General features: G+C 48.4%; 2 protein-coding genes and 1 long non-coding RNA gene across 5 annotated transcripts; all 3 read left to right on the plus strand.

Moving 5' to 3' along the window:
* Positions 1 to 5153: 5153 nt before the first annotated feature.
* On the plus strand, positions 5154 to 23763 carry LDLRAP1 (low density lipoprotein receptor adaptor protein 1). 2 transcript variants are annotated; one of them, XM_075774304.1, is made up of 9 exons: positions 5154 to 5314; positions 8295 to 8437; positions 10052 to 10164; positions 12905 to 13019; positions 15802 to 15874; positions 16322 to 16405; positions 17743 to 17873; positions 19574 to 19608; positions 21649 to 23763. In XM_075774304.1, exons 1-9 carry the CDS (start codon positions 5230 to 5232, stop codon positions 21791 to 21793), a joined length of 924 nt encoding a protein of 307 aa, XP_075630419.1. In that variant the 5' UTR covers positions 5154 to 5229; the 3' UTR covers positions 21794 to 23763. The 2 variants fall into 2 exon arrangements, with proteins under 2 accessions (XP_075630419.1, XP_075630420.1); XM_075774305.1 differs by having other exon boundaries at positions 17746 to 17873.
* Positions 23764 to 26884: 3121 nt separating this feature from the next.
* LOC142604865 (uncharacterized) lies at positions 26885 to 39169 on the plus strand. Of its 2 annotated transcripts, none has more exons than XR_012838704.1 (4): positions 26885 to 27042; positions 35497 to 35602; positions 36526 to 36823; positions 36908 to 39169. It is a non-coding gene; the product is annotated as an uncharacterized LOC142604865 (long non-coding RNA). The 2 variants fall into 2 exon arrangements; XR_012838705.1 differs by lacking the exon at positions 26885 to 27042 and adding an exon at positions 33039 to 34760.
* A 4304-nt stretch (positions 39170 to 43473) lies between these two features.
* MAN1C1 (mannosidase alpha class 1C member 1) lies at positions 43474 to 110455 on the plus strand. Its single transcript, XM_075773991.1, has 13 exons — positions 43474 to 43758; positions 44535 to 45546; positions 65974 to 66070; positions 88088 to 88203; positions 90375 to 90455; positions 92630 to 92724; positions 97102 to 97225; positions 99714 to 99807; positions 103374 to 103489; positions 103634 to 103853; positions 105849 to 106021; positions 106853 to 106968; positions 107643 to 110455. Exons 2-13 carry the CDS (start codon positions 44974 to 44976, stop codon positions 107758 to 107760), a joined length of 1923 nt encoding a protein of 640 aa, XP_075630106.1. The 5' UTR covers positions 43474 to 43758; positions 44535 to 44973; the 3' UTR covers positions 107761 to 110455.
* The last annotated feature ends 806 nt before the right edge of the window (positions 110456 to 111261 follow it).

Below are 111261 nucleotides of genomic sequence, written 5' to 3' on the forward strand. Positions count from 1 at the left end.
CCTGGAGATGCGGGAAGGAAGGGACCGCTCCTGAGACCACGCGCAGCCACCGATGAGATGGAGCTGGAAAGTGTCCCCAGGATATCTGCTCCCCTGGCCGCTGCCCGCCGGGTCAGGATTGCTTCCCAGGGTCCGAGGGCACACTCAGCTCCCACACCTCAGGTGGGCAGTCGGGGCTGCGCCGTGCCACCCGAAGGGAGCAGGGGACGATGCGCCGGGTGTGCGACGTGTGCAGAGGGAAGAAAAGTGAGTCTGCAGGGGACCAAACCACAAACGCACACTGGGAACGAGCGCAGCTTCCAATTTCCTTGGACGACAGCGATGCTGATGTGGATTTTCCATTCCTCATCCCTCCCACCGTGCTCAGCTCCCCGGCTCGGCTTCCTCCCCGGTCACGGGAGCCTTTCTTCCCTCCAGAGAAGGGGGATGTGTCTCAGTGCCGGGGCGTACAAGGCACCTACTGCCTCCGCCAGCAGCAGAGCAGGGAGGGAGGCTGCTTTGCTCGGGAGCTCCTGCCTCATTTACAATTTGCTGTCAGGGCAAAGCACGAGAGCTCCTGCCGCGTCAGAGTTTTGAAGACCAGCACTGGCCGTAGGGAGCAGCTAGGTTGTGGGATTTCCTCTGCAGGACATTGTTCAGACCAAAAAAGCGTACAGAGTTCTGAAAAAAGAGTGAGATTTACTTCTCGGTACCCCAGAGTCTGCAGAGCTGGGCTAATTAACATCTGAAATTTGGTAAGAGACATTAAGTCTTACACCTTCAGGTTTAAGCCAGCTTCTAATTACTCAGGATTAGGAGATTTCCTGAACCATCCTCTGTAGCGTCTGGCACTGAGCATCCCTGGAAGCACGATGCTGCACCGGTGGTGCGTGTGCTGGAGCAGCGCCGGCCGTCGCGTCTCCACAACCTTCTCAACCCCTGCTGCATGCCCAGCTCCCGGCCCCGGCCCATCCGCTGACGAGGCTGACAGGCCTCGATTGCAATTAAATTGCTGTTACTCATCGCCCCGGGCCTGTTTTCCACCAGCACGGGCAGTTCGGCGTGCGCAGCCGTCAGCCTGATTTTATCGGTGATGCAGGCGAAAGCAGGCGGGATACGGAGATGTGAGAACAGCTCGAGAGCGTGATGCAAAAGAGGTCGTTAAAACCCAGAAAATTCAGGTTATGGTGTTCGGGGGGGGGGGAGCCATGCGAGGATGGTGCTAGGAGCGGGCGTGGGAATTAGCGTGTTAATTTGGCATGACCAAGGGTGAGCCCACCTGCTGCCCCTCGGCGGTGGGGGGGCTGTAAGGGAGGTGGGAGCAGCTGGGGCTTTGCTCCCCGGGTCTGTGCACGGTTGGACGGAGCAGGGTGAGGAGCAGCACCGGCCAGAGCGGGGATCGGGGAGGGGGAGATCAAATATCCCTCGCTCTGGGAGAGGGGGGGCTCTCCGTTCTGGCCTGGATGCAGCCCCGCGCTTCTTAAGGATGCTTAAAACCCTTCCTTTTGGGTGGGAAAAACTTCAGGACAGAGAAGCAGCCCTGTGCTGTGTTTAAAACAGGTGTTTCACCTCGGACTTTATTTCCCATCTCCAACCTGGTGCTGCTTTCCAACCGGCACGGATCCTGCGCGGCGATGCTGGAGCTGGACCCATCTGCCGCCTCCGCAGAGCCCTTCGCACGGGTGACGCCCCGACTGCTGCGACCGATCCCCCGTGACCCAGGGGAGTACGTACGCTCGCCGCGACCAGCAACGGCTCCTGGCCGAATACCGATACGGTCAGCTACTTATTTCTGCAATATTTGATACTGTGCGTATTTATAACGCCTTTTCTCCGTAGATCCCAAAGCACGTTAACTGACTCATTAACAAAGCATTAATGACTGTGGTAATTCGTCCTAGGAATGCCTACGAATTAGAAATTTTACTGATGGACTAAAGTGACGGTCTGAGGTCTGGGTTGAGTTACGGCTCAAGCTCCCGGCAGTGGGGTGAGTTAAGGTGATTTTATTTTGTTTTCCCCGAGCTGGGGAGCGGCTCGGCCTTTTCCGCAAAGCCCCGGGATGCTGCACGGCCGTGGGAGGACTAAGGGGGGTTTTGGCATCCTGGACACAGGGTACGTCCCCCTCACCAGCTACTCGCTTCATCAGGGCAACTCGCAACGTTACGGCCAAGAAGCGTCAAGGAGAGCACGTTTGTAGTTGCTGGTGTTATCTCCTCGTTAATGAAATGTCAAAGGAAGTGAAAACAGCAGCAAATGTCAGCAATTGGTCTTTTTATCACACAGACGGTTAGACACGGGCCTTCCCAGCAAAGATGCCAATTTATTAGGAGGCAAACCTCGGATGGATTTGACAGAGTGGAAGGAGCTGAGATTTCCATTAGTGATCACCTTTTAACCAGCCCCAGAAACGCTGATTTGCTATAAACACCCTTTCCCAGAAATACGAAGACAGCAGAGCGAAGGAGTACGGCCTCGGGAGCGTGCGCCCTCCCTGGCTGGGGGACGGCACGGCTTTGCTGACTCGATTAATGAAAGCAGAGAGCAAACGAACATCCGCCCTCGCAATAAAGCGTAACGACTGTCACCGAACTTCTGTCTGGGGCTGCGTGCGCGTTGCAAAGATTGCTCCGAAGAAATCGGGGACGGCTCGTTTGGCTGTGGCCCCACCGGCTGGGAAAACACAGCAGGGCCGTAAAAAAAATGCGGAGGTTTTGCCAAAAAGCTGCATTTATTTCACTGTGATTCGTGGATGCGAACGCCGTGGCGAGGATGAACAGCGGCGAGGATTTCTTTATGTTTCCTGGACAGAAGAGACGACGCTGGATGTGAGGAACAGGGGAGAGGAGCGGCCCCGCTGCCGCAGTACTGGGAACACAAACCCGTGCGTTTCGGTGACGCTGCTGAGCTGAAAATAACCTTGAGAGAGCGCACGATAGCTCGTCAGGAGAGACGACAATTAACGGGGAGATGGATGGGCGGTGACCGGCCGGGCTGGGGAGCTCAGCCGCGCGGTGCTCGCAGCTAGCGAGGAGGCAAGAAGTTTTCCAAAAAATCGCCGCTGTGCCACGCTCAGCAGTCGGACATAAATAAATAGATCCGACTTTTCTCTGGCCCGCGGGACCCGCCGGCCCGTGGGCTCCTCCGGTGGGGAGGAATGCCTGGGTAGATGGGTGCGGAGCGCAGCACACGATGCCTGGTGCCTGACGCTCTGCCTTCCCGGCGGGGGGACATGACACCAGTAGGTTTTTACCGTTACAGGGATATTTTAAACTCAAATTGTGACTTTCAGGGTGGCTGGCTTGGATGGCACAGCCACTTGGGAGACCTTGGTTTGACGATTCCTCTCTCCCAGGCTGCCGTCGTGGTCCTTCACTCTCCGACTTGGGTGGTGACGCTTGAAGAAATACGTTCTGCTGCTCCCGCGATGCAACGCCCACCCAAGAGAGCGCAGTCAGCAAAGCGAGGGGCAACCATCGACACCGGCGCTGAGGATTCAGCGGGAAAACTCAGCCGGGTCTCGCAAGAACCAGAGGACCGGGAATACACCCCCCGCGCCTTGAAAGGAGCTAGAAAGGGCAGCGTGGGAGCGGCTGTAGCGGGGGAGGATCGCGGCAGCAGGAACGCTGCGGATCTTTTCCCATCAGGATCGTGGCCAGTAACCGCCCCGTGAAATTGCCGCGGAGGAAACGATGGGAAGGAAGCAGGAGAGCAGCACGCAAGCGGCAGAAGCCGCTGCCCGAGCGAACCGGAGCGTGGTGTGATATATTTTGCCAGTGGTGGTGCAAAACACAGAAATAGGAAAATAAATCACGGATGTGTCCGATACCTGCCGAGTGGCTTTCTCGGGCTACTTTATCAATGAATTAATTGCAAAGGTGTCTGCCTTAACTCATCAGATATTGGCAAGCGGGAAGCCCTCCGGTGAAATGCAGGCTGCTGGGCGGGAGCTGAGCTTCATCAACCGGCCAGTGAAACGTTTGAGCGTGCGCCTAAAACCCCGGGTGCCAGTTAGGCCTGAGCACACGCTTAAAGTAAGCGCAGACGCTTGAGTGAGTTTCCGCGCAGAGATGGACCTATGTATACGCTTAAATTGGTTCCCGACACAGCAATTTTTCAGGTTTTTTGGTATTTGCCTGCTGCCGCCCTTAGAGAGCCGCTCCAACGTGGTTAGCCATCGGGGGGAAAGTTTCTTCTTTCAAGTTTCGGTCATCGTCCCCGGCTTTCCACCTGCGTGCTCCGATTCAAACCAGGCACTAAATGGAGCCGTACTAGCGGCACCGTCCTATTTTAGGGCTTTTTGGAAGAGAGATTCTGCCTAACCCTTCCACCACCCGCTCGTGTCCTGCGGAAGGGAACCGGCCGCCGCCGCCGTCTCCTGCCCGTCGGTTCGGCTTGGTGACTCCTGCGCGTTGGTTCCCAGCTACAAACGTGAGAGGGGAAGGTTAAAATTTAACTCAAAAGGGATTTTTTTTTTTTTTTAATTACACAAATGTTTCTGTGAATAATAGGCTTTGCAAGGCATTATTCTACAAATGCCAAATATGGGGTTTAAACTCCTTGTTATTATCCCTCGAATTTCGGAAAGCCTTTGAGGGGCTTTAGTCTTCCGTACAATTACGTTCGGGCTGAGTTAAAAGCACGCCGGTGGCCACGGTGGCACGGAGGGGCGGCGCGTGCTCACGCGAACCCTTATCAAACGCGGTATTTTAATATCTTATCACACTTTCTCATCCCAGGGTGGGGACAACCAAACACCTCTGGGGGCAACCACCACTTTTTTTGGTGTCGCCCGAGTACGCGGTAGCGGGGCCGTTGGGGGTCCTGCTCTCACGGGAAAGGTTTCCTGCCCCGAATCTGTGGGGGACCCCCATGGGAAAGGTGGGGCACCCCCCTCCCCCCCCCCACCCCAGGGTGTTTGTAGGGTGGCTCTGGGGGTCCCCAGTGGGGGAAACTCCGTGGGGAGCGGCAGACCCCCCCGTGTCTCGGGGCACCCGGCCCCCCCCCGGGGTCTCTGCTCTGGGGGGGCTCCAGCGGGTCCGGCCGCTCTCGGGGTCCCCGCACCCTGACCGGACCCACCCCCCCCCCCGCCCCCCGCAACTCGGGGCCGGGGGGGCGTGGCTAAAGGGGGGTGTGGTCGCGTGACGTCATGCGCTGGGCGGGGCACCCGGGCCCCGCCCCCGGACGCGGTCAGCGCTGGCGCCGCAGGAAAGTTTGCGGCGGGGCCGGGAGCGGGCGGGGGGCGGCGGGATGGACGCGCTCAAGTCGGCGGGTCGCGCCCTGCTGCGGAGCCCCAGCGTCCACAAACCCTCCTGGGCCGGCGGCCGACACAAGAGTGAGACCCGCCGCCCCGCTTCCCCTCTTCCCCCCGCCCCCGGCAGCGCCTCTCCCCGCCCGCCCTGCACCCCCCCCTGCACCCCCCCCTGCACCCCCCTTACCCCCCGGCACCCCCCCTGCACCCACCTGCACCCCGCTTACCCCCCTGTACCCCCCCTGCATCACCCTTACCGCCCTGCACCCCCCTGTACCCCCCCGCACGCCCCTTTCCGCCCTGCACCCCCCTGACACCCCTCTGTGCCCCCCTTACCGCCCTGCACCCCCCTGCACCTCCCTTACTGCCCTGCACCCCCCTGCACCCCCTTTCCCCCTCTTGTCCTGCGCCCCCACTTCTTCCTTCCCAGTCCGTCCCGCTTCTCCCCCCTCTTGCACCCACTTTTCTCCCTCCCAGAGCTTCCCCTTCCTCCCTCCTCACCCCCTTCTCACCCTGCTCTATCCCCTCTGCTCTCCCCTCCTTTTTTCCGTGCCCCCCACACCCCCTTTCTGCTTTACCCCTCTCCCTTGCCCCCCTTTTCACATCCCTCCTTTTCGTCCCCTTTTTGCCCCTCGCTTTTCTCCCCCCCCCCATTGCACCCACCTTCCCCCTGCACCCCTTCCCCCGTGCAGCAGTGGGGTGGGGGGGTCGTCCCCGTCCCCCAGCCTGGGGCGAGGGCTGGAGCCCAGCGGGTGGTTTCTGGCCTCGTCCCACCAACGGCTCCATCAGGCGATCGATGGCCCCTGGGCTAGTGGCCACTCGGCCCCTGCCCGGCATCTTCCCGCTGCGGCCAGGGAAGAGGGGGGGGACCAGCCTGGCTGACCCCTGCCATGGAGCCCCGAGCGGGGCAGCGGGAGGGTGCCCTGCCCTGCCTGCCCTGCCTGTACCCCTTGCCGCCGCAGGCAAGATCAAACTTCTTGATTTTACTAATCTGACGGGATTGACCCGGCATCGTTACGGCTTTTCGCGAGGATTAAGGATCAATAGCTGTGGGACGCGAAGGGGGCAGCCGGCTGGGTTTTGGGCTTGGGGGGGGGCTGTGTGGCAGACGCGGGGTGCTGCCCCAACGTGTCCTTGCGGGACGTGCCTGGCAGAGGGGTCCCTGGAGACGCAGCAGCCCTCGGACTTACCATTGACCTTGCAAACCGTCCCCGTGCCCTTGGCTGTGTGGGGGGCATCGCCCTCGCCCCACGGCCAGACGCACCCCGGGCCTGAGCGCGATCGTTTGCATGAGCGGGGCGGTGGGTGCGGTGGTGGTGAGTGGTGCAGAACAGGATGTGTGGAGGAGCGCCTGTGCCTCCGGTGCTCCTTCCTTTCTGAAAACACTTCAGTGGCTGCACCTAAACCACCGCTGTTTCCATCCCAGGCCAGCACGAGCTGCTGGTCCTGGGCAGCGTGGGGTGCTCGGAGGGTCCCCGTCCTCGGTGAGGCCCCGAGGTGCCCTGCAGAGGGTACGGGACCAGCGCCTGGCTGGCAAGGCAGGGAGCGTGGGGCAGGCAGCTGCCCGTCCGTCGCACGCAAACCACCCTCCTCTACCCGCGACGTGCTGACCCGGCTTCAGCCGCCAAGGGCGGGAGGGCAGCGGCAGCACCCTCGGCTTTTGAGAATTCCAGGTTTTTCACTGGTACCCTCTGTTTCTAGCTAGGCCGCGAGGTAAATGCAGCATCCTGCCCGTCCTTGGTTTTTTCCCTTCCCTCTCCAGGTTTGGGACCCGTGTGTCGGGCGCAGAGCTCCTGCAAACCCTTGTCTCCCTGTGGGAACGCTCCCACCCGGTTTCCGTCACTTTGACCTTAGCCAGCGTTCGGGCCGCCGGGGTGGCTCGCCGCTCGGCACCCACACCCGGCGCTGGGAGCGGTGCCAGGGTTTATGGCTTATCTCCCGTCTCGCCTTCGCCGGGAGCCTGAGTCACCGGGGGGTACCCCTGGGGTGCGTCCGTTCCCCCCCCGCCCCGCAGCCCTGCCCCACGCAGGTTTGCAGGAAGTTGCAGAGTTTGGTCCCGCTGCTTGGAGGCGGCCGGAGGAGGCTGAATACAAAACAGCAAAGCCTTCAGGGACGTGTTTTGTCTGCAGCAGGTGGAGGCTCCTCTCCAGAAGCCCCGTCGCTCCCTGGGGCCATCGTGGGGGACCTCGGGAGGGCTGTGGTTTGTTGTGTCCTGCTCAAAGCAAGACCTTCCTTAAAGAGGAGAGCGGCAGATCCTGGGTTATTGGCTCCATGCCTGGAGGTTAGATCCTGCGGTGTAATTTCAGGCTTAGAAATACCCACCTGGCTTCCAGTTTGGTCCCAAACTTAGCTCTGTATTTCGGACCCTCCTTCCCACCCCCCCAGCACGTAAGGGCAGAGGCTGGTGGCCTCCTTGGCGGTCTCGGGGGAGAGCGGAGACCTCTCCCCGGTGAAGCTTCACCCGCACGATGGGCTCCTAAGGGCTGTCGGTGACCGATTTTAGCGAGTCACAGCACATCACCTTGGATCCCCGCAGCTGTGCGTGGGCTTAGCTAGCGACAAATCCCGTCTTAACCTCTGCGGGTTGGTGACGGTTAGCGCAGGGCAAGGTTATTGCCGTGCGTGGGGCGGCACCGAGCCCTCCCCGGTGCCCGGCTGATGCTCAGGACCCCCTTGGTTACGGTGTGGGCTTGGGCACTCCCGAACTGAGGAGCTGATCTGTCTTAAAGGGTCGCTACCGTTTGTCGTGGCTCGTGGAAAAAAATTTGGGGGCTTTTTCTTGCTGCCTTGGGGGCAGCTACAGAGGCTGATGGTGATGCCCCCCACGTGAACGCTCTGCGGTTGCTGTGCGGCTGAAGCCTCCGGTCGCCTCCTCTGTCCTGTCGCCTTCCCCCCACCCCTCACAGGAGCCGCGGCAGCACCGCGAGCTCCCAGTCGCTGGGGCACGGGGGTCCAGGCAGTAGCTAAAGCATCACCCTGCTCGTACCTAAACCCTCCCGTTGGGGCTCGACGGGTATCCATCTGTATTTGGGAATCTAAGAGCTTTTTTTTCTTGCCTCTGTAGAGCTCCCGGAGAACTGGACGGATACCCGGGAGACGCTGCTGGAGGGGATGCTCTTCAGCCTCAAGTACATGGGCATGACGCTGGTGGAACAGCCCAAGGGAGAGGAGCTCTCTGCGGCCGCCGTCAAAAGGATCGTCGCTACCGTGAGTGTCCGAGCTGGAGCAGAGCCCTGTCTCCTGCTGCTCCAACAAATCTCTCACCGGGCAGTTTCAAAAGCCGCGGGGCCGGAGGCAGCGCCGTCCGTCTGCAGGCTGGGGGGGGGGGGGGGCGGTGTCAGGGTTGCGGGTCCAGCCCTTCCAGGGGCGAGCGGGGGGCTGGTGGTGTGGGCAGAAGTGCAGACAGCAGCACGGGGAAGGCCGTGGGGCCAGCCCTGACCCACGGATGGGGCAGGCTGCGGAGGGCTGGTGTTAACGTGCCTGAGCTCTGACTCCTCCTGATAAGCCTTGGGTGACCCTGGGTGTGGAAGAAGCCTCTGCCCTGGTGCAATCAGCCTTCCCAGGGCCGTCTCTCCTCTTGCAAGGCAGGGACAGCGGTTTCGAGCGTGGCCAGCGCGTCACCGAGAGCTGGCGTGCAGTTCTGGGGTTTCCTGCCCGGGATTTGGAGGTTTAAGAGGAGAAGGGAGCAGGACAGCTTGCTCCGATTCCCAGCCAGTACAGCCGCTGTCCCGCTGTAACCTCTGATGCAAGAGGGACCGATGTTCAGCCATCCTCCAGCTCCCCGGATCCCCCGCTCACCGGGCTCCGAGTAAAATTAACGCTTCTTTAAGCCCTTATAAAACTGAACGAGGCAAAGACCCAATTGTACAGTTAACCGTCATAAAACTCAATGGGGTGGCGAGCTGCGCTGCGTAATGACGGATCCTTTCCTGGCATGTGCTGAGCTGGACGGGAGGGGAGCGCTCGCGTGAAATGGGAGCTGCTGGCAGAGTCCTCCACGTCCACGCTGATCGACCGAGAACGGAGCCTTTAAATAAAAGCCCCGGGGCTGAGGCCAACCTCGGAGGGGCAGGACCGCCGGCCGGTCTGGATGAGGCTCAAGTGAGGTCCCCAGGGAGCAGGGCTGAGGATCCAGGTCCACAGTCTGCAAGTAGCTTGCTGTGTATTTTTCTTTCTTTTTTTTTTTTTTCTTTTTTCTTGGAGAGAAGCTGGGCAGTGAGTTGAATGCAACCTGAAGGCTGACATCACGAGACTAGTAAATAAGAGAAAGTGGCCCTTAAATGTCTAGTTACTTTTTAAGCCGGTGTCCTGACCTTGGTGTGGGGGATGCTTTGCCACTCGAGCGGGGATTGACAGCCCAGCTCGAAGCCGGCTGCTTGGGCGCCCACGTCCCGCAGGACCGTCCTTCTCCCTTGTTCGTGCTGGTGTCCCTCCCCCTCTGCTCCGGAGCTGGCCCCAAAGACGAAACTCCCCGGGGTTTCACCGAGCGCTCGCACGGCTCGGCCGGAGCAGCCGCTGCTTTGTGCTGATGGCAGCGGGGAAAATCCTCGCGGAGGGGCCGGGCTGGAAGTGCCTCCCGGTGGGGTGGGCTGGAGGGTGCCTGTCCTCGTCTCATTAATGCCAGCAAAAACCACTGCTTGCGGGAAGGCAAAGTTTTAACAAGTGCCTTTTCACACCTGGTAGTAAACTCAGTCTCTAGTACTAATGAGTGCTGTTAATACGCCTATTAAGTAGCGCGTAGCTGGAGTCTCTGCTCAAGTCCCTTTGGATGTATCGCTGTTAAAAGCCCGGAACTTCCTTCTCCCCCTTTTCCTTCCAAAGGCGAAAGCAAGTGGGAAGAAACTGCAGAAAGTGACTCTGAAAGTCTCGCCCCGAGGGATCGTGTTAAACGACAGCGGGACGAACGAGCTGATCGAGAACGTCTCCATATACAGGTGGGTTGCGGGGCGCGCGTCAGCGCGTGCGTGCTCTGAGGCTCCGCGTCCGCTCCGGTCTCCGTCTGGGTCGAGCTGACGTCTCGCTGGCCGTTACGTCTTGATGGAAAGCAACGGTGGGGGAGGGAGGGTGGTTGCTGAATTTAAGGTAAATTTATGGCCGGTGCAATAAGTGTCTGGCGGGGAGTAAGGAAAGACGTGGCGAGCCTGGAGGTGTTGTGTGTGTGGACTACAGATCCACATCCAAGCGCTCCGTGGCCACGCGTGGCTTTACTGCCAGTTCTCGGCACTAGAAACGCCAGAGCAGCCGGGGTGACGGCAAGAGCCGAACGGGGAGGGTGGTCAGAGCATCTCCGAGCGGGCGAGAACGTGAGTGCCGGAGCCGGGGCTGCCCTCCCCTCGCTGGCTCCTCTGCACCTCTGATAGGTTTCAGTAGCTCCGACGAAGAGCAGGGCTGGGACGGCCGTTGAGACCCAACGCCAGCATGGGGAGGGCGAGGGTGGATTATCCCATATCCGCTCCTCTGGCTTTGGCAAGTGTTTCTTCCAAAGAGGCTGGAGGCAGGCGCAGGGCTGGCAGAGCTCAGCTCGGATCTGGCCCTTTCCATCTCCTCCATCCCTTCTCCCCCTTCATCCCCCACGTTCTGCTTCTGCCCTTCGCTGCTCTGTCTCCCTTTGCTAAAGGTGGGATGGGGAGCACGGGCTCGAGGCGCTCTCTCTAACCAGACTCCTAACCCGCTTGCTTTGCTCCAGTTCAAACTAAGCAGTCGTGTACAGCCACCGGTGCTGAGCCCCAGCCCTCCCCAGGAGATAAACCCTCTGCTAAAGAGCAGAGCTGGGCGAAGCGGCTGCGCCAAAATCAGGATTTTGCGCTGGTGTAAAAGCAGGCAGAGCTGTGGGGCTGGGGTTTTTAGATGCTGCCTTAAATTCTCCTAACAGCTGTCGATTAAAGCCGTTCCTCCCGGTCCCCTCGGTTCAGGTGACTGACGTCAGCGCGTCCTAAGCAGGCTGTTGGCGTGGGGACTGATGCTGCTCCCCGGAGATGCTGGCGCTGTGGGAGCTGGGGGGGGGGGGGGTCACAGCGAAAGCTGGGGGGGGGGTCTGTGTGCGTGGGGGGAGTCGTCTCCGCGAGCGTGCCGCACCGGTGGCGGTCCCTGGGCTTTCCTCTAACACCTCTGCTGTCTTCTCTTCGGCTTTTCTGTTCACCGGGATGACGTTGGCTCTGAGCTCTTGCCCCGGATGATGCGCTGGGGCAGGACGGGGTGGCCGTGGCTAAAACGCGGCCACCGTCACCGGACGCGCCGTTGGCAGAGGCCTCGGTCGTAAAACCGGCTCGCTTCAGAGGCGGGCGTGAGTTATCCTCTCGCTGGAAAGCAGTGGCCATCAAATACCGAGCTGGGCACTGGGGGTTGCTGGAAGGGCCACGCGCCTGCGCGAACGACCTTCCGTGGCTTTTGATTATTAAGAGTGGCCGCGCTATTCTGGGAAAAAAGGGAGAAAGGAATAAACTTCTAAGTGCCTCTTTAATCCAGAGCACGGCTCAGGTCTGGAAAACAAAATGAAGCTGCCATTGAGCAGAGGCAGCCTCACACACAACAAGAAACTAATGCAGGGTCAATAAATTTTGAATGTGTCTTTTTTTAAGTCCCGGTATCTGCTGGGAACTGGGACCTTCCCGTCCCCTCTCTGCAAACTCTCAGGGGCAGCGAGAGCTGAAGGGACAACGTGGGGCCCGTGGGAAAACTTTCACCAAAGCGTCCCACTTTCTCCTCGGGTTTTCTCTTTCCTTAACGCCTGTTTGATCTGTTGCGTGCCCGGGGAAGAGGCTTTGCTCACTGCTAGCGCCCGTCGCCTTGCGCTAAACCTCCGGGGCTGCTTCGGCCGGTGCTCGCTGGCTTCAGACGAGACGCTCGGTCCTGCAGCTCCTGGCGTGGACGGACCCGTGGGAGATGGCAGTGGCTTGATGCTGAGGGACCCGCTGCCCTGCAGAAGGGAGCTGAGCCCACGGTCACAGCCTGGTTTCCCCAAACAGGTCAGCCTGTTGCTCTTTCAGAGCCTTGTTCGGCATTTCGGAGTCAGCCCTGCCCTGCCCGGGGGCTGGGAGAGACGCGCCCGTCCTGGGGATGCTCCCCCGGCGAGGCTGAGCCTCCTTCCCCGCGTGCTCAGGGCTCTCAGAGCATCCCGTGCGTCTGCTACTGCGGATCTCGGAGCCTGAATTTCAGCCTTTCCAGCAGCTTTTCCTGGGCACCCCTGCATCAATTTCTTTCCCTGGTTTGAGCCTCGAGATTGATTCTTAGGCTGAGAACAAGTCCTTCTCTCTCCTTGCGAGCTTCTCCTCCAAGGAAAATCTTCCGAGTCTCTCTTCTGAAGGCAGAGCGCTCGTCAGGTGTAGTCCCAGGCCGGCACGCTGCAGAGTCTTTACCTTCTCTACCCTGTCCTTTCCCACAAGGTGAACCATTTTCTCTTCTCTCCTGCCTCTGCGGGTGGTGCACGTGGCCCACGCTGTGGCTGCGGGGGTTGTTCCGGGTTTCTCTTATGCTCAAGCCGGCGGCATCGACTCCTCTGCTTTGGGAAGGAGTTGTGTTGGAGCCCGGTAACGCTCCTGTGCTCCCTCTGCCTTCCCTGCTCGGCCCCAGAGCTGGAAGCCCCGGGGTAGGTGACGCCGGCAGGTCAGAGGAGGGGTTGGTTTGATGTCCCTTGCGTGCAGTGCCCCGGACAAGACGTTTCGTTCTGTCTTTCAGGATATCCTACTGCACGGCAGACAAGATCCACGATAAAGTGTTTGCCTACATTGCCCAGAACCAGCTCAATGAGAACCTGGAGTGCCATGCCTTCCTCTGTACCAAACGGAAAATGGTCAGTCCAGAGGAAGAAAGGGGGATGTGGCTGTAGGAGGAGGAAGCAGAGAGGGGCTGCGCCGGTGAGATAACAGCTCTGCCCCTAGTTAGAGCGAGGGGGGGGCCCTGCCCCAGCAAACGGCCGTGGGAGAGCACCCACCCTCCTGCTGCCATCGCCGCCTGCCCGCCGGCCGGTAATCCTGGCCGTCGCTGCCGAGCGGGCGTACCTGCGGGCTGGATTCAGCCCGTCGTCTTGGTAGGTAAAAGCCTTTCTGCCCCAAGGTCTGGGGCCGGGGTGAGAACCCGACCCTGCTCCGGCACCTGAAGCCCGTTGCCGTGCTGTGGTCCCAGCTGCTGGGACTCTTCCCTGCTCAGCATCCGCTTCCCCGGGCTGCCGGAGCCGGTGTGAGCCCGGCGCGTGGAGAGGCTTTGGCAGGCGGGGAGGTCTCCGGGGAGGCTGGCAGCGAGGTGCCCGGCAGCAGCCTGCTTGATGGGAGGCGTTTAGCCAGCGGTTCTGGGCTCGCCACCCTGGCTTCCTTCCATTTCTTGCCGTAGAAGCTCCTTGTCCAATTTTTAGCGGCATCTTTGCAGACGGGGCCGTGTCCTCCCCGTGGGAGCAGTGCGGGAGAGCTGAGGATGGGGCTGGGAGCAGAGACCTGTGCGTAGAAAACGATCTCTGGCTCTTCCTTTGAACCCGCTCGTGGGATTTTTTTTTTTTTTTCCTGCTGATTCAGCACATCAGGATGGGCAGGGACCGCAGGCAGGGGGAGGGAGAGAAGTGGGTCACTGGGCACCGGCTGCAAGTGGGGCAAGGAGAGCCCTGGGGTCTCTCCAGCGGAGCCAGAGCTGGGGCTGAGCCCCCTCCCCGCGGCAGGACGGGGCTTTAGGGGAGAGGAAGGGCAGGTCAGATCCCTCTGCCTCCAAAAATCCTTCCCCTGTGCCTGTTGCAGGGCCAGAGCGGAGAATGGGATCTCCCAAATCCTCAGGGAAACAAACCTGAGAGCCGTTCCCACCCGGCGCATCCCGGCATGGTGATTCCCGGGTCCTTACGAGCATCCCTGTGCCTGGAGTGCGGCCACCGCAGCTCTGTTAATATTCTGCATTTCTCCCAACTCGTATTATTTTTTTTTCCGGGGAGAGAATAATGGAAGCTACAAGTTGTCTCTCGTGCGCTCCCATCCTTGCACGGCAAAGATAAGCCTCGCTCTGCAAATTAAAATTTAAATCTCTCCAGTGCTAAAAGAATTATCTCAGTGGTACATCAGCTCAGCGCGTCTCCCTCCAAATAAAGTTCTCCAAGGCCTTTTTATGGCAAAAACTAGAAATTTTTTTTTTTTTTTTCCCCTTGTCTATAAAACACACGAATGTCACGGTGGTACGGTGACGCCCTGCTCCCAGGGCAGGGTCCCTGAATGTACGCGCAGCAACCAGTTACGGGCATATAATTAGTCCGTATTTTTAGTTCATGGGTAATTCTCAACGGTAGCTGGGTCTATTAAACTTGATTCAGATGTGACAGCTTAAATTGTAAACAGCTGTGAGGAGTTTCATACTTAATTACCATATTTAAGTTTTTGCCATAAAGCGTTTGCACTTCCATCAAAGATGTAAATAGCTCCGACATTCAAACGAGCTCTCCTGCTTTCGGAGCCTTAATTGGCACCGAGAGGTTTGCCGAGTGCTCCCGCCCAGGAGCGCCTGGCTTTTGGGGGATGCCTCCGCTCCGTTCGCGCTCTCCCCCGCAGCTCCGTCCTCCCGGCTACCAGGGGCTGCGGGTTACGGACCCGGATCCGGGTTTGTTTAGTTTGCAACTTCGTAAAAAAAAAAAAACAAAACAAAAAAAAAAACCCACCAAAAAATCCTCGAGGCTCCCGCAGGGTGCCAGCCTTGCAGAGCCTTACTCCTTATCTCCTTGCACTTGAACTGCTCGTGAGCTCTGCCTTCTCCTAATGAAACTGGCATTTATGTCGCTACTTACACATCTCCAGCAACTCGGGCTGTTGACGGTGGTGGGGTTTGGGGTTTGTTTTTTTTTTTTAATGCTGCTCAAGCTCTCGGCTTGGGGAGAAGCGGAGGGACTGAAGGGGAAGGGGTCCCTGCTCCCGCTCCAGCCCTGGCTGTTGGTCCAAGCCAGCCAGACCCCGGCTTAGCTGGGGGGAGCCAGGGGAAGACCCTGGGGTCTCTCTTATCCTGCCTCTAAGATTGCTCCCCCCCTTGGAGAGAGCTGCAAATTCGTGGCGGTTTACGCTGCCGTTCTCAGAGCATCCCTGCGCGCGCGGTTGTGCGCGGTGCCGGGGAGGGATGGACCGCGGCTCTGGGGTGGTCCAGGGCTCGGCCGGGGCGCCGAGTCCCTTTGAGATGTTGGTCGTTCCGGCGGGTGATGCTCTGCGGTGGGTGATGCTCTGCGGCGGGTGATGCTCTGCGAGGATGAGCCCGGGGCCGTGCAGCACGGGCGTTTGTTCAGCTCACGCTTAGGTGCGGGGTGCAGGAAGAGCTGCGCGTGCCCCGCGGTCAGGAGCAGCTCTCCTCTCCCCATCCATCAGCGCGACGGCTGTGACAGCCACGTCCCTGCCTCCTCCGTCTTCCCGTTGCACCTAAAGACGTGTCTACAACGAGCTGCGTGTCCTACGCGGAGCAAGTCTCTGCTTCCATCAATATTTGATTACCCCGGCCAGGCGGGGAGCATGCGGAGGACTGGTCGGATCCAGGTTAACGTGAATCTGCAAAGCAAAACCCCCAAATGATTTAAATCTACGCGAGGACCTGTCGATTAACGTCCTGCCTCACCGTTGTCTCTCCAGGCGCAAGCAGTCACCCTCACCGTAGCCCAGGCCTTCAAAATCGCGTTCGAGTTCTGGCAAGCTGCTAAGGAAGGTGAGGTTTCTTTTTCCCTTTTCCCGCTCTTCACGTGAAAGTTCAAGGCATGACTTCGGGTTTTTTCCCAGCTTTCAAGTGCTTTTTTTTTTCCTTTGCCCTCCAAAATCTCCAGGCTGCTGCGAAGGCTGGTCCAACCTCTGGCATGATTTAAAGCATCTTCCAGGTTTCTCTCGACAGCTTTGTGAATCCAGCCAAATTTTGGCTGCTCTCCTTTCTTGCGGGCTGCGTGTGAAGGACCTGGCGCTCGTCTGTGGTACCTCGGAGCCCTGCCGCTCTCGGCATTTTTGCTTTCACCTTCCACAAGATTATAAAACGCACCCAGAGCCTGGGCTCGGCGGGCAGAGGAGACCTGGTGGCCCGTCCTAGCCGTCCCCCTTTGTCCCTCCTCCCTAAAAGCTTGCGGGGAAGCGCTCTGCGGGCAGTGACGGGGGTCTCCTTTTGCAGAGAAGGAGAAGCGGGAAAGGTCCATCTTGGAAGGAGAAGGGATGAGCAGCCCCAGCTCGGAAGCCCCTGCCCACCCCGACGCACGTAAGTCACCGAGAGCAGAGCTTCGCTTTGGGGATGGGGATCGGCCCGAGGTCCGCGGGGTTTTCCCTGAACAGGGCAGGTTCCTGGGAGGGCTGTGAAGACCAGCGAGGAGATGTTGCCCTCGGCAGAGCGCTTGGGACGCAGCGGCCACCTGCTGAGTCCCTCCCTCTCCCCCTTAAATATCTCGTGCAGCCCCTCGTACGCAGCTGCTGCCACCCCAAACCTGTTTACTTCTGACCCAGGCAAATTGGCCGTAATGTCCTTAATGAGCTTAGAACGGACCCCCAGGTCCCAAGTTTGATTTCAGGTTTGTCTCGGACCCGAAACACTTGCCATTCCATCGGCTGACAGAGATGGACATCCAGGTGCCGCTCTGCCTCCGGCTCCCCTAGGGAAGGAGAGGTGCCCGAAAATAAAACAATTAAATAGTAAACCCCCTCGTAATTCAGCGCCTGGCCGTGGGTCCTCTGCTGCCTCTGAAACGCAAGACGCGTAGCCAGGGAGAAGCGGGACAAAAGGCTAATCTCTTCCCTGCTGGCCACGGAGATAAGAGGATTTGGCACGGAGGAAAATAGCATCAAACTGGGCTTCCTTCCAGCCTGGCACATCTCGTTTCTTCACGTGGAGGTCCAGGACTGGAGGAATCCGTCACAAACCGTGGCACGTCGGGGCCCGGGGCTGCCACGGGTGTAGGAATGGGCTCCGGCATCTGCCTGGGGGATGCTCCGCAGCTGGGGTGCTCCTGCATGGCGAGCCCCCCAAGCTGCAAACTGCTCTTCACCCAGCGCAGGATTTGCCCTCGGTCCTATAAAATAACGATGCGTCTCTGTAAGATGCTGAATTGATGCTGTGGGTTGAGCTGAGGATATCGCCCCGGGGTCTGTTCCCACCCTGGGGTTGGGATGATGTCCCAGGGGTTGGGATGATGTCCCGGGGTTGGGATGATGTCCCAGGGGTTGGGATGATGTCCCGGGGTTGGGATGTCTCAGGTTCTGCCTGGGGCTGATCCTGACTCATCCTGAGCACAAGTGGGTACTGGGAGCATCCGCTGATGGCGGCTGGAGGGACGAGCCGGCGGATCCTCCCCTGCATCCCTGGCGAGGGGATCTCGGGTGCCTCATCTGAGCATCGCGAATTACTCGGGCCGAAACCACATCCCCAGCTGGGGTGAATGCGGCTCCCTCCTCCGTGCTAAAATTTGGGGCCAATCCTGAAGGAATTCGGTGCAACCCTTGGATCCCCCTCCTGAGGGGAAGCAATTACTGCAAAAAGGCTTGGTTTCACTCTGTCTCTGTTTCCCCCTCCCCTGCCTCATTCCCTCTCCGCTCTGTTCACAGCAGCAGCCACAGGGAACTTGCTGGATTTAGAAGATCCTGCCAAATCGCCCCAGACCAGCAGCGCCGACTCCCCGCACTTAGATAACAGCGTGTTCGGACCCAGCTCCTCCGTAAATAACAACGTGGTGTGGGTAAGCCTGTGCCCGGGGCGCCGCCGCGTCTGCCGAGCCGGGGCAGGGAGCAATGTCACCTCCGTTTCATGTGCTCCAGGTCCCATCGCGGGGCTTTTTCTTGGCTAAACTCACCCCCCCGTCCCTGTCCCCAGGAGCTCTGGGGTGGCTGAGCCGTTCCCACAGGGTTTCGGAGATGCCCAAGCGAGCCGGGTTGCGGTGTCCTGCTCAAAATGATCGATTAGCATTCGAGTGCCTCCTGCCCTTTTTTTTTTGGCTCTGTAAATGAACGAAGGAGATTGTGAGCCGCTCTGAGAAACGCTGCTGTCAGATAATTGAATATTACTTATTCTCGAGCAGCATTTCTCAGTGGTTTGTCACTTAATTGAGAGACCACCTAACTGTTCAGGGAAAAAAATCATTATGTTGATGGCTTTTGTTTACTGCTCACTAAACCCAGGTTATATTTATGTTCATTATTACTCTTATTTTTCCTTCCTTCTTCTTTGCGGCTGTATCGGGCTTGTGTGGGCACGGATGGCTTCTCTAAAATGTCCTCAGTCATCTGGCGTAATTGTTTCGTGGACACTAATAGAAAAATAACGACCCAGCCGCTGTGTCGGGGCGTGCAGCCATCAGGGAGCCTCCTCCATGCCCCGCCGCTCCATCGCCGACCGGGCTGGGGCTGATCTTTGAAGCCCCTCGTGACCTGGGACCTCGTCCCCGCCACGTGCCCTCTCTGGAAACACTCCGTCCGTGGAATTTTGGAGGATTGAATGATAAAGGCTTTTGCCTGGAGCCTGTTTCTTGAGTCTGCCAGGTCTGAGCCTGATGCTTTTCAGGTTAAACCTGAAGATCAACTCGAAGTCATGTCAAAGCCTGGAGGCTTATCAGCGGTCTCCAATCCCTCCCTTCTTTACCTATGACATATAATACACGTAATACTTTATATATTACATTAAGTCTGTAAGTGCATCACAAGATTTTGGGGACTAGTCAAGTCTGTCCAGAGCAAAGCCCTCCCACAGAGCCCGTCTTCCCGCACGGGAAACCTTTTTCCCCCCAAGCAACTCGAACACTTTCTCTGGGAAACCTTAAGAGCAGATCAGAGATAAAGGATCCCAGAGTCGCTTCCCAGCGGCGCAGGTTCCCCCTGTGTGCTGATGCAGAGTTGTTTTCCGGGTTCCTGATCCAGAAGAGCCCCAGGAGTTGCCCGGAGCATCTTGCCGAGTTCTATCCGCATCCCTCCTCTTAGCAGGAACCCGCAGCGTGTGCCGGTCTCGTGGCAGGAGCTGGAAGAGCCGAGGGCTGCGGTTATGCTCGGAGGAGGATGTGGTCCAGCTCCTGGGCGAAATCCAGCCCATGCAGGCAGTAGGGCAGAATTATTCTGGTTTGGAGATGGTGGGAAAGGGCCAAGCCCTGTCCCTGGGCTGCGAGGGGAGCACGGCATCCCCGACCCCAGCCCTGGCATCGCTCCGAGGGAGCCTCGACCACCTGGAGTTACGCCTTTTACCCCTGGGCTTGTGCAGAGAGTGAGCTAAAACCTGCCCAAGGAGGAGGATTGCCTAGAGGGGTGTTGCTTTAGGCACTCAGGAGGCGAGAGAGATATATATATATATAGTCTTTGTCTGCCGTGCTCAAGTGCAGAGCCGGATCTCTAAATACACTTTTGTGCATTCTCTTAGCAACTACTTCTCTCTCTTTTTATCTCTTTAACAAAGGAAATGGATGACGGTCTCGACGAGGCATTTTCAAGGTAATTCTAATAACTCCCTTTACAAGTTCACGCCACCGCGGACCAGCCCCGGAGACTTGCCTAGTGACTGGCTTTTAATAATGCTTCTAATCTAATCAGCCACCGTGATCTGACCTAGGCAGCTGCCCCATCAGTGCCTCAGCTGTTAATTGAAAGATAGGCTTTGAGGCTGGCTGATAAGCCAAATATTTTGACAACCTTTTAAGGATGGAGAGAGGCTGTATGTGATAGGGAATTTAATTCCCCGAGCACTTGGCGTGTCCGCTTCTGCTTGCCGGGGTGGTTTGAGGCTGCCTGTTTCTACTCCCCGTGCTGGCTGCAGTGATGCTGGTCCCAGTTTCTGACACGGGGGACTTTACCCTTCCTCGCCCTTCCGTGAGGTTTGGACCAACCCCGGGACCTTGTTCCCATCTGTCCCCGAACCAACCGCGATGGCTGAGGGCAGCGTCCCTGCGCCACGGGTCCCTGATGCAGCGCGGTTGCGTCGGGGCGACCCTGATGCACCGATTTTGAATTCGTGCACCCGAGCACGTTCAGGCTTCGCGGCCATGGCGTCATTCGGCTTAGTCCGCTTTCCAGTCCAAATTAACAGCTTCCCTGCAGGTGCACGCCGAGCAATCCAGCAATGTTAAACAAATCCATCTTCTTTGAGGTGGGTTTTCCTGCCTGTCCTCACGCAGCAGACCCCTGCGGGGCGACGAGGACGCTTTAGTGTACGCGGGTCCCGTCCTCCAGGTCAATGCACGAAGCCAGCCGGGAAGCGTGAGCTGCGGAGGCCCCGGTTTGGGCAAAGAGCTGCCCTGGGTGCAGGTGCCACAGGCAGCAGAGAGCTGCCGGGCCGCCTCCTCCGGCTGGGAGGTGTCGAAAGAGGGAGCGGGGCTGAGTCCAGTGCCGTCACCTCCCCGAGAGCCGCTCGCCTCCCCTGGGGTTTGCAGCGGTGCAAAAAAAACGGCGTGCTCAGCCCTAAGGAAACAACCCTTCACGTCTTGCTTGAATGATTTGATCTTTGAGGTCCCTTCCAACCCTAACCATTCTATGATTCTATGATTTACGGCTTCCCCGTCCCAAGTCGCGTTCGATAAAGGGGCTGCTTGAATTTATGTCTTCACGTCATCTATTCTCCTCACCTCCGTTCCTTGCCCTGCTTAATTAAGCAGATGTTGTTGGTTGCGGTGTTTTGTTCAGCGCTGCTGGATGCCGAGCCGTCGCATCACCCTTGGCCTTCTGGTGACTCAGTGTTTGGACTGTTCATCCACCGAGGCGGATGCTTCGGAAAGCGTTCCTGACGCAATGTCACCGCTGGCCGTTTTTCTTCTTTATTAAAAAACATGCGTGCGGCTAGTTTAATCAGAGGCTTATTCGGCGCCGTGCCGGTGCTGGATGAAAGACCAAATATTTGAGTTAACCTTTGGCCCTGGGAGAAGTGATGCTGCGGCGTTACATTTTCACAGAGGTCTTTACTTACGCCACAACGAACTGGGGCTTGTTAGGTTTTGCGAAACATCTGGGATGTACCGAGATGAAGAGCTCTTAAAGCTGATCCTGTGGGCTATTAAGCGTCATCTGAGTCTTGTCGTGTCTTAACCCAAAGAGTGAAACGCTTGGGCCGGGGAGCGCGGCGGGCAGGGAGCTACGTACAGCACGCGCTGCGTGTCCAGACACACCGCCGTGAAAACTGAGTCATTGCAGTGAGGCCGCTCCCCCGGTCAGCGGAGCCTTTACGCTGAGATAAGATCCCAGCTAACGAGCAACAGCTCGGGGGAGGAAAAGGGCAAGGTTCTGCCAGGCCATTAATATACAGGATGTCCAGCCTGCAAATTCCCTGGATGCCTGGAGGGGAAACGTTAGGATAAACCAGCAGCAACGCTGCAACGAACTTGAGAGCGCTGCAAATGTTACATGCCAGCTCTCCCCTTACTGAATTATTTCATTCCATCGGAGGGTTTTGAAATGTGGAACTGCAGCTACGGCTACATCAAGCGTCCAGGCTCTAAACTGCCCGGATTTGTGTTCTTACTTTCTGTTTTTCTCCCTTCTTAGACTGGCTCAGTCGAGAACAAACCCGCACGTCCTCGACACAGGACTGACGGCTCAAGACATCCAGAGTGCGGAAACGCTCTCACCTGTAGACTGGAACAAAATAGATTCCAACACAGGCGAGAAAGATGATCTGTTCATGTTTTGAGGTCAAATGCATCTAACAGCTGACGAGAGAATAACCACTAAAAGTCTATGGACTGAATCATGCTGTTCCGGGTGCTGTACGCAAGGGACTCTTCTGAGGGCTCTTCACCAAGTCAGATGATATTACAGCACAGTTTAGACCAAAGCTTTAGAGATCTAATGCAGATTTTTGTACCTTGCTTTTATCTAAACCACGAGATGCTCTTGAACATATTTATTCATAGCCGTTACAGTTTACATATATTATTGGAAGGCGTGTAGAGCATCTAGAGTGTTAGGTGGCAATATACCATGGAAGAACCTTCAGCAGTGCCTGTTCCTCTCTGAAAAAAGACTATGCAACACCAAAGTCTCTCTGTAAATACTTTTCTAGACAAAGGTCTGCAGATGCAAATGCAATTGCAAGCACAACTGTTACTAATCCACTGTTTCTCGAACAACACGTCACCTGCCTAGGCGGAGGGGAGGAGATTTGCAGCAGCTGCTAACAGTGTTAAAATCCAAAAGGTAGCAGAGATCTTGCTTTTGTTGTGAATGTCTGTGATATTCTCACAGTTGTCGATCACCCCTACGTGTTCTGGCTGCTGCTTTGCCAGCTTCGTATGGGAATTGACACTTTTTTTTTTTTAACCCAAAGACTCTATGAAGTTTTGCACTTTAAAAACTTGAACTGAAAGCAATGGTCCGAATTCTCAAGGTAAGCAGTGCCTGTAACTTCTCTTCAGAAGCTATTTACCCAAAAAAAAATTTAAAAACCCCAAAAAACCCCAACCCCAACCTGGCAATGCTGCAGGTCTGTTTCAAGCGTGCACCGTTTCTGATGGTGACTCGAAATACCGAGGCTCCGTTGCACCGTTGGCTTTAACAGCAAAACCACTGGGGAGTAACGCTTTGTTTTGCAAAAGCGTGTTGAAAGTTGCAGGTTGGGTGAACCCGGTAGCGCGATAGATCTGTGTTCTTAGCTCTGCTAAGTGGATTTGGCCGTGCATGCCTTTTAACCGTCTCAAAACCGTTTGGTTGTTGCTCACTCAATAGACTCAAATGGAATTGGATTAAGCAAGACCAATACCTGGATGTTCAATTAGCGAGAGGTGCCCCTTCCAGCGGTATTCCCATCCTCTTCCCCCCCCTCATGCCGACAGCCGCATCTCCCGTGAGGCTTGGGAACCTGCCTTCGTCTGCTCCTGGAATTGGAAATAAGTAATGGAGGTATAAAGCTTATGCTAATTAAAAGATTAAGTTTAATGATCCTAAATAGTCACACTGACAGTTTGCAGTGTTTGTGGCCTTATGCGAAGTATACTAATCTGTTTTATAGATTTGTAACTTGGTTTTGAAACACTAATTCATTCCCCAGATAGCTCTTTATAACTCTCTTAAAACTGCTTGCAGGAGAAAAAAAAAAAAAGAAAAAGAAAAACCTCTTTGTCAGCTGTAAGAATTTATTAGGAAACAGCTGAGTGACTCTAACTTAGATTTGATTTTTTTTTTCCTCTAAGTGTTATTGTGATAAGGTATCGAGAACTTGTGAAGCTGACTCATCATGTCTCTTAATAAAATGTATGCTCGGTTCATCCTGCAAAATTGTGTTTAAAGCAATTTTACATCTTGAAACTAGTGTGCCCGTGACTGACTTGATCTTACGTGTAGCATCAGTCGCTCGCGATTGAAGGAATTATTCAAAGTTTGTCTGTGCTACGGAGGCACACGGTAGAGACGTGAACCTATTGCGTAAGCGATGCTAAAACCACGCAGAAGTGGTTGTGGCAAGCGCCTTGTCCTGACCCCGGGGAGTCGTGATCTTCCTAGGGCTGCAGATTTCTCTGTACATCCATCTTTCTCCTTTTCTAGAGACTCTAGGAGCATATACTGAAATGCACAATACTATATATGTATATAGTTTTTTAAGAAAACCTTATGCTGTAAAGAATATCTGTACTGAGGAAAATAAAAGTTCTACCATTTTTTGGAGCATCTGTGCTGGGTGACTTTATTTTTACCATGGTCCTTTTAATGTACAGAAGCCTTTGTATTTCTAACCAGTTGAATTCTCCGTCTCTCTCAATGCATAGCAGCAAATGATCAGAAACATCCACGGGAGGTTTCTGTCCGTTCAGGGCCGAAAAATGGCTGCGGTTGGACACTAATCCACGGTGCCGCCTCCAGGAAATGCTTATGGGGCAGGATGCGGCCCCGCGGGATGCACAGAGGGATGCGGAGCGGCCGCTTTCCCTCCTCTGCCGGGCTGGGAGGTGACCGGCTCAGCGAACCGGTCCCTGCCCGATCCCCTGCATCGCTGGATCAGCCTCCAGGTGACAGCGGGTGACAAGAGGGACGTCGGTGCTTCGGGCTCTTCTGCGCGTAAACGTGGTGCTGGTAACATCAAACCCCCAAATCCCTTCATTGATAGAGTTTCTGAATCACTGTGCAAAGCGCATCTCCCTTGGGGGGAGTTTAATTTGTAGAGCTGCTTTTTCAATGAAAACAGCCCCGAGAGCCCGGCAGCGCCCTGTGTGCTCGGCCTCCCGCTGCAATTCCTGCCTTTGCTGGCCCCGAGGTCGGAGCGACTAATCGCGCCGCTAACGCTCGTCTGGGAAGCAGGCAGAGAAATTCGTTTGGGGATGCTGAGAAACAGATTTAACCTGCGAGTAACACCGCGCTCTCTTTGGGGTATCGGAGCTCGGCTGCGTGCAGAGCAAAGGGACTTTGCAGAGATGCATCTCTTCCTGCAGTGATAGACTAACAAAAAAAAAAAATTTCAATAAAAGTTTATTTTTCTGTTTAAACTGCCTGTTCCAGGGTGAGGAGATAACCCAGATTAGGAGTACTGAGTACCGGCAGTCTGCGTCTTCGTGCGTAAGTGATGGCGATGCCAAGGAACAAATTGATCTTTCAGGTTTGATGTGACCTTTTTTTAAGTGCCAGTTAAGAAACTTCCAGCGTCCGTTTCCTTCGCCTGCGATGGCTGCGTGCTTGGGAGGGAGGAAGGGGCTCACCGCGGTGAGACGGAGCTACGCCACGAAAAGGCAGCCGGGATGGGCTGCAGCATCTACGGCCAGCTGGGGGGAGCCGGTGGCTCTGCCGACCCCGGAGCCGCGTTTCTCCCGGGGGGGACGTGGAGCGACTTCGCCGCCTGTTTTCCTCCCTTCGAGCAGCCGCAGCAGAAGGAGGTGGCTGTGAAATGCTGGTCTGTCAGCCCGTGTTGGCATGGGGTGTATATAGGATGTAACGACTCCATCCATCCTATGGATGGGAGCCAGCGTGGGCGAGGGACCTCGCTCGAAATCACCCGCTAAAGAAACCAAACCTGCAGCTGGTGCAAGCCATGCGGTTCGGAGCTAATTTCTTTAACTGCTGGTGCTGTAACTCATTTAATGCACCCCCCCAAAACTGCAACACCGAACTCAGCCCGTTGCCGCCGAGTTACAGGCTGGGTTTACGCGCAGACGTTAAGTTTATCAATCGTTGCCGGTTCTTCCGTTCGACGAGCCGCTCTCGAGCGACGGTCGGTTGCGTTACGGCAGTCGAGGCCAAATCCAGCTCTGAGGTTACAAACCGGCCGGCTCGGGCGAAGCGCTGAGCCGTTAAGGACGACGGCGTGCAGTGCGGCATGTCCCGAGCTCCGAACTTCTCTCCTCTCCTTGGAGCACCGAGAGAGTTTGTAAATTCGTGTCAAGCTTGAGCAAGAGCTGTAGGGCTGTCGTTACCCAGATCATTCTTTTTTAAAGTACAAATAAAGAGAGCAACATTTCATCTGAACACCTGAATGCTGTATTACGGTTTTTATAGCTGGCCCCAGGGTGCTGGGAAGCTGCGGGCTGCTCTGCGAGGCTTTCTGTGCTCTGAAGCAAGGAGAAATAACCGTCCTCGTGGAGAAACACAAATGCATTTTGGCTCGGGATGGAGCAGGGGGCGGTTGAGCGCCGCTCTCCTCCGCTCTGTCATGTCAGCGTTGCGTGACGGCCGTCTGCGACGGCAACAGCAAACTGCCAGACCCCGATGAGATTCGTCCCTGGCGAAGCCAAGGGGAGCTGAACCGGACAAAACGCCGGGCAAAGGCGATGTTTGCTGAAAGCCTCGCCGGGACCCGAGGCAGGGGCTTGCTCAAGAGGAGCTCGCCACGGGTCAGCAAACGGCGCTGAAAGGGTATTTTGCAAGCGTGTCTCTGCCTCTGCTTTTGAACTTCTTCCAGGGTTTGCAGCGCTTAATGGCGGGAGACGATATTACAGCGGGATGCGATGCTGCGGCGGGAGAGCAGCGCAGCGATGCAGCGTTAGCAAGTGGGTTTTGTCAAAGTTTCCATCGCAGGGAGCTGCGGAGCCGCGTGCCAACGTGGCCGCCCTTGGTCTGCACGAACGACGAGGGATGCGGGGTTATTCTGCCAAATCCCATCGGTGTGTGAAAATATCTCCTCCTGAAAAAGCCGTAATTCCAGTGCCAAAGATCCATAAACTTGTCCAAAAGTTAACTTTTTACGCCCCTCTTTGGAGGAAATCCTGCTGACCGTCTGGTCCAGCTTTCCTTGGAACCTGGGACCCCGATTCATCGAGTCGGTGGTAACTTGGGGCTGCCGGTGCCCGTGTTGTGCCCCTGCTCTCTCGCAAAATAAAATCTCCCGGAGCAGCTCCTTCTGCCGAGGCAGCACAAACCCTGACGGACGCCCGGAGCCGAGCAAGATGCAACGTGGGCTTGGGAGGACCCAGCAGCTTTCCCCATCCCCAGCACGGAGGGGACCTGGAGCCCACACCGTCCCGTCACCTTCGTGGCAACAGCAGAGCCAGAAGCTGATGAAATTACTCAGCGCAAACGAGGAGCGAGCGGGGGGCTTCTGCTTCCAGCCCTCGGCTTGAAAGTCCTTTTCGCAGCAATTCAGCATCTGACTGCAAGCAATTTATCAGGAGAGAGTGGATACTGCTTACGACAGAGGGAGTCTTAATATTGCATTACTTCATTTATTTAGCACCTCTCCCTTAATGCCCAGGGGAAGGATAATGGGAAACAGTGTTGTGGGTTGCTGGGGGTTGGTTGTTGGTTTTCTTCCCAGCTAAAAGCAAACATCTCCAGCTGGTTCTTGGCTCGGAGAAGAAATATGGGCTTTACAAAAAAAAAGAAGGGATGTCAAGTTATTAAAAGCTGCAGGAAGAGGAAGTCTTCTGAGATGGGAGTGGAAATGGGGCCAGAGAGCTGGAGCCAGAAAGCAGACGTAGGAAGCGCAGGAAGGTCGGAGGCAGTTGTGCAGTGAATGTGCAGGTAGACGGTAATTAGTCACCAAGTGCTGGTTAATTTACGGTCACCAGCCTCTCACACCTGACTCACGCTTATAGTCCCTTCTCCGCTGTGCTCTCATCTTCAGCAGCAGCGATTCCATCTCGCTCCCAGGTCTGCAGCAGCTCCCAGCCAGGCGGCTCTGGGGGCCGGCAGAGCCAAAGGGACCCTCTGCTCTGCCCGGAAAGCCGATTAGCACCCTGCTACCGGGGCCACGCGCCGCCGCCAGCCGGGGCTGCGCTGCAGCCAGGTGCCGGGGAGCAAGGAGCCGGAGCCGGGGGCTCAGCATCCCTCCCAGCACCCGGCTGGCACCGCTCACCTTTGGCAGCGCTGAGCCTCTCCCGGGGCATTAACCTGCCAGAAAGCTGTTGGCGTCGGCCGTGAGCGCCGACATGTGTCTTTGCAATTGAGTGCTGGTTCCTTATCCCCCCCCCCCACCCCGTGGTGCGATTTGGGGAGGCTTTTTTGGAGTCGCGGGAGCCGGGTCGTGCCAGCAAACCCAGCGTGGGAGCGCTGGGAAAAGCGGTGCCGGCTGTGCTCGCAGGGACCGTGCCACCTTCCAGCCCTCCTCTTCCCTTTTCCTTCCAGGAGCCAGGCGTGATTATCACCAACATCACGGTTCCCATGTCAGGGCCGCAGGGTCGCTCCTCTCCCTGCAGAAAAACATATCGGGTGAGGCAGGTTGTGAAACATCAACCCCGTCAAGTTTTGGCTCTAAAAATCCCCACTGACTCCTGTGATTTATCACTCACCCAGCTGCTACTTGCAGCTTGGAAAAGATAAGCGAGGGGGGGAAAAAATATATAGATTTTTATAAGCTTGGCTTTAAAGCCCACAGACTCAGGCCAAGACTCCTGTCCTGGCCAAGGAACAATGTTATCAGTCACGGCTAAAACAAAACAGCCATCCACTTCATGCTGCGGTACCAGAGGGTAATTCTGCTGCCGCCTTTTCCCTGGCACGCGTCTTTTGAACCACGCTGCGAGAAAACCGGTATTTAGATACCAAACCCCCTGCCGCCTTCCTTGTCTTTCAATTTATTCCCCAGGCACCTTATTTGCCCCAAACTTTTGCCACGGCAGTTTCTGTTTCGGGCAAGACACGTACCCGGGGCATCTCTGAGCCGTTGTCTCTCTGGGCAGACAGGGTGATGCCCGGGGGATTCTCCTTCCCTCCTTTCAAACCAGCTGCTCTGCAAACTTGGGTCCAGATCATTCACTTTGTGCCTCCGAGGGTTTTTGTTGTTTTTTTTTTTAAATGTTTCCAGCCATTGCCATCAGCGATTTCTTCCCCAGCAAAACCTCCAGCCTCCGTGCAGGAGGAAAAACAGTCCCAGGGCTGAGTTTTCCCGACGCTCTCGCTGCAAACCGCAGCAGCGCTTTCTGTCTCGGCTGTTAATAATCCCATGGACGGTAACACCACTCCAGGCAAAGTTTTTGCTTAAAAGCCTTGATGATGATACTTTGCAGGGAGTTACTTGGCTTGTACCTTTGCGTTTCCATCTCCTTACCCAAACCTTGCCGTAACAGCCCCCAAACTTGCCGCTTGTCAGGTCTTGTTTTAGCTACAACCTCCTCCCTTCCCCTGCTCAGCGGCGTGAATTTTAATGCGACATCCCAGCGCCAGGCCTGTCGCTTGGCTATTGCCTGTATCACGGGTTCGTACTGATGAGCCCCAGGTCTAATTAATGTAATAAAACGTGTAAAAGTACTAAATCTCCTCAGACGTGGCAATTTTATCACTTCTATATACTGTCACAGCACAAGTAAAACTGACAGTAAAGAATAAAATGGTTATGTCTTTGGCATTTTTTATTACTTTTAATATGCTACCTTTTTTTGTTACTGGAAATTTAAATTATAATGGTATGCTTCACTTAAAAAAAAAAAAAGTATCCATAGCAACAGGAACATCTAAATCATTACAGGCTGATCACTTCTCTCCTAGAGTCACATCACATGCCTTTCAAAGACAGTCCCAGAGGTGCAGGATTTTAATAGAATTTTTTTTTTTTTTACCTTTTTTGCAAATAAACAACTGTATACACAGCACTTTCTCCATCAATATGCTGCCTACAGAAAGATCTAAACCTAATAACTGCCAGCATGCTTCATTACCCGGAGAGGGAGGGTTTCAGGCTCGCTCTTGCAATCCTTACTTCATACACGCTGTCTCGTCTGAGTCAGTGCCTCCTGGTTATCCCGTGTGAAACGGGAGAGTTTCCGTCGAGTTGATGTAAACTCTGTCTGGAAGCAGGGAAAGTAGAAGGGGAAGAGGAAGAGGAAGGGGAAGACCAAAACTGCTGAGTCTGCAGCATCAGGAACCGGCTTGTTAGATGAACAAGCTGGTGTCAGTCTTATTTCTGATTTATTCTTTCAAAACTCCTAGTCATCATCCCCAGAAAACAACCTCAGCAGCTGCTCGACAATTAAAAGGTGATCGGTGGGAAAATACCCAGATATTTTTCAGCCACCGTCCCGACATCTGAACCAACTCGGTGACTTTTGGTCCAAAGCAGTTACAGCTTTCCACTCTTGAAAATTCCTTCACCTTAACCATTAAAAAAAGCCCTTTTTTTAACGTGCACAGAGCTGTTAAATATGAGAAACAAACATGCTGGAAGACATAAAAAGACTTTTCTTTTTTTTTTTTTCCCCCTCCGATCTCAATTATAGGAATCCTATGCATCATCTGGATCAATAGTAGGTCAAAATTGCTCAGCCAGAAAGATTTTATATCTAAAAAAGCAGCAGCTGATAGCCTTCCTCTAAGCTCATGTATTATTATGTTATAACTGAAATTATGGTAGTAAAGCATGTTTACAGGCTCTCTTGGAAAGCTCAGGTTAAGAACAAAGGCTTAATAAATGTACTTGTACATAGTAACAAGATCTTAAACCAAGCCTGCGTGTATCTGAGATCTTATCGCGTTCAGTAATAGCGGAGATTTGCTTTTTGCGTCCTTTGTTTCCCACTGCCGTGTGGCGCGTTCCTGGGTCACCGTTCCCTGCGTTTTCCCCCAGAGGTGGCTGCAATTCCAGGAGGATTTATTTGCAGAGCAGCACATGCAAATTACAGTGGAACGAGGCAGCCTTTAAAAATATGAAATATTACTTATCACTTAACCTTTGCAGAATAAGAGCTGACACGCAGACAAGCGGTTGTGGTTCACCGAAGCCGGGCCAAAGCACGAATGTTAAAAACAGAGAAAATGTGTTGGGGTTCTTTGGCTGGTTTGATTTGTTTGTATGGAAGGGTCGGGGAAGATCCGTATCCGTGGAAAAAGAGGAGGCTCCGAGGAGAGAGCTTGCAGGTTTTGAATATGGTCGTCATTGGGGTGATGCCGGTGAACGCTGTTAGAGGAACCGGGTCTATCGTCTGTCAGTGACTTTCAGATCCACCTGGTTTCATACGCGAGTTAAAAAAAAGTCAGAGTGAAAGAAGGTGGGTGGTTAAAGAGAACTGAGAATGATGCAAAAAATCTGTCAGACCTGCAGATCCGGCTCACATTTGAAAATCACCCTTACAGCTCCTGTGAAATCACCTTTTAATAAAGACTCTATAACAGGAACCTATAATTTTGTGGCTGATGCACGAGCCAGAAGGCAACCCAGTTCACTCTCACGTAGCTTTATTAAAGCCACGGGTCCAGCTGGAGTCAGAAATATTTACTTTGTGCTGAGCATGCAAGATCGTACAGAAATAGTGGGCACTGACCTTTGATACCAGGCAGCAAGTTAAAGCCCTGTCTCACCTCCCTCCCAGCTGTACGGCATCAGGTCTAGCAGGAAGGTTTCCCTAATCCATAGGTGAAGCTCTTTGACTCACAGCTTCTCCCCTCCCGGAGCAATTAAATAAATCCCAGAAGCCACAGCCCTGGGTTCTTGGGAGTATTTGTTCATGCAGTGGTATGTCTGTGGGCAGGGAGCTGGGGCTGTGCTGCTCTACCTGGGGTTTGCTGCTTAAATTGGGCCAGATTTGATCCTCGACATTTGTGTTTAAGGCTTTGATGCACCTGTAAGTGTTTTGCCAAGGATGCAGTGGGTCAGAGCTAATTAGCAAAAAGTCATTGTCTGTATCTAAAAGTGGTTGGTGCTGGAAGGACAACACCTTTGCTTTTAAGGGTGACAAGAGGACGGACCTTGTTTTTTCACGTCGGTTAAAGCATTTTGATCCATTTTGGCTGGTGTTGTATGAGTCAAGACTAAATTCTGGGGGAAGACTGTCAGAATCTGGGTTACTTGCTCCTTTGTGGATCTCCCGTTTATATATTGAGCTGACCTGACTCAAGTCTGCGGAATGTGATGGGAGAACAGGAAAAGCTTCTGGTGAAGTTATTTAGGGACTTCTGACAGTTATGAGCATACAAGTCATTTTACAGCTATGACAGGAGAAACTTGGCTAGCGTGCTGGTTGTATTTCATAGGTGCTTCCCCCTGCCCTTGATGTTATGTGCCTTCCCAGTTCTGCTTTTTATGTCCTCAAAATGACAGCGTGGTCTCTTGAGGCCGGGGTAAGGCAGAGCCGGCACAGGCTGGAGCAGCTTTTTTTCAGTTACAAGTGTTCCTTCATCTCGTTAACGAGATTGCATAAGGAGGTGCAATACTGCTGAGCTCAAAATTACATCTCTTTATTTCCTACCTGACACAGCAGCAGCAGATGACAGAGACAGCTGCAAACAAGTTTAAAAGTATTGCTTCCTCAGAGCAAAATTCAGGAGATAAGACGTTTGGGTTTCGTCTAGCTAACCGAAAACCCGTGGGGAGCGCCGGATGCTGCTGCCTGATGCCTGCGACTGCCATGGTCGTGTGATATCGGCTCCAGGCTGGCCCAGAGCACTGCAGAGCTTTCGAGGGCGCCCACCCGTGTGTTTTGCAACAAGCTGTGATTTATGGGATGCCTGCGGAGCAGCTGGTCTCTTTGTGATAACGAAGGAGAGCCTGTGACGTGACTCCTCCGCGAGCAGGGAATGGACTCTTCAATCCCGGAGGTCCTTTGTGTGTCCCCGCACCAGCTCCGCATCCCAGCTGACAATATGATCCCAGTTGTCATCCCCTCTCTGGTCCAGCAGCAGCAAATCAGTTCGGATGGCTGCAAGCTGATCTGCTCATTTTACTTGGAGGGAGCGCAGGTGTGGTCCTGCCCTTGTATTGTCAACACTTCTCCCCTTGCGCTGCTCCTGCCAGCTTTAGTTAAATGCCATTGAATCGGTCTCTTCCAAGTGATTAACTCTCTCTCAAACCCTCAGTATGATCCACACGCTGAGCCAGGAGCGATGGAGCTGGGAGATGAGATTTGTAGCCAGAATCTGGGAAACGTTCGGTCTGGAGCAAGGCGAGTCTAATCCTGACCTGCCTCGTTGTCTCTCGCTACGACTGCAAAGTTCAAAGCAGGGAGCGATAAAGCCTCTCTTAAATGCTGGGTCTCCTGATGAGCTCAGGTTTTATCTGGTTTGGGACCTACTAAGGTCATTTCAGGAAGGTGCTGAAGTGATAACATAACGCAATATCTGGAAAGGCAGTTTCTGGCTGTGTGGTGAGAATAAGTGCAATAGATTGTAAAGCCAGAGGGAACCATTACCAGCATCTAGTCTGATTTTATACAGAAACACATGGTTCAGAGATGTACTTGGTAACATTTGTGCTGAACTCCAAACTTCCACCTGAGTTACCAGATCTCTTTAAAACCACACACGGGCTTCAAAACTTGTAGAAACAAGGCAAGAATTTCCTATATCTTAAAGACCTTTCCAGTCCTGATACAAGACTGTATTCCCTCTCCTCAAAAGTTTGATCCACCAGGTGCAAAAGAGCAAGAAGGTGGACAACTAGCTCAAGAGGAATGTCCCTTCCATGTAAAGCAGCTTTCTGGAATCATTTTGATCGTCTGCCCCTGGATTTTTTTCCTCTTGCCTGCAGGAGGGCTCTCAGCAATGGCTATTTGAGGGCTGAAGTTCCTCCTCTTTTATCTGCCGGAGCTTCTGACGCCAGTGCCGGGAGGATTTTCTAGGCTGAAATGGAAAGAGCCCTGAGCAAGTTGGGCGAAAGGCTTTGGAAGTGGGCCATTAGCAAAGCATTAAAGCCTGAACTGAATTTGCCTTCGGCAAGTACACGCAGGCTTCCCTGGGTTTTGCAGGCTTCTTCCCAGCCCTGATTTGAGATGCTACTGGATGATGCTGCTCCTCCAATCCCGCAGCTATGGGCTGTGAGTCCCAGCGCACGGGTACGTCTGTCCTCCTCCATCGCAGACTCGGTGGCTTGTGTCAGAGCGATGGCTGGAAAATCCACCTGACAAATTGAAGCAGACACAAAGCAACAACCTTCCAAGATCAGCATAGGTGACATTGCTTTTCCCCTACCAAGCAGCTAGAAAATGCGCAATTACCACCTCCGTACAGTGCTACTTAACTCCCACAAAGATACTTGAAAGTACCTGGCCTCAGCGCTGGCTGTGCTGATTAACTCCATGTCCCGTACAGCGTTTACAGTCCGTGGGCTTGCGCTCCAAGGAAGTTCAGCCCGTCCTGAGTGTCTCTGGCTTCAAAGAGCCGCAAAACCTGGGAGAATATCAGCAACGTGAAGACCGTTGCTATTGCAGCTCCCCATCGGAAACCCATCAGGCAGGCTAGAGGATGCCGTGTGCCCACAGACCATGCGTTTCACGTCTTGACCATGAAATCTTTGGCATTTGTTTTCTTTCTGAGGCTGGGACAGGAGGACAGTGCCCCGAAACGTTCTTTTCCTTGCCTCTCCCTTCCCCCATAACTACTTGATTTCCCCCCTTCCCTTGCACTTCTGAAACCTGGCAGGTATATTTATAACCCCGTATTTGCTATTTTCCCCAGTTCTCATTTTCTATTTTACAGCCTGGCCACCTGGTCAGAGCCTTTTTCATCTGTATGCAGCGTGCGTGGCTGATACAGCCCGTAAGAGACCTGTTTTTAAAAATGCCTGCTAATATACAACAGCTTGAGGCACAGAAATACAAATACTTTCTCCCCCCTCTTTTGGGCACCACTGCCGGCTGCAGTGTGAGCACACTTGCTCACACGGACATATCTAGCTGGAGAAGGAAAAAGCACCGACCTATACAAGGTTTGTTAGGGTCCTTGGAGAGGATCTGGTTAGCCTGGAGGAGGATCTAAGGAAGATTTTGCTTGTTCTTTTGTGCGGATTAGGCATTGCCCTATGTGCAAGCTTAAGGTAGGAAAAGGAAAGACAAATGTCTCTTGAAATGTAATTGGATCTATGGGTCCAAGTAGGAGATTTGTCATTCCATGGGATCTCTTGGATAACAGATGGAGAGTGATGGGACAGTGAGTCTGGGCTGGTACCACCTGGAGACACCAGGTACAGAAAAGCATTTTCTTGTTTCATAGGGCTGCAGCACCATAAAATTGTTTCATTTTGTATTGACGCAGAAAAAATTGAACGGCAACTGAGGAGGACGTTCCTGAAATCAGGAGCAGCCACGAGGACCAAACCCCGCTCTGTCCCACCAGCACACCGCAGGGTCCTTCCTACGGCACAGCCTTTGCTGGCACTTCCACCAGTAAAGCCCCACAGTCAAGAAACGGCTCATACTGGAAAAGGGAGCTCCTCTGTCGGTGCAGGGCAATTGCCTCCCCGATGCCGGGATGATGAGGCACCTACAAGCTGTGTCGGTGTCAGAGGATGTGTTTTGCTTGCATATGCCATGAGTTAGGTGGGACATCTCTATTCCAGACTTACACTGGCAAAATGTCAATAGTTTGGTGCAGAATTCCCCAGGCTCCCGTATAAATATAGTGCAGACAGTGATTCATCTGAGTGATGTTAGGAGTGACCTGTTCCTCAGGTTGGGACAGATGAGCTTCGCCCTGAAGGTGACTTAAAAGTTATTCTGGGCTACGCTGAGCCCTCTCCATATTTCAGTGTTTATGAGGACGCATGGTGCAGTGCGCAGCAGAAAGAAGGCAACCATCCGAAGTGGATTTAGCCTAAGAGGGGAATAAGTTGGGGTTTTTTAATTTTTTTTTTTTTTAAAAAACAGAGTGACAATCCTGCCTTTGGGGGAGGAACAAAACCAAACAAACCTGCGAAATAGGACTGTGACACCAGCATGTCTGCAAAGTGCAGATTCTTCTTTTATGGCTTTAGTTTATGACTTCCCATGATCATTTAAAATCTTAACTCATATTTCTTGTCTGGATGCTAACGATCTGACACAGGAACTCCCACTCTGGAAACGTGAACTCACAGTGTCTCTATTTTCCTGTATTGGTTAATGTCTGGATAGGGAAAAGGGTAATTCTATAATTTGGCAAAGCAATGCATAGCAAAGCGCTTCAACAACTTTTACTCCTCTCTACAGGGAATAGAAATATATTTAGCTGCTGGAACATCTGCCCCATTAGCCTTATCTTTTCTTTTTTCCTATGCACTCTTGACCTCTTTGAAAGAGGTTTAAATTCTGCTTACCTTGAAAGTCTCTGGGGATGGAAAACAAGCAAGACATTTATCCCAATCAAGAACCTGGCAGCTTCAGATCACTAGAGAGAGAGGCAGGTATCATCTGAGAAGTGCCCATAAAATACTCTGGAACCTGTGTATTAATCTTAACGTAATTGCCCAAAGGGCATCTACTGACCTACTTTACCCTCCAGTGTAAGTTACTGTACAGTTGACAAATGATTTCAACAGAGCCTTAGTGGTCACCTGAGGATGGCCAATATATAGCACTGTAAGCTGGAATTTTCATTGCAGCACATAATTTAAATGACTTTTAACTCTTTGGAAGTGTTTCTTTTTCCTTATAATGGAAATATTTACGTTATCCCATTCAAATGCTCTAAGGTGTCTTTATTTGTCTTGGCCTGGCTCATAACGGTCTAGTTCAAAAGTATTAAAGTTTAAGGGAAATGAGCTTGGTGCCGAGGGAAGTAGGAAAATATTTTTTCCTCTGTAAGACGGATCTGTTTGCATTAGGAAGGGGCTTGTTCTGTAATGGCGCAGGCTTCTCATTTACCATGTGCAGGGGAGCGTCTGCGGTGGATTCGGCGTCTTGCTACATCGCTTTAGTAGCACAGGAAAACAATCGAGAGGGGTTGAAGGTTTGATCCAATGAGTTTATCAAGGATTTCCTAAATGGTGCCAGAGAGAATCCAATCTAAAGACAGCAACATTGGACGGCAACTTATCTGTAGACAAATGGCCGAGGGACCTCCATGGCTCATGGAGTTATTGCTTGCCATTAAGTCTAATAACTCTAGTTAATAATCTGACCCAAAGGTTTCTTGTACTGTCGTCTCTTGCTGAAAAAAACAAGACTCCTTGTCCTGTGACAGCTATTTTGATAAGTTTCTTTGCAACCTCCATAAACTGGTGGCTTTTAGTCTTTGACTTGTGGTTTCCTAAAAACAAATGTCCTCTGTGTAGATTTCCATATGGTTTATCTGAACTTGGTGGGGTTTTTTCAATATTTTTTATAGATTGCTACAGAGCAGTGTATTAACCCCAAGGGTCTGCTAGCCACAAGTGGGAGATCACTGTCTTAAATTATTGGAGCACTTATCTATTAGCCAGAAGAATTCACATACTAATCCTCACCTAAAACTATCCCCTTCGGGCATGATCCTCTTCAGACTCAGCACCAGATTTGAAAACTGCCGAAGCCCTGCTGAAATCATTAACCCCATGGCATAATTATTAACAGGAGCAACAGTTCAAGCAGCAGGTCCGAAGCAGACCGTTGCTCGTGGGGCTGACATAAACCATAAGAGTTCTGAGGTAGGTAATTAAAATGTATGACTGCGTTTCATCTTTGGCCAAAACACAGAGCAGAAACAAAAAAAACCCTTTTTTTTTTCCTAGTTTGTGGACAATGAATAGGACGAACAGAAAGGCTTTTCCTCCCATGCTCCCACATGATGATTAATCTTCCCAGCATTTGAAGATGTTGGTCATTATTTCCTGGCTTGCCTTGAAATCCCCTCTTAAAAAGCAGCAGCAGCAGGATATATTTGTATGATGAAAGAAGATTTTTGTGAAATATGCATTTGTTTCAATGTTCTCAGAGCAAAGCTAGCCCAACCCTTCGAGGAGAGCAGAGATTATCACATCTGGGGGAAAGCAGAGACCGCTGCAGGCATATGAGGACGTCTCTGGATTCGGGACTGACAATGGACTACACAGATGGTTGTCAAACAAATGGAAATTCACCCTTTGGGAGATTATTTTCCTTTAACGACTAAACCAGTCTTTAGTGACTACCCAGAAGCCTGGCAGTTTCTGAAGGCATCATTCTGGCTGGCTCCTTCTGTGGCTGGAAAATTCCTCTGTTTTGTCAAATAGGGTCCCTCGGCACGTTTTTGAGCTGCGCTGGGTCCCCACCAACGTAAGATGAGACTGTCACCTCCTGGTTTCTTTCCAAATACTTGAGATGACTGCAGACTTGTTAGGAAACTTTGAATAGCCAGATTTTACCTGGAAAGGAGGGCAGATCTTCCTGCTCCAAACAACCTGAGTTAAAAAAAAACCCCAACAAAACCAACCAACCAACCGATTTAGCTATAGACAGAGGGTGATTAATGCCCCAGGATGCTGTTGGAACCACCGCATCTTATACAAACTGCTTTTTGGATTGATTCCAGATACTTTTTTTTTTTTTTTTGAACCAAACCAAATATGTGAGTTTGGTTTGAGATTGTTGCTGTTTCTTAATCCTTCTGTTTGTCAAAATACTGTTTTTATTTCACTTTTCTTAGACACATCTACTCATCAAGTTCATCACTGACTTGTCTGCAGTTCTGGTTAGCCTGAATGGCATTTTCTGACAAGTCAACTCTTTTTTTTCTGAAAATTATTCTTAGACATTTTCCACTTGGGATCTTATTTCTGAAGCCATCTAAAATAGGATGTTGCCCCACATTCACAACAGAAAAATCATTGCATTCTTGTGGCTCTTATCTTGCTTAAGTAGGGGAAAATGGAATACAGTCATTCTGATGATGCTGATTTTAATGAGGAAAAAAAAAAACCAACCCACCCTTGTGCAGCCTGCTACATTAGTCACCTGGTGTTACAGGAAAGTAATAAAGTAGAACTGTTTCTGCTCTTTCCTCCGTGCACCTTATGCAATGTTTCTGCTTTTGCACTATTTTTCATTGTTTTATATTTTTCCCTGGCATAGCAGAGGTAAGATTGTTGAGACATAGACCTTTACCATAATTAAGCAAGATTTCTCCTCTTGTGAAAGCTCGTTCCTACTCAATTCTGGTTTGAGACACATAGAACAGATTGTTATCTCAGATGTGAATGGCTTTTTCCCTTTTTCTTAGAAAACTGATCAGTCTGGCTGAGGTGGTGGTGGGTTTTATATTGTGCAAATGTCTCCTGCTAGCAGAGAACTGCCATTTGAATTCTCAGCGAGACTTCCATGCATCCCTGAGTGTGAGTCTTAATTCAGATAATTAATATATTGTGTGTATGAATATGAAGGTAAAAGAAAAAGTCAAACCTGCAGATCAGGGCATGATGGTGCATCTCAATTCAGAGGTTTGGGGGGTAGATATGCTATTGTCTGTGGTTTGAATTTGGCTGTAGCTCCTACTAGCATTTCAATAGCTTCGTAGGCAGGGTGAGCTGCCTTCTCTGCGTCAGCCGTTCACTCTTGACTGGTAAGGAGACGAAGGGGCTCAGTAGCCCCCTGTCTTGCAGGTTTAGCACATGAAAATTGTATGCCTGCACAGCACAAACTAAATGAAATCAGGGCAAAATGCCGTACTAGTTGACCTGTTCTTGTTACTTGCAGCTTGCAAGCCTCCTCCTTGGCAGCACAAGATGGTTAATAGATGCTGCTGGGATCACTTGGAGGAGGAGGAAGGCTGCTCCAAAGAGCCAAGCCTTAAAAATGTCTTTCTACCCCTTTATCACCTACTTTACACATCAGTTTTCTCACACCATATGTAGGTTGGTACTCCAGGCTGTGGCCAACTTAGTCTGTCGGCTGAAGTCATCTAGGCTATATACCCACCCTGTCTAGGTGACATCGCCATGGTTACATCATTATTATAATTTAGCCTTTCAGGTGTCTCATTAGAATACCTCCTACCAAAATGATCCCAGTAATCCATCAGCACACGTGCTTTTTGTGCTTTGTTCCATAAGTAACACAAGGCAACAGCACACTCTCCTAGGTTAAAAGCAAGCTACTACATTGTGGAACCGCAATCCACTCTCACATAGCAGATAACGAAGTTCCTAATTATCTAGGCTTCTCAGGAGCCTTGTGTCCTCTGCTTGTATTTCTAAAACCTTAAAATAATCAATATCAGACAGATTTTTTCTGTCCTGAGTCATTACAGGCCATCGGGGATTGTTTCGCTCCTCACTGCGTGTAGATGAGCCCTGCTTCGAGAAAGTTTAGGGCTGTTGTTTGCATAAAGTATCAGCCAGTTTAAATGTATGGATTTCCCCTTATCTGATCACAACCAGATAAAATGACAGTAGCTGCAGCGAGCCTGACAGCCTACACACATCTAAGCCTTTAAATAGACATTAGACCTCGCTGCTCGCAGGTGAGGAAAAGCAGTCTTGGGGCTGCACGGAGAGGGGAGATGCCTCAGAAGCTCTGTGCTTCCCAAAATGTTCCCCGCTGGATCACGCGTGAGCGAGAGCCCAGGGTGGGAAGAGCCAGCAGCCATCCCACGCAGCGCGAGCCCTCCATTCCCAGCGGGAGACTCGGCAGCTCGTAGGATCAGGCTTCACAAAGCTGAGCAACAAATTAGGCTCCACGCCACGGTACAGTGTCAGAAATCTTTTAACTACGCGCCAAAAGATGGCACCTTGTTCTGTCAACCTCCGTGCTTGTTCTTTTAGAGGTAAAGGATTCCTTCATTTTTTAAAGCTGGCAACTTCACCAGGTTTTGTTGTCACTATCTATACTTTGTAGTAGCTATCAACAAAGTTTAGGTGTCTGGTTTACATGCTGAGGCTGCCCTGTTTTAAGGATGCATTTAAATGTACTATCCCTTTCTACTTCAATAAGACAAAGCTGGGTTGTTGGGTTGGGTTTTGCTTTTTTTTTTTTTTTTTTGGCAAAACTAAGTATGTTAACTCTGAAACTGTCTGCCAGATCTACAGAGCCTTTCTTCCATCTGTCTCCTCTAGCCTTTCATTGCTGTGATGTCTAAAAAAAAAAAAATCACAGGTTTGAGTGGCTCTGAGAGTTGGAGAGGGCTTTCTGGCTAAGAACTGGAGTGCTATTCCAGCACGAGAGACATCCCAGCCACTCCTGCAGCCAGAATGGGAGCGTGTTCTACAGCGAGAGGGGGGGGGGAAACCTCAAGCCTGCTTTTAAAAGATAGGCTGGAGGCTTGAGCGTAATTATCTTGCCAAACTCTTTTGCCTCGAGTATTATCTATCACTCTGTAGTTTTCTTCCTCACAGAAAGGTAGATATTAAATTCTATTTTTCTTATGGCCATAAAAAAAGTAATTTTCTCAAAATTATTTCTTCCAATCCTGCTAAAAACAAGAACTATAATGTAGCAGGACCCCCATCTTTCCAGTAATTACACTCTGCCTCCTGACTCCTTCAACACCAATTTCTCAATTTATTTGGCTTATGTCTGGAACTGCAGTCATAGGCAGAGACTGGGCTCTCTGTCTTCTTATTACACAGGCTAAATTGTTTTAAAAATGTAATTAAACATTTACCTTGAAGACAATGCTTTGTCTTCTTTAAGAAGAATGATATCTTAATTTAACCTAATTTAGAAAACCTTTAATTTCTAAGCATTTACCTTCAAGACAATGTTATGCTAAACACAAAGCAAAATAAAAAAGATTTCTTAATTTAACTTAATTAAAAGATAAGCCTTCAACTTTTCTATCACTGCTGTATAAAATGAAGAGCTAGGCATAGCCTTTTGGTTTGTTCAGAACTGTCTATTTTTTTTATTATTTTTTTATCCCTTTGATTTGTTCTCAGCCGTCGATTTTATTATCCTCCTTGATGCCCCTAAATCCTCTTAGAAAGCAGAGCTATCTAACCTTTTTGGTCCTGGGGCCATCTATAAGAAGATCAAGGGACCATCACTGCAACACAACAGTGGAGGTTTTTGGTTTGGTGGGGGGGTTGTTTGGGCCTTTTTTTTTAATTATTAATTTTTAAAGGCTGAGACAAAATGCAGCTGCTTGAGATCTCCCCAGGGCAGAGGAGATCTGAGGGGGTGAAGGACCTTTTTTTTTTTTTTCTCCCCCCTTTAGTGCAAGGCTGAGACAGGGTGTTAGGTGTTGGGAGAAGGGATGATGGAAGCCTGTGGCACGATGGTCCTTGGGGGACCACTGATAAATGCATGAGGCAGGGCAGCAGTAAAAGTCTTCCCACCTGCACCAATGCTCAAAGTAACAGAGCTGGCAGCTGGCTTTCAGGTGTCCCCCCCTTCTCCTGAGCAGCTGCCCTGCGAAGGCGTGCAAAGAAGCAAAACCAAATCCTTTGCAAGGAGCTCCCCGGGCTCCAAGGAGCCTGTGGAGCATCTGCCGCATTCAGCGAGGCTCCGGCGCGACCTGCCAAAACGGCACGGCCAAATCTACTCCCCTCTCCCTCGTGGTGCAGCTACGGGGCAGGGAAGGGAGAGCAGCTGTGCAGAGCGCTCGGTGCTCCTCGAGCAGCTGCTCCGGAGGAAACCGGACACAGTGGCTGGGAGATGGTGCCCGCATTTTCCTCTTGCTCAGGCTGAACCGCTCCTGCCTGCAGATCACAGGGAATGGTTCAAAGGACACGTTTCAAAACCAATTAATCAAGATGCAAATGTGCCTCTGAGGGTGGTTGCGGTCAAGGTCCACTGGGCAGCTACCAGACAGCTAAAAGCACAAAGCTTACTTTTTAGTTTTATTTTGACTAGATAAAAACCTGCAGCAGCTGTGGAGGTGTAAGGAAGGGTGAGGCAGGATGTTCACCGGCCTTGGGCATAGCCGGGCCGATAGCAGCTCCCGAGTCCTGCTCCTGGAGCTGCTCTGCTGCCTGCTTTAGATCGCTTAGAGCACTCTTCAGAGCAAAACGACAACATAACTGATTCTCAGCTGAACCGTTCCAAATGTGGGGCTTCAACGTGCTCCCGCTAGACCCAGCAATCAGATCAGGTATTTCTTTCCCGTGGCGTTAGTTATTTATGAAGAAGGAGCACGCTGAGCGCAGGAAGACGCAAACAGCAGATGATTTCTTTCCTCGCAGCTCCAGCTCCTTTCCAGCCTACAAAATGTTCCCTTTTAGCTCTTCCAAGTTTAGTCACATCAATACTCGGGCGGCTGCAGTTTTACCCTTTCCTGTCAGCCTCCTCATGCTGCAGCTCCTCCTCATGCTCGCAGCACCCAAAAACCACCTCTGGGACCTCCGCCCAGCCAGCTCTGTTTCTGACAGGTTTCGGGTGCCTTCGGTTTTGGGTGGTGGCCTTTTTCCTCTTTTGTTGCTAGTTCTGTGGAAGATTGTTGTGGGTTTTTTTTCCTTTAACATTTATGAGGAGAAACACTTTCAGTTCATCGTCTTCACCACTGACACAGCATTGCCTCGCAGCGTCTGCCAGATGCTGTTAGTGCTTGTACAGTACATCAAAGGTTAAGGTGGGATGAAAATTTAAGTGGGATTTAGATGTGCTTTGTGGTAGTTGACTTTGGGGTCACAAAACCCAGAAAGAAGCGTTTTGTGTGAGAAAGGTGGTTCCCAAACCATTCCCGGCCCCTCTCTGAGGCTCCGGGTCAGGGACCAGCTGCCACCGCAGGCCCTGGGGACAAGACCTGGGGGCTCCGACCCCCTTAGCACGCAGCAGACCTCGGGCGGCTGCTATGGGGGCTGATGCGGGTAAATCCGCCCCTCCAGAGCCCCCACAACGGGCGACAGGAAGGCGGCAACCCCAGACCCATCCCGCACCAGCCAAACCCTCACAGCTTCCTGAGCCGCCCCGCGCCCTCAGCCTCTATTTAAAGTAGCCAGGCCCCCCTCCGCCAATCACAGCGGGGATGGGGCATTCCTCGCAGCCAATAGGAGGTTGGCTGGAGGAAAGGGGTGGGGCGAGACGCTCCACCAGCTCGAGCCGAGCAACTGTGGTAAACAAGAGGGCGGGTCTCTCGGCTTTCCTGGCGTTTGGAAGAACCAAGGGGAGAGGCCAGCCTCCGTCAGACAGCCAATAGCAAGCGAGGGCGGAACGCGGCCCTGGGGGCAAGCGTCACGGCGGGCAGGACCTGGTCTGCTGATTGGTTCGCGACGCCCCCGCCTCCTCCCCGAGTGACCGTTGGCAGCAGGAGGGGCGGGGAGAGGGGCGGGGCGAGGGGCGGGGCTGCCGGCGCTGTCGCAGTGAGCGGCGGTGGAGGCGGGCGGTGGAGGCGGGCGGTGCGGGCGCGCTGCGTGTGCGGGCACCGGGCAGCGCAGCCCGGCGGGTCTCGTTCGGCGGGGAGGATAGGCGGGGCGGGGAGGAGGTGAAAAGCAGAGGCTTCTAAGTAGCTTGATGCAGTTAGGTACTTCCCTCCTGGATGCTCGGATGGGCAGGAGAGAGGAGCTGCCCCCCCTGGCGAGCCCGGCAGGCAGCCAGCCTCTTCTCCTCTTAATTTAACGGGCACTTGCGAGCGCTGACAGCACCGAGGGGTTCTCGCTTTTGAGATGCGCAGGCAGGACTGAGAAGATTTTGCTCACTGTAGGACCCAGAGTGGCTTGGATTTGTCAGAGGGGTGAGTAAACAGGGCTGGGGGTAGGAGAGCGTCCGCCCAGCGGGATCGGCGGCGCGTTCCCGCCCGTAGCAATAGGGGTGACTTGGGGTTTGTAGGTAGGTCTTCGAAACGCGTCCTGCTTTTTGAAAGTGTTTCTGCTTGCTTTCGTGGTCTGAAAGTTGAGCTCCGTCTCTTCCAGCGCACATAAGGAGGGGTCTGGTGTGGGGGGCCGAGTAACTCTACAGCGAGGCAGAGATTTGGGAGAAAGGGGAAAATTGCTAGGATCTATTTAGCAAAAACAAAATCCGTAGATTTTTTTTTTTTTTTCCCCTCAAGAAACTTAGCCCGAGCCGAGCTTTCCGCATGGCTTGTTTGCAGCCCCATCGTCTCCAGCCCTCTGCGGGCAAAGGCAGCTCCTGGCAGCCTGGGGAGGAGCGGAGCAGCCCCGTCCCCGTCTGCCTGCTCTGTCCCTGGGCACCCTGCTCCTCCCGGGGGGGGGGGGGGGGGGGGGGTTCGCCCCTCGTCAGGGCGCGGATCCTCCTCACGGCCCCAGGGCTGCCCTGCCAGAAGAGCCCGGCAGCCCGGAGCTGTAGGGGATGGTGCAGAGCCGGGAGCTGCTCGCAGACCAGACTGATGGACTTGATGGCAAGTCCGGAGAGAGGGAAAACGAACTAGTGTGGCTGGAGGAGGAGGGGAACGGCTGGGGAGGCGGCAGACCCTCCGGGACAAAGGCTGTAACGCCGGCTGCATCCTTCTTGGTGTTGAATGAACGCGCTCTTATCTCCCCTCCCTCGCAGAAATGCTGCAGCATGAACCCACCGCCTAGAGAGAAGGGATCGCACCTCCTCGGCGCCGTTCCCTGAGCCAGCCCGACAGCAGCCGTCCGGCGGGGAGCCTGCACGGGGGACTGACGCCGGGAGCAGCCCAGCCCAGCCCAGCCCTGCCGCCCGGCTCCGGCGGGATGCTTTCGCCGCCGCCTTCATGCCGAAAGGGACGACTCTGAATCACCGCTCCGCGCCCTGCGAGCCTCTCGGGCAAGGACCCCGGGTAGCGGCGGGGCCCCGCGGCTCAGCCCGGTCCGGAGCCCTCCACGTGTCACCCACCGGCGTTCCCCGGTGAAGGCGCCCGCTCCAGCCGGCGGGGCGGGGGGGCACTCCTGAGCCTTTCGCCGCAGAAACCAGCGGCTCCCCCCGGGGTGGCGGCGGATCTCGCCCGGCGGCTGCGACCCGGTGCCCCATGGTGCTGCTGCGGAAGCTGCCGGGCATGCCGGGCTGGCCGGCGGCGCTGGGGCTGCGGCTGCCGCAGAAGTTCCTGTTCCTGCTCTTCCTCTCGGGCCTGCTCACCCTGTGCTTCGGGGCCCTCTTCCTTCTGCCCGATTCCTCCCGCTTCAAGCGCCTCTTCCTTCCCCGCCGGGCCACCGCCTCCGCCTCCTCCTCCTCTTCTTCCTCCGCCTCCTCCTCCTCCGCCTCCTCCTCCTCCACCCGCGACACCGACCTGCCCCGCAGCCCCCCCGCCGCCGCCGAGCCCCGCCACGCCAGTCCCGCCGCCCCCCGCCGCCTCCGGGAGAAGCTCCGTACCGCCGCCCGCATGGCCGGCCCGCCGGCCCACACCGCGCCTGGCTCCCGGCAGCAGGTGCAGGGCGGCGAACGGCGAGCCGAGCCCGCCACCGGGGCTCCCTCCGCCCGGGAAACGCGAGCTCCGTACCGCTTCGACTATGAACGGTTCCGACGGAGCCTCCGCCACCCGGTGCGGGGCAGGCGGCCCGGCGAGGACCCGGAGACTCGCGCCCGTAGGATGAAGGTTAAAGAGGTGAGGAGACCCCGCGGTACCTTCGGCCTCCCCTCACGGCCGTGTGTCGTCTCCCGCGCCTTCGGCCTCCCCTCGCGGGCATGTCGTCCCCTCACAGCCGTGCCCCCTCCCCTCCGCCTCGGCCATTCCTCACCTCCCCTCACAGCCTCGTCCTCCCTTCCTTGCACCCGCTCTCCTCTCACCCCCCTCACTTCCCCAGCCCTCATTTCCCACACAGGCCACTCATGCCCCTTTTTTCCCCCTCCTTTTCCCCAAAAAAGGTGACAGGAATTTTGGGAGGGGTGTCTTTTTCCGTGGGGGTGTCCAGGTGTCAGCGGGCGCACATGCCTGTCAGCATCTGCGCACACCTCCTCTCACCGGAGAGGAGATGTTGGGGTAGACTGATAGGGTGTGACTAGAAATTAAAGAGCTGAAATTAGGCAAAGGGAAATTTCAGCTTGGTTATTAGGAAAAAACCCAAAAAACTTGCTTGTCGGGAGGTATCAGTGGTTGTGCAAGAGGCTCCCTCCTGGGATATCGGTTTAAACCTGGCCACTTTACATAAAAGCTGGTAAATGATGAAATTTGCACTGCTCCGTGGGGATGGAGGGACGGGATGTGCCCTCACAGAAGTCGGGGAGGAGGCATGAGGCTGTCCCTGTACATCGTTTTGTCTCTTACTCCGGGTGGAGCTGGCTCCAGACTTGTCATCCTCAAACACCGACCTGAAGACAACCCTCACTTTGAGCCCGCCGAGCCTGGGTAACCTCATCGGTGGGGTTACCGGGGTGTAGCAGAGGGGGGAATTTGGCTTGGTGCCTACACTTTGTGCAAAAAAAAAGCCTTGGCAGCCTTGCCAACGTTGCAGAGCAATCTGTGACCTAGTTAACCAAGAGCTATAGATTCTGTCTAGTATTTGGTTGTGTTTGTGGTATCTTCTGCTATGATGGATAACCAATGTGGAGTGAATTTTGGTCTAGTAAGAGGTGCCAATTAGTAAAATGCACGGGTTTTAATTAAGCAGAGTGTAAATTTTCTGGGTTTGTTCTCTCACAGAGGTGTAGGCATTCAGCAAAGATGCTGCCCCAGGTTGAACAGAGAAGGAAGTCAAAGAATAACACACTGAGGGCTTTCATCCGCTGTCACCTGCGTTTTAAAAACAGTTTTTGAAAGCTCCCCTCCTGATACCTCCGTCAGTCATTAAAACAAAGGCTGCACCGCTGGTAAAATTCAACTTCTCTGCCAGGCAACCAGACACAACACACCCAGGGGTGCTGGGTTTCTCTACGATCCCAGGTGTGAGTGAGTTGTCCTTTCATTCCACATCTCGGCTGTGGGGTATTTGGAATATTCCAGTACCTGGCCCTCTTGTGCACTTGGAGTTGCCAAGCGTGCGCTTGGATACGCTGCGGACTCCAGGTATGCTAGGATAGCACGACGTACCCAGGAATAACCCAGCTTCCACTCTGTACAAACAAATCAAATTGGAAATCAAATTTATGAAAGCTAGTGGAATTCAGTCCTTTATTTGTAGTTAATTATTTTTTAAATATAGGATTATTGCAAGTTGTATGGATTCAGTCCCATCTGTTTATAACAGCCATAATCAGCGCCGGGTAGCAGAGTTAGATTTTTCAAGGATGAGAATCCATAAATACCGGTTTTATGCTGACAGCTAATTACTCTTCAAACAGAGTCCTTATTCCTTAAAAGTGCCTGCACTTTTATTTATTCAGAAAGAGAGAGAGAAACAAATATGGTGCTGAGATATGAGACTGACTGTGCAAAACAAGGGGGGGTGGTGCAGCTTGTGGAAGAGATAAGGTATGTCCTTTTTTTGCAAATCAAAAAGACATGAAGAAAACAAACCAAGAGAGGCTAGAAGACAAATGCTGTATAAAAAGAAACAGATGGGTAAAAAAAAAAAAAAATTGCAAGGAAGAAATAAGTCAAGTCATGATATAGTGTTTGGGTTAGCAAATATTCCTCACGTGATGTGAGAGACGCCAGCGGGGGCAGGTATTAGGTTTGCTGGCCTTTTTAAGGTGTTGTGTGCAGTAGCAGCAAGTAGCTTTTCTCTCCTTCTTCTGAGCTTTAAGCCCTGTAATTTGGTAAAATGTGTTCCGAGCTGCCCTGATACTTAAGGTCCCTTCCCCCCACTCCCCCTTTGGCCATTCTTACAGGTCAGCACCTATATAACAGGGAGGATGGATATGGATGGGATTTGGTGAGATTTTTTTCCCCCCATCTGTCTGCCAGAGCCTAGATGAACACCAGGAGAAAGAACTGGTGCATGATCAAAGACTAGGGCTCATGCCCAACCTAGAGACTTGGAACTTTCTGTTTTCTCCTAGGACCCTTCAATCTGAGCAGGCGTCTGCTCTTTCCCACCCAGCCTCTGAGCTGCTTGATGCTTCAGCCAAAGAAGAGGGTGTGCCATTAGTTTCTTGGCTGTTAGTGTGGAAAGTGTCGACTGATGTAGTCCTGTTAGACTTTTTCTGCTTAAAAGATAGTGTTGTCTGGAGTGTGAAACCCACCGCTGTGGCGTCTCCCACTTTACTACAGTTTGGGGAAAGCTCTGAGCAGCACCAGGGGCACTGGAGCTGTTTGCAGATTAAGGAGTCTGGCTGGAGGTATATCTGCCTCGCTGACTTGTGTGCTTTGAATGCTGGTTCCTAGTAGTGCAGGAAGGAAAAGAGTTGGATTAGCAAGTTGAAATGGCACATAGAAGTCTGTTAAAAGAAGTAAGCGCTACTGAAAGCCGAGCTGACGTGTGTGTGCAGGTATTCTGCTTTGCACTGGTGGTAATTTAGCAGAGTGGCAGACTTCTTAGGTTCGACTTACATTTTAAAGAACACATCCAGAGTCAATAAGCAATTGTTTTCATGAGAAGGAGAAAAAGAGAGCACCTGTACTGCACAGGCTGCTTACTGCAAAAGGTCATTGGTCACCTGGAGAATTGCCTAGGATATACTGCTGTGTGTTACTGTGGGCAACTGAGTACTGTGGGCACTCTGACCTTTTGAAGAAAACTGCAATAAAACCAAATAACAGTCTCCCCGTGCTACAGGTTGGGAAATTTAAAAGGGCCCGGGATTATTCATCTCTTAAACTGACCTCTGAAAAACGTATTAGTTCTGTAATTGATCAGTCATGCATGGCTTCAAGGAATAGCTAATTTTTTACATGTGCCAAATACTAATCACTGATATCCATAAAAAAAAAAAGAAGTGGTTGTAGTCAGAAAGTGATTGCAGAAATGCCACAGTGGGATTCCATATTTATTTGCTCTCAACAATTTCCAGATCAAATTGGCTCAGTGAAAAGTCAAAATGATTTCCCCTCCAACTGCTGCTACTGCAAACTCAGCCTCAGATCTGGGAAAATCAGACCGTGTGGTTTCTGCCTTTTGCATCATAACCAGTAATAAAGATTTTGCTGTTGGAGCTGAGCTGACAGTTTCGTTGATGATGGATGAAGCAAAACAGACTGCTGCTTGCTGTACTATTGCTGTGTTGGCTTCATGGGTCTCATAGGTAGGGAAGCGGTGGGGAGAGAGAACAGCGTTCCTCTATAAAGTATTTTTATACCAACCCTACTAATGCCATCCAGTGCTTAAGCACAGCCACTGTAACCACCTAGACCAGAAAGTGTCCATCAATGAAATTAAACTAGCTAGCTTACTTCCAGTCATGAGATACGAGAAAAATGTGAACCGTGAAAGAGATTTGCTGGTTTTTGTTTTCCTCTTGGGGTACAAAAGGCAAGTTTCCTTGCCCAATGTCTGAGAATACCTAATACCTTAACATGACAGTGTCCTTTGTCCCTTTCAGATAAGGGAATATGTCAAATTCAGGCAGGCTTTTAGTCCTCTGCTGGGATTGTACCCTTGAGTTTGACACATGCATTCATTTCCTCCGTATTAGTAATACTGAAGCCTATTTGTTTTACAGTGCAGTTCTCTTCATCCTGGCTTTTCTTCCTGTCTCCACCTTCATTTGCCTCACCTTGCTGACTGCTGTCCTCTTTTTAACGCATTTCTAAGGATGTATTTGCTTTTGAAAATCAACCCCCAGGGGGAAGAAGGCCATCAGAGTCCGTGCACACAGTTATCCTGTATCACTCTGCAGAGTAGCAGGCACCTATTAAGGTAGATCAGTCTTTTTAAACCCAAATACCTTGACAGTTTGTCACTAAAAGATAATTGGCAAGAAACAGGAGTGTTCTCAGGAGCTCAACTTCTGTGGAAAGTTTCTTGGTGTTGGTTGCTGAGTTCCTTTTTTGTGGTTTTGACAGTCCTGACCAGTGATCCCTTCCGCAGTGCAAAAGAGCACGTTGTTGGGGCAGAACTGGGAAAGTGCTGCTTGTTCTCCTTCTGAATTTGTGCCGCAGCCCTGACCCCTGGTGGGAGAAGTGTCTGGACAGATGCTTGTTCCGTCTCGCACACCTCTGCGGAGGGGAGCCGTGGGTATTCTCAGGGGATTCTGCCTGGGCGCATAAGCACCGGGAACTGATTGTGATCACCAGTTTATTGAAAGCAGGGCTCCGAATAGTTCTCGGCTTGAGCTACAATTGGCCCGTTGGTACAGTGCTGTGAATCCCATTATTGGTTGTTCCTCAGCCATCTCTTTTCTGAAGCCAGCAGTAAAACGTTTTCAGACGTCTCCCTTTCCCTACACCATGCATCTTCTTCTGTTTGGAGAAAAATGCCTTTTCTTTCTGTAATCTGGGGATGAACGGTACTACGAGCAAATAATGTAATCTGTCAGTGGCTTCAGTACGTGAGTTGTACCACGCACGGCTCTGGATGGAAGAGCACCTCCCCACACACATCTTTCTCACTGAGACCTGTGGAAAACATCTAATTCTTTGTGCCGGCCAAATGCAAATCCAGTGACTTCCAACAGACTTACTTTGGTCACTGGGGGTAAAGAAAACTGTTCTCAGTAAAATACTTATTATAATGGTCTAGAATGATGATCTCAAACCAGTCAGGTATACTGTGATCAGATCATAATTCTTTCTCTGGGGTAGAAATACCTTTGCAGTGAGAGAATTTCTCTGTAGTTTGAAGCATTGGCTGGCTCCAGGCTTGCTGGAAATTTCCTTTGCTCCATGTTCCTTCTCATGCATTTATTTACTGAACCTGTGAAAAAGGCTACTATACTGTAAATCCCAGAAATGGTGCATACAGTGTATTTTTGGCTTCACTAGCCTCCGGTGGATTCATGCAAACAAAATTTAGACCTAACCTGTCTCAGCCTTTTTTTGGCTGTAGGGTATACAGTTAATTGACTAAAAATACATTTGTTCTGTTGGAATAATGCATGAGTATAGAAAATACTTCACGTGCTGTGATCCGTGCTACAGTGCTGCTTGCCTTAGAGATGCCGATGATATCTTAGTGCACGCTTATTACTGATGTTACTCGAGCTGAGGGCATTTTGGAATTTGGAAGTACTGTGCAATTTGAAGACATTTGTTCTTATCTACAAAATCTAACACTGAAAGCACTTGTTCCACAACAACTAAATTTGGTGCGAGACTAGTTTATAAACTGCCACTTAAAGACAATGCACTATTCGCACAACAGCAAAATTGTTGGAGTGTGGACCTCTCCAGGCAGATTACAGATAATGACTGAATGCAAGCGCTGGGCATGGTGAAATGAGTTTCCAGGACACACACGAGCGTGTTGTGCAAAGGACCTACACCTTGCTGAATTACCTCAGTAAATACACATAAGCTTTTTGAAAGGTCTCAAATATAAAGACAAGGGGGTTAGAGCAGCAGGGTTGGAGCTTGGCTGCTGTACCCGCATCTGCGTACCCTCAGGGAGCGGGACCGAATGTGGCCGTGGTCTAAGCGGGGGGGTCACGTAGCTGGGGGGTGGCTGCGCTGGGTGAGGTGGGGGTCCTGTCACCCCCCCCGCCCCGCTCTGCCATCAGTCTGGGGACTGTGTACATGCAGTTGTGCAAATATATGTTAAAAAGCAGTCACCTTGGTTAAGATTCCATCTTTCCAGCCAAAATATTTATAGACTCCTGATTAACTTTTTAGTCAATGATTAAATCTGCCCCTTAATGGGAGAAAGATTTTTGTGTCTAGTGTTCTCTCCTTTGGATCTGTATGCAAGGCTTTGCCAGATGATGTTAATCAATCGTGTTTGTTTTACTCTATTAGTCTATTATTGCTTAGATCGTTTATCATTTTATTTTGATGCTTTTGAATCTGTTTTTCAGTATTTAAAACAATTCAGGTTTTAGGTGGGAGACTGGAGGGGAAAGGAGAAAGTATCTTAGATCAGTCTGTCATTTAGTTCTGAGTATAAAACTGATGTGAAACTGTCAAAAGGAGAAAGCAGGAAAGAGTGTTCACTTCATTGGTGGGAAGAGGAAATCTTGTGCTTGGAGCCTTCTAATTTTTATACTTGGGAAAGAGAATAAATTTACATTCCCAAAAAAAGTACTTTTCACTGAATGCCGTGAATGGATTTGGCATGAGGAGCAAACGCACTCCCATGATTGCTGTCTTTGCTGCATATCCCCTTGGCGCTTCAGTTCATCATATGACACAATATTTTGGAAGGGCTCCAGAGAAGCTGTCATGGGCAGTGGTGTCAGTGATCCATGCATAATGTGAGTGTTTTGTGCATGATGGACCCAGACCATTGTAGGAAAGAGAGCACAGTGGGAACGCTGAAGGACTGGATAATAAACATTCTCTATTTATGGGGCAGGGATGTTGCTCATTTGTACTCTTAGTAAAGGGGGCAGAGCATCTACTGTTAATTAGAACAGGACACTTGGTCCTGATGGCAGATTCATCATGTCACTGTATGGATCCAGCATGCATCTCTGTAAAATGGGCATAATTTTATTTTATCCCTAATCCAGCAAGCTGATAATGAGGCAAAACTGTTTCCTCTCGGGCACTTCAGCATTCCCTGGGAGGACACTGGAGTGTAAGTAATGGCTAGAGGTTGCACTAAACTGAAGTGACTTTAGTGCTTCCCTTTTGCATCTACTTATCTTGACAGCGGAGATGCAGAGCCCCGTGTGTGTGTATCATCTGCTGCGTACTAGAATCAAAGGGGAGAGCTCGATGGCGTTTGAAAAGGGACAGCGTGCTCCTAAGACTTACTTCTTCCCTTAGCAGAAAGGTAATGGAGTCTGGCTTTCAAGGAACGCATCCTGTGTGCTGAAACCTCCATACGTCCTCAGATGCAGTTTGTGACCTTCCCCATCCTTGTGTTAGTAGTTCCATCTGTGTCACCTACCCCTGCCCAGTGGTGCCTGTTGTTTTTCCCAGTGTATCTCCTCAGCTGCGTGGGCCAGAGGCAATGATCCAGCTACGGGTGCTTGGTACCTATAGCTGCCCGCTGCTCAGCGGGCTCTGGCCGAACAGGAGTTTGTGCTGCCCTCCTCCCGTTATCGGGGCACTCTGGGGGGGTCTCTCCTCCAGTCTGCTGGCAATTCGCACTGAACTTTAGGGGTTTTGTGACCTTTACCCTCTGTCAAACCCGATTGAAGTTTTCCAGCTCAGAAGTTACTGCGGAGGACGGGCAGACGACAGCTGAGCAGAAAACAGTTCTCGGGCTTATTTGAGCTAATTGTTCTGATGGTTGTGATTGAGCGGGAGCCAGGAGCTCATTAGTTCTAATCTGGTCTCCAACACTTCTATTGCATGGCTGTAGAGCTGTTGTTACATTTCTTTCTCTCTCTCTTAGTTTCTTAGTGGATAGAACGATATCCTAAGCGTAAGGCTGCAAAGAATAATAAATGCAAGAGATTTAGAAATTCTACAACATCTCATCGTGCCAACAGCACTTGCACAGGATGATGATATACAGTGAAGCTATATGTTCAGTACGTCCTAGAGAACGTCTCTTCCCTAAGAACTGGTACTTGCTGCAGAGGAAGTCAGTGACAGAGCTCCCGCTGATTTATGGAGTAGGATGGCTCTGAAGACTGTCTGTACTGAGAATTGGAACCATGTTAGTAACGTCCGAGCAAACCATGTTTAAAACAGGGTTCTTGCTCTAATTGTGTTAACATGATTTCCCTGGGCAGTAAAGAAAGTGCATAACTGTGTACTTTGCAAAGTAACAAAAGATAATTATAATGTAATCACATTTCATCCATCCTGAAACCCTCCTGCTGTCTGGGTTAGCCAGCCCAGCTCACAAATAAAATGTTTCTAGTGGAAATGGGATGTTTCTGGCTCTTCTTCCATCTGAGCCTCCATTTTTCTCTGGAGTTATCTAGGAATGGACGTATTTAGGTTGGTAGTTCAGCATTGTGCTAGATGAACCCAAACAAATCCTTGGCTGATTTCTGGTGCTATTCTGGCTTTCTTGAATGTCTTCCTCTAATACTGATACCATGTTAGGATTCCTCGGTCCTGAAACATCATCGCTGTATTTGATTCTTATCCATCAGACGTTTGTTCTGTGTGTTGCCCTCCAACAACCAGACCATTGTCACTGCTGGGTGTGGATCTGCCCACTCTCATCAGTGTCTGCACAGCAGAATAATTCAAAAGGTTGATTTTTGAAAGGCAGCTCCTTGGCCGGTGCAGGATAAAGCAGTAAACAGCTGTCTTCTCTTCTGGTTCTTTCATTTCTGGATTTCAAAGACTTAAATAAAATTTTCAGTTGAATATTAGGGTGAAATTTGGTAACCAGAACAGAGCGGCAGCTTGTTGCTTAGATCTTGAAAGGAAGCATGGCCAGAGCAATACTGTGGGAGCCACTTCTACATTGGCAGGGACATGGGAGTCTGTGACCTAGGAGGTGCCTTCTGTCTCTAATTTTGATGAATCTTTATGGTTCTTTTCTTTAGTTTATTACCCAGATCCCCTAACTTGCCATTTCTTGCTTTATTCTTTCAGTAGTTCATTAATCATTGTCGTATGATGACTGTCTAGTGCAGCGCTGGAATGAAGCCAGGGCCAAGCCCTGGTCCCTCTCGTGATGGGAGGTCAGGCTAAATGAAAGCGAGTCCCCTTCATCCTGCCAGCTGAATTCTAACGTTCTAACATCCACTCCACCAACTTCATTTTTATTAAAGATCCAGTATTTGCAACCTGATTTGTATGATTTATTGTTGACTGAGGGACTCTTGGAAGAGTTTATCTGCCTCTGGCTAATAAATTTGCTGCTGTGGTCCAAGAATTTCTTTTGTAAGGTGACAACTCTGACATGAGGCTCTAGGAAGGCTGTGAGCGAGTTTCTTGTGTCTGTTATTAGCTATTACCTTTGATAAATTATTGGACTAATCTCTGCTGACTACTTAATGCTTGAGAATTGCTCCGTTCCTCTCTTCAGAAGTTCAAATCACAAGTAACTCATGAAAGGGGAGAGGACAGCAACGCTCCAATCTGTCCCTCCGAGCAAGGACTACAAAGACAGATGGGCAGCAGGTGAACCAGCAAGAAATCATTAAACTAAACTCATCCTCCCAGATCTCTCCTGTTAAGCCATCCAAGTGTGAGATAAAGCACGAGGTGTGCTGGCAGTTCTCAGCTTCCCTCTTTTCTCCTGCTCTGGCATTTGGACTGAGATAAAGACAGTTTCCAAACAGATGTTTCTCCTGCTCCCTAAGTCCGTTTTCACAGCACAAAACAGAAGCAATGCAGAGTAACTCTTGGCCTGTATTTACTTTTTTTTCCTTTCTTTCCTTCCTTCAGTTATCCCATCTGCTTCTGACTGCTTTTTGGGCCCTCAAGCCATCCATGTGTCAAAAGCAATTCACGCTTTGCCGGTGCTGGGAGGAACAGGGCAGATCGGATGCGTGGTCCTGAAATGGAAAGAGCGAGACGTGTATATTGAGCTGCTGACTGAACCTGTGACCGTGCTAAGATTTTTTCCTAATGTGAAAGGACTCTTCGTATCTCACAGTGCAGGTCCTATTCAAAGCTGTGATTCTCTTTTCCAGATTTAAGGGCCTGATGGAGGCTTGTTCAGTCTGTTTAGGTTGTCATTAGCCCAGATTGTACTTCGAGCCGCGGTGTGAATCGCGTCAGTTTATCTACCTGGCTCCCTGCGCTGACTTAGCAGCTCTCTCTGAGTCCCTTGTATTCCAAAGCATCTTGCTGGGGCCCAGGCTGAGAAATCCCTTCTTCTCAAAAGAGGGTGTGGCTGATTGTGAGGGTGGTCTTCACTTTTTTATATCTGAAAATGTTTTGGAAATGTTTCTTTGGCTGAACGGCAGTTCTTCAGCTGTTCAGCTTGGGCTGCTGGCTTCAGAGCCTTACAGAGAACCTTGGCCTTCAGGTGCATCATAATTTCCATAACTGTGTTTCATGGTGGCTGTCAGGATATTTCTGCTCTGGGCCAGGAAGGCTTTATTTGCTTGCCTCAGAATGCTCCGTGGCAGATTTATGTACAGAGACTCTGGTCACTGTTTAGTCTTTCACTTCCACACCCACGGAGTATTCCTGCCATGGTCCCACATCCAAAGCTCAGGAGTACAAAGCCTCGTATCTTCTCTTTTGTTTCTTTTCATAATTGTTCTGTTTGACAGCGGTCCCATAGGCTGTCAAACAGGTAGGCCTAATAGGTTCTAGAGACATTTTTTTTCTTTTCTTTTGATTATTTTCCTTGAAAAAGAAAAGAAAAATGTCCCCACACTTTTTTTTTTTTATTTTTTTCCTTGCAGTCTGCCCATTTTTGGTTAGTTATTGCTACAGCTTCTTTTAGAGCATCCCCTTGGGCTCTGGCTCTCCAGAAATGAGAATTCCTGTGCAGATGGTATCTTTAGGGAAAGAGAAAATGACTTACCTTGTCATAATGCAGGTCTGGAAAAACAATCTTGCTTAGTGTTTGTGTTTCCATCCACCTTCACTGTTAACGCGGGGATACTATGGTGAGGAGCTGATGGATTCTGGCCTGGGTGTTTCACTGATCATTGTACATCATTCACCTGGAATGTTGGTCACTTTTAACAAGAATTTGTCGTCTGTGTGTAATTAGGGATTTACGAAGACCGTGCGCTGTACATGCTTGAAGGCACAGTTGAAATGTAAGAGCCCTCAAGGCAGCCTGTAGGTATGTCACCAGGTGCCCAAAATCTTAAGAGCTAGGGGAATTTCCTGCATGATTTATGCTGCAGGCACAAAACTCAGGAGGGGGACTCTGAGGTGACATTTGAAGAAGCACAATTACTACGTAATTTTTTTCCACTTTCTTTCCTCAAAGCATGCTAGAATGAAATAGTAGTTCACTAAGAAAGGCCATTACCACACTGTCCAACCTAGAGTTAAAAGGACTTGAAAAATCCAAATAATAGTGTCACACAAAGTTTATTGCTTGCTTCCTGGGTCTGCCTGCCATCCTTTGTGCATCCAACCTCTGGCAGTAGCTGTAGAAAGAGTTGTTGTGTGTTTGACAGACATCTCCTAATATGCAACTTTGTTAGCAAAAGTAATCTTGTGAAGTGAACCATTACACTAGAATGTAAAGGTAATGATTTGTGACATTGCAGTAGTGTTGGGGAAAATATTTGCTTGATATGGTTCTTTGTGCATGAAAGTCTGTATGTATATATTTGGATATATGGCACCTTTTCACTTCCAAAGTGCAATAATTCCTGCAACTAGCATCATGGTAAAATATAGCACAATGTGATGTAGTTCATAGGTATATTTTAGTACTTTTAAGTATCTAGTATTCCAATATTAGAAAATTATTATCTACTATTCTGTAATTTTACAAAAATAGATTGATTTCCCATCTTCCGTTACTTGAACACATTCTGATATCTTCTACTTTGAAAGCACTTTTAAGTGCTGCAGATACATATTCACAACTTAAATTTCCGTTTAAGAAATCTGTTTTGGGTGGGAAATCTGCATGGAAGCAGTAAACCAGAGCTAAGTTCAAATTCTGCACAGTATTAGCAAAACTCCCAGTGTTTTATAATGACCTTAAATTTCTTTTTTCATTTCCTCATACTTAGAGATGTTGCTCAAAAAGCTACTTCTGCCTTCATTCTATAGTAATAACAAAGGAGATCATAAGTATTCCTATGGTTTTACTTACCTTTCTTGAAGCGTCCTTTCTTCAATTTTTAATCTGTCCTATATCTCACTATTTGCTTTCTGTGTGTTTGCTGGCACAACTTCTTCACTTTTATCTGCATCACATAAGCTATAGTTAGATTTGCTCTTCGACACTGACCCCGATTTTTTTGCAGCATGCCAAATTACCTTTTGAATATCGTCTACGGAAGAAATCATCCCTCAAATTTAATAGGGTCAGTTCCTCTGGCTAAGACTGCCGGGTGCAAACTGGACATCATGGATTGCCTTTTTGTGCAAGTTCTCTACACCTCATGACAGCAAATGCTCGGATAGCAGTTAGAGGTAACAAGCTTAGGACTAGAAGAATCTTCATTGTTTTTTATTGCTAGCCTTGTTGTACAGCATCAGCTTTGGTTCTGCTCTGGAACATCATGAGTTTGATCAGTTACAGAGGCTCGGAGGAAATACGAAGCTGGCAGCATCGGGATGGCCGAGAACACAAATACCTTTTATTTCTATTAGAATTTTCCATGAGCTTTGATTCTGGGAAGTGAAGGAGATGAGACTACGGCTTTTCTTGTCTCTCTACTAAATCACCCTGTGCTTTGGTCTAGACTTGCAAATTTGTTCTCAAAACCATTGTCGTCCTCTTACAGTCTAGCATCTCATTAAGAAACTAACTGCAAATCAACTGCTCTTGCTGACATGTTTCCTGATTTAAATGCAGCTGGATCCAGCTGAGTCTTAATGCCTGAGATAGTCCTATGGAAGGACTATTTTTTTTTCCCCTCTTGACACAGTTAAATCTAGTTGCATTAGGAATTTAATTAGGAGTTAGTTTAATTGTGTTTTGAGCTGTTCTTTCTCCCATTCAGCTTTCCTAGCAGAGGCTCTTCCTAGTCAGGAAGACTCTTGAGTTCTATTTCTGTCCTTGTCACTAACACTAACGACCTTGGACTACTCTGGGCTGGGTTTTTTTCTGTTCCTCCGGTGCAAATCAGGCTTCTAGTCCTGCTTTTTTTCCTGACTGTGGTGGGGAGAGAGAGCTTACCTCTGCAGATCTGACCTGAAAGCTCTCCTTTACTCAGCTGGACTGTTTGTCTGGGAACAGCAAGCAGAAGTTGAAACTGTTTTGGTTTGGTTTGGTTTTTTATTGCAACTTGCTGGAAGGTGCCTTGTGTCTGTGTGATGGAAGATGATTTCTTCTAACTTCATAAAGAATTCCTCCATTGCTTCCAGTGATGGAGATCCAATTTTCTCAGCAATGGTCTGTTGTGTCTTTGGCTATCATGCAAGAGAGAGTGAGCTGTGATAGTAACTGATGTCATAAAAAAACATCCATGCAAGTTTGCAAACAAGCTGCCAAGATTTTGCCAGAAAAATCTGAAGCAAAGCCCTGCTCACCCGTTGCTTGAATTACTCTGTTATGTTTACTTCCAGATAAAGTGACATGTAGCAAGTAATTCATAGTATCTATCTGCCATCTAACACTAAATAATCAGCTGATGTATTTACAATCAATAGGCTGACAAGGTTTGAAATTTTGTTTTAGAAACCATTAGAAAGAGCTGGAACACATGGGAGGAGTTGTGTACTCGGGCTGGTGCTTTGGGTATGGAAACACAAGCCTTTATCTTGTGTTTAAGGAAAAATTGAGTAGAACAGTTGCAAAGGCAGCTGTGAAAGAGCTAAGGCTTTCCCGAGCTTTGGGAGTCGTTCCAAAGGGTGTGTTTGCGGAAGTGTGCTTTTGAGGAAGTGGGTTTGCAACAGGAATCAGTCTTGTGTTATCTGGGAGGCTTATCAACCTCCTGCCCCGTTAGGGTTGTGCGTATGATCCCAGCGGTCGCTCCCAGAGGTCAGCTCTTTGACTAAGAGGTATGTTACCGTGTTGATGCAGCTGCAGCGGAATAATTTATACTCTCCTGAGTTGGGGACGTTGCCCAGATACATGCACTTCTCGCTGCCATATTGAGTCATCGCCGATGCCAGTTGCATGTAGACAGGCATCAAGTTTTGACCCTGTATCTGCCATCTCGTGCAAAATGATTCTGGGTCTGCAAGATCATTGGGTGAAAGAATCTTGAGCACAAATTCACCGAGTGATCTCAGTCCCACACTGTTTAATACACTTTGGTTATTTCTCTTTATTATGCTTAGTGCTCTTAGAAGAGGATGAGGTCTGTGTTGCAGATGGATAAACTGAGGCACACAGTTGTGGAAGTTGCCCAGCGGGTGTATGAGAAGGGTCAGGAATGGAAAGCCGTTGAAGAGATTGCGGTTGCTTGATTTTGCCAGGGCTTTCGTTTGGTAGTAACGGATCCAGGTTTTACTGGCAATCAGCCCTTTACCATCAGTTAAAAGAGGAATGATGCTTTATTTAAAGTTAGAGACATGAGGTGATGTTGGATTAACACTTACCCAGGTGAGTCTCTGTAATGGTTATCAGTTGTTTGAAGGCCTATTAAACGAAAATCTCTGCAATTCACTTAATGTTTTATTCAAAGACGGAAGCTAACATGGATGCTGTAAAACAGGCAGGTTAGCTAGCATGTCTCTAAATTGCTCAAGTTCCTGTTGGGATCTATTGGATTTACTGTAATCTTTAATTATAAAATGTAATTACTTTAGAATGGATTATCAATGTTGGTGTCTGTTTCTGTAGGTTGCTTGGTAACGTCTTTCATGTGCTGAAGCACTATCTGTTCTGCGAGTTACAGGCTTTTAAACCCATGAAGTAAAAGCCTGTGGATATTAGTGTCTGCCTAAATGGAACCTTTCAATCAACTGGAGTTAACACGTAGCTTTTTTGTTATTATTTTGCTCTTACGTAAAAACATTTCTAAGGACAATGCCCCAAAGAAGTAGCCTGAGAAGTTGCTCAGCTTTATATTAAAGATTTTCCAATGAATTCCAGCCTTTTTATAACATTCTACCATGGTGTTTGTATGGATATTTATATCTCTGTGTGATAATATTAAAAACAGCAACAGATAATAAATACGGTACTGTTTCATTACCTTCCCTGCAGTCAATCCTGAATTATACAAGTGTATGCAAGTCTGATTAGAAAAAAATACCATCCATTATTCCAAATATAAATGGTTTATCCTGATGTGTTCAGGCAGACTTTTTCTTCTGACTGCAAGACTGACAGTTGGTTCCTTTTTTTCCCCTCTGCATCTTGTCATGTGGCAAATTATTTTTTACACAGCTGGGGAAAATATATGGCATTATATTGTAGGTTAAAAATCTGAACTAGAACAGGGCTATTTTGGGGTAGCAAGAAGGTTAGAGATGGGAAAGAACAGGTCCTGATTTTGAAACTGATATGACAACTAATTTTCCAACTGCACAGAAAGGAAGAGAAACCTGTCTGGTGATTTGAGGTGGGAAAAAGCAAGTAAGCAATACAGTAGGGAAAGAAATACTTAAAATTACACCCACCCTACCCCTTTTTTGTTTTGTTTTTGGGAGGGTTTTGTTTGGTGGTGGTTGTTTTGGGTTTTTTTAAACCCAAACTGGGAATTTCTTAGCTTAATAGTTAAATATTTGAAGGGGAGTTGAAGAAGGGAGGCTAAAGAGCCACAAAAGTGGTTATCTTGTGAAGATAACGGCTTTGTGTAATGTTCCTTGGAAGTTCTCGAAAGGGGCTGATTGGTTGGTATATTTAGATTTCATCTTTTAAGCATTTACTAATTATCCCAGCCTAGATGGATAAAACTAATCAAATAGCTGTTTGGGAATGCTCTGCATTTTGAAATCTTCCCTGGTAACAAAAGGAGGGCAAGTGATAGTGTGGGGGATTTTTTTTGGTTTTTTCTCTCATCTCTCTGCTTTCTGCAAGGACATAAACCCAGGGATTTTCAGTGGTTTAGTTGTTACATATATTAAAGAATATCAGATTTGCACTTCTCTTCAGAGGGAAAACTCTTCCTTGGTCAAGTTTTTATCCTAAGTCCTGTTTGTTCATTATCTGGATCACAGAACTTGCTAAAAAATGCCTTTTTCTTCTGAATTCTTCCCGACTGCCTTTCCACTGGAGCTTGATTTTTCCATAACCTCAGGTTCCTTGAAAATCAGTAAAGTGGTGGCACTCTGCAAATCCAGACTGTAGTACACACGGGCAGAAATTGTAAATCCCAGTTGTTCAGTATCTCCCGTGTTACAGCCTGGGTGGCATCGTAAAAGCACTGCCAGACCGAGGAGCAGTGGTGACCTCCTGTAGTATGTCACATAGTGTGTGCGGAGAGGGCGTTATCAACTTTATTGATGCTTTTAGTTACTGAATCCTGAGTGGTGTGATTTTTATTGTGCTATTTGGCATATTTGATTTCAGAAAATGTAAGAATTCTTGATGAGTTAAGACACATCAAGAGCAAACAGAAATGAGGAAGGCCGTGGTAGCGGTGTAGGTGCTGCTGTGTGCGTGTTAGGCTTAGCAGATGGAGAAGTTCAGGGTACCACTGAAAACGTTAAATACTTTCATGATTTCCTGCTGCCGTATTTGAAGGGACGCAAGCGTTTGGCCCAGTATTTTGAACGAGCGTTTATAAAGCTGACTCCTAAATAAAAATAATTCCACACATTACATTAAAAAAAAAAATATGCTGAAAGCAATTTTAACCCAGCCTTCTTCTGCGCTGTTTTTGTGCAACCTAAATACTGCAGTGCTGTGAACCTGCACGGCTGTAGACAAAGACCTTGAACCAGCAAACAGCTCGGTGCAGAACCGTACACTCAGCGCCTGGCTCTGTGCAAGGCTGCAGGCTGCTGCCCATAGGAATTACACGTGGGCTTGAGAGAAAGATCTTTTTTTGAGTTTGGCTGGAGCAAAAGCACAAGAAAAGGTAATGGCTTAAATGACAAAAGTGATAGTGCGGGTTTTCAGAATTCAGTTTAGTTACTTGTAATTGATTTGAATAGATAATCATCTAGCTGGGTAGGTGAAACTCTCGAAAGTGAAAAGGGACTTACAGGTTATAGAAAAGAAAGAGCAATCTGACAAACTTGATTAGAAATATGGAAGTCTCTGCTATAAATCAGCTGAAAGCCAGGGTGATTAGAATTTCAGGGCCAAATAGATAATTGTCTACTAGATGGCAGATGGCACACTGGTAAGGACAAAATCTAAAATTATGGCTCTGTTTCCGTAATTTTTGTGGTTCTGGTGCCATTTTTCAAATCTAAAATGGCATAATGTTCATGCTGACGTATTGTGTTCTGTCATGACCAGAATGGCATAAAATATTCACTTCTAACCTTGCCATCTCATCAGAAAACGGACTTAAACACCTCACTATGCAAATTTCCGTTTTGCATCTTTTGGCTCCATCCCTTTCTGTCTCAGCCCGGAGTTTGGAACCTCTGTCCGAGAAAGCTTCTGGAAGCTCCATCTCAGTCCTCCGTACGGTATATAAATGTGGAGTCCCCACTTTTAGAAACTTGATGAATCTTTTCAGTGGTTTGGAAGTTGTACTGCTAAATTTGGATTGGAAAGACAGCTGCAGAAAGCCAGAATGGGCAGAATGGCGCAGCTGCTTTTGGCTTTTAAACTTTTCCAGTTGCTGCTTTTGGACTCATCATTAGAGAGAGGAAGGCTCGATCTTGGAAAATGAAAGGGTACTACATTATGCATCTTGCCTCCCAAATATACAGGGTTTAAAAGCAGTGAGCAAAGTTTTGTTCACGTGAAGGAAAACTGACAACCCTTTAGTACGACGAGGCAGCATGTCCAATCTCATCCGTCCTCTGTCTGCCTGATCATCAGCTCAGGACAGAACAGAGAAGGAGAATTTAAGACACCGCAGCCAGCACAGCCTGAGAAATCATTTTGTAGTGGAACTTTTTGCAACACCATGACCAATGCGGCTTAAATGGCTGAATAGGCAAATTAAGAATAAACGTATTTATTCAAATAGCACTTGGGAGTCCTGTATGAAGTGAGTCACTTTGGGGTGTCTGTCAGCAGGCCTCAGGTGGTCCCTCCTTGTGTGAGAAGACAGGAGGAGAGCAGGAGATTGCCCTTGTGGGATATAAGTGGCTGTTGGTGGGGAAGCCGGGGTAGTTTTCCTGCCGGCGATGGAGGTGTTAGCGAACTCCGGGTCCCGAGGAGCCATCTGCACCACTGTGGCAGTGTGGTCGAGGTTTCTCGCATGGTTTGCAGAAGAAACTTCTCACCTTCTGAAATAGAGAGGTTAAAAAAGTTGAGGGAAGGAAATAACTTTAAATTTCATACTCAGCTTAAAATAAGGCTGATTCTGAATTACAACGTTAGGAGTTTTATGCAACAAAATAAAGTCATTTCCACATCCTCTCCGTGTCCAGGCTCTCTGTGTGCCAGAAGGGTGGGTCCTCCTTCCTCCGCTCTGATTTAGAAGAGCAAAGAACCAAATGGATTGCCTGGCTGTTTCCTTTCTGGTGCACGAGCCTTATCGCTCGCTGCGGGAAAACTGTCTTTATGGAAACACCATCTTTCCGTCAGGATCAAGCTCTGAGACATAAAAGCACTCGCTTGGTATCGTCAGAGAGAATCCAGAGTTCCTCAAAGATTTACTCTGTTACGTTAATGAAGAATGAGAACTTCCCATTTAGAATAATGCTGCCACTGGAAAAAAAACCTTCAAGGTCTAGCAAAAAGAAAATGAATACCCCGAGTCATATGATTGAGGCATGTTTGAGTAAATTTTGTGGAGGGTTTCTTTTTTCTGTTGTTGTTATTCCCCTGGTCATTATTTAGTTTCCTCGGAGCAGAGCACTCCAGTGACTAATTCATCCCACACTGAGTTTTTAAAACCCAAGTTGACTTTATTTGTTTGTCCAACATTCCTTCTCCTGGTGGTGCTGGAGTCTGAGTGTTATCAATCAGTTCAGCAAATGTTTATCCTCATCCGTATGACCAGCTCTGTGAAACTTTACTTTGGAAGCTCAATGTTTAAAAAGGGGAGAGGGGGGTAAATCTGGTGATATGGCTTTTTGTTTATGTGCGCTAATTAAGGAGGATACTGCCAGAGGCTTGCAATGTTGGGTTTGTGAAACACATAGCTGGAGGGAAGGACAAAAGTAAGAACTGAAATGACAGTAGGAATTTCAGACTAAAGTAACCTGCATATTCTGATCCTGAAATAGAGTAGTAAATACTGTTGCAGACACTAGTCGGGGCGCTCTGTGGAGGAATGATTTGTTTTAAACTGTCATTTTCTCTCAGATGTCTAGTTTGAGTGAAGCATTTTAGAAGAGTCATATTTTCGTTGAGCGGCGGCGAAGAGTATTGTCAATTCTCTGAAGCTGCCTTCTTCCTCTTTGTTATCTGACTTTTTTCCAGGGATTGAATCAAAGAATGTACAGGTCACTGTGACGCTGGGGCTGAAACTGCTCAGAGCCAGGCTGTGTGGATTATAAAAGGGAGCTTTATTTAAGGCATTCCTTACAAGCTGACGAGTCCTAGTCTCTCCCAGCTGAAGAGAGGATACTTGTAGGTTTAATTTTTCCTGCCAGCTGGAGCCAAAGGGGCAGGAGGACAGAAGAAGCTGTGCTGGGGTGCGTGTGTGTTGGAACTCGTGCAAACCCGCTGCCTTGCAGTCCTCAAGGAAAGGTTAATGTGCTGAGCCCGGGCAGGACAGTTCAAATGTCCCAAAAGGAATTGTTTGAGTTGGAAGAAGTTTCTCAGAAATCACCCAGCCCATCTGCAGGACTCTCTTAAGAAAACACTTTTGAGTTTTGATAGGAAGATATCAAAATGTCACGGATCTCCCCTTTCTCCTTCATGAAGGTATTCTGTTAATAAATAGAAAGAAAACTTCTGTGCAGTCCTTAAACAAAGACCAATTTCTTCCCTTGCTCACCACAGTATTAAGTGCATTGTGTACCTCAGTGGTGCGGCTTTGCCAAAGTTGTGCGTGTGAGTCTGCAAGATGGGCAGATGGTGGGTGGTTTTGCAGTTTGATCAAGTTTCATTATCGCTATCATCAAGAAATGTGAAAACTCAGAGGTAGCATATATCCCCAAGTATACTTGGGGATATATCAGCGTTGGCCTTACGATTTTAGCCCCTTTTAATTACCATTCTGAAATACTGATACCCTGTGTAAAAGGTCAGAAATTCAGAGATAAAGAGGTCTTTCTGAAATTCCCACTTGGTTTGCACAGCCTAGGGGAAAAGCGGACTCTCGGTGTGTTGGATACTGTGGTACTTCTGAAATGTGCCAGTCCCGGGTTCTGCACCAGGAGAGATTGGCTTGAGACTTTAGCTAACTGCTGAATGCAGCCCCGTTCATCAGTGTTCAGTGCGATTTAAGATTTTATAATTAATGGGCCATTGGTTGCCAGGTTTACCAGTGAATGGGAAATTCCCATTTGTTCCCAGAGCTGAAGTTCAAAAAACTTTCAGTTCTGTTAAGCACTTCCATTCAATTTTTCTTTTTACAGATGATGAAATTCGCTTGGGATAACTACAAACAATATGCACTTGGAAAAAATGAACTGCGACCACTGACTAAGAACGGGCACATTGGTAACATGTTTGGTGAGTTCTGAATCAATTTTACTGCAATTTCGCTGAATTTCTTAAAGGTCCATGCCAGTTCCTTTCTCTTCAATGCAGTGAGGTATCTGTAACAGCTTTGATCTCTTTCCTCTTTCCATTTTTATGAAGCGAGACTTTGAACACAGCTCCTAGGGGTTACCCCACAGGGTATATCCCATTGCTGGGAATCTCACTCCTACAGGCATGTCTCTGTGCCCAGCCTGTATCACCTCTGTGTAAGATCTAGGACCAAACATGTCTGAAAACAGTGCTAAAACCAACTAGTGTCGTTATTAAAACATGAAGTCAGTCCAAACCTGACAATACTGCTATTTGTCTAAGCTCATAGACGTCAGGACCTGACCAAACTTGAGCATTTTCTCTCTCGTTGCTCCACTGTTGAGCAAGATGTGAATTCCATGAAATATTGAGTGAGTGAATCAATATTAAAGGCTCTTTATACTATGTGCTTACTGGCTTGTATAATTTTACTCTTTAGCAGATTGCCTTTTTTTGTGTGAGCCACTTACATAATTCCAGTGCTATTGCCCTGCTTGTTCTGGTGGGATACTTGTTGACTTTTGGGGATATAAATTGTTGTTTTCCTCATTTGCACTCAAAGCATTTCCCTGCTTTGCTCACTCCACCCTAGCTTGGCCTTGCCTGCACAGGTTGTGCCGTGGTGAGAAGGCCAGCAGAATCTGCGTTAGCAGCCCTTTCCCACCCGTCTTTGGGGAATACTCGCTGTAGAGAGGTCTCTCGGCTTCTTTCCACAGGAGTCTGTTTTGCAGAGATTATCACCCAGAGTCCCTTGCCCAGATTAAGGTGGAATAGAGTTCTTTAGTGGGCAAATTATCTGTGAGCTTTGTTTCCTCAGGCAAAGGGATTGGACTAATGCAGTTTGAAAAAACACTCCCGTTCTTGTTTTTGCACTCTCTAGGTGTCCTAGTCCTTCTCTACACCAGGTACATGACATGGGTGCGATCTTTCAGACCGTAGATGTGGAGATCTACTGCTTTGTGTGGAGACTGCAGGCCTCATTAGCTTTGGGGAGCTGAGAGATGTGTGGGCAAGTGAAGGTTTGAAGGTGGAAACAGTATCACGTGTCTTCTAGGATGGCCAAAACCTTGAAGAGCAGCAGCCCTGTTTGGGTGATGCCTGATGCAGATGGCAGAGGAAGGGCTGGCTTTTAGTTAAGCCACAGCACAAGGAGAAACCTTGGTGTTCCGCTTGCAGTGCCACCATCGAGTCCTTTTATTAACCCAGATGAGGCACTTTAGTTCCTGCAGAAGTACCACGAGGGTTAACTCGCCATCTGGTTGTGCAATACTGTAAGTTGCAGGGAAGCTGTGTTAGCGATTGCTGGGGTATCTGGAGGAAGCAGTTTTGGAAGTGTGCCTTGTACTAGCACAGGCCATGTACGACCGGCCACTGCTCTTGACCAGTCTCACTTTGTCAGGAGCAGTGATTTGGGTTTGTTCATCCTTTGCCTTCCTCTTTCACGACCCCAAGAATACCCAGGTTTCTTACTTCAGCACTAAGTTAAGCGTTTTGCAACTTTTCCATTCTGGCGAGCCTGTCAAAATTCCTCAAGGAGCATGCCTGTAAACAGACAAAAATATTGAAAGCTTTTAAATGCATTTATCATGCTAAAACAATTGGCAGTACTTACGCTTGTTTAGAGCGTGCCTGTGAGTACTCTCAACGAAAATGCTTTGGAGCACAAGGATTTGCAGACAATTGCAGAAAAGAGGCTACATGGTACATTTCAGCCCCTTAATAGGCTTTTCCTCCTTTTAACTGTGGCTGGTGAAGAACGGAAGCATTAGGCAATCCGTTGCTGCAGCCCTCTATCCCTCTCGTCTTCAGCGGCTTTTAGGAATTAGGACAGGGCACTGTTCGCCGCCTTCATTGTTGCCCATTTCCCCCCCTGTGTCACATCATGCATCTTTTTATTCCAAACTACAGACGTAATGGAGGCAAATCGGGTACTCTCCAGGCTGGAGGTGTCAATATTAAGCTGAGATTTCTCTGCAGCTGCTTCCATGTAGGAGGGAAGGAAGCTCTTTCAGGCTATTTTCAAGTATGTTTGTGTGCATGAGAAGCAATCGAGTTCTTGAAGGGTGATACACTTTCCTGTTGTGGATGTGATGCTCACTTGTAGCCTAGCCTTCAGTTTAGCAGCCTCACCCTGGGGGAAGCGGGGGATTTACTTTTTATCAAATATTCTCCCTAATCAAAGTAGAAATACAAAATAAACATTCACCTTCTGCTCCTACATAGCATTCCGCTGCTCTTAACAGCCATGAGCTAGCATCTCTCCCCAGCGTCCACCCCAATGGCAAAAAATCAGAGGCAGAAAAACTCTTATATCTCCAGGCTAATCTCCTTTCTCGTCTGCCTTGGAAGGTGGCAGCTCACATCTGGGAGAGTATCTGTACAGTTTCCATACTTCTTCATATCCAGAGATCAGACTTGCCCACTACCCAAGTAAGTGCTAGGCTGCTACGTACTTGGACTTTGACCTGGTGACATGGTCTTATGTTCCTCCTTGTGATGGATGCTCTCCAGATCCTATTCCTAGGGCATCCATTTCATCAAGAGTCTCCCATGTTCTGGACATAGCCTATGTGTACAGAAGTCTTCTGATTGCTGTCATTTATAATCATTGCAACTCGAAAGCCCTTTCCTTAAACCCACTAGCCATGGTTCTTTCATAAGCATTATTTATTCATCTGTGATGCTTGTGATAAGACGTGCCATGCTAAACCTCCCATCCCAAGCCCTTCAGTGGGGTAAACATGTTTTAGACTTGCAGCCATTTCAGATGTGTGATGATTTCCCTGCAAATTATGCCATGGAAATGGGCAAAGCACACTGCTAGGGTGGAAGGATGATCTCTGTTAGAATAAAACCTGCACCACAAGGTTCCCATGTGAGTGTCTGCACAACTGCAGGGTTTTCACAATTACTTGCAAAATTTCTCTCCATGCTTAAGCTAACTCAAGGAAGACCTGCAGAGTATCTGCCCACTCTTAGAATTCTAAGGCTCAAAACATGCTTGTTTAGAACTATTTAAGAAAAATGGCACAGCAGGGCTTTTGTGGCTAAGGGTGAAGGCTAGAGATCCACAGGTATGTATTCTGTTCCCAGTGCTGATCTAGTTATTTTAACCCTTCTTTACCCCAGCATCTCAGCATTTCTGTCTTCAGTGTTGTGAGCATTAAATTAATTGATGTTTGCAAAGCACGTTGAATTCCTTGGAGTGAGGCTGCTGGAGAGGGCAACCGTATTATGTAGCGCAGCACTTGAAATGCACCTGTCACTGTGATATCCAGCATTAGATAGCTGAATTATTATTCTGCCCGCTCCCTGGGTCTGTCATAGCCACTTATTTTTCTGACAAAATGTTTTTAAAATCCTGTTAGCTTTACAGAGTTTCTCTAGCTATGGGAGAGTGAGCTGGCATCTATTTCTGCTCATGCATCAGCTGAATTGTCAGTTACATTTTGATTGCACAGTCTTTTAACAATGATAAGGTAAGAAGCCTGATTTTCAGATATCTCTTGAAGTGTGCAGTGCTGGCAGCAGCAGAATCCTTCTTTGACTTATAACCTGAGCCAATTTGCTCTGAAATCAGTGACAGCAAGTAAATATGGAACCTTGCTGTGCTGTTAGACAGTCATTTTTCACCACCTAACTGCATATTAGTATATTAATTTTAGTATAAAAATAGCAATCCTTAACTAGATTCCCCCCTTTTTTCCTCTCTCCTCACTTGAAATCACGCCTAAAATTATGAATTGCCTTGTCACAGCCATTGCTTCTCTCAGCATATGCTGAATTTGTGCATCATTGTGAGGCTCTGTAGCTTTATCTGATGTGAATCCATGTGACAACTGTCACTTCTAGGACACAGCCAGGTCACCGGAACTGGATGGCAAAGATCTGACAGCAGCTGGATCTGAAAGATGTAAGGCGTTTAGACTTCATCCTCGTGTAGTGCTCTCCATGTTGTTCCATTTGATTCCTTCGTGACAGAGTACACAGGGCTATCTGCACAGGCTGGATAACAGTTCTTGGAAAATCAGTGACTGTTTAGGCTGTGTTTGTGTACTTGGCTCAGACTTTGGCCTGAACTGTCCTGACAAGTTTGTTTTGAAGACAGGAGGTCATTGGTCTCGCTGGCCTGGAAATAGTGCTGGTTTGGCTCTCCAGGATAAAAAGGGGTTGAAGTGGCTGGGGGAAGAAAAGTAGTGGCCATGTGAAGATATGCAGAGGCCTCTAGAAAGCACCGAGTTGATTGTCCTGAGATTCAGAAACCTTCAGGTTTTTTTCTCCCTGGCAAATGCAGTACAGTCCTGTTAGACTTTCTCCCTGCGCTGCAACACCGTGACCTGCCCAGTCTCTGATCTGGATGGACATTCAAATCACATCTCTCCACTGGACTTAGACCACCAAGCTCCTTTTGCAGGAACTTTTGACAGCAGCTAGAGTGCTCTTTGACTGCCCAATTGGACACAAAAGGCTCCGCGTCCCAGAGTTAGTCCCTTTAACCATCCAGTCTTGCCTGTTGAGCCAAACATTTTCCAAATAGCTGCTTCCTTCATTAGTGATTTAGCAAGGAAACCATGAAGCAGGCAGGAAATGTGCCCACCTCAATTAGAAGCAACAGGAGTTGATGTATGAATATTTAACATGGGAAAGGTAATTGGATGAAAATACTAATTTAGCAACATTCTAACTACCAGAAGAGAAATGGTAACCTCCAATTGTGCAATCACTTGGTGCAGCTTTTCTGTTCTGCCTATGCATCTCTTTCCCTGTGATCACAAAATTACAAAACCCTGGAGTGTCCTTTTATGTGATTAAAATAATAATAATAATAATAATTGCTCTCTGAATTTGTATGCTGAATTATTCCTGCTGCCTATTGCACATGACATTCCACAGTTGGCTCCATGGGGTCTTTAAAGAGAAAAATATATTGTAATGAAGATGTTGCTAGAACACTGTTGCTCCCTGGCATCATCATCTCTTTTTTTTTTTAATGTATACTGAGTTGAATATTATACCCAGTTGAATATTATTTTCAGGAAGGGCATTTTGCGTTGACGTTGGCTTTTGCTGTCACTGAAATCTGTAGCAACAAACTTGTTTCCTGTCAGCAGGAAGCAGTGAATCAGGATATCCTCCAAATATCAAACTTGTTGGAGATTGGTTGCATGATTCATGTTAGAGCTGACATTTATCCCTGTTATGGGTTGGTTGGTTTTTTCCCCTGCTTTTCACCTGCCAAAGATCACTCCTTCCAGACACCAAGGTCGTCATTAATACTGCAGGAGATCCGTTCCCGCTCTGCTCTCGCCTTGGGTCATGCTGAGAACGGTGGCTTCCTTCAAATGTGCTGTTTCAAGCATTAGCTCGAACATCAGGGTTCCACTGAACCCTAAACCTCACACAGAGAGATTTAAGCTTATTACAGTGGCTCAGCTGACAGGTAGTAACTTGTCAGCTTGAAATACTCATTTTAAAACTTTAAAGAGAAAAAAAGAAACCTATTAATGTCTCACATAGTGGCCTAGGGCCGCCTTCAAACACCTTTGCTATCATCAAAGCCCCTATTCTGGGGCTGAGCTAGACCTGGTCAGCTCTGTTGTGGCAGCAATTCTTGAGAAACAAAAATTTGATTTGAACCAAATAAATAGATTCAAATAGATTCTCCCCTCCGCTGAGATTTACATCTTAGAAAACAAAAATCAAACTCAGAAAATTCAGTGGAGGACACCTTGGCCTAAGATGCAAAGCGCAGATGCATGTTCCAGCATCTCTGTATCTGCAGTTTGTGTTCAGCCCTTTAGATACGGGGAGAGATGCAAAGATTTGGACAGCAAGAGTTTGGTCTGGGCCTGTCTGCAGCAGGAAACCGGGTAAACTTCACATTATCTCAGTGTAAAACCATTAATCATCCCAGGCTTCCTCATGAGCTTCATGAACTTTCCATTGACCCTGAACAGAGTTTTGAGTTTAATGAGGCCTAAAAGTAGGAGAGTGTCTTGGGATTTGTCAGAACTGCTTTGCACAGCAAAATGGAGGAGAAGGAAAAAAAAAAAGAAAAACAGCCATTAAAGTAGCAAATGAAAGCAGAAAAACAAAGAAAATTGTGTTGAGATGTTGTGACTAGAGAGAGTTCTTTGGGACCTCTTTCCAAGATGCTGAGGTGTAGAACACACAGCGGTGTGGAGGAAGCAAGCCTGGCCTGAGCAGCCCCGTTACCACGTAGACAGGGGAACAATCCAGGCGGTAACTACTCTTTTTCATTTTTTTTTTTTCAGACTCTGGGGGCTGTATTTCAAAATACATTGAGCTTGTCTTTAAGCTTTTTTGCTTCTTTTTTTATTTTTTATTTAATCATCCTGTTATGGATGTTGTTTGTGCCTCATTCCGGACACTAATTATGCGGAAATAATTGTCTAATCTTCAGAGATATTGAGCGTGTGATTAAAAGGCAGCCAACTGAGAGTGGGTGTAGTTGGACTGCTCACCGATTCTTCTCTGGATTACGAAGGCGTTGGTGGCAACTCCAAAGCAAAAGCTGAGTTGGAGGTTTGGCACTTCCAACTGGCTTGAACGAACATCCAGCATCCACTCCAAGGATGTTAATGACACCCCTCTGTGTTGACTTGATAATAACACCGAATATACAGAGCTGAATACCAGACCTGAAGCTCCTGACTACACAGATACCTCTGCTTTGGTGAGAATGTATCTTTCAGAAATGCTGAGGGCCTTTTGTCTTCTAGCCACCATTTGCAGTTGGATGCTTTACATAATTTCTGCTGCAGACGCAAACCCACCTGCTGACACACGCTACCAGAAACACGTAAAAAAGCAGAACAAGTTAAGAATATTTAAAAGATGTACTTTTAGCCATGCCTTTTTATGTTGGAAGCATCTTGAGACTTCTGGTTTTCTTATCTTTATCCCTCTGTATTTAGCTTTTCCTTGTTTATTCAGAGGAGATGGGTAGCTATAAACTGTAGCAAAACACCCGCTTATCATCTTTGTTTTTAATTCACTCCTTTTCTACTCTTGAAACTTCTGAAGAGATTAGGCAGGTTCAGAACTGGCTTTGCTGTGTTAGATTTCACATTTAGAATTTAACTGCTTTATCATATCTTTTTTTGTGCTACTGCTGAAGTTTCTTGCCACCTTCATTATGTATTTCATTGGATATTCATCTGGATTAGTGTTAGATTTTGACATTTTTCTATTTGCCTTGAGGAGATCGCATTTCAAATGGCTCCTGCTACAGAATTTCCTTTTCTATAATTTCTCCAGGTACTTGTTTCCGATTTTTTTTTTCATCTTTGCTGCCTTTTGGGATGAGAGAAGTCTCTTATCTCACTTAATCAGTAGGTTTAATGTCATCCCATAGGACGTCAACTTTCAGATTTGTCACTGGTTTCAAGGTTGTATCTATGTGTTCAGAATATTGTGGTAGGCGTTTGTCATTTGAAGACCTTTATACTTTTAAAAAATACTCTCTTTTAGCCTCTCAGGATTGTTCTTTTCTCTAGAGAGAATTTTTTGGAAGTTCAAGAAAATCCCTTAGCCTTTGCTTGAGGCATCAGTGCGAAAAATGGGGAGGATTTTTTTTGGACTTGCTAAAATTGTTCATCCTTCTTCTGATGTTTTATTCTCAAAAAATCTACTGCACCCTAGCACACTTTATATGCAGCTCCCAAAAGAAAAAAGGAGGAGAAAAAATCAGTGCAGGAAGATGAAGGAGTTTCAAGAGAAAGTTCTAAAGGCAGGGGTTGTTTCTCTACTAATTTCAATATACCCATAATATCCTTGCTCTGATACAAACATGCAATTAAGAACACCTAAGTTACGCCTATTTCTTGCCACAGTGCTTTTATCTGAATGCGTGATTACATAGGGGTATCATTTCTTCGCAGAGCTGGAGGATGGGAAAGCACAAATTAATGTGAATACTAAAGCGTGGCATGGTCCAAGATCACAGCATTCCTGGTGATGGTCTTCACACCAGCCTTGATTTGTCTGTCTCACATCTTAATTTCCAATCTTAAATCTGAGCTGTGTTCTGCAAGCAAGAGCAGGTAATTCAGGGACAAAGAAACCAAGGATCGAGTTTTCCCCTTACATGAGAGCAGAGAGCTTTCATTGACTTCACCGAGGCCTTCTTCAGGCATCTGGAAGTGGAAGTCGCCTTCAGGCATTAAAATTAACACCTTTTGACTAGGCTAGAACATTCCTTCTCTCTTGGCAGGCTGCATCCTGGTTGCTGTGGGAACCAGCATTTTTAATTTCCTGATTTCTGTGTACATCCAAAACTGTAACTGTGATGTGCTCTGTCACTAAGGTAGCTTTGGCGGTTTGCAGGGAATCAAGTCATCAGAAAGCATTTTATGTAGCACTTCCTTCCCTTGGTGCATCTCCAAGGGGCATCTTTTGGAGACCTGCAGTTCTCATTCATCTTAGTGTGTAAGCACAGAATGAAAAAGGAACAGCGAGAGGTCATTTAGTCCTTCCCTTCTCAAGTTATCCCTAAGCTACCCCATGTTGGAAAGTCACCGCAGGCATTCTGCTTCAGTGCTTTACAGTTTTAAAGCTTGTACTGGTGTCTGCCCTCGCTCCCCTGCAGAAAGTTGAGCTGTGACTTCTTGGCCTCTCCCCATGGATGTGGAGGATGATTTACCATCTTAATCCTTGCAGCATCTCTCTGTGTCTTTGCAAAATGTTGCCAAGTTCCCTTCGGTCTTCTCCCCTCAAGGCTGAGCAACCCCAGACCTTCCCAGCTTTAATTGTAGGTCACATTCTGTGGCCTTCTCCTCAGTGCCGTTGCTCCCTTCTGAACTCTCCAGGCGAGCCAAATGCTTCTCAAAGTGGACTCTGTGTCCCGGCTGAGGCTTTGCCAGTGCGGAGTGTAGTGCAAGAGCCCTTTCATGTCTTGCATGCGACACATGCTATTTACCCGTCCTGGGGTGGGGTTTGCTCTGTTTTGCAGCATTACAACATTGTTGATTTGAGCTGAATTTGTGATCTGCTGTAGCCTCAGTATCGCTTTCTACAGAGTGCTGTCTAACCATTTATTCCTTATGCTTCGTGGTTTGTTGTTCTTCCCTCAGGGTGAAATACGTTGTGTGTCCTTATTGAATTGCATCCTGGTTATTTCAGACTATTTTCCCAATTTGCTAAGATTATTTTGATATCTAATCCTGTCAAGCAACATACTGGAGGAGCATTTGGAGTCTTTCAGCTGGGGTCTTGTTGGTGTGACTTTAACAATGTAGGAGAGAAAAGGAAGAACATGGGCAGATAGTTCCGAGTGATGGAGTTACCATGGCTTAATGAGTTCTTGCTCATCAGCTGAGACATGGTAATGGACCATTTGCATTCTCCTGACCTATTGCATTCACAAATGAAATGTATTTAGATTTTTTCATCGCTAATTATTAGGAACCTTAGCTCAGCTCGTGAGCAGTAACTTGAGTGCTGAGCAGTATCTGGATTGATAGAGGGTGGCCAGGCCCAGCACCTCCCATTCTGTGGCACACTGAACAGCATAATTAATCCTATTAGCTTTATTTTGAGGCAAAGGGCAGTTTCATTCCTGTATCTCTGAATTCTCCTCTCATACCTGGGCTTGTGTTAAGGACCAGATCATTTCTGTGAACATGCTATGGGAGGTGATGTTTGCTTGTCTGGACTACAGATAAAACCATGTCAGGGATGAGCAGTTTTATAACCCAAACTAGAATGCACTGTCTGTTCTGCAAAGCCCCTCCAGAGCGTATCTTATCTGCTGAGGGAAAAGTGCCGTCTAGAGTTACAAGCTGCATCTCTCTCTTGTGCTGTCATAACGCATCTGCTACAGCCACTTTTTGGGAAGTGTGTTTGGAAGATAGAAGGGCACCTTCTTCCTGATTATTATAACAAAGCGTCTCTCCTTTGAATTCTAAGATGAATTAGCAGTCTCTGCTCATTAACTGCCTCCTGTATCTCTCAGAGTCCATGGGTAATAGTTGCAGGTAGGACGTGTGTGTTTGTTTTAATAGGCCTGTTGGGACCCCTCACATTAAATGATGCAAGTCCTCGAGGAGGTATGTGAAGGACCAATAAATAGTATATAATCAGACTACCTTTAACTAGTCTAAAATTAATTTCAGACACCCAGAAGAGGAGAGACCAACCGTATTTTGCCCCACCACTATTGCTGCTGTTGTCTTCCGCTTAACCTTCTTGACCTGTTCCCCCCCAGAGTTAGTCCTTGCTTGTCAAATTACCTGTCTTTGCCAGAAGTAATCACCTCTGCTTCACTGACATCTGAGCCCTGTTGTCCAAACAAAGGAGAAAACCTCTTTCCCGAAGGAGCATTTGAACGATTATTGCTTTCAATTTTCCGCTGAGCTCTCCATAGCCGACATAGTCTGCCTGCAATAGAATCTACGTGTCATGGGAAACGGATTGGATACACATGGGGAGTGGATTTGCAGTATCTCTCCTGTATCAAGGATTGTGTTCCTGAGGCTCAGTCAAACCGCTCCCTCCTCTATGACACTTTCAAATAGAGCAAGTTTGATTTGAGCTCCAGGAGGTTTGGAGTCATGCAGTGACGGGACAGTGCCTGTTGTTGGAGTATCACTAAATGATGAAAGATGGTTGGAGAAACTGGGGAAAAGAGGATTAAACTGGGGAGCTGCTGCCAAGTATTAAATACTTAAGAGTCATTTGGCAATAGGTGCTTATCATATATCTTCTCTCCCCTTCCACTGAAGGAGGTAACTATCTGAAGGGCTGTTACTGTGACAAGCAATTCATTTTTATGCTGAACACCTTTTTTTTTTTTTTTTTTTTTTTTCCCCAGTGCATAATAAGAATATTGCTAACGTGCTCCTACCAGCCTGATCTCCTCCAGACATGGTCTACTTTGGCACATTCCTAAATGAGCATGAGCTCTCTTTTTCTCTCTCTCACCCATCACTTGTTCAGGGGAGAGCTGCCACTGCTAGTTCAGTTTGAATGATAGACTTAATTCTTCAGGGGAAATTGATATTTGAAAAACGTGAGTGGTTTGTAATCCAAAAAAGCTATTTCTTCCCCAGCTGGAACACATTCTGTATTAAATTTGATCATAGCAACCTAAAAGCCAACACTTCAAGATGCTTCTCTGTGATGCCAGATTTACCTAGAAACTGTGCAGCACATATGCTAACACCCATTGTGTAGCGCAGGTGGAACTGTGATTCATTATCGCTTCCCGTGAACTTGGAAGATCGCTCCTGTTGACAATGAAAACCAGACTGAGCTATCTTGTGGGCCAAGTGTTTGGGCGATCTCCGTAAGGCCAGTCTTCAAAACTCCTTGGTGGGAGGTGGGTCATCCTTGTTTGGCAAATGGCTCTTTCAAGGTGGCGTTACCTTTTCATCTCTGTGCACGATCTTATGTACCATGGGCTCTGCTTCTTCCAAGCCACGTGCTCCAGGATTAGTTGCTCTCCTGTTTCTAAGCATCTTTTCAGGGAATGATCAGCACTTTGACCTTTCCTTAACTGGGGCAAGCGTGACGTTATCTACCCTACAGTGTATAGGACTAGGTTTGGAGTTGATTTAGGTATGAAGCTCATAGAGTGGCAGTAGCCTTGGCGTTGTCTTGAGTGATGCCCTGCGTCTAGTAAAATGCATAGATTTCTGATGGAACTTCAAAAAAAAGTAGTGTCTCCAGGATCAGATAATTGATAGCTGAAGAGATTAGTAGCTGGTTGGTAGCCTACAAAGCAGGGTCATCACTCTGTCAGCTACTAGAGTTGAATCTATCAGGAATCACGAAAGGGAAGAGATCAGGCGTGGCATGTCAACATAAACTTGATTTCAAGAGTGGTTTGTGTCTTGGGGTGATGGAGGCTGGTTTGCTGGGATTTGTGGGAGCTTGGCACAGTCTCCTCCACGTCTGCTGCCCCTGCTGAAGTGCTGACCTGCTGTGGGGCAGGACAAGTGCCAGGGAGAGGCAGAATCCGAAGGCACCCAGAACAAGTGCGGTCAGTGGAGCTGGGAGCCACGGCAGTGCCCAGCATGTTGCTCCAAGACTCTCCATCGATGGCTGCTCGCAGCTGAGGTTGGCAGGGGAGCAGAGGATGGAGCTGCCTGTGAGTCATGGGAGGCCAAGGGCTCTGTAAGGTGGGTTCTGCTCTTCTGCGTAATCACCCCCTGCTCCGTATGCCAGGGGAGCATGCGTGGGGTGGAGAGGGTTTGGGATGTGACCTTTTGACCAATATCTGGAGAGTGAGGAAGATTAGTAAGACAGGGAAAATAACCTTGGATATGAAGTGTTTTCTGATGAAGTCCCTGAAGTGTAGGTGCAGGGGTTTATTTGGAAAGCAAAGAAAAATGAGGTTGCTCAAAAGCTAATGGACTTTTTTTTTTTTTTAGTCTGCAGGAGAATGTGCTGATAAGAAAAGAAATAGATCTTTTCTAATTCTTGGGCTACTTTTTTGTCCCCTTTATCTCTCTCTACTGCTACCTTGTTGCTCAGATGTAATTTGTTTAGTTTACCTTAAATAAAGGGAATGAAGTTACTCTGTGTTACAGCCATCAGGTTCGCAGACAAAAACCTCAATAAATAAGACACGGTGGCAAGGCCGTAACTCAGGTCTGGTGGCGTTGGCTCTACAGGCTTCAGCTGCAGTACGTGGGTACCATTCACAGGCAGCTGAAGGATCCTAATGAGACAATTGTGAAGACTTAACTGAGAAATTTTCTTTCTTCCTGAAAAAGCCTGTAACCTGTTTGCTAGTTTCAGTTGGATTTTCTGTTTAATGTATGTCAGCTGAACAAATAGTACCAGCCCTGTCCTAGAGATCACTGACAACTGGCTTGATCCTACTTGTAATGTGAGCAGATTGTCTTTCTACTTGAGAATATCTTCTGGAACTGGATGGTATCTTCCAGTACAGATACCTCGTGCAAGGTTCGCTAGAGGACAATTATGAAAGGAAAAGTTAAAAAAAAATAAACTGGTGGGAGTGTTTTTGCACGGCCAGCAGTGCCATTCCAGAGGGAAGATGAACGGTTAGTGCACGGTGCTTAGGATGAAGAGGGACAGAAACACCAGGTCAGATGATGGTGGATAAACTAACGTGATCAAGAGGGACAGCGGGACAGCAGCTGACTGGGGAACCAGCCGGTACGGGGGGCTGTTGGCGTGTGTCGGAGGGGCAGCCTGTGCCTTGCTGTCTGTTGACTCTTGTTTCTTGTCCTGCTGTAACTGGTACTGAGCAGAACAGGCTAAAACTTTGCTCAGCGTGCTGCAGCACTTTCCATGAATATGGATTTTTAAATCTTTTTATTCCTGTAACCAGCACGTTATCTTTATTTAAACTCTCTTTCTTTTTAAACTTGGAGGAAAATGCCTCCTGCTTTTTTGCTGGTAGAAGAACCTAAGGCCCAGAGCCGGCAGGGAGCTCTGGCCTAAACCCAGATCTTATCTTAGGAGTTCCAGGCTCCCAACCACTTGTTCTGCCTGACCCAGAGCGCTCTGCAGAGAGGACTGGCAAATCTTTGCTGCAAAGCAGATTTTTCAAGACACTGTGCAGTGATTTTCACAGTTTACTTTGTTGCCAAGATAATCCTGAGCTGTATAAAAAGTCTCTGTGTAGTTTTCCCTCAGAATTCGACAGTGTGCCACCACCCAGAAGCTGTCTGGTGACGTGGTCTCAGCCAGCTCCCAGGCTTCTCGCACAAATCTCTGGATAAATGTCAAAAGTTCAATCTGGTCTCCAAGCACTATCAATGAGAAGAAGAACCGAAAAGAGCAAGAAAAGCAGCACTCAGAGATGGTCGCTTTTCAAACTCCTGTTTTAACAAGGCACTGATTTTAATCAAAGCCAGTTCAATCTTTTGAAGCCTTCAGTACCAGCGTAACCAGAAGAAGGGATCTCAGTGTTTTCAGTTCTTGTTTTGCCCTGCGTCGCCTGCACCCCAAGAGGTGAAGATAAATAACCAGTAACAACTGGAGTCGTTTGTGCCTCAACAGTTAACAAGTTCATCATGTTTCACAGAAACTGCATCCTAATTTTTATTCCAAACAAGATTTCAGCACTAATTTTTGTTTTGACAAATATGATTTGACATAAGAACAGTGGGAGTCAAGACCTTTCATTTTTGATCTAGGTTTACATTGCGCTGATCTAAATTCCTCCCCCTTTCGCTCTTGCCTTTCAATTGTAAACTTGGTTATTAAAGTTAGCAAAAAGCTATTTGAAACTCTCTGTTCTGTAGCATTTAAACACTCCTGCTATATGCAAGATTAAGTATGATAGCTTCCTAATGACTTGTGCTGTTCATTCTAAGTGTTGGCACAATGCATTACTGCACAGATTTTCTAAATGGCTTTCTTGAAAATGAAGGATTTGGTTTCTGGTCACCGAGAAACTTCATAAAGGATTGTTTGCCAAATGGCAGGACCAGGCCCCCTGGGTCTTGTCTCCGTGACATTAGAGACGATATTCCTTAACCTCTTTGTTTGCTCTAGTGCTTAGGTTGGTGAGGTTAGTTTGGGCTTCCATCCATCTCTGTGGCAGATAATTCATAACAGCAGTGTAATAGCGACAGCAGGGGTACATGGCCCTCTAAATGCAGGTGATGCGGCACAAAGAAGAATTTTGTTCAAGCTAAACTCTGACATCAGGGAGATAGTGTTGAAAAGCTGGTGAAGATACTTCCGTCTCCTGCTGCTTGGGAATCCTTGCACCATTTCTGGCATTACAGAAGCAGTGCATCTAAGCACATGCTAAATTCATCTTTGTTCCTTGCACTTAGATAGCGAAGCTGGTGAGAGTTGGGCCGGGGAGACTGCCTCGTTGCATGTGATGCATGTGCCATTTTGGCTTTGCGGCAGGGCAGCCGCACTTTAGATCCCACACCTGCAAGCCATCACGCTCAGTGGCTCCCCAGGCACAGAGTGGCTGTGGGAGTCAGGCGAAGCCGTTAGTAAAAGGCATTTCTCCTTCCTGAGGAAAAGGGCTATTAAAGACCCCGCTCTTAGCTCCTCATTTGCTGAAGCATCACTTTTACAGCTTTTCTAAAGACTCTCAAGGGACAGGCTTGCAGCTGGGAGCCCTTCAAGTCTCATATCTGGCCTGTGATACTCCAAGTTGGCTATTTTGGGAAGAGGAGAGTGAGGGAAGGCGACTCTCTGTCCCTCCCATCACAGCTGCTCCACTTTGTCTAGAAAATTAAACATTTGCTGAGCTATGGAGGCTGAATATGTCCCGGGGTTAGGCCACTTGTTCAGCCATTGGGACAAGCAGGTGTGGGTCTGTGTGCTCAGACTGGTAGCAAAAGAACTTGGAAGAGGTAGATCTCCAGCCTGTAAATCCCTCGTCCCAAGGAGGTATTTAATTTTGGCCAGAATTGCTTCCTAGAGCCTGAGTAACTTCCAACACCAAAAAAAAAAAAGTAACCCCTCAAAAAAAACCAACACAAAACTGATTTTGACAAAGGGACACTTTTTGATCCCTGAAAGTGTAACTGGAAAGTGATATCCATCAGGTAGGAGAGCTGGTTGGATTTGGTGGGGATGGTGCTGGAAAAGCCAGAAGGAAGAGCGAGGGCTCGGTTCACCTGTGCGAGCATGCGAGGGTATCTTATGAGATTCTGGAAAGAGGTCCTGAAATGCAAGCTGCTGTACCGGCTGTCCCTTCTCGGCATCCTATTTAATATAAACCCTCTGAGGTGGGATGAAGGTAAATGAATCGTGCTTTGTTACCAGTGAGTCACTCTGTTGCCTAACTATTGTCTCTTCTCTTGTCGGTGAGTCACTGACACCTTATTAGAGCAGCTGACAGACCCCAGGCCCCGTTCCCACTGGAAGGAGTGTGATGGGGCTTTGTTTCGACGGCAGCTGGATAGGCTGAAAAGATGGCATGAGGGTCAGGCTCCACGGCCCAGAAGACTGATAGATTTTCTCGGTTACAGGCAACACTTTAGCAGTTTGAACTGACAGAGCAGGAGCAGAGCAGGGGAAGACAAACCATTTTCTGAGCACAGCAAAAACCACAATCTGTTTTCTGGTGCCAAGGGAACGCATTGAAAATATCCTGGATGCTCTTGCAAGTGCTCTGCAGTCTCTTTGTTTTTCATTTTTCTTTCTTCATTGTCTGGTTCTGTCCCTCTGCCCTTTCCTTTCCTAATTTTTGTCCTTTCCTTCAGTCCCTGCTCACTCCTCAGTCATGTAGTGGCTGTTAAGAGAAATCTACCCAGTGCTGTGCATTTCTGCTTGCTGTTGTCTGCCTGCAGGGTGCAGACGGTGGAGGCAGAGGTTCTTTCAAGCTGAAGGTTTTGACCTTGGCTGTAAGAAGCTGTGTAAAAAGTTGTGGCTTTCTCTGATGTGACCATCTTCTGTTCTGTGTAGCTCCCACAGAGACTGAAGGAGAGCTAAACCCAGGATAATGTCGTGGTCTTCTGATAAAAGACAATTCTTTGGTGTGAAGACTTTGTCCTTTGCTCAGTAGATCATCTTACTTCCTAAAAAATGTAATCCTGTTCTCTGGGCCCTTTCTAATGGGGGAGCCCAGCTGTGTTGTGTGAGCAATGCCTGGATCAATGTCAGAGCCCGATACAACCTGTGGCTGTCCCTTGTTCCCAGGCAAGCCTGGGTTGTAAACGTGGGCAGATGCAAAGGGTTCACATCAGCTGAATTTCACATGTGGATTCGGTGGCTCATGAAAGCTTCAGCAAGTCAGATGTAAACTTGTAACGCTCTACTAATGATCAAACGTGCAGTTTCTGTTGCGTACCTGATGCTGGAGTGTTTGATTGGCCTACTTCTGCCTAAATTGGTGGGCTTGATTTGCAGATAATGGGTAGCTGAAAGGAAGTTCACAGATGCAGCAGCAGTTCTGGTTGTTACCACAGTTATACTTAGTCCCTGCTTGGTACTTTGCAGTGCTTTTCAAGCCTTAATTAGCCCTTACATGTTTGGCGGGTGGTAGGTAGACATTCTCCACCTTTGATCAGCCCTCATGGCCTCCCCTTAAACTATACGTTGAGAAGAAAGCTGTTCCCTTTTCTCCTCCCCACACTGGCTTAGCTGGGACAGATCAGCCCTCATGGCCTCCCCTTAAACTATACGTTGAGAAGAAAGCTGTTCCCTTTTCTCCTCCCCACACTGGCTTAGCTGGGACGCTGGAGGAGAGCAGGGCCGTGGGACACATGCTACTCGGTGGTCCGCCCCGCGCCTGACTTGGAGCTTTTCACCCTTCACAATCTTTGTTCACCTTGTGATCGGGACTGCACATCTGTCGCTTCTTGGCTGTAGTCTGTGAGCTCCTGGTTGACACAGATCTTTGTGTTGGGGTCGGAGGAGCCCCAGGCTGCACTGGCAGCTCTTTTCTTCTGCCCTGTGCTCTGCAGTGGGTTCAGAGAGGGCTGGCAGGTCCCTGGGTAGCCTGGCAGGCTTTTGTACCTGTTAGTTCCTTTGGTTGTTGAGATTGGCATATGTCTGCCAAAGTGTTCCCCCCCCGGCCCAGTGTACACAGGTTGAACTTCCTAATGAGCCTTTGGAATTGTGCTTTGTCGTATAAACTTTTGCTGGAGGTGGCTTTAACGAACCCCTAAGCTAGCAGGCAGCAGGGACGAGTCAGGCATAGGAGAAGCAGATGGGCCCTTCTATTCAGATTATCTACCACAGACTAGAACGAGCTGCTATGGGCTTTATCTGCAGTTTTTAAAGATAGTACTGCTCTTAATGCCCATGAAGGCCCTTCTGAGACTGTATCGCTTGAATGGTCTTGTTGCTCCAGGCTGGCATTAAGGCACATTCCCACTGAGGCCATGGGGGTATGGTGTGCGTACAATGCCATCTCCTCTCCATGGAGTGCTCCATTCAGCACCTTTCACAAGCATTATGTTAATTAATGTAACGTTTGTTAGTGATTTCTGTGGCAGTGTTCACAAGCGAGCGGGTGGATGCTCGTTCCTTTGGGTGGGTGGAAGTAGGAACAGAGCAGCCTTGTTGCCTACATGGATGTCTCCATTCTTCTCATGCACAAAAGAGCAAATACACTTTGTGGCTTGGGACGGAGTGGTACAGGCCCTCCTTCAGCTCAAGAAGAGATGAACCTTTGTATTGCTACCACGAGCTGCCGCTTCTGGTGTGCTGCTGTTCTCTCACAGATGAAACTCCAGGCAGAGACCCTGACACTTGCTGTCACGAGAGCTGCCATGAAGTCCTTCAGTTAGAAATGCCCCTGGACAAGCATCCCTGCGTTCTGCCCGAGGTCCCAGTTCTTCCAACCAGTCCCAGTGGAGGTTCCTCTTCCCCATTCAGAATGGTCATGAGCTCCCTCTGGGCAGTGTAGGAGCTGGTGTGGATCCCAGACCTGTGTCCAGTGGACACACCTTCCCTTTTGGCCATCAGTGAAGTGACCTTGCCTCTCCCAAGCGAGGTGTATCTCCACTCCAAGCCAGTTTTGCAGCAGGATCAGGGGCAGCTTTTCATAGCACCCAGGGCCTTAGATTTGTGGAGACAGGTAGAATCTCAGACATGGAGTCCTGCTTTGAAGTCATTGCTACCGTTTCTGGGTACTTTCAGAAAGGTTTCTTTTGAGAGTTTCTTGGTTTCTACATTAAAACTCCCCCAGAGAGAGTACAATGAGGCTGAAACCAGTAATTTGGAGAGGGGAGTGTCAGCAAGAGTCAAAAGTGACAGAGTGGGTTTTGATTCCTTTTCCTTTTGAAGCTGCTTCCCCTTTGATTATATCCCTCACGTTATAATGTGTAGAACTGGAAAGGTGATTATTTTTAACATCTCTCAAAATAAGCAGCATGTCAAGCAAATATCAGCACCTTTATAAATGGGTGCATATACATTGCAATAAACATGCTAGGATATGTATAGCACCATCTTTTGACAGCTGAGTATAATCAGAGCCATTGGACATTACATCACGAGCTCTGTCATGGTCTGATGAAGGAAGGAATGAAGGATGAAGGTCTGAGCAGGAAGGAATGAAGATGCTCCTGTAGCGAAGAAGTAACGTGCCAATGTGCACAGGGGTGTCAGGGTCCTTCTTAGATGTCCTCTCTGTCCTGGCACGTGGCAGAGACACAGCAATGAAGTCTTGATGCCTAGTTTGCTCTCTGCGTGCTTGTGGAGGGGAAGGAGGTTCTTTTTTATCATTCTCACGAGACGGCTGAAGCTGACACGGTAGCTCTTGGTCTTGCGATAGACTTTGTTAGCTGGAGGAAAAAAAGTCAGCCATGCATTTTGCAATTGCTTCAAAGCTGGTGCAGAAGAAAGGAAACATCGACAAGACCCTTGTACAAAACATACAGCCTGCGGTTCTTCAGATAGAGAGTGTTTAGGGGAATATTTAAAACAAATGTTTAAAATGACACAAAGGCAAACCAGTGGGGAAGCAAGGTTTGCTCTCCACTTTGTCAAATATAGGGAAGGAAAGCTAAGCAACTCCAAGCTGTGCTTTAGCGAAGATCCAAGCATGTTCCTAATCCCCAATGCAGTTCATGTATTTAAAGGCCTTGCTTGCTAAAAACATAAAAGGCTCTGTCAATTCAAGCAACATTTTTCACTTCAATTAATCATCCCAGAAAATTGTAACTTTATTGTCTCTTTGTCTCTGTTTAGTTTGAGCAAATCCAACTTTTCTCATTGTCTCTCTGCAGATTATGCAAGGCTTTGTGGATTATATCATCAAATTAAATGGAGCCTGTTAGTGTTACTCTCAGAGTATCACAGTAATGGGCTGTGCCTCAGGCAGCATTGCCCTTCCTTCTCTTTTTAAAACGTTTTGCCTGCATCTGTGTTGCTCTGAGCTGGTGTGTCTCTCCTTGCTAATAGGAAAGTGTATAAAAATCACATAATCATTAATATTGAAGAATCATTAAGGTTGATAAAAGCAACTCTGACTGCGATGATGTTGTTTTTCATGGTCACTGCTTTTGGAAAACATGCCATACAAACATCAGCTCAGTTGTTTTTTTAGAACCCACCAGTTGATCTAGTGGCTGTTTGACTCCATCTATTGCGCTCTCGGAGATGGCTCCAGTTAGATGATCATTTTGCAAGCCTGCAGGAATAAATGGATTTCTAGAGGCTGTCTCTACTGCCTTCATCTCTTTTCCACAGCTCCTGTTTTTGATGCAGACAGCATCCGAAAGCCAGCAATCTGTAGTTGAGCAGTAAAGTCTTGGTTGGGTTTTTATTAAAGCAATGATGTGCTGACTGGCTGAAAAGTGTCAAAACTGCAATCTTGTAACATCAACAAAATAAGGCAGGATGCCTTTCTTACGGGAGAGGAATGCTGAAAGCATAAATGAGCCCTGCATGAAACTGGTGGATCTGAGCACTTCTCCTCTGGGGACAGGGTATGATGTACATCAGACACGGTCACTTTTTTTCTTAAGAAGAAAGAAAAGACCAAAGTTTTAAGGTTCGTGACACATGACTCACCTTTGCCTTCCTCTCCCCTCTGCAGTAGTTCCTCGACAGTGCATGCAGCTGGGTTTTCCCCTCTTAAGCAGAACTCGAATTGAAGTAACACTGAAGGTATTACAAAAGTGCCAAGCCAATCTGAGCGTGCAATAGAAGCCTGGGAAAACTGGGGAAATTTGGAATATTATTGTAAAGTCTGTTAGTGAGGAGAAGGAACTGACCTGAGCCAAATAGAAATATGCCTCGGGAAAACCCCTGGGCGTAAGTCGTGTGTGTGAGCCTTTGTGGTTACTGTGGAAAGGGAGATGACAGGGACAGAGCTGGTACAAGCAGTTTCTCCTGCAGAAATGAAACTTGAACCTCATCCAAGCGTCACTGCTGCTGGAGACTCCGAGAGGTCTGACTGTCAGGGGGTGGTAGCAACGCGGCTGTGTGGTTTTTGGGGAGGGCTGCACATGTGGCTTGCTGACGGCAATAGGGGCAGCTTCGCGCCTGTGTCCCTGGTGTGTTACAGCGGCAGAGGGATGACTGATGACGATTCCAAGCTGGAATCCTCCACGTGAGGATTTGTGTTTGCTGAGTTACCCAGGAAAGTGATGGCCTTTGTAATTTAAGCACAAAGGGGTTGAGTCACGATGTGCTTCCTACCCTTTGCTTTTCCATGTTAGGAATACTTTTAGGCAACCCTAACAGAAATAAAACTCTAGCACTGAGATATTCCAAACCCAGGGTCCTTAACGTCTCTAGTTTCACTTAATCTCACTGCTACAAGATTGTCTGTCTACCCATCTTGTATAGTTTTCTTGGCGTAGTGTGCCGCATCGTTCTCTCTCACTGGAAGTTCTCCTGTAGGAGAACGTTGTCATCTGCTGGAGAATGGTAAGCATGCTCAAGGGACCGCTCAGCTAGCCGAAAGAAGGGAGCTATCCCCAAATTCATTGAGATTAATATCTGGTCTCTGTGTTTTGTATATATGCTGGTAAGTGGGAAACCCAGGGTCGTGGCATGGTGCAAAAGTACTTTGTGCCCCAGGAACAAACACTGCACCAGGACAGAACGATCAAAGTCCTGTCTTAAATGCTCTTGCACAAGAAAAATACAATTCTCTCACTTAGAAGAGGGCTGTGCTTGTAACTGAGTTAAAAAGAGGCTGAATTTAGGTTTGTAGCTAAACAAAGATTAGGGGTGGAATTGCCTAACCGCTTTGGCTAAGACAAGAACTGGAAAAACAAGGCCAAGGCTTGCAGTCATGACTGGTGGCTTAAAGTGGGGACCTTGAGCTGCTCCTGGGGGGTATTCGTTCAGAAGTGTCAAGCCTTTGAAAATTGGGCCTCTCCAAAGCAACCCATTTTGGGCAGCAGAGCTCACTAGTCCTGTTAGAAGATCTAAGCCTAGACCATGGCCAGTCTGGTTCCCATCCAGACATCCCCAGAATTGGGACTGGAAGCTGCTGCCTGTCCCAGCTCCTGCAGATTGATTTAAAGCTAAAGAAAACCGCATGAATGGGAGCTTCATCACGCTGTTCTGTTTGCAATGCAGGAGGCCTTCGAGGAGCTACAGTAGTAGACGCCTTAGATACTCTGTACATCATGGAACTCGAGGAGGAATTCCAAGAAGCAAAGAAGTGGGTGGAGAAGAGCTTCGACTTGAATGTGGTGAGTCAGTTGCTGGGAATGCCTGTCTGTGTCACAGAAACACTGCATGTTTGGCCAGTTCTGATCAGTCTTCTCTAAGAGTCATTTGAGGAAGGGAACTATGAAGTCTCTGGGGGAAGAAACCACTCAACTTGATCTTTTTTTTTAATTTTTTTTAAAGCCAAAGGGATTACTGTGATGATTCACCCCATCTTCTGCCTATACGTGGCACAGGGTTCCAGCCAGGGGCCACCAGATCAGACTCACGGTGTCTGGCTGAAAATGAGATTCAGTGTTTGATGGTTTTTTGTCTTTTGGGCTGGGTTATGAACACAACTGCAATTATTAGATACTCCAAGAAAGTTTTGTTCATCAAAGAACAAGTTCTGTTTCATCTCAGTTAAATGTCTGCCTGTGATACGACAGTTTTTCTTTTTACGTGCTACAGATTAAGATTGAAAACGCTGATCTCCTTGCCTGGGCCCTTTGTTGGTATGTCATTGCTGGGACTTGTGCAGTGGGAGCGTGGCACCTTGGTAGCAAAGTGGGAGCACATAGTGAGCCTAGATTTGGAAGGAAGGGTGTCTAAAAATGGCCCGAAGCTTTCCTGGCCACTTCTTAGAGCTAGCATCAGACTTGCTGGGACTCTGGGCGCAACACATGCCTTGCAGTGCTGTCAAATGAAGGATGCTCTCCTTTATCTCACTTTGTGGCCGGGGCTCTGACTATTGGTCTCCAAGCCGGCACTTGTGTTTCCTGTGGGAGAGCTGATGGGATCACATCAGTGGCATACGGTGAATGTTAAAACCAGAGTGCAGTTCAGACTTTCATTTTTTTAATGCCAGCCTAGTTGTCTGTTGTGAAAAATGGTTCTCCCCATGGGAACAATGCATGCAGCTGCCTTTATAGAAAAGCATCGTTTTGGAGGGCACGACTGGCATTCATATATTCATAAAAGGAAGACCACATCTGATAAATTTGGTGAATGCTCTCAGTGTGTTACTGAATCGATAAACAAGGGACAAAATCAACTGGGAGATAATTTATCTGGATTTCATAAAAGCTTTTAATCTTGGCCTGCAGAATAGATTGATCTGCAAAGACAAGAATGAATGCTATGGATTGATCGGTGGAGTCAGAAAGCACAGCAGAGGGAGAGAAGGAGGGAAATTAATTAAAAATTGGCTCTGTACAAGGAACTCTAATAGTCCAGAAAAGTGAGGCAGGGACTCCAAGGCCCACAAGCTCTGTTTGAAACTGGGTGCCATGATCTGTCTCATGCAATTTCAGTCATCATCTCAAGACAGCATTTGCTCTGATTTGTAACCTGCAGGTGTTTGGAAAGGGCAGGCTAGTGCAGAGGTTCAAGTGCCCCTTTGCTTTGCCCTCCTCACTGAAAGTGCTGTGTTGGTGGAAGATCTTTCTGGGTTTTGGCTTTCTGGATTTGCGTGAGGGTAGGAATCATTTATCGCGGAGATTCAGCAGCCAGGAGCATGTATTTTTTAAAGGCATATTTTGAATGCAATCGTTTTGACATTTGCTGATCATCAGCTGAGTAGCTAGTGCAAAACTTGTTCCAGGTGAGTGGGTTCTTGAGCGATTCAGTGAACCATATCCGTCTGTGTCTGCTGTCTGTTGTGGTGGGGCACGTGGACATCACGCGGTTTGTCTTTCCGTAAGCATGCCCTTGACAGGCTGTGGTCCTCTCTGAGCCTGCAGACTGGGGCGAGTCTTTGAATGACAGAAAATATCTACCTAGTGCAGGAAGTGCATTACATCTATCTAATGCAGTGCCCTCTTCACACGAAAAATGGAGAAAGTGATTTTTCCATGTGGCTGTACAATTTTTTCTTCAAATGAAACATTTCAAGGGGCAAATTTTTCCCCTAAACTAACTCAGCTTTTTGCAAGGCATAACCCAAGACAAGGTTGGATGGATGACCAGTACATCTGCCCTAACTGATTTACATATTGTCAGCTGGTGATAAATGGGCAGTTTTGGTGTTTCGCTTCCCTTCAGGCTCCACCTGTCACTGTAGAGCAAATAAAGTACAGGGAGATCTCAGACAAAAAACTGTGTTACTCTGTGGGTGAGGACTGAGAGACTGAAGTATCTGTCTACAATCTGTTCCCCTTAGCTGCCATTTGTGCATGCAGACTTTGCAGTCAAGTATATCATTATGTATTTTCAGAACGGAGAAGCATCCTTGTTTGAGGTGAACATCCGCTATATCGGAGGACTGTTGGCCGCATACTACTTAACTGGAGAAGAGGTTTGTTTCAGCAGCTCTGCATGTCTCACAGTCTCCAATAATGAACTGAAAGGGTTCTCAGGCAGCTTTTCTCTGAGCATCAGATAATCCCTCCATAACAACAGGCTAAACCTATCATTTTTATGAATATCGAAATGCCACTAATGTTCTTTTAATTAAGTCTCGCATAATTACCTTGCACACACCATGCATGGCTCATTTGCAAAGATCTTTTCTCCTGTGGGCAATTCTAGCAAGACATGTTTTCGGTTGGACACATTGCTCCCCAGTGAAATGCCATTTGCAGTGATCTTTGTCTTTGTACTTGTTCTTTTGTATTCTAAACATAGGCAATATTTCATCAAACATCATTCCAGATTCTGCCTCGGACTAAGGAGGGCAGCTGATTAGTGCCAACTGCTCCAAACTCTACCTGGGCGGTCTCTCTGTAGCGGTAGTTTCTAAGATAAAGTGCCCTGGGGTACAGGGAAGGAGGGTGGCAAACTGTCAGGGCAGGGTACCTGTATCCTGCCAACTCATGTGACAAAGTGATACAGCTCCAGAAAATGTCCCCTTGCCCAGAAGCTAGGTGTCACAGCCCTCCTGTAGCATGGTGGAGCAGCCGGTCAGTCCTGGCTGAAGCAGGAGGCTCTCGTTTCCCCTTTCCTTCTTTCTCTCCAGCCCGGGAGAGGTCAGGGCTTAATGCCGTAATCTGTTTTATAATGTGACTGGACTGGAATTTTACAGCTGGTTGTAGAGAGATGAAGAGATTATTCCTTTGCCCTGGAATTCTTAGGCGAGCAGAAACTCTGATTTGAGGGGGAGTTTTGTGAGTGAAGGAACTAGAAGACTGGCTCTTAAATGAGAGCTTAGTTCTCATGCCATACACTGACCATGGCTGGGTGCTGTCCACCATAATAGGATGGGATGGCTCATCACTGCATAGTGGCACCATTGATCCATGGAGTCACAGGAGCAGCTCTGTTACTTTAGTTGCATTTTAAATGAGTTCCAGGGATGACTTCTCTGTGATTTCCCTCCAGGGAAAACTCTCAAAGACTCAGTGCCCCGACTCAGGGCCTGTCTCAGTCACAACTTCAACAGGCTTCAGCTCAACAGAGCAAAAAGAAACCACATTAAACCATAAAACTCCAGCAGTGACCTCTTGAAGTGCAGTCAGCAGCGATGCTCAGCAGCTAGGGCAGTGCCTGTCATATACCCAGTCAGTGTCACCAGGCTGAAAGACAAAAAATCAAGTCCCTGTCTCTTGCTTTCCCTTCTGAACCAAACCCCTACCTCCTTGGGAGTTTATCAAAGGTCTGCAAGCCCACAGGAGAGCTCAGGTTTCCTCAGTGCTGTATTTTTAGAGCAATAAATTCCTGCTTTCTGAGAACGACTATGACAGCTCGGGCTGGTATAGGGGGCCCAGAGGTAAAAGGCTTGTGCTTTATCTCCTAAGTCACTTACAGGCTTCTCTTGATCAGAACTAATCTCTGGAGCAAAGATTAGTGCTTGTATCAGTTTGTCCCAAAATAATTGTGTATGGTGGCTTTGTGCTGCAAGACACCGTAAGCTATAATTTGATTTGAAAGCCCAAAACTCAGGCATTAAAAATGGAAAAGCAGCAGCTTAGCCATGAAACCATGAATCCTTTCTGGAACAGTAAAGTAAAAGATTGTTGGAAATCAGGGTTTTTTTCAACAGGACATGACACAGGCTAGACAAACCAAATCTTGTAAATCTAACAGTGCTTCACCCTAGAAAGATTTCTTTTGATGTTAATTCAGTCATTTCACCTCCTTATGTCCTCTGCCACCCTGGGAAAAAATTGTCCCCAAAGAGTATTCTTTGGATCAGTTCAGATCACTGAAATTTGCTGCTGAGGTATTTGGGGTGTTGTGAGCTCTGCAGCTCTGGCTGCTCTCATCCAGGGTTTGCAGGGGACTTGGGACTGGTTTAGTGTAGATTTTCAGAGGACATTCAAATAGATTCCAAAGTTCAGCGTGACTTTTGGTTCAGATCTATCGTGCAGTGGAGCTAGGGCAGCAGCATACCTGAAACAGTAGATTCTTATAGTGCAGCACTTTTAGTTTTATATAATGGTGTGTTTGAAAAAGGAGATTTGAAAGAATCCAGCGTGACTAGTATTCACAAGCAGCCCATCAAATATTTATCTTCTCTTCTTCTCTTAACAGGTGTTCAAGAGTAAAGCTCTGGAACTTGGAGAGAAACTTTTGCCAGCTTTTAACACCCCCACTGGTATCCCACGTGGCGTCATAAATCTGGGCAGGCAAGACACACGTCCTTACAAGCATGTCATTTTATTACTGAATGTTTGTAAAAGACCAGGACTCAAGCAGGAACAGCAGCAGTTCCTCAGAGGTGCCCCCCTCTAGTGCAGATTCTTCGAGGTCATTTGTTTTGCCAACTCAAAACCAAGAGGTGCCTTGGCAGAGATCGCAGGTGACTCAAGTTAAACCCAGCTGTGTTTTATTAATTTTGGGCTATCCGCAGTTTCTTCCTCTACCTCTTGGCAGGGCTCCCTGCTGCAATAGCATTTTCCTCACTCTCATTTTCTTTGAAAGGTTATTTGTAGTCTGCACGTAGCATGCAGTGCTCTCTGTATTTTTTGCAGTGTACCCAACTAGATGCATGTGAATTTATCCAGGCTCCATGTTTGGAAAAATTGGGAAAGGAACTGGATGGGACTGGCTGACAGTTTTGCTGCTAGAAAGGGGGGAGTGTACAGATCCTCTAGTTTTCTCCCTACCAACAGCACTCAGCCAGGTGTGTATCCTTCCCTTAGAGCCACAACGTTTCATGGCAGGTAGGTGGTGGTCTCATGCTGGAGGAGAGCTTTGAGGCAGCTGTGTTAAACATCTTGCTGAAGGTCTCTCAGCAAACAGAGGCAAACCTGGAGGCTGGACTCCCAGCCTCTGATTCTTGCTAGTAGACGGTGTTCCCTGCCAATAAGGGCTCGTTGGCTCATTTTGATGCCTACAAACAAATCCCCCAGGGTAAAAGCTGCGTGTCGGCTGAAACAGAGACAGCAGGAAATGTGGGTTAACAAAAGTCTTTCATCCTCACCTCTTGCAAAACTCAGAGCAGCAGCCATGAAAATCGTTATTCATCTCTTAGCCCAAATCTCCTGTTTGGCTCACATCTCTGTGAAGTGCAAGACTTCCAAATGTTTGGCTCACGCTGATCCATTGCTCAAATATCACTGTCACCCTTCAGTTGTCTTATCTGCACGTGATCCCGGTGAAAATTTGAGCCACCACCAGGACTTTAATTGTCTCTTTTTACAGAAGAGACATTCTGCTTCCTCTGTGGCTGATAAAGACTCGGCATAGACTAACCTTTCACAGAAATGCCAAACCCTCCCCTGCCCTTTGTGAAGACAATTCAAGCAGACTCTGTCTGCCCAGACATTCCCAAAATGTTTTGCTGATGACCTTGACTAGGAGCAAAGAAAATCTAAATAACACTGAGCCCACAATCCAGAACCCGTATTACTGGCTTGAGCTTTGGCTTCAGGGCCATGAAACTCCTGTGAGGGCTCGGAGTATCAATTGATTTAGGAGCAAGGATGAAGTGAGCTAAATCTGTAGTCTGACTACTGCAGGAATATGATGAACAGCCAAAGGCTGTAAACCCAAAGGGGAAGGGAGTTATTCAGTGTGAGATAGCGTGTGGAAGTGGAAGCAGAGGCCAGTGAGGTGATGCTGTGAGAGCACATTGACCCAAGTGTCAGGGCCAAACCAAAGCCCAGAACATTTTTTGCAAGAAGGAATTCTCTCTCCGGTTCTACTTTTGCAAGGATGTGCTGATTCCAGAGTGGCCTCACGGTCTCAAAAGGCAGAGAGTCTTGCAGTGTGTGTAGGCTTTTGTTGGTGGTAGCTTTGGGGGGGGTGGGTTAAGAATGACATTCAGAAATTTGAAATAAACAAAAGCTGGCATTGGGTCAATTCTGTGTATACATTTTGAGGACCCAAGTACAAGACACTCAACCCCCAGCTCTTCCCATAGCCAACTTGGCTTTATCTCATCCTATCACTTCATGCCACCTTTTCCTCTTGTGTCCCTCTCTGCTGATGTGCTTCCCTCTGGCTGCCTGTTTTCACACAGGCACTGTATCATCTCTCACACAGGCTTGTTTTCCATCCTGCTGGTCCAACTGCCACGTTGTCTGCCAGGTCCTGGAGTACATTGTCTTCTCAAGCTGCTGCTGTGTGCTCTCTGCCTGTGTGTTGCACTGCGATTGCTGTCCCGATGCCTCCTGTTCTGAGTCCCTGGCCCCTGCTCTCCTTCACATCTCCCCTTAACCTCCAGATTTTTCGTCATCATCCTCTCCTGGCCATTCTCTTGACTTGGCACTGTTTTGCTGCTTTGGATCTCTGTGAGGGAAGATGATACAGCCATTTTCAGTCCTTGCTTGCAGAGTGTTTAAGGAGGACCCATTTATCTGGGGGATAAAGAGAGCTCTGGGCATTTTATTTTGTGTTGAAGACCAAGGTCCTCTAAACAGTGGTTTTCTCTGAGATGTTATAAAACAGGACAGCTGTGAAGACCCAGTTTGTCCAGTCTGTAATGCTGAAGAAAATGTTTTCCTGCAGGAGGTCATTTCAGGCTGCTCTTTAACCCAGGGACACATTGCAGACATACTCTGTTTCCTCCACACCACCTCTCCTTGTGATTTGTAACCCAGGGCTTGGATTTCAGGCAGCACGGTCGTTGCAGGCAGTGCCTGGCTGCATGTTTGGGATGAAAGTTCCCAGGAGAGGGTTGTGTCAGCCACTGTGACCCCACATAAGTCGCTGTCACAACAAACACGGCCCCATTTGGCTGCTTCCAAGCACTCTTCATTTGAACTAGCTCAGAAAGCAGTTTCTGTTTGTGAGATCGTATTTGTTACAATGTCCCTTCAGTGCAGTAAATAAAGAAAAAGCAATTGACTCTTTATAGATATGAGAACACCGTGGGATTGTTCAGCAGACCCGTCCCAGGGCCAGCTGCTGCCAAGTTCAGCAGATATGTCCAATACGATATTAATACCAACATTAACCTGGTCAGGCTGGAGGACCTTTCTGCCTGCACAGGGAGATTTCTGCCAGAAACGCTCGATGTTATTGGGGTACCCATTTTAGCTGCACAGAGTGTTTTCAAATGAAAAGCTGGTGATATACAGCCTCCTGACAGTTTGCAGGGAAGGCTGACGTTTGGCAGTGACTGAGCAATTTGAAACAGCGTGAACATATTGCTTATCTAATGGCTCTTTTTGTCTGGAGGCGAAACAAACAGCTCTGGACCTGAAATGGGTTTCCATATATCAGATGGAGGGGGAACTTTTTTTTTTTCCTCCCCACCCTCAGAAAGATCATTAGTTTTAGCCTCCTGTAAACAACAGAAACCCTTTTCTTCTAATAGCCAAGCTTTTAGGCGCCATCTAGTGTTACCCCCACCCTCCCATCACTGGAAACCTCTTACCTCACCAGTATCAACCACAGACAGCACTGGCAGAGACGTGAAAGTCAAAGCCGCATCACTTCTCTGGGCCAGCACCTGCAGAGGCTGGTTTGAGACCAAGGCTTAAGGGTACAGGACATTTTCATGTCTGTGCAGGTTTCAGAGTGGCGCGGAGCTGTAATCTGTAACAGTGGGATACGAGAAGGAAGCGGTCAAATGTAAAAGCAAATCCGAGGGTGAGGCTGTTAGTGCTTGGAAGAGCCTCTGCCCTCCCGTGTCCTTTGGGTAGTTTTCTTTCAGATTTAAGGGAGAAGCGATTCCCTCCTCATCCCCAGAATCAACTCCTTGCTTTGTTTCAGTGCTGATTTCTCTCTTTGCATGGATTTGGCAGGGTGAGAGGAGACAAACAGAAACTGAGAAGGGATCCCGGTATGTCAAAAGTAGGGGCGCAGGCACTTTGTATAACTGGCTTCTTCAGACAGTGTTTGCCACCTTCTGTAGTTTCATGCTGGCCCTCCTGTTGTTGCAAGGCACATGAGATAAGTACCAGTGGGGTGCTTTCAGAGTCAGAATTGTCCTGTGCAGATGTTAAGATTCCCCTGGCTTTTCATTACAGTCAGATTTGCCCAATGGCATCTTTTCCCTAGCGTTGATGTTGCCGTATGCTTTATCCCCCTGCAAGCAAGTGTACGCTGGGAACGTCAGTGTCATATACACATAACGAGGGTGTTAAAACAAGATGCTTAGGGACAGTCTGGATTCTCTATAACATATAGCAGTTTTGTGGGACTTGTGGGACATTTGAGATGCAAGAGTTCAGCCCACGCTACTTAGAGACCCATTTTATCCCAAAGTGTCTTGTGTAGGGCACATTGTCAGTGTTCTTCCAAAGTTTGCTTTAAGCTGATCTGATGGCGAGGGATTACTCTCCCAGAAAAAAAGCAGTTTCCCCCCAGTGTGTGCAGTCTGTGTGTTTGCCCTATCCTAAACGATCCTCTGTAAAACTACTGCTCCATCCCACTAGAACTGTTCCATGCGAGAGTCCTAAAAATCTATGTATGTCCTTTACATGGCCCCTGTTGAGATCCGGCGTGTGCTGCATGCACGTAGCAAAGGCAGGATCTGCACTGGGGCAGTGGGGGGACCTCAGGCTTTGGCTATGTTTTCCTGGAAATGAAGGGTCCCTTTTCTCTCCTTGCAGTGGCATGAGTTGGAGTTGGGGTTGGGCATCTGCTGGAAGCAGCATCTTAGCAGAATTTGGTACCTTGCACTTGGAATTCCTGCACCTCTCGGAGCTCTCTGGCAACCCGGTGTTTGCAGAAAAGGCAAGTACTTCCCAAGTTGGTCTTTAGTGAGTTGGTCTCTTCATACTCCTGGGGTCAGTGCTGGACCAGAGCAGCACTGTGGTCTGCCTGCAGCAGACAACATGCCAGCAAAGTGTTCCTTCTCCCCAATACCAGTACAACTCGACAGAGAAGAAGCCTTCCAGAGTGGGACACGGGTTCAGAAACCTGTGCCTGGCAGGCTGCAGAGGTCACCAAGCCTCAGAGCATCCTACACACCAGCTCACTGAAAAAATGTGACAGCGAGCTCCTGTTGGAGATCCCGTCACCCCAATAAGCCTTGGAAGGCAGCTGCCCCCGTGGTTTTTTTGGCCATTTGCATTTCCTGTAGCCCCTTCACCTGCCTCTCCATCGCTTGGGGAGATGGGGATGTTTTTCCCAATGTCTCAGTCATGTGAAGTTGTAGCAAAAACTTACTCAGACAAGGACACAGCCAAAATTAAACCATCTGTTGGATGCAGACTGCAAAGATAATTGTTAATTCTGATATCCTAATAGTAGCGCCTTGTACTTGCAGACCTTTTTACTCTAAACAGGCACTAAACGTTATGCTCTAGCCAGCAAGATTTCTGCTGAGGTTTGTTGTGTAGGAAGGGCCTGACAGTTGACATATTGAATTCCTTTTGTGTAACTTGTAACTGAAAATCTATTAATATTATACATTACCTTGAGCTTTTTTTTCCACAAGTGATCTTGTAGTGCATGTGAGAGCAACTTAATAAATATGCTGTTGGATTCCAGCAAGTCATTAGCTTTCGCTGCACGTCCCTGAGGAACCAGCTTTGAGGGAGACAAATTGTTCTAGTTAGAATCCAAACTGCCCTCATGAGCCCAAAGGAAATGGGGCCCGTCCAGAGTCCCACAGTGGGGTGAAAACAGCCGATGGTTCTAGGATTGCCAATAAAAAGCTCAAAGTGGTACTTTTCCAGGATCTTTCCAGTGCAGGTCTGTCAGTTGTGAAACAAGAAGAGAATTTGAAGAAAAGACAGGAAGATAGAGCAGGAAGAAGCTAGGAGAGCAAAATGGAGAATAGGATGGAGTGGTGGGAAAGCCATGAGGGTGGGGTGAGCAAGAGGAATGTCACAGAGGCGTGAGCAGGAGAGAAGAGCAGAGGGTGAAGGAAAAATAGAAACCCAGGAAACTCTGTAGGGAAGATAAAGACAGACTGGTGATTTGAAATAAAGGAGACAAGCTAGAGATTCCTGAAGACAGTGATAATGACAGATTGCTCAGAGGAAGGAGGGAGCTAAGAAAAGACCAGTAAAGGGAATGGTGGTATGGAAAGAAAGTGCATGAGAAGGAAACGAAGGAGGGGGAAGAGAGATGAGCACTAAAAACACAAGGGCAAGGAGATGCACCATTAAAAACTAGAATTGCATCCATATTCCACAATCAAACTGTGGCATTTTGAGCCAGGGTCAAGCCTCTGTCCCCAGCCTAACAGGTTTTCCTCGTGGAGGGATAAGGGCAGAACCTTTCTAATGGACTCTCCTGAGCTGAGTGTGCCGGGTGTGTGCCACAGAAAATGTATTGCAGTCATCCTCTGAGAGAAAAAATGTAGGATGATGTGGACTCAAACAGCCCATCCTGTGGGAAATTACTTCAGAGGAACAGATCAACTCATTAACTTGCAGCTTGGGACTTGTGTGATTTTAGCAAGAATAAAGTCCATCTGTGTCTTTTATTCAAACATGTCATTAATATGCCATGCTACTAAACTTCAGTAAATATTATGCAGCCTGACGACTTACTTGGAAGCACCGACTTAAGTCTGTAGCCAGCTTTTGGCGTACAAATTGTCTAATTTTATAAAAGGTTTAGAGTGTATTAGCTGCTCTGTAGGTTATAATAGAATATTTATGCTGCATACCATTTAACTTTGTCCCTTATGGGAAAAGCCTATTGGATTTAATGGGGGTGAAACCAAGGGAGGTTTTAGAGAATAAGTACAGCTGTTCTAGCATATTAAAGGAGCTGTCTGTTGTTGAAATTAAAGGCCCCAATTCATCATGTTAAGTGACCACATGATGAATTTAAGTACTGTGTGAGTCACTCATCCCTGCCACTCCTTTCCCTTTGGATCATGGAAAAAATCACCCTCAGCATCTCGTAACATTTCCACCCGGATCCCAAATCCTCAGGATTGCTTCTGGACTGCTGTTAGCAAACTGCTTCCACTGCTTGCTGAACAGGGGCCTTGCAGGCTTTTTAGAATCACTTCTAAAATCCCACAGAGCTGCATAAAGATTGTGCTGAGTAGTCCAGCAGAAAAGTTTCTCCATAACAGTCCTCTCACTGGAGAGCCATGTCATTGGGTTCTGCTTGCACGATGATTCACAGCGTTACAGGCTGCTGTGCTTGTTCAGCCAGGGATCAGCACTGATGAATTACAGAGTTCTCAGTGACGCTGCAAAACCATCGGCTTTTTCAGCAGAGAAATAACATAGTTCTTGTCTCTCATCTCTCCTAGGTGATGAACATCCGCAAAGTCCTGAACAGAGTTGAGAAGCCACAGGGCCTTTATCCCAACTTTCTCAGCCCAGTGACAGGGAACTGGGTGCAGCGTAGGTATCACTCTGCGTTCGGAGTCCTGCCTGGAGCATTTCAGTCTGTTACTCTTTAGGAAGCAATAACAACTGTCAGAGCAGCAAGCCAAGGAAATGTCTTGTCAGCCTGTTATACATGTGATTAGATAATGCAACCCGATTTGTAAGATGCAATATAGTAATTGTACACTTATACCATCAGCCTTGTTTCCAGCTGAGTGTCTCACCTCCAGAGAGAATTAGGGCCTCTCTTGTGCAGGGGAGAATAATGGTACATGGTTCATCACACAGATATTAGAAATCAGCACATCTCTTTAAGACCTCATCCCGCAGTCATCACATAGCCCACAGGCCTCCTTGGGAGTTGCACATGAAGGCTGTGAGCAGAAGCGCCGTGAGATTTACTTCCTGAGTGTTCTGCAGCAAGTGAGGAGCCACCTGGAGAGGCAGAGGGCTTACAGTCTGAGATCCCCATAGGACCTAGGGATGCGTTCTCTTGCGTGCATTTGTGTAGCTGTCTCATGGAATCTCTGCGTAGAGCAATTTTGTGCAAGAAGGGTGAGACAAGTACTTGTTCTTTTCTCTTGTTGAGAACCCAGCACTGAAGACACGGGCATTAAGTAGATACTGGTCTGATACAAAAGAGGACCAATAACCAGGAAAGGGCTTGAAAAGAGCAAGGAAATATTAGAAGCAGTGTACCCAGGGAAAGATTATTTACTTCCCTGCTTTACACACACAGCCCCTTCCTTACCCAGAGAAGAGACTGTATGCCTCTTTTTTTGCCACCAAAGGGCAGAAGCTTGCCCTCTGGTAGGAACATGAGAGACTACTTCTGCTGCTGTGCCCCACATCTCTGACCTCAACTTTCTGCTCTGTTAAGGATTTGCTTGTTTTGGCAAGACAGAGTTGCTGGATTTCATGTTTCAAAGGAAAGAAAAGTCTCTTTTTGCAGAAGCTGGTTTTAACCTGTCGGTGGATTACATTTATATTGTCTAAGCAGTTTTCTTTGAGTCATTGCATTACCTGGCCTCCCCATGTCTCATTGTACTGTTTGCTCTGCTAGATTGCTCCAGACCTTTCTAACTACTGTATTAATAGCTCTGATTGTAACTGAGAGGCAGTTGCGTGGCTGCCATCATCTGAGACAGTGAGAGCGCCCTGGCTGTGAGCAATCCCTGACCTTTAACTGCCACATCAGCACCTCTCATGGTAATGGACAGGGCTTGGCTTGAAAGGTGTCCAAGCAAAGCATCTTGGATGGTTGCAGTTGTCCCATTAAACCAGAGCTGTCCTTTGGTGCCATGAGGAAAGAAAATAGGCTTCTGTGTTTGTCCCATTAATTGATCTTCAAAGTTATCCAATCCCTTTGTAAGCAGTTCAGCTTCCCCTCTGCACTGGTCTCTGCAGAGTTGTTGCGGTATGTTCCAGTTGAAAAGCTGATCTCCCATCCCCTACCGCACCCCGGAGGTGCCGTTTTCTTTAGGTTATTCCCACCTGGCAGCCACACTGCACATTTTCCCAGGCACAAGCCTTAATTCTGCCTATTCATTGGTGCTGAGAGGAGGAGAAGTGCCTGTCGTCATAACTGATCGTTACAGAATCTTTGGGAAACTGAAGAGCTTGTGCTCTTAATTCAGATGGTTAAAATACCCAGCTTGATACTCAATATTCATCTCCTCTGCCGCTAATTTAATTCTATTTATGTCTGCAAATTTCACTTCATTGTACTGACCTGCTCCCACCCCTTGCTGACGTGTAGAGGGGCCTGTTGCTGGTTCTTGGAGCTTATTAAAAGTATCCTCTGATTACTTGTTCTAGGGTAGGCTGATTTATGCAAAAGGACTAGAGATAACCTCTCTCCCAGACTTTCACGTCATGAGAGCAACTCATGGCACAAGCTGTTTGTGGTAGTTGCTCATAATATGCCCTGTGTGGTCTGAATCCTTATTCCAGTGAGGGAAAAGCCTGATCAGCCTCTTCTGCATCTCCAATACTGCTGGTGAGAAACAGATTAGGACCAAAGTAGGGAGGCAGCTGCAGTCTGCCACAGAGATGTTCCCTGTAGGTGCCAGGCTCTCATTTTCTCTCTTGTCATTAAAGCTCTTTGCGGGAAGCTATTTCTCTTGGAATTGCTTTGATTTTCTTAAAAGGTGTATCTTTGACCTGGCTGAATGAGCAGATCTTCTAAATGAAGAGGCAGTGTTGTACCTCTTCTGAGTGCATTTGTTACCTTTAGAAAATTAAAGAACGGTCCCCTGCTGAAATAAGAGATTTGTTTATGCAAAGTGCCTAGGAGGCAAATGCTGGCAAAGCTGATGCCATATGGAAAGCAATTATGTACCAGAGCTCCTGCTTTGGTGATTTTATGAATGACACACTTAGGATCACAGAGCTTCTCTTTAAAGACAGGCTGTGCAGCCGGCGTTTGCAAATAGTCTGTCCTTTTTTTTTTTTTTTTTTCCTGAATTCATGCGTCTAATCTCATTGTTTTGCTACGGATTATTCCATGGATCATTGGACGCACTGTATTGGGGATATTTGCTCTTCAGGTCAGGAAAATGCATGGCTGTTGATCTCTTCTGTTGGTAGGATTTAGCATTTAGAATAAGCTTCAGGACTTTATATATGTACAGTGAAAGGGAAAACAAAAATCTGAACAGCTAACTCCAAAAACCCTGCTGCATCTGCTTACGTTTAAAATGAGGATGCGTGCAGATACGGAGGTGGACACTGTTAATTAACAGGGATGGTTCAGTCCATGGTGGGTAATTTGTCTTGCTCTTCCAAAAAGCGGAGTACTTGGCTGCTTGAAAGAATGAATGCTGCCTTTCCCCCTGTGGTATAGTTTAAAGATATAAATCCATCCAGCGGTTCCCCCCAGGCAGAAACCTGCAGCTGTCATGCCCATTTCACAGCACAATTCTTTAGCATCCTCCTCTCCAGTAAGGTCATAGCATTGTGTACTCTGAACAGATAGCCTTGGAAATCCGATTTCTGCAGAAGAAAATATTCAGTGCACGTCCTTGTACCTGACTTTATCATTTTAATACGCCAACAACCCCAGCCTTCCCCAGGGCACAGAGTCCCACCATGAGCCAGGAATGCAAATAGCACAATCGAGAGGTCCCTACAGCAGCCCCTTCCTGGCAGCTCTGTGTAACCCAACGTGCGTTCTCCCTTTCCTGCGGCAGGGAGGCAGCACCCAGTGGCTTCGTCTAGGTAGAGATCTATCGATACCTGCCATTGCTTTAGGTTTATGAGGCTGGGATTTATGGTGATTGCTTCATAAAAAGGAAGCATCTTCAAGTTGCAGTATAAATAACTGTTGCAAAATAAGACCTCTGAATAGTTTTGGTAAGGGATACTAATGCTTTGTAAAATGACAGAACATTTTTCTTCTGATTGCACTTTCCACCTTTCTTCCTTTTTGAAAAAGAAATGCTGCAAGCTCTCCCCAGGAAACTGGAAACTGGAAGGAGAGAACAAGGGCATTAAATAGGACATGGTTGTTTGCTCTTTATAAAGCAACTGCTCATTGTATATCATGAACCTGAAGGTCTTTTCTGGCTTTCCCACTACAGACCATGTCTCCATTGGGGGGCTTGGGGACAGCTTTTATGAATATCTCATCAAATCTTGGCTGATGTCAGACAAGAAAGACTCTGAAGCTAAAAAGATGTATGACGATGCGCTAGAGGTAAGGAGCAGGTTGCTGCTCTGTATTTTTTGTGGGGGACATTGTTCATCAGAATGTGTCAGGCAAAAATGTTTGGGTTTCCTTGGGATTCACTCCTCACCTTGGCCGCTAAGTATCCTGAAATCCTGATTTTCATCCCTTTAGGCAATAGAAAAGCATTTGGTCAAAAAGTCTGCTGGAGGATTGACCTACATTGCTGAATGGAGGGGTGGCATCTTGGATCACAAAATGGGCCACTTGGCTTGCTTCTCAGGGGGCATGATAGCACTTGGAGCTGAACACGCCGGAGAAGAGAGGAAGCAACATTATGTGGATCTTGCTGCAGAAATAACAAACACATGTCACGAGTCTTATGCACGCTCAGGTAAGCCTGTGGGCTGCCTAGAAAATTAGTAAGGGGCAGCTTACAGCTACAGGAGACTTAGCTTTTGTGTGGCAGAGGTTTGCAGTAGGGTATTTTGTGCTTCAGCAGCATCTGCATCCCTGCGTATGATTTTCATTTATTTGTCTTTTCTGGGATATCTAGAAGAGAAGGCAATATGTTTTACATAGCGGACAGCTGGAGCAGAGGGACAGGCAGATGTGAGCTCCTGTGGCAGAGCTGGGAAATGAACCCAGAGCTGAATCCTAGTCCTGCCTCTCAGTCGCAGAGCTAGCCTTCTCCCAACAAGACTATAGTTTGAGTCTGTCCTTTCACATCCCTTTGCAGACAAGAAGGGGAGATCAACAGGGATTAATTGCAGGGTGTCCCACCATTTGGAGCAGAGCAGCTGAGAAGCCCAGCAGGAGAGTGTTGGAGTCCTGCAGCTGCTGATAGGAACCAAAGAATTGAAGTTACTCAGCCTCTCCTGGCTGTCTAAGCAGAGGCTGGCTAAGTCTTTTCTATTTCACAAGTCCAGTAAAATTTGTTTCACCACCCAGAGTGCTTCTCAGTCGGTGCTTTGGGGGGAGCAGTGACTGGTGAGGAAGGAGAGACTGGGTTAGTTCTCTGCCTGCAGGGCTTTCAGCAAGATGGGCTTGCTTTGGACACCGCTCCTTTCTTTGTAGGCATCTCTGTAGCTCTTCTGAGACTGCAGGCAGCGAAGCAGCAGTCTGCTTTCTGGGACCTTGTCAAGCACAGGTCTGTGTGCACTAACTGTTCCCAAAGATTGTTTCACACCTTCACCACATCAGCAAGCCCATATTGGCAGCCGGTGTCCAGCATGTTTGCCCAATAAACTTCAAGCTAACCTGAAATGATGTTTGCAAATAACTATCTTTTCCCCCCCAGCACTTACAGAACTAAAACAAGCCACCTGAACTAATAACCCTCTGGTTGTGAGTGCCTGGAGCCAATTTTCACCTTCAGCAATATCCATCAGTGTAGAAAGGACAGTGCCTGCCCACGCTGGTTACAGTGCTGTCATTTCAGCAAGCTCATTGCTTTAAAGTGAATATCTGTGCACGTCACCCTGGCTCTCAGCAAACAGTCCAACTAGCAAATGCTGTTAGATCCCCACGCAGACAGGAGGGCCCAGGGAAGGTGTGCGAAATATTTAGAGAAAATAAAATGACTCCCTGAAACGCAGCCTCAAAAAGGCCAAGGTACTCTTCGTGTTTCATACGTAAAACACCAGTGACATTGATGAAGCCTTCCCCATCGTCCTGATGTCTTTTTTTCAAAGAGGCTGCTAGTGGACCAGAAGGAAAGGTGGCAGAAGTGATTGCAGGTCCCCGGTACCACTTCTTACAGCTTCCCTGCCGCAGCGCAGGTGAAACAGCTAAGCCCAGTGGACTGATAATTGTGCAACAAGCCCCCTGCCTGGGAGCAGCATATCAATATTTCTGTGATGGCAGGGTCAGCTGCATGGCTAGATTTTCCTTTGAATGTTTTCTTTTCCTGTTTGAGGCTTTAGGACAGGATCTGCCACTCTGTTCTTTCTCCTCTGGGTTCTGAGTTTGTCTTCAGACAAACTCTGCTCTCAGGGTCAGGGGCAGTGCAATTCCTTGGAGCAAATACCAGCCCGGCATGGGGGAAGATTTGTACCTGCCCTCTCCACAGTCAAATCTGGTCCAAGTCTGTTTTGTCAGTTGTATCCACCAGAATATTTTATCCTCACCTGGAGAGTACCCAGACATACCACAGAATGAGCAACACTTGGAGTGGCAGTGGACACAGCTCCTGCACTCGGTGGAGTTGTACCTATTTTGACATCAGCTGTGAGGTTGATCTGATACACAGGCATGACTGATCTGCTCATTTGACCTCACACAAGCCTTAGTTAAATGTTGGCAGTCTGAGGAGCCTAAAAGTACCTGGAGGGGCTGTTTACTTGTTTTTTCCTCAAACTGATTGTTGCACGTGTGTGATTTTGTCTAGATACCAAACTCGGCCCCGAAGCCTTTCGCTTTGATGCTGGAACTGAAGCCATGGCAACCAGGCTCAGCGAGCGCTACTACATCCTACGCCCAGAAGTGGTAGAAAGCTACATGTACATGTGGCGGCTGACACACGATCCCAAGTACAGGCAGTGGGGCTGGGAGGTTGTGAAGGTATGGTTGGAAAGCTCACAGTAATAATTCCTACAGGCTGCTGGACTCTTAGAAAAATCTTTCCTTCAGTCAATTAAAAAAAGCAGAAATTACTTAAATTGTGTTAGACACTAAGGCACATTAGCAATGGGGCAGGAATACACAAAATAGCTCAATTTAGTGCTGCGTTTCTGTTGATCATTGTGAATGTTTTCTTCTCCCTTTTGGGTTACACTAAAATCAATTATTCAATCAAAACAGTAGAGGTTTATGGAGAGGACTGCTGCAGACAGAAATCTGATATTACTGTAACAGCCCTCTGCAAAAAGGAGTCAACCTTCTGTTTGAAATATCTGGACTGCTCAGAACCATTGGTTCATAGTTGGCCAGGGAAAATCAGCACGCCTGCCTTTGCCCTTTGTCATGTCTCCTTCCCACAAAGACCTCCCAGCCAGAAAATCCCTCACCTCTTTCTAGCCCATCGGCTGCTGCCCCGCATCCTAGCAGGGGCTGCGTTTCAGTGCCAGAACTGTCATTTGTCTGCTGCCCTGGCAAAGAGGCTCTGCAAACAGCTAGAGTTGCCTCTGGAGATTTGTTTTTGCTAACGCCGTTTGTGTGTAACGCCAGGGTCAATCAATCAAGTAACGTCGGCAGTTTATGTTCCTCTTGCTATTTCATTAGAACTAGCCTTACTCCTGGAGTCTGGAGTAATCACCATGCTCTTCAGTGAGAGACAGAGGCTACTATAAACCTGGAATTTGATTTGTAAAGCTGACTTGTAATGCAACTGATGATGATTAATGAGTTACTCCATGCTTTTGTGTGTTACTGAGATTTCTTTTCCTTTCTCAGGCCCTGGAAAAACATTGTAGAGTAGAAGCTGGTTTTTCTGGCATCCGAGATGTTTACACCACAACTCCAACCCATGACAACATGCAACAGAGTTTTTTCCTTGCAGAGACTCTGAAGTAAGTCTAGTATCACAGAGGCCTTTCAGAGTAGCATAATTCCTGCAGCGTCAACGCTCTTGTCTGCTTAATAAGTCTCTGATAATAAGGAGGAAGTCTTATCCTCTGTGGGGAAAACTGGGCAAAGCTATGGGTGCTGCAAAGCTTTGGTAGTTACCTCCTGTAGAACCGCTACTGTCATTGGCACTCTCAAGGTTTCTGCTCATGTGCTGGATTTAAAGGACTCTTCCTGTGATTTAGAGCTGCTGTAAGTGGGAGGCTCCAACTGCTGAGCTCCCTGGGATTTAGCTCTGATGGTTTAAGAGACAGCGGTCTCCTCTGCCAGGTTAATGTCCTGCACACAGAGGAAGCATGACTATGGCCTGAATTTGCTGCCCCTTGGTGCAGATCTGCCCTCGCTAGGAGTGTGAGCTAATGCTTGTGGGGTGGCTGAGCACAGATGCCCATCCCCTTTTGCCACCTTTGCACCGGGGGGGTAGTTACCAGCAGGAGAGCGAGGCAGGCAGTCGGGAAACATGTCACCGTAAACCGTGGCAGCTGAGGCCAACAGCAGCCCCACCCCAGTCCTGCTGACAGCACTTGCTTCTTGTGCGTGCTTGGAGTCCCGCTTGAGTTTCCTTTAATTTTCCTTTGTGTCCATCTTCTTCCCACCCACCCTTGCCTTCTGGCTCCAGGTACCTCTATCTTCTGTTCTGTGAAGATGACGTGCTGTCCCTGGACGACTGGGTGTTCAACACAGAGGCTCACCCCCTGCCAGTCAACCACACGAACTTTAAAGCAAGTGTGCAGTAGTGAGGCCGTTGCCCAGCGCCCTGCTTCTGCAGCGTCGGCGGGTTACTGCATTTCCTTTCCATTAAAGGAATTCGCGTTGTTCCTAAAATGGTATTTTGGGGCACTAGTCCAATTCCGGACAGTATTATATTGGGGAGATGAAACCATGACATAAGCACCTTCTTTTCCTCTGTGAGGAGCTCTATTAGCCTGATAATGAGATGTTTATTCTGGGCCATATTGTACACAGCTCATAGACATTCCTTTATACAGAGAATTTATATGAAATCCACTGACTTTGCTTTATAGTGGCCAAAGGACTGGAAGATTGCCATAAAATAGACTTCACACACACACACACACACACACACACATCCTCCTTTCATTTTTCTGTTTCATTTTTGCCTTTTATATACTCTTGGATTTATCACCTTTCTAATTAACAGTTTTCAATATACTGTGCTTTCTAGGCGGTAGGCTTTCTAGGCTTTTTAGGAAGGACAGGATGGGTGAACAAGGAAGAGGAGTTGCCCTTCATGTGAGAGAGCAGCTGGAGAGTGCGTGGAGTTCTGCCTGGGGATGGATGAGGAGCTGACTGAGAGCTTGTGGGTCAGGATTAAAGAGAGGACAGGTAAAGGTGACATTATAGTGGGTGTCTGCTATAGGCCACCTGACCAGGAAGAACAAGTGGATCAGACCCTCTACAGACAGATAGGAGCAGCCTCAGGTTTGAATTTGCCGGCCCTGGTCCTCATGGGGGACTTCAGCCACCCTGATATCTGCTGGAGGGACAACACAGCAGGGCATAAGCAATCCAGGAGGTTCCTTGAGTGGACTGATGATGAATTCTTCCTCCAAATGAGAGAGGAGCCAACAAAGAGAGGTGCTCTGCTGGACCTCATACTCACCAACAAGCAGGGGCTTGGGGGTGTGGAGATCAAAGGCAGCTTTGGCTGCAGTGACTATGAGATGGTGGAGTTCAGGATCCTGAGGGCAGGGAGGAGGGTGAAAAGCAAGCTCACAACCCTGGACTTCAGGAGAGCAGACTTTGGCCTCTTCTGAGATCTGCTTGAAAGAGTCCCACGGGATAAGACCCTGGAGGGAAGAGAGGCCTGAGAAAGCCAGTTAATATTCAAGAATCATGTCCTCCAAGCTCAGGAGAGTTCCATTCCAATGAGCAGGAAGTCAGGCAACAATGCCAGGAGGCCTGTGTGGATGAACAGAGAACTCCTAGCCAAACTCAGACACAAAAAGGAAGCACACAGAGGGTGGAAGCGAGGATGGGTAATGTGGGAGGACTACAGAAACATTGTCTGAGCATCCAGGGCTGACGTTAGGAAAGCTAAAGCCCAAATGGAATTCAATTCAGCCAGGAATGTCAAAGACAACAGGAAGGGCTTCTGTAAGAACACAGGCAACAAGAGGAAGGCTGGGAAAACGTGGGCCCGCTGCTGAACAAGACAAGGGACCTGGTTACACAGGACATGCAGAAGGCTGAAATACTAAATGTCGCCTTTGCCTCAGTCTTTGCTAGCAAGACTGGCCTTCAGGAATCCCAGGTTCCATGGAGCAGGGGAAAAAGCTGGAGCAAGGAAAATGTACCCTTGGTGGAAGAGGATCAGGTCAGGGAATACTTAAGCAAACTGGACATACATAAGTCCGTGGGCCTTGAAGGGCTGCACCCACAAGTGCTGAGAGAGCTGGCAGATGTCATTGCAAGGCCACTCTCAATCTTTGGTTGATCATGGCAACTGAGAGAGGTGCCCGAAGACTGGAGTAAAGCAAGTGTCACTCCTATCTTCAGGAAGGGCAAGGAGGAGGACCCAGGGAACTAGAGGCTCGTCAGCCTCTCCTCAGTCCCTGGGAAGGTGATGGAGCAGCTAATCCTGGAAACCATTTCCAGGCACACAAACAACAAAAAGTCTAGTCAGAGGCCAGTAACTAGTGGAGTACCCCAGGGGTCAATACTGGGTCCAGTCCTGTTTGACATCTTCATTAATGATCTGGATTTCCAGTTCGAGGCTCCTCAATACGAGAGAGACATAGACATAAAGATCAGTAAGGGACTGGAACATCTCTCCTATGAGGAAGGGCTGAGAGCTGGGACTGCTTAGCCTAGAGAAGACTCAGGGGGGATCTTATTAATGTATATAAATACCTGAAGGGAGGGTGCAAAGAGCCAGGCTCTTCCCAGTGGTGCCCAGTGCCAGGACCAGAGGCAGCGGGCACACGCTGAAACACAGGAGGGTCCCTCTGAACATGAGGAAACACTTTTTTACTCTGAGGGTGACTGAGCGCTGGCACAGGTTGCCCAGGGAGGATGCGGAGTCTCCATCCTTGGAGATCTCAGAAGCCACCTGGACATAGTCCTGGGCAACCAGCTCTAGGTGGCCCTGTGTGAGCAGGGCGGGTGGCCCAGATGACCTCCGGAGGTCCCTGCCAGCCTCAACCATTCTGTGATTCTGTGATCGTGGTGTCAAAATTGTAACTAAATCAAAACCTGTCTGCAAAATTCTTGATCCTAATGTATTTTTATATACTTTTTCTGTGCTCTTAAAACACATTTACCACACTTCACATCTCATTTAACTTTCCTTTATCGTTTTTGTGTTTTTCTACTTTTATTTGGAACTAAATGTTATGAGTCACTTGTAATAATTTCACTGCTGTAATAGTCAAATCTGTGAAACAGAATAAAAGTCTTGTAAAATAAAAAGCATGTTTGGGTTGATCCTCTTTAAAGCCATCTGTCAAAGACCAGTTATGTCATGCTTGGAATAACTAGGTGACAATACTGGTTGATTTTGAGAATATTTCACAATAGATGCTGATTTCCAGAGTAATCTAGCCAGTGTATGGACAGCAATTCCCATCTGTACCAGCTCTCTTAAATTGCTTGTTCACCATCTGATACGGGTTAGCAGGAGTTCTACTAAAGGTCTTCTTTTTCTAGCAAAAACAATAAATAATCCCCAGCCAAATTTGCACTCTGGTATACATTGTTCCTGGAATGGAATAACAGGACTGAAAAAGATAGGAAAAAATTGAAGCCAGATTCTTCCATGCATCCAGCCAGTTTAGCCAGTGTGTCCTGTGTGACTCGAAGCAGGATGACTGCGCAGACGTTGACACACCACTCCTGGTCTGACCCGTGCAGTTGTGAGTACCTGCTTAACAGGTCTGGGAGCGAGGGCTGGATCTGGGATCAGCATCCTTTCCCCCAGCGGCCTTTCCTCTGGTCACCACGAAGCTGCGTGACCCTTGGTGATGGAACATTTTTGTTCGTTCTTGTGACGTTCCCTTGATAACTGGTTCATTCAGCAACTTGGGAAGATAAAGTTGCTTTGAGCAAGTTGTGAAAACAAAAAATGTTTCTAAATTCATGCTTTTGTAATTCCCCAAGAGAAATAAGGTTGTCAGATGGGGACTTAGCATTATCCCGGGGATAAAGATACTGGCTGGTAAGCTTGGCCTAGAGGAATGGTTAGTGGTAAATAAACATCTTAGGAGTGAGTCGTGTTA

This window comes from Balearica regulorum, chromosome 22 (assembly GCF_011004875.1).
Source record: "Balearica regulorum gibbericeps isolate bBalReg1 chromosome 22, bBalReg1.pri, whole genome shotgun sequence".
NCBI lineage: Eukaryota > Metazoa > Chordata > Aves > Gruiformes > Gruidae > Balearica > Balearica regulorum.

What these genes read in the sequence shown, in the direction of transcription:
- LDLRAP1 (XM_075774304.1), top strand. Translation starts at nt 5,230, where the DNA reads ATGGACGCGCTCAAGTCGGCGGGTCGCGCCCTGCTGCGGAGCCCCAGC. An exon ending in TCTGTACCAAACGGAAAATG is followed by an intron (nt 13,020 to 15,801) that starts GTCAGTCCAGAG and finishes TTGTCTCTCCAG; the next exon opens with GCGCAAGCAGTCACCCTCAC. An exon ending in CCCTGCCCACCCCGACGCAC is followed by an intron (nt 16,406 to 17,742) that starts GTAAGTCACCGA and finishes CTCTGTTCACAG; the next exon opens with CAGCAGCCACAGGGAACTTG.
- MAN1C1 (XM_075773991.1), top strand. Translation starts at nt 44,974, where the DNA reads ATGGTGCTGCTGCGGAAGCTGCCGGGCATGCCGGGCTGGCCGGCGGCG. An exon ending in ACCCGGTGTTTGCAGAAAAG is followed by an intron (nt 97,226 to 99,713) that starts GCAAGTACTTCC and finishes CATCTCTCCTAG; the next exon opens with GTGATGAACATCCGCAAAGT. An exon ending in CGAGTCTTATGCACGCTCAG is followed by an intron (nt 103,854 to 105,848) that starts GTAAGCCTGTGG and finishes GATTTTGTCTAG; the next exon opens with ATACCAAACTCGGCCCCGAA.